Below are 142,752 nucleotides of genomic sequence, written 5' to 3'. Positions count from 1 at the left end.
AGATTCGACTCGGCAGTAACTCGTATGGTTGACATTTATTGAGGTTTGGATTTATTTAGAAAACACTTCGGAGAGCAGATAATTTCACGTTTTGGGCCGGTCGACTGACCACCAAGATCTTGTGATATCACACCGTTAGTCTTTTGCTACGGGGATATGTAAAGTCTGAAGCTTATACGGACAATCCCACTTCGATGCCTTGGAGCAAAAAATCACGTGTGTGATTCGCCAGTTACCAGGCGAAACGCTCGACTCAACGGATGGAACATCTAAGACGTGGCCGCGGACTACATTTGAAAGAGATAATCTTCAAAAAATAAATACCAAAGAATGTACTAAAAGGTGCGTTTCAAAGAAAACAGGACTTAAAAAAAGACTTTTTCAGCACAATCGATTTATTTTATCCAAAATAGTCTCCTTTTGCTTCAATACAGCTTTTTGCACGGTCCAAAAGCATGTCGAATGAGTGTTTTAGCTCGTTGGCCGGTATAGCCGACAGTATGCCGGTGCAAACCTTTTGAATGGCCTCTACGTCTGCATAACGCTTTCCTTTCATGGGAAAATGCATTTTTCCGAAAAGGAAGAAGTCACACGGTGCCATATCAGGTGTAGTATACGGGGAGTGGTTAATGGTTAAAATGCGATTTTTGGTCAAATAATCGTCCTTCGAATATTGGATTCTGAGCAATTTTTGGTCGTCAGTCAATTTGTGATAAACAAACCGTGCACACACCTTTCGTAAGCCCAAATGTTCGGTAAAAATGCGATAAATCGATGTTTTGGAGATATTCAATTCCACTTGCATGAATTTCAATGATGATTTCGGCCCATCCGGTGATCACGGATTTTGATTGGCCCGCATGTTCATCGTCATTTATGTCCTCACGACCACTTTGAAAACGTTGAAACCACTCGTTCACTCTGCTTCGGGATAGGCAATCAACGCCATAAACTTGTTTCATCAATTGAAACGTTTCGGTAAAAATTTTACCAATTTCAAAACAAAATTTAATGTTGGCCCTTTGTTCGAAGCTCATTTTCGTAAAGATAACACAAACCTACTGACATTTAAAACGCAATAACTTCACTTCCAATCTATGAAATGTCATGAAATTCTCACTGGACAATCGATAAAGATAGCAGATTCTAAAGCACCAGTCGGCATATAGATGGCACCACTTTTTCCCAACACTGTAACTATACCGCTATTTATTACTATGCTACATGTTCTGTTTGATTTGTTATGAATGTCTCTTCGTCGTTCGTCCATCTTCTAACAAAGTTGTAGCAATACATGGCGATGCATCTACTAGGTGTGTCCAAAACAAACCGCTCGTTTCACTAACGAAAATGAGTTAATTCATATACATACTTACATATGTGTATAAACAAAAATGACTCTACCTAGCAGTAGTTGTAATGCAATTTATTTTATTTTATAATTATTATTATTTTTTAAGTAAAAAAGTATTCAAATGATTCTTACGTGAATATTGAACAAATGCTAATGATTTTAAATATAATTTTTGTATACATGTATGGTATGAATTGTTATGAGTTTTTACATAAAACAATAATGATATCCTATGCCCGTGCCCTGGTTCTAAGGTACCTCATCGCCAATTTTCAGCGAAATCGGCTCTGCCGTTCTTGAATTATAAATATATACATCTATTGCATCCTTGTACTTTTTAAGAAAATAAATGTTTTGATATCACAAGAAAACCTCAAGTTTAATTTTTTTTTAGACACATATTATTGTTTAGTAACGCCCTAGTACAATCAAAATTTTATATGATTTTTCATGTGACAAAAGCGTTAAAATGTTGAGAAGCGGTTTTGTTTTTTTTTTTTGAATCGCTACATAAAACTTAATAATTGAAGCCTACTTTTAGGCTTAGTTTTGAAGCTTCACTTAATTCAACGCCAATAACCGAAGTACATGAGCTTTCAAGTTAAGCTTAAGAATGTGTTTTGCATTAGTGCTTTTTAACCTTTGTGCGAATTACAACCAATACATCAGCTACAAGTATGTTTGTTTATGTGACAACTGAAAATACTTTTTCGCATTTCAAAAATGCAAACTCTCCTACTACAAACATTTTCAAATTCCCCACAAAGCCATACGAATAGTAAAAATTGTATTTTGCTAAGTTGGTAGGACTGTCCTTAATGACCAAGCCCAATATGAGCGCGATCCGTCAACCAGTTTGTTTACAGCAACTGCTTAAGTCGATACACCTCAGTAGTGCGTTGCGATTTTGACAAAGGATAAAAATATCGCACAAAGATATTGTCTCAAATTTTATATTTCGTTTACGGAATCGTTGCGAATGTTCGAAAATTACTGTCGAGAGACGCTTAAGACATACCTTCTTCTGGACGGCCTTCGACCTCTTCAACTGAAAGTGAAAGAATATGTGAAGAATATGGTGCTTGAAAATATTCAGACAAGTGTTAGAGAGATTGCAAGTGAACATCTCTCGTGAGTTCGTTTTGGTGAATATTTTGGGTATGGGACGCGTTCTTGCGTTCTTTTTCAGACAGAGTAAACAGGTCTTTTTGGACATGCTTTATCGTTCGAATTCCAATCCCACATTCAGGGAGAGCAATATAACTGCCGATGAGACATGCAAACTAGTCAACAACTAGTCAACTAGTCGAAAAAAACGTGCCGAAATGAAAAAAACTAGGCCAAAGCCGCTCAAGACTCAAGATGATCCGTCGCATCAAGCCACGATTGTGACCGAAATAAAAGCCAAAAACGTAATGAATACCATCGATCAACCGCATTTGTCTTCGTGTTTTCTTGTTTCCCAAACTGAAATTGCCGCTCCGTGGAACCAGTTTTCAGTCGATCAAGGAGATAAAACAAAATTAGCTGAAGGCCAAAAAGTGATATGAAAAGTGGTTCAAGGAATAAAATAAACGTTGGCATACCTTTATTACATCTGGTGGCGATTACTTTAAAGGCGATAAAATAAGTATATATGAATATATAAACATTTTTCGTTTTATTTACAATGTATAAAAAAAAATAATTTCCAAATATAATGTTTTAAAAGAGTAGCCAGTTTTTTAAACAATTGTATTAAATAAAATGTGTAAACTATATAAATACAACTTAATGGGCCTTAAAAAGGTTTTTTTCAGAGACAATCCTTAGAAGAGCTATCTTTTGTACTAAAAACAAAACTTGTAATGTATGTATGTGTTAACCAGAAGGTGTTTGAGAAAACTTACAATTGAAAAAATTTTTCAGAAAAGTAATTTAAAGTTCAAGTAATATATTCAAACGATTTTTTTAATATAAAAAGCTCAGAAAAGTTAAGACGCACAAGAGTTAAGTATGCGGAAAAGTTAAGCAGCCTTCAGTCGCCATACGGAACCTCAAAAAGGCAAGTTCTTCTTAATTTTTTCAAGACTTTTTTCTATTTCTAATGTCATTTAACTTCTGACACGTCGTTTGTGTTTACATACATATGTAGTGCTGTACACATAGGTACACAAAAACAAAAATAACAAAAATAACAAAATGTAACAGAATTTACCGTTAGTCACCGATAAATGTAAGAGTCTACAAAACTTATATGAAGGCGTTTTGGCTAATCGATTAGCCATGGATTTTCATGTTTCTGAAGCTTCAACTTCAAAAATAAAAAAACAAAGAAAATATTTTCACAGCAGTGTCAGGTACATGTGACGAAATTAAGAGAAAAACTTCACATTATCATAAATACGTGGGTTTGAAAAATCAGCTGTACAAGTGGTCCTTAAACCAACCAGACACTGTCCAATAAGAAATCCCATTTCGAAAGCTAAAGCAAATCATCTTTTTGGACAAATTTATCCAAATAGAACTCCAAATGATTTTAGTCAAGGCTGGTTTTCAAAATTCGAGCGTCGGTATGAAATAGGGTGGGTCGATTCCGGAATTTTCGATTCGGGATTTCTAATAGTGTGGAAAAGTTGCCTTAGTACCTCCTGATTCCAATGCAACTTTTTGTTTTGAGATCGGATTGCATCTTCAACCCCACCTCCGGCCTTGAAATTTCGGAAATTCGCCTAAAATCGTGAAGTTGTCTACCTAGCGCCTGAAATACGCATCTCATGGCAAAATGTATAAAACGAAAGTTATTTGTCACGTCATTTGCTACCGAAATGGTATATGTGATCATGGTCGTTCCCGAGATACGAGCGAAAATTGTTGCAGCTCTCATCTACCCTGTATTGGTCACCCAGAACCCACCGCGTGGAGGTGGCTGCTCTTCGGGTTCCTCCCAAGCCTAACCCAACCAACCAACAATATGTCAGGCTTGTTTTAATCTGAATCTGTGTCAAATTTATTGATAAAATCAGATTTTGTACTAAACTTTGGCACTTGTTGCCTAGATTTCAGTGTAGAGCGTATAAAACGATCACGAGATTAGGGCCAATAACTTTAGAAGATGCCTCTGTCACCAGTTTGACGCTTCTCTCGACTGCCACGGTCTAAGAGGGGAATTCACTAAATTTCCGTATCTCTGCAGTGTTTCCCGACAGCCCTATTATGAGTTCTTCGTTAGAAACTGAACAAAGAACTGGTGGAACAGTCAAGGTAGTAGTCTTCCAGTTAATCATATCGTAATAATTATTAGCTTTGAAATTCAGTTTTGGCACTTTATTACATCTAACCCTTCCATTTACAGTGTCAGGCTCTGCTTCTCTGGCTGTCAGAAGACGGTCAAGGGCCAACTTTCTGACTTCTATCCGTTCGTCAGTCATCATACTAAGAAGAATGCTTTCTGGAAGAGCAAAGAAAGCATTCTGTTGAATGGATGAATCGACAACCTTGAGCAGCTTAGCAGGTAAGTATTTCGACCTTTGAATTGCAGCATAGAGATGGCGCGAGCCATCTTTGATTGAACTGTTGAATCTTATTGAGAACCACAAAGGTGAGTAAACTGTAAGTATGTACTTGACCAAAATCTTTATTTCCTTTGTTGGTTTGTCAGTAGAAATGTATAATCTCAGATTTCTATTTGTACAGGTGAGCCAGCGAGATTTGCACATGTTACCTGGATGCATCGACGCTTAATCTGAAGAACATTGACCGGAAATAACAGCTTCTGATATTTTATAGAGATAAGCTTGGTGTGTGCTAAGTTGGGTCGGATTAATAACCTCAGAAGGTAATTGGCAGGATGGAAAACTTTCAAATTTGACAACAGGCAACTTCTCACAATCAATATGTCGCCAGAGAATGTATTTGGACTCTTTGAGACACCATCTATGTGTTCGAAAAGAGCACGAAATGGAAGTTCGTTGAAATGTAGAAGACAAACAACCCACTGTAATGGCCTACCTATTCTTTCTTCTAGTTTCCGAATGATTCCACCTTTCCAACCTGTGTTCGTGTTGGTGCCATCAGCACCGACAACTTCTAGATGTTCCACATCAACTGAATTGTCTTGTAAATGTTGCCATATAGCTTGCGCCTCATCCTCAGCTGACCCGGAAGGAGAGGTGACGTGGCCAAAGTAATGACAACCAGGTTCCGCTTTGACAGTGTCGCGGTAGTACTTTTCACCTTCGCTGACTTGTGTAAGTGTATTGTCTTTGCGGTCGTCAAAATACAGCCCATATACGGAGTCAATACTTTCGGTGTTTTGGAGCTTAACTCAAACACTTTTTTTTGCCCGACTAATCTTGTATTTGTCAGTGATAAAGCTCGCCTGATCCTCTGTTATCACACCTGCTTTTTTGGCATCCAGAAAAACAGATGAAACAATCAAGGCCACTGCTCTATCACTTACTGCAAATCTTTGGGTAGCTAAGGCAGTGTGTTCTAATACTAGTCTGTTTTGTTTGATTTTAGAGGATGGAAGAGAAAATTCATCATCAGCATCGTTTTTGGAAGAATCCATGTCGTCTGGGTGAGAGTCTGGCTGATCTGAATGGTCACGTGTTCTAGCTGATACTTTTCTGGAAAGTGTTGATGTTGAATGACGTTTTGAAAGCTTTTTTTACGTTCATTTTTCTTTGTAATCTTTTTTGTTTCAGGTAGATCAACACTTCCAATTCTTCTGGTTCTCTGGTCCGAGAGAAATGGTTGTTCATTGATAGGAACTTTCCTTTCCTTTGGACAAGTGCAAGAAGAAAAATAAATGCATTTACAAGCAGCGATGTCAAATAATTTTCCGGCAGAAGAGACAAAGTCGTCTCTTTTAGAGCTCAAACCTATTGGGTTCCTTAAAAACATTTGTTTAAGAGTCAGAAATTTCCTATGGTATGTGGTGAGCATTTGTACAACTCTGGTGTGTGAAACTATATGAATAGATGACTTTTTGAAAGTATTTTCAACCTTTTTTGCAACTATTTCTGTAACCTCCTTACTCCGAGGTTCATAGTTGTCGCCTCGGATTCGCCCTATACGACATCTTTCAAACTGATAACACAAAAGAACATCCCGGTAAGTAGGTAACTGGGACTCAGAGAGATTTTACGGATATATGCCAAACACAGGTCATTTCTGTCTAAATTTAAATTTAGATACAGACATTTTGAGTTCTGTGTTCTGTTGAGAGAATATAAGTGATAGCACTCGGCGAAATCAACGTCAAGAAGTGTGGCCGCAAGCCGATTTTCACCTTGCGCTGTGGCGCGCCGCATTTTCGCTCGTATCTCGGGAACGGTTCGTCCTACGGCCATGGTAAAGTATACCATTTCGGTAGCAAATGACGTTACAAATAACTTTTGCTTTATACATTTTGCCATGAGATGCGTATTTCAGGCGCTAGAATTTCACGATTTTAGGCGAAATTTCCGAAATTTCAAGGCCGGAGTTGGGGTTGAAGATGCAATCCGATCTCAAAACAGAAAGTTGCATTGGAATCAGGAATTACTAAGGCAACTTTTCCGCACTATTAGAAATCCCGAATCGAGAAAAGTCCGGAATCGACCCACCCTAGTATGGAATGCAAATACATAAGGAGAGAGTTACATTGATTGCATTCTCTCAGTTGAAGATATTACTGCATGGAATGCCGGCTTGATTGATGAGAATGAAAAGGACGCAGACACGGCTGAAGATAATGCCAATGTTTCCGAAGCTCCAGAGTTTGTACCTTACAATGAAGCAATATGCGCTATGAATAGGCTTCGGATAGGTATTCGGAGAAAAGGCTCCATCTGAATAAGGTTACTGATTACTTCAGCGTTACTAATACCGTATGAATGTATATATTTTTATCACATATATAAACAAATGCACTATATATTACACAAAGATGAAATGTTAAGGCAATAAAAAAAGTTCATACGTATAATATTTGAATTCACATTAAAAAAATAAATATATACTGTTTAAATACACGAATAATCACTTGCAAGTTTCATATCACGGCAAAGTTAAGAATTCGAAAAAGTTAAGCATCCTAAAAACAAACTACTTAACTTTATGCAGCCTCTACTGTATTACAATTTTTCTGATACGCTGACTGACCCTTGTGAGATATATGTACATATATTTAATAATGTGATATATTCGTCTTTTATATTGTTATTATTTCAATAATATTATAAAACCAATAAAGAAGGGCTATGCTTGTGTGTTACCGAGCATTTTTTACTCTCGCAACTTGCAAAGGACAAAGGCAAAGAAAATATTGAAACTGCTGAAAGCATTTGTATTAAAGGATGCGTCGGAATTCAATATGCTTTATCCAAACAACTCGAATGGTCTAAATCAATTCGATCAAAAAAATCTGACACACATAGCCTATAATTATAGATTCATTTAATCTGCTGAAACATTTGCGATATTGACCGATATATGCAATATAAATTCAACTGGAAATTTGAAGCACGCATACTATTAGCGAGAGCTGCTTTCTCTGTTACCTTAGATATCTCAAGTATTGTTGTGCAAGAATCAGTCGCAAATTCGAAAATCACACAGCTCTACAAAAACAAAATGTTTTTTGTTGTCTTGGATATCTTAGCAAATGTTGATAGTTTAAAATGTCCAGATTAAGGATTTATTCATGATGGTACAGAATGTGCTCTTGCTTTAAAGATAATTGCATATCTAATATTTTGATAATTATCGGCTTGTTAGTAAATAAATTTTGTTGCGTTGGACATGGTGGGATATTGTTTTAGGTGCATTTGTAGAAAATTTCTGAACTTAGTATGGAAAAGCTGAGGAGTTGAATAATTGATACAGCATTCACTGAAAAATACAGATTTTATCAAAGTTATGCTGTTCTGGAAAATGAATGAAAAAGTTTTGAGTTGATAGTTTCATAGTTAACCATTGAGTACCAAATACTGAAGAAATTGTGCAATATATGCAAGCAAACTGTCAGACCCTAGGAGCAAACATTGAGTTTCACTATCTCCGTAATTATCTGCATATATTTGGGCATAATTTTGTTAGTTGTAGGGAAGAACAGAGGGAACGGTTCAACCAGCAACTAGAAGTTATGAAAAAAGTGTATCAAGGTTGTTGAGATAGTCGTTTGATGGTCATTAAAAAACGATTTTCGACTGAAAAATTAAAAAAAAAACTCATAAAAGAGGTTTTGTTGAAATATAACACATGTCTTCATCATATTTCTCTCTGTTTTTTAACTGTATCCGTTTTTTCAAAACAAAGTTATACAATATACTAATATTTTTTGGTTTCATATTTACTGATTAATTTAAATTGAAATAACGATATAAAAATAAACGAGATGAAATCTTACGCAACTATAGTTTCATAAATTGTGAGAACAAATATTTCCAAAGTCTATCTTATATTTGGGGCAACGAAATCATTGTAGACCAGTTTTATAATATATGTATAGGTAAAAGGGCGACTAATGCAGATATTTACCCCTATTTATCTTGTTTTGGTCAAAGGGCACAATATTATTGAGGAAAGATTATTCCTAAATTTCAATGATATATCTTAGAGTTTTACCGATCTTTTCGGTAAAAAAAATCAACCTGCAATGTGTAATACTGAAGTCAATTCATGTATTGAATAGAAAAATTTCACAAAACCAAACGATGTGGGTCAAGTTTTGAGAATCTTTCCAGTACTTCTTCTGCAGTGACTTCAACGTCATTATGCGTGTGCAGCAAAGTCAGGCCGATCAATCTGTCTTGAAGCATGTTCGTTCTCAGCCACGTTTTCATGCGACGAAATGTCGAAAAAGAGTGTTCAGAGCTCGCATTAGTCACAGGAAGTGTGCAAAATATGTAAATAAAACTATGAATTATGGGGTTTAGGTCTACATCGCAGTTCTTCAACGTTTCCATTGCAGTAGTTGGTAACTTGTTGTTTTTTGACGTTTGCTTCTGCCACCAATGGCACTGCCAGTGATCAAGTTCAACTTTGAGCTTCAACTGTCGCACGACGTTGTCATTATCCAAAAGTACTTTGAATCTATCTGTCAAGCAGTCAATAAGATTTTCCATTTCTTTTACACTGAGACCCTGTAGTATTCTTCGCAAGTTATCACGCACAAATTATCACATTTTGCTTGTCGGCTGCAGATTTTTTTGTTTTTTCTTCGTCAACTTTCATTTCTACCGCCGCCAATAAATCGAAAATGTTCCTCAATTTTTTACCTTCAATTTCGGAACGTTACAAGTAGCGTATCTATCATATTTGATGCCTTTGCCAAACGCCTTTTCAGTCCTCGAAACACTTTTCATAAGCACCATTTAAATGATCTTCAGCTCCTTCAGCGAATTTTATTTTACCTCTTCAATCGGCTGAAAATGTTTTCCATGGAGAAACAATTTCTGTTTGGGAGAATGATGGTACTTGCGTTTTTGGTTTTAAATTGGATCATCATCGTGCTCGTTTTGAAAAAAAAAAAAATTAGCTTTATCGAGACGAGTCGAGCAAGAACGCTTTTCATACCAAAATATCCACCAAAATCATTCGAACGGACTAGCGAGAGTTTTTTTGCCGTCCCACTTACACTTGCTTGACGATTTTCCTTTACTTTTTTAATATTTTGATCAGGTGAAGAGATTTAAAGTCGCCCAGAATGAATTCAAGGATCTCTCGACCCTCTTTGAAGGCTTTGTACCCCTCGTAAGCTCGTGTTGTTGAAAAAACAGTATCACCGTAACCCTTTTCCAACATTCGGAATGATTCCGCACACGAAATTTGGTTGGAAATACAAAATTTTAGAAGAATTCCTTCTTCGATATTTTTATCCATTGTAAAAATCGCAAAGCACTACTGAGGGCTTAAGCAGCTGCTGTAAACAAACTGTTTTACAGATCGTGCTCATATTTAGCATAGTGATTAAGGACGGGTTAAAGACAGAAATATATTTTTTTTTAATTAGCAGTTTATACCGAATACATTAATTGTCTAAAAAAATTGTGCAGATAGCTCAATGGTATGTACATCAACCAAAATAAAGGAGGATATAGTAATCGGTTATTATTTTGGCTTTTAGTATTAAAAACAATGAGTGCTAGTTAGGCTAATTTTAATGCAAATATCTTGAAACTAAGATACTTTGGTAGTAATACAAATAAACAAGCGTGTGTAATCCATTCACAATTTCGTCGGATAATGAGTTTCAAATTCACTTCCAACAATTTTTTATACAAATATGCAAAATAATACGATTCGATAAAATAAATAAGTTAGCCATTCTCTAATTGCTTTGTTTCATATACCACGAGTTCTTAGAATCACAGTCGTCCAAAGAGGCTCTCTGGAAAAATTTGGTTTGAAATTTTTACCCAGTAGCCGCCACCTTTAACCGAAATGACACAATATTTTTTTTAAACACTCAAATACATGTGTAGAAAAGCATTTCGAGAAAAGTCGATTCCTTTTTATTATTTCTCAGAAAAAATTGCTAAAAATAGATTTTGCTGTAGAACTCGGAATTGCTCTAACCCCTCAAAGTCATAAGTGATATTCCTTTGTAACAAAGTAAAGTGAAAAAAGTTTGTCTTTTACAACTCTGCCCTTGACTGAATTAAAGTAGTGAACCAAATAAAACAAAATAAAATTTAATTGAAAACAGACACAAATTCAACACTTCATTAAACCGACCACAAATGAGAATGGCTGAAATGAGAAATTGAGCAATTAATGTAATTTGTCAAATAAAATTTAGTAGAGAGCAAGTAGTAAAGAAGACCCAAAAAGTAAAACTAAATGATATAGTTGGAAAAAAATGTTTTAACTACTTTTGATATGAAAATAAAACCAATACAATTGGCGACACGCAAACATTCACAAAATGACGAACCGCAAAAAACACAAAGCGACACGTAAAATGACATAATTAAATGTGCTTGATAGATACATTAAACACACCGATATACATATATTTATGCGAGCACTAAACAAGTGTGTAACTATGAAAATAAGTAGGTAATTAAATTACTACTCACACACACACATACATGTGTGAGTTAAAAATTTGGCAAAAGTCTTAATGGCCAACTGCCATGGCTAAAGCAATAAACGTTGAACCAAAACAGTAGCCAACAAATGGGTGGTCATAAAAGATTCCTAAAAGTTTAATGAAATAAAAATAGTAACAAATATGGGAGCAAAGCAGGCGGTCAGCGCATAAACGAAGCTAATAGTTAGTATTTAGAAATAAAAAAGTGCAAAGTGGCAAATGTCAAGCCGGCGAATGGACAAATGGACAAGTACACGACATAGGCCTAATTAGTCAACACTTTTATGTGCTTTTACACTGAAATTACTAAGCTGGGTTAGACAGAAATATATTAAAAACGATCGCAGTATAGGGTTGAACAAACCAGTTAAGAAAGATGCAGGTGTGAAGCTGTTTGGCAAAAAGCTGAATTGCCTTTCAGAGTTGCCAGCGCATTTCGAATGTCCATAGTAAGACACATTCCAAAGATTTTGAATTACAATAAATGCTACTTGCACGAAAGCGATGGCCAAGATTGACAAATGATTGGTTAATAGCTAAAAGCAGCTATCAAAAACCAAAAACAAAAACATCGAAAAATTGCATGACGCATGACACATAGTCGTGTCGCTTGGCCTTCGCTAAAATGCGGTTGAGCTCCTATGAGTTCATAGTGGTTTAGTGCATGAAAAGTAGGTAGCAAATGATAAACATTAACTGAGCTGTCAAGTTTATTTCACGGTGGTTAGAACGAAATGGAAGTAATTTCTAGTCGAAGTCGCTCATACGCAGTGGATCACAACTGATATGTGTTTGTAGAAGCTGCAAGAGAAATAGTTGTTATGCGAAATGTTTCATAATTACCTTTACACTATGTAATTAATGTGTCAATAATTTTAAAACACGTTAGCCATTTTAATATTTGAGTGTCTTAATTGGTTATATAGAGTTAGAATTTTCAAAAAATCAGTTTTTTATGTTATTATTTTAATGTAGTTACATATGTATATAGAAGAATCATTTTTTTTGTTATTTTCTTAATAATTTCATATCGTTCCGATGAATATTTTCGAAGTTACACGCAAATTTGAAAAGGCGTTTCGGAGTATATATGTATCTGTACAAATTTTTGGATCAATAAATTTAAAAGTTTTTTCAGAAAAAATCTGGAAAACTCGCTTTTTTCGGACTTCAAACTGTATATGACCCTTTAATTTATTATGTATGTCAAAGAAAGTCGGTTGATACGTGAGGTAGCGGAAACAATCTTCTTTAGAAAAACGAGAATTCACCATAGCGGCATTCATTGACATGGAAGGTGCATTCAATAAAGCATGTACGGCTGCACCGTTATCTCCTTTGGCTTCTAAGCCATTTTACAATGGGCAAGGTATAAAAATCACTTACCAGATCACTTGTGGCAACTCGCAGGGAGGCGGAATATGTTGCCTCTGTCACTGCTGTGGATCACTTTGATCAACGAATTATTACTTCTCCTTGACAGGGTGAACTTCAAGATTGTCTGCTACGCGGACGATCTCGCTATTCCCTATCACGTCACTTAGAAAAGGTCATTGAGATCTCCATCGGTTTGGCGAAGGGCCACGGGCTAACTGGTAATACGGAGAAAACAAAAATATATCTATCTACAAGAAAGACGGAAAATTTGCAATTCACTACACCTCATTAAGTGGTAGAACTATTTCACTCTCGGTGTTATCCTATGTAGATGAAAAACTAAGCGTGAGCGAACACATAGGGAGCAGGCTTTCAAAGTTCCTTCAAATCTGGAACTTCTACGGAAAAGCCATTGCCCCAAAGTGATGTTGTGAATGGTCTATTGGCTTAACTAACATATGGTGCAGTGGTGTGGTAAAAGCCAATATCGAAAAAGTGCCGTATTAAACTCCCGGAACCAATACAACGGGCTTGTTTGAAGGAGATTGCTTGCGCAGTGAATACTACTTCAGCGAAGGCTGTGGAGGTTATCCTTGATTCCTTGATATCAGGCCAATACACATTCGAGTGAGCTTTGGGCTTATGATTTTAGCCCACTGGAGTCAGGCTAGCCGTCACTAGGGGTATGGCATCATACCCGACCTTGTTAATGGACTCAGGTTAAGTTGGCAATTCGACCGAGTAAAGGAGACCCACGAGGAATCAAATACATCGTTTTCAACCCCCAAGTAGAGGAGATGGGTTCGCCCTAACGGCGAAATCTGCGTATTGACTGACGCATCAAAGGGTGAAGCAGGAGAGGAACGGGTTTTTTTCTGTTGTAATCCATACGCGAAATGCAGTTTAATCTAAATTACAACAATTCGATCTGTCAGACTGAAATTGTGTGCAAAACAGACGGTGAGCTTCTGCTCTAAGCAACAAGTCTATAAACAATGTAGTGGATATCTAAACGGCAATTAAGACCATCCGAAGCGCTAATACAAAGTCTCATTGCGGTAAGTTGTGGAAGAATGCACTAATAGACTTTTAGCAGAAAACACAATTAATATTGAGTAGTCGAAAAAGTCTTTTCGTATTTCTAATCAGAATTCAACTTATTTTTTTTTTAATAAATAAACAAAGATGTACCATTTTGGTCGACAACTTTTTGCCATTTGCGCCCGCTGGTGGAGCCATCTATATGTCGACGGATGCGTTAGAGTATTATCTTTATCGATTGTCCAGTGAGAATTTCATGACATTTCATCTATTGGAAGTGAAGTTATTGCGTTTTAAGTGTCCGTATGTTTGTGTTATCGGTGCGAAAATGAGCCTCGAACAAAGATCCAACATTAAATTCTGTTTTAAAATTGGTAAAACTTTTACCGAAACGTTTCAATTGATGAAACAAGTTTATGACAATGATTGCCCCGTAGCAGAGTGCACGAGTGGTTTCAACGTTCTCAAAGTGGTCGTAAGGGCACAAATGACGATCAACATATGGGCCAATCAAGATCCGTGATCACCGGAAATTCTATCAAAACTGTGCGTGAATTCATCAAAACTCAGCCGAAATCATCATTGAAATTCGTGGAAGTGGAATTGAATATCTCCAAAACATCGATTTATCGCATTTTGACCGAACATTTGGGTTTACGAAAGGTGTGCGCACGGTTTGTTCCGCACAAATTGACTGACGACCAAAAATTGCTCAGAATCCAACGTTCGAAGGACGATTATTTGACCAAAAATCATATTTTAACCATTAACCACTCTCCGTATGCTACACCTGATATGGCACCGTGCGACTTCTTTCTTTTCGGAAAAATGCATTTACCCATGAAAGGCAAGCGTTATGCAGACGTAAAGGTCATTCAAAGGCTTGCACCAGCATACTGGCGACCATACCGGCCAACGAGCTAAAACCCTCGTTCGACATGCTTTTGGACTGTGCAAACAGCTGTGTTGAAGCAGAAGGAGACTATTTTGAATAACATAAATTGATTTTGCCGAAAAAACCATTTGTTCTGTTTTTTTTAAGTCCTGTTTACTTTGCGACGCACCTTGTATAGCGAATTCCTTCATTATTTTCACTCATTTTTGAAAAGCTTTTTTTCAACTTCCCTGAATTTTAATTTTTTTCTTTTGTTAAATGAAACTTAAAATCTCACCTTTCTGACACTATACAGGTATGGTATGACACAATGTGATTGGTAGCACTGGAGATATACGACTACAACGACAACTATTGACAAAATACGAAAATACTTTTCGACTACCCAATATTTCTGTATAACTTTTCATCCAATTCTTCGACGTGTGGATTTATGAAACCTCGAAGAAGGTGAAACTCCTTAGTGATTGTAGGCATTTATCGAAAATTTTCGGAAACTTAATCGAACATGGTTGTTAAAATCGCGTCTTTAACCTTAAGCTAATAATTAATAAGAGAAATGCTAACAGTAGACAAGATATCCAATCATAAATGTTTATGTCTCCCGGAATACAAAAATATATATGATATCATTCAGAGGATACACGCACGTAAAACTGAAAACAATATTTGTTCAAATCGTTATTAATTATTTTGAGCTTCACTTATTCTATCACGAATTTTATTTTCGGTTTGATTTTCGCCGTTCAGCAGTGTAACTAACATTTGTAGTATCTAAAATGAAGAAACAGTGACTTACATTCTAATTTTTCAAGGCATCTAGTAAAAACTGCATTCAGCTTAGAACATCTTCCATCTACTTGTATAGTGAGTAGGTTTGTCATCGCGGGGAAACAGGTTGTTGACAGCGACTCTTACAGCGCGGAGATGTTTGGATATTGTTGTCGTTCTCGTCATGCTTGTAATTTTAGTTGTAATTTGCATACAAGTGTACATTTGTATAAAGTATGTCAAAAATTCGCGCAAATTTGTGTGTGGGATTACGAATATGGTAATGCGTACGTACCCTGTAAAGTAACATGCAACAAATGGACGAGCAAAATAATATAAAATATATATAATAATATAAAATAAATTTTAAAAACCACAAGTTTCAGAATTCCGTTGGCTTCAGTTCTGATAACAAATTCCAAGTCCGATAGATGTTTTTCAATTATGTATTTTCAAATATTTGATATTTATTTACTATGTAGGATCTCTATTTGAATGCTGTAAAATGTTCACTTTTCATGATTTCTTTTAAACTTTACCTGCGGCTTCCGTTTGGTCACTAGATATGAATTTATATCTAATTTTTGGGTAAATTAATTGAAACAAAGTACCGTAACTTTTCAAAATTTTAACGTTTGTTTAAGAAAATAAATATTATTCACAATATTTCCCAAATAAACAAAGGAAGCGCCGGCTTGACAGCAAAGCCAGACCAATTTTTGATACCCTGTTCTGATGTCAACCGTTTTCTAAGGAGGGGTTCTGCATCGACCGCAACAAATGGTAGTTGAAATTGATAACGCCTCTGCTATAAGGCTAAACTTGCCATCCGCTGTTTTCCCTATAGTTTCGACCGGTCTTACAACATGAAACCGACAGTTCTCCGGATGGAAAATTATTGCTACGTCTCTGGTCGCAAATTTCGGAGTCGCACAACTCAATACATATGATGAGTTGTTATCAGTAGCGTTCTCAGTTAATGGCTACACCCAGTTTTATATGTTTTTTATGGCCCTGGCGTCACAAATATTCGGCTTTGCCGTTGATTTGGCCAGTTGGGCAGGTTTTAAAAATATATGTTATCAATTTTTTTATCATCATTCTCATCCAACGCAGAAACGACTTTCGTCATTTAAGCAGCATTTCGTCTTTCAACTTCTTAAAGCTTCGATTCATACGACACCCAATTTCCTCACAATTCCGAATAGCCGAATACATTGGCTGCCTTTAAAGTTTTGAAATGGCAGGAACGCATGTTCGGAATATTAGAACAAAAATGTTGATAGAGACCCAATATTATGTATGTTACTGTGATAATATTTACCGATTTTTTAAAATAAATGAAACTTCTTTACATATTTTTCATTCGTATTGGCCAAAGCAGTCATATTACCATATGTACTGCACCTCAGTTCAAAATGCGTCTGGAGCCAAAATCAAAAGAGTTTAGCTAACTCATTCGGCTCTCTCGTTTATTTTATTTCTCTTAGTTTAATAAATAAAAATAATATGCACACACTGGCAGTTAAGTACTTTCACTTTCAACTATTTTCCTATTTTTCTTCAGCTAAAGTGTCCACGAAATATACTATAGAAAAGTAAAAAATATTACCAAATGATTTTTACACAAAAAGATTAATTCACATAAGTGATTTTAAACGAGTGAGTGAAGAGTAAAAATTGCAGCTGAAAATGCGAGTGCAGCCTTGCATATTTCCATCGCTTCCGCAATACTTCCGATTGCGGCGTTGTGATTAACAGGAGCATGTCAAGAGGTTTCCGTTACAGCCGCAGTGACAATGCAGGCGCCCGACCACGCCGCGGCGCACAATGTGCGGCCGAAAGAGCGGTGCGACTGAGTAAAGCCGCAGCCGCCGCTATGAAAACAACAACAATCACTTTAATTTTGCCAAAAACTTGTGAAGTGGGTATTCGAATTGGGGAAGTATTGCGACAAAGTAGCAACAACCAAAGCGCGCTTGCAACTCGCTTGCACTAACGAAATGTGAGCAATGGCAATTGGGCTGTTTGACTTGTTGGCCGTGGGCTGCCTCGTGACGCGGTGGCGCTTGCAGCGCGGACTTGCACTTGAAGTGAAGTAACCAGCTGCCGACGCTCGCCTACGGATTACACCAATGTATGTATGTGCGCATGTGAACAGTAGTGCTGACGACCAGGTTTTCCACCATTGAAAGCCGTTTCACCACTTCGACCAACATGTTAGCCGGGATGAAGTTCAAGTTGGAAAATTCGCGTTAACACAAACACCTGAACATACCTTCGTATAAATTATATATACATATAATGGTAAGTATATATGTCCTCATGAAAATCGATTACGTAATATGCGGACGGCAAAAAACAAACAGCTCTGTTAACAAAAATCAAAAAAATCTGCGAACAGTAAACACCAGGATGATGAAAAATTCATAGTTTAAATGCGGGCCGACCATGGAGCTTAAGCTTGTGCGAATATAATTTATGTGAAATCTCTTCATTTCTTGTGTATATAAGCATTTGAGGAAGTTGTTATTTATTATTTAATTATTGTGAGCATGCGTGGCTGTACTGCTTATGAATTTGTCACTATTCAATTTGATTTTGGTTTTGGTACTTTAGAGGAAAAATTATTGTTATTTACTACCTCAAGGAACTGATGTCTTAAGGTATACAAAATTATATTTATACTTTATTATTTCAGAATTGTTCAAAGCAACTCTCACATTTCATCCCACGAAGACTGCTATATAACTATAAATTACTGATTTTTTCTATTTAAACCCAATTACGGACGGAAACTACGTACGAAATACCACATACTTATTCATTTTGACCTTGGCTATAGATGTTTTGAGGCTCTCCCACGGAGTTAACGACTCTAATTACCCTAAAACATTTTCAACGGGATACAAGTTTTTATGTAATAACAACGACTATTTCATTTCATTAATTTGAACATTTATGTATCTGATATATTATATAAGAATACATATGTAATATGTTCCATTGAAATATTATATTATCGATATTGAAAAAAATGCTACTTTTATATATGACTACCTTGGTACTTAGCCTAACTACTTAGAACTGAATATCAAGTCAGACTTAAGGCAGAATAATCTGCCACAAATACGTATGTGTAATATTACGGGGACAGTTTCACTGCCATTGGTGATCACTATATCGCAGATGTGCAATATTTGTGTATTCAACAAAACAATTGTCTACTTTGATACCTTAAAAATCAAACAAATTCCAAAAAAATATTGTCAATTCTGCACATTTCCTAAGTAAACTAAAATAAAGTTTCATGTTCAAATCTATCTTGTTTAGCTCATCCATCGGCTGAGTCCAACATCTCCTAGACAATGTTAACTACACGCTTTTTTTGATGGAAAGTGAGCAATTTTGGGATAAACTTCGCGGCGGCAGGACTCATACCCGAATCATTGCTTAAAATCGAATGGCACGAGCATAGCACGAGAACATACCGACTATGTTTAGATCCTCAGCATTTTCTTTAGTCGTGATTCGACGATTGGCCAATACTAATTTCTTCACTTCATCAGTATTTCCATCTTGTTTTGATGTGCTCTGGCGACTGGCATGCTCCTCATCCTGCGCATCTTCTCGACACTCCAGAAACATTTTGTATCACTTATAAGCGTTGCTTTTTTGCTTTTGGCCAAGGTAGCTTCACCAAATGCCACTGGCATCATTCGGACTGCGACCACGCATTTAATTTTGTTTTTTAACAAAAAAAAAATCAAAACTTTATACATACTCTTTGATTAACTTTTCAGAATAAGTAAATATCAAAGACAAACCAAAGCACGTCTAATAAAACAGTTGTCAACTAAACATTCAAAATGGCCGACCTTGCCCAATGAATTTTTCCCAGGCGCTATATTCCTGTTTACTTTAGAACGCACCTTGTATAAATCCATATCTATCTCGATTAGTTTTAGGTATATTACATGCATAGACATATCTTAGTATGTTGTACTAGTGATGAAACAAGCGTGACAAGATCATGATACCAGTTGCTAGTCGAAGGAAGGAAGAATTAGATGCTCTCTATTGAAAATTCCAAGAATTACAATCCCAAAACGCTGCTACTAAAAGTAATTATGATAAAGAACACAAAATGTATACAAAAAGTGAATATCCAGAGAGAAATCTTATAAGCAATCAAAAATATTAGATATTGCTTTGGGTTGAGATGATGTTGATATGATAAGAAATTATGGTTATACCAAACATTCAAAGTGCATTTAGTGGGGTTTTCACATAAAATATATCACTAATTATCAAACTTATGTCACAAATGTTGATTGAAATTTATCAGTTTGCAAAATATGCGTCAATTTAAGCCTTCAACTAGCGAGTAATGTTGTGTGAACTTTTCATGCCTGTTCACAATTCAAAGAATGATGCGGTTTTGAAGTTATGATGCTTAGGTTACACTTTATAAAATGTTTTAACCCTCTGGCTCTCTTTTCATTCATACTGTTAGTGATATCTATGTTAAATTTCACGTCAAACTTTCCATTAGTATTAGTTGAAATACACGTCGTTTTGTGAGGCTCTAAAAGTGAATTCTTCGACTTTTACTATGTCTAAATTTACTGAACAAAGAAGTGCGATAATGCACTATCTCATACTGCATTTTTTATTCGTGAATATTTCGGCACATTTTCAACTAATATCGTGCCGCAACCACCGCATTCACCTGATTTACCTACGTGTCACTTCTGGCTATTCAGCAATTTCACATTCCGAGGACACCCTTTTGACTCAGTTGAGGATATAAAAGCTGAAGGAAGAAGGCTCTGATGGCCATCACGACGGAGAGTTTTTCCAAGTGCTGTGATGACTAGAAAATTCGTTGGCATAAGTGTTTTGCAGCGGGTAGGGATTAATTTAAGGGAGATGAAATGGACAAAATCCAACTTTGAATTTCATCTATTAAATATCCTATATATAAATACAAGGTCTGTCGCAAAACAGGACTGTTAAAAAAACAACAAAAAATTAATATTTTTCAAAAGTTATATTTTTTTATTCAAAGTAGTTTCCTTGTGCTTCGATACAGCGTTTAGCTCGGTCAATTAGCATTTCAAATGAGTCTTTAAGGTCATTTTTCGGTATGCTCTTGAGAATATCGGTCGTCGCCTTTTGGATAACTGAAATGTCCTGAAACCTGTGTCCTTTCATGGGCAAATGAAGTTTTCCAAATAGGTAAAAATCACAGGGTGCCAGATCAGGTGAGTGGGGTGAGTGATTAATGGTTAATATGGAGTTTTTTGTGAAAAAATCAGTGACAAGCGTCGACCGATGACACGGCAAATTATCGTGCAACAGGCGCCAGGACCCTGCCGCACGGTATTGTGGTCGAGCACGACGAATGCGTGACAAAAGACGCTTCATAACACCAAGGTAAATCACAGCATTAATCGTTTGGCCAGGTGGGACGAACTCTCGGTGTACAATACCCTCGTAATGGGAAAAACAAATCAGCATTGTCTTTATTTTTGACTTCTGAAGACGACCGACTTCTAATCATCACAGAGGTCCCCACGACCTTCTTGGAATCGCTTAAACCACCTTAAATCCATAAATCTTGAACAACAATCAATATCTTCTATCCGCAAAAATGGACCTCTTGGTTAACTATTGCAAGACGTCTCATTGATTATGTGGGATGAGTGCACCATGAGCCATAAATCACATACATAGGCCGGAGACAGACTAATAAAAGACCCTAGAAACTCCTCTGCTCTCATGGGCGGGATAATTTTTTTCGATAGAAGATATATATACAAATTACAAAAACAAAAATATTCCCAAAAAATATGCTTTCATGTTCGCATTTTCTTCATTTAACTAATTTTTAATGACCCCACGCAAAAATGAGAAAGTATGTATGGGAGAGTGTGTATAAAATTATAAGTTTTGAAATGATTGTTTAGTACCCGTGTGAAGGCGAGGCGGGCTGCTAGTTTGTCTCGATTTCTTCCATACAAATTTTGATTCACTTGTTTCCCCCAAATCATGTGCTAAACAGTAGTTCAAATCTTATTTTATTTTTTTGCATTTTTTTTTCATTTTACACTATTTTACTTTTTTAAGTATGTTTGTATGTGTACTTGAATACTAACTTTAAGCGGAAATACTTAAAATTGGATTTCCTAATTTCGTCTCAACAGCTTGTGCGTCAACATAATCTAATTAATATCTCTGATTAAATGACCCATTTCAAATATTTCAATGAGCGCAACTAAGTACAGCGTAAGGGCATTATGTAAGCTTAAAACTGAATGTGTGAGAGAAACATTAACCAAATGAATGGACAGAGAGTTCAACGACTACAAAAGTTCATTATCACTGTGTCAACAGAAGCTAACATCAGTGCGTAAGTATTCACCAGATGATATATATATAAGAGTATGTATGTAATTTAAAGTATATATGTATGGATATATACCGCACGAATTTATGTGAACGCATATAAAATCCTTGGTACACAAAAGTAGTGGGGAACAAAGGAAAGTTCATCAGCTGAAAAGTCAAAAGCCAATTGATGACGACACCTCGTGGTTTTACGATATTTCCTGTGTGGCAGCATTGTGGTGCAAGGCAAGCTGCCGGCCAAAAATGCACTACACAATCGAAAGCCAGCTGTTAGCCTGTCTGCTACATTCACCATAATCCAGTTGAGCTACGATGTGTACGGACTACGTGGCGTCAATATGGATACTCAACGCACACATATGTCTGTCCATAGTTATGCAGCTATGTACTTTGACTTATGGTATGCAAATTTACGGAGTTGGCGCTGGCATGTAAGTGTCTGTGCTTGCATGTGCAACATGCGTTCGTCCAAAATTCGAGTTGTTCGTTGGAGCAGCGCTTGTCAAAAGCATTTGTGCAGCTGGCACCAAAAAAAATCTCCGAAAAAAATTTTGCGGCATAGTGCCGCATTATGCAACAGTGAAAAATGGCAACAACAGCACTTAAACAATTTGACAAAACTTGGGTGTTAACTCGACCAAATCTTTGTGAGGCGCATTCGGCGCATTTGCTTGGGTGCAACTGCAGCTTTTATTATAAATTTAATGCAATTTTTCGTTTTGGTGGATGCACTTTTGGCGCGTTTCTTCAACCAAAAATCCACACTATAAACTTTTCCACAAATGTCTGCAGTTGTTGTTTTTGTTATAAACATTTCAACTAGGCGAATCCATTTTAAATGTCTACTTGTACTCCCCTGAAACATGGGCTGCCACCTGCCATTTCAACCGATTTGTTAATTGTGCAACCGTAGCAACTTGAAGTGCAGTTGTAAGCCCGAAAAGCTAAAATATTATAATTATGTTGTATGCAAAAGTAAAAATAATGAAATAAATTTATAATATCTAGAAAAGATAACAGCCAACACTTCCTAAATAAAAGTCACCACTTCAGTTATTTTAATGGTATTCAACTGGCAATATCTGAAGAAACGTTGCAATTGGATATTTAAGTATTTTTAAACTCAGAGCAGGGCATATTAAGTTTGCCACGACTTTAGGAGAAAGGAAACGTCGGACACCTTATAGAGAACATATACTTCTTCTTCTTCTTAATTGGCGTAGACACCGCTTACGCGATTATAGCCGAGTTAACAACAGCGCGCCAGTCGTTTCTTCTTTTCACTACGTGGCGCCAATTGGATATTCCATGCGAAGCCAGGTCCTTCTTCCAACGGAGTGGAGGTCTGCCTCTTCCTCTGCTTCCCCCGGCGGGTATTGCGTCGAATACTTTCAGAACTGGAGTGTTTTCGTCCATCCGGACAACATGACCTAGCTAGCGTAGCCGCTGTCTTTTAATTCGCTGAAATATGTCAATGTCGTCGTATATCTCGTACAGCTCATCGTTCCATCGAATGCGATATTCGCCGTGACCAATGCGCAAAGAACCATAAATCTTTCGCAGAATTTTTCTCTCGAAAACTCGTTACGTCGACTCATCGGTTGCTGTCATCGCCCAAGTCTCTGCACCATATAGCAGGACGGGAATTATGAGCGACTTTGCTTCTCAATTGCCTACTCAGTCCAAAGTAGCAACTGTTGACAAGAGTTATCCTGCGTTGGATTTCTAGGCTGACATTGTTGGTGGTATTTACGCTGGTTCCAAGATAAACGAGATTATCTACAACTTCAAAGTTATGACTGCCAACAGTGACGTGAGAGCCAAGTCGCGAGTGCGACGACTGTTTGTTTGATGAGATATTTTGTTTTGCCCTCGTTCACTGCCAGACACATTTTCTGTGCTTCCTTTTCTAGCCTGGAGATAGCAGAACTAAAGGCGCGGGTGTTGAGGTCGATGATATCAATATCATTGGCATACGCCAGGAGCTGTAGACTTTTATGTTACCTTCTCTATTTAGTTCTGCAGCTGGACCTATTTTCTCCAGAAGCAGATTGAAGAAGTCGCACGATAGGGAGTCGCCTTGTCTGAAACCTCGTTTGGTATCGAAGGGCTCGGAGAGGTCCTTCCCGATCCTGACCGAGCTTTTCGTGTTACTCAACGTCAGTTTACACAGCCGTATTAGTTTTGCGGGGATACCAAATTCAGACATCGCGGCATAAAGACAGCTCCTTTTCGTGCTGCCGAAAGCAGCTTTGAAATCAACGAAGAAGTGGTGTGTGTCGATTCTTCTTTCACGGGTCTTTTCCATGATTTGGCGCATGGTGAATATCTGGTCGGTTGCTGATTTTCCAGGTCTGAAGCCACACTGATAAGGTCCAATCAGTTTGTTGACGGTGGGCTTTAATCTTTCACACAATACGCTCGACAGAACCTTATATGCGATGTTGAGGAGGCTAATCCCACGGTATTTGGCGCAGATTGTGGGGTCTCCTTTTTTATGGATTGGGCATAGCACACTTATAAGGGAACTGTGGGACGTAGCACACTTAAATTCCAATCGTTGGGCATGCTTTCGTCCGACCATATTTTACAAAGAAGCTGATGCATGCTCCTTATCAGTTCTTCGCCGCCGTGTTTAAATAGCTCGGCCGGCAATCCATCGGCCCCTGCCGCTTTGTTGTTCTTCAGGCGGGCAATTGCTATTCGAACTTCTTCATGGTCGGGTAATGGAACGTCTGCTCCATCGTCATCGATTGGGGAATCGGGTTCTCCTTCTCCTGGTGTTGTGCGTTCAGTGCCATTCAGCAGGCTGGAGAAGTGTTCCCTCCATAATTTAACTATGCTCTGGGCATCAGTGACTAGATCACCTTTGGGGGTTCTACAAGAGTATGCTGCTTTGTCTTGAAACCTTCTGTAAGCCGCCGCATTTTTTCGTAGAATTTTCGAGCATTACCCCTGTCGGCCAGCTTATCAAGCTCTTCGTACTCACGCATTTCGGCTTCTTTCTTCTTCTGTCCACAAATGCGTCTCACTTCCCTCTTCAACTCTCGGTATTTATCCCATCTCGCACGTGTAGTGGTCGATCGTAACGTTGCGAGGTAGGCAGCCTGTTTTCTTTCCGCTGCGACACGGCACTCCTCATCGTACCAGCTGTTCTTTTGTACTTTCCGAAAACCAGTGGTTTCGGTTGCAGCTGTACGTAAGGAGTTTGGGATGCCGTCCCACAGTTCACTTATACCGAGTTGTTAACGAGTGCTGTCAGAGAGCAGGAGTGCAAGCCGAGTAGAAAATCGTTCGGCTGTCAGTTATGATTGCAGCTTCTCGACGTTGAACCTTCCTTGTGTTTGCTGGCGTGCATTTTTTGCTGCACAGAGGCGGGTGCGAATCTTAGCTGCGACAAGATAGTGGTCCGAGTCGATGTTAGGACCTCGGAGCGCACGCACATCTAAAACACTGGAGACGTGTCTTCCGTCTATCACAACATGATTGATGAATCTTCTTATGCTGGAATCTAGTACTACAGATATCCATATTTCGGGCCCCGGCGAAGCCAATCAGCCTCAACCCATTTGGGGATGTTTCCTCGTGGAGGCTGAATTTACCGACCGTAGTGCCAAAGATACCTTCTTTGCCCACCCTGGCGTTGAAGTCGCCAAGCACAATTTTGACATCGTGGCGGGGGCAGCTCTCATAAGTGCGCTCCAAGCACTCATAAAAGACATCTTTGGTCACATTGTCTTTCTCTTCCGTCGGGGCGTGGGCGCAAATCAGCGATATGTTGAAGAACCTCGCTTTGATGCGGATTGTGGCTAGTCTCTCTCCCACCACAAAATCAACACCAAACTTGCGCTCCTTTATATGGCCACTGTAGTAAATGTCACAAGGACCTACTCGTCTCTGTCCTTATCCCGTCCATCGCATTTCTTGGACGGCGGTGATGTCAGCCTTTATTTTCGCGAGGTCCGGACATTCCAGGTGCATGCCCTCAAATCGTAGTCCTTATTTCGTTTGCCATGGTCGTAATCAAAAGGGGGGACTCTCATCCAAGGCTGTCGCTTACTTTTCATTGGTATTGTTTTTTACGTGGTGGGTCCCAAACCCAACGCACAACCCTATGTAGGGGATGATTCGCCTTCTCACATTAGATCGCCTTCGAACGGATGTTTTTAGGCTACCCCGAGGATACTTGGCCAAAGACCGGTAGTAGTGAGCTGCTTGAGCCATGTGTAAAAGAATCGTTTCTGGCTACTCCCAAGTGAATGGCGATCAGAGAACTATCTTCACTTTCGTGAACTTCTACACATGACTCCATCCTCCATTTCTACACATGACTCCATCCAACATATACTACTGCAGGCAAAATATAGTAAGACATTTTAATTTGAATTTCGCACGAAAATTTATTCGTTGAAACATTTTTGTTTTCCTAGTTTTACATGATTGTTGGTGGATTGTATCTGTGCCAAATGTTACATCAAATTAATTATTAATGTTTATTATACGCTTGTCTTTCTGAAGTACATAAAGTGCATTCGGCGAATTTTACGATGAATGAAATAATTCAGCAAAGAAATTCCTTAAATTATGTGAGTGAACACAAACTTCTGGTGCCGAAACGTACAGAATGTTGAAAAAGGCCTTCGGTGATTATTGTTTGTAGCGAGTAAGTCTTTGTGATTGGTATAAATTACATGTTCATAACGGAACACACCACACCAGAACGGCCATCAACATCAACTGATTATCAACACATCAATAAAGTAAAGAGATTGGTGCTTAAGAATCGACAGTGAAAGATATTACTGGCGTCGTTAGAATATCGGAAACCATTTTAAAAAATCACTTGGGCCTAAGAAAAGTGAAAGTACGATTGGTTACAAAATCACTCAATTTTCGAAAAACAGCGTGGTTTTAACGTCTGTAAAACAATGATTTCCGGCTACCTGGACGTATTATTACTAGCGATGAGTCTTGGATCAGCTTATCTGTGCTTACTACCCGGAAACGGACAATCAATCGGCCGAATATCATGGCAAAGATGAGCCGAAGCCGAAAATCAAAGTTATGTTGACAGTTTTCTTTGATTATTGAGGTCGGGTGCACTCCGAATTCCTTCCGGATCGAAAAATGTTTTTCATTCAATGCAAATCGCTGGATCATTAGGCTTCATATTTAATTATGCATAAATTGGGTGCTATAAGAGCACCCATGAAGGGTGTTATACTCCTAACCAGGGCACACTGACCTATTTTTAATCGGTATCGACTTCTTATTGCTTGTGGTCTTTCTCAGAGTGCTGTGCGCTCTAGCACGATTTTTTTCCTCCTATAAGATACTCATTTCTCGGAGCCACCAATATCAAACCACTATAGCGTATAGCCGTCACAGGAACTGACGATCAAATTTATGTCCTATAGGAAAATCTATTTTATTTGATGAAACATCTTCATGGAATTTGACACAAATTATTTTTCATGACAATGCTACGAATAACTTTTACCATAGCCTACGTAGGTTGCTATATATATTTCTGGCCTAATAACGTAAATAGGCATATTTATCAACGAAAATGATTTTCTTTTTTTAGGTTTTTTTTTTGCTGATTGCTGTTTTGTTTCGGGCACATACGCATAGATCCATGATTCGTCACCTGTGACGATCTTATAAACGTCTTTTGAAGCACCGCGATCGTATTTTTTCAGCATTTCTTTACACCAATCCACACGAGCCTTTTTTTGAGCGATTGTCAAATTGTGCGGGATCCAACGAGAACAAACCTATTTTACGGCCAGGTGTTCATGCAATATCGAATGTATGCTAGTGGGAGAAATGCATAGGCATGCCTCTATCTGAAAGTATATTACATGACGGTCTTATCATATTCACGTACGACATCGATGTTTTCTAACACAACGGCTGTTTTTGGACGACCTTCACGGAATTCGTCTTTCAGCGAGCGTCGACCACGATTGAATTCGTTGTACCAGTTTTTCACAGTGCTATAGGATGGTGCTTCATAGCCATACAAAAATTTTAGTTCATCGATGCACTCTTGTCGTGATAATCCACGTCGAAAGTTGTAGAAAAATGATCGCACGAAAATGTTCACGAGTTAATTCCCATTTTTTGCCGAGATGAACTTTTCAATTCCCTGTAAATAAAACAATTCACTATTAAATTACAAAACGTTCTGAGTGATGTTATGCTAGAAAATGTCAAACTTTCCAATGGAAATGTCAGATTGCACCTGGCAACACTTAGTGTTGCCCTAGGCCAGAATATATATAGCAGCCCTCGTACATTGTAACAAACAAAAACACAGAAATAGTAATTAAATTCTCCGGATCAATGATATTTCAAAGAAGTGTATTTTGATAGGTTGGTAGGGCTGTACTTAATTTAATTACAAAGCGAAATGTCTGCGAGTTCTGGCAACCAGCGGAATCGTTGTGAATGTTGAAAAAGGCTTACGGTGATTCAGTTTTATCAAAACCACGAGCCTACTAGTTGTACAAAGCCTTCAAAAACGGTTGAGAGATCGTTGAAGACATGCCTTGTTCTAGACAACCTTCGACCTCTTCAACTAAACTCTCTAAATTGACAATGGGACAGGAGTTTATGAGTTTGACATGCAAACAAGTCAACAATCATTGGAATGTAACCAATGTGATAAAACAAAATTCGCTGAAATAGCTGAAACTGAACTGTTTCGAAGCCAGGGAAAATTGTTGGTTTATTACATCTGTTCAGAATTACTTTGAAGGCGCAATTGCAACAATGTATATCGACCATACAAACTGATAGATCAATATCAACATTTTCGGTGAAGCATCGTTATTAGTTTCCCTTTAGTTAGTCTTCACCGCGGTTGATTACTTATAGTTTTGGACCAGAAAACGTGACCTCCACGTACTGAGATTCGAGATCTGTTATGTTAAGCTTCAGAATATGCAGCGCTTTGTGTCTTTGTGAGCTCCCCCAATTCCGATTGCAGTCTTTTAAACGCTGATCTACTTTTGCTCATTCTACAGTTGACATCCAAATCTGATTCATGTGATTGCCAATCTTTATATCACTTCTTCTGGAGTGTCTGACTATCAGGAACTTTGTTTTTGGGTTGTTTCTCTTACGTCCAAAAGTGTGAGTTAGCTCAAAGTGGTTATTGACCCTTCATTATTTGTTGTAAAGTTACGGATATAAAACATGATATTGAAGTACAGCTGCATCTAGGTGGACTATCAAAAAAACCGAAACAGAGGAGGCACGAATATAAATTGCTCAGCTGTTGAACTATATGTTCATGATAGGCTTACTTTTTCTCAGAAAGTATTGATGTTTTGAAAAATTATGTTGGATACAAAATGGAACAAAACATTATTTAAAAATGCTCTTTGATCCCAAAAATGGCTCATAATATTACTACAAATATTATCTGAGTTCTGGGCCAATCGAAGCAACTGTCAGTAAATGTGTTGGCTAGTTCTATGCAACATATATGAGAAACGAAAGCGAAGGACCCAATCGACACCCGATGGAGGAATAGACATGAAAACAATTTGTCGACAATGAAGAGGAAACTACCTAGGCAGGCGGATATTTTAAAGCAAGCATATCTTTTACTACGGAAAAGATATCGAGATGTTAGAAGATCGATATAATCAGTGTTACGCTCTTGTTAGCAATTTATTAAAGCAAATATTTGGCCTTGTAAGAAAGCGAAACTTTTATCAATGGTTAACTGATATGTAAACAATTCACATAGCAATTTGGTAAATATTTGGAAGAAGTCTTAAATCCTTGGTAGTTAATTTTGCTATAAGGCCACTAAACCAACATATCGATTTTGTGAGACTGCCGCAAAACACTTCCTCAATTATCCCAACATTCTCTTAAGAGGCCAAGTTATGCCGTCATCATTTGGAAAAATTGCCTTCCAATCACCTACACTGACCAGAAAAATAATTGCTGCAGTCATAAAAATCAGCCACGCTCAGCGAACACTTCCCCACTCTACCTTCAAACGCTTTGGCCGACAACAAGTTCGTGCCTTAAGTCTTTTGTACAATATTGCAGCTGTGCACCCCACTGCGTTGCATTAAGTCGAATGCGATTAAATATCAATTGCATAGGCATGTAAACCAACAACAAACCACATCGATAGCAACAACAACAACTGCAGCGATAAGCTATTGCAACATTCTGATATCAAATGCGCAACCAACACAATCGGCACACTTGTGGCGCGTCAAGGAAATAAAGTCAAGTCGAGATGCATAAACTACAAACGCATTGTTTCGACAAAAAAAAAACAAACTAAAACAACAAAAAAACAGCAGTGACAAAGTAATAATAACACGAAAATTAAGAGCGAATCAAGCGAGTGCAAAGTCTAGCGGCGGATGAACGCACGTTGCGGAGAGCCAAAACGCTGCAATGACGCCTAACATTTTGCGAAGCCCAATTTGCTTGCTGCCTTGCTGCAACAAGACTAACGCGCCGACACAAATCGTCAAGCACCCCAAAGAGAGCGAGTTGAAGGTAAGTGCTCGCCGGTGATGCGGCAGCGTTCACTTTAAAAGTCAGCGACGCCGCAAAACCGAACGACAGATTGGTTCAACACGTTGAGGCGGCAACAACTTGAAGTTAACGGAAAGCGCAGCAGCAGCAATAGTACAAACGTGCGGTTTACAGTGCGCGGTTTTTGTGAGAAAGTAGCGAAAGAAGTGCAAAATAAAAAAGTTTAAAAATATCAAAAAGTGTTGCCATTGCAAAGTGCCGAAGAAGCGAAAAGACCAGCAAAAACATATGCAATTATTTTTGTTTTTTGTTTTGTGGAAAGAAAGTTGAGTGAAACGAACAGCACAAGAGCGCAGCTGCGGAAGCAATGAAAAACGAATGTTAAAACAAACGCACTTCCAGTGTAAAACAACAAAAAACACCACACAAGCAGCAATAAAGCGTTAATTCACAACAACAATAAGCAATCAGTATATTATAAATACAGTCTTTCGTTGTTGTAGCGATTTTGGTCGGCGTTTTCGGTCGACATTTAATCCATACGAACGGCCGCGAGTAAAAGTGATTTTGTTACTGAACGCAACGCACGTCGTCGTCGCCGTGGCGTAGTACTTTTCATTTCGGTATTCGACTTGTTTAATTTTTAACTTGACACGCAACGTCACTTAACTGTAAACTGCAAAGCGAACGCATTTGCGCTGATCAGACCAACTCGCTGGTAAATAGTTCACCATCTTTGGACAAAATATTCAGTACCGGCCGCTGATCGCGGACAATTATTTGCCACATAAAGCTGCAGCAGCAAGTAACATATCAACGAAATGAAGGTGAGTTGGTGCGCATGTACCTATGTGTGTAATGGTTGTGCCTTCGCGGCATGCAAGCGGAAAATTTCATATTAAATAAAGACATGTCGTCAAAAATGAGTGACCAAATGCACTGAGCGAGCATTTAGATAGCGTTTAATTGCAAAAACAAGCGATTTGTAAAACAAATAAATAATTTTATAAAAAGTTTTGTTTATTAAAAATACACTTAGCGCAGAGAAAGCGTTCAAAGAGTGATAGTTTCTATTTAAGCCAATGTCTCGCAGTAAAAACTGCCTTTGCCATGTTTCGCAAAAGCTTTATTGATTATTGAACTTGGCTGTTATGCTTTGCTGTAAGCAAAACATCGATAAAACAAAGCCACAATGACGTTTTCGTTGGCTTAAAGTGAAAAGCGATGCTGATTTTGCAGTGCTCCGTCTTGGCAAAGAGGATTGTTGGAAGTTAATAGCTTTGCAAAGTACATAAGAAATTATCCACTATGTCTTACATGTTAAATATGGATCTAGAGAAAAAAATTTTTTAAGTTCAGTTTCAATTAGTTTGCGGTATATACAAAAATCTTCAAATAAAATATTATTAAATTTATATTTTTTAAATAAATTGTTCGGAATTAATGAAAAACATTTTGTAAGGTTTTGCCATCTTGAAAGTTTAAAATCTCCCAAACTTAATCTCTTTCCAGCCAAAGTTTTAAGTGCCTTCGTAGATTTTGAATTTAATACATAATTGATTCTTAAGAGATGAAAGGTGTATTCAATCAATACTGTAGAGCGGCACAAAATGTGACCTTAAAGCTCCCAACAATAGTTAGCAGTAAGTAGGTATAATCCACAGGATATAAGAAATCATGTAGACAAAATTTTTAAATTTTTGAAAGTTTTGTAGTTTAAGATTTAATATTAGCAATAATATTTATTTGAAAAAGAACTACAGCTAATCTCTGGGAGCTCCTCTCTAAAATTGTGTCTTGTGGTGACCACTATATCTCTGAAATGAATCCTCTGAAATTAAAAGCAAAAACAGAGTTCGGTAAAGTAATGTCAAATCTAGTAATTAATAGGAGGAATAGGCAAAATAAAATTTTTTGACAAAATGGCGGTTTCTAAAAAAAATCGAGTTTTAACCAAAATTTCGGACTTAAATTGTTTACAAAAAAATATTTATTGGAAAATATATATATATATCACTTACTGAACTAAGTATATTGTAGCTTGTGTTAAAATTTGAGACTAATCGGTTTAGTCGTTTTCGAGTAATGTTGGTCACCGACTTTAAAAACACCATTTCAAGAAAAACGCGTTTAAAAATTGGAATGTAGTTCCAAGCACTCTGAAACGCCTTTTAAAATTTGCGTGTAACTTCGAAAGTATTCACGATAACGAACTATATGAAATTTTCTACTTATTTTTCAAAATTTGAATTCAAAATTATATTCATAGGATTTATCCCAAAATCTGAATATTTATTTGTCAGGTTCAATAATATTAGTTAGAGTTTTATCAATCTGAAGCTATTTCCCATCTTTCTGGCAATTTGTGGATTCCATCCCAAAAAAAACTGCGGCTGGGAGTCCAAGAATAAATCAAAACAGTTTTTGGTTTATTGTTCTTATCTGAACCGTATTCCGGGCGTTCTGTATCGACCAAGAAGTGGTAACCATAAGGAACTAAGTCTGAGCTATAGGCTGTTTTCTAAATAGTTTTCAACCGTTAAAGACTTGTGTCTAGTCGCAAATTCCGAGCGTTTTTCAACAAACGCTCGCTACACTTTGAAGACCTGTTGTCGGTAGCCTGCCCCAGTATGAGTATTCAGCTGGTTTTAAGAGCTCAGAATACAGCACAGACTTTTAATCACACAAAATTCAGAGCATTTATTTGGCATCATGGATATGTGGTTTTGCTGTTGATTTAGCTGATTGGCCAGGTTTTATTTATGGTACTATGAGTTTTTGTCATGGATTCGTATTTCATCACCACCTCCATCCGAAACAACGCAAGCCCATGAGTGGTATAAAACGTTCAATAACAGTCGAGCGATCGCTGAAGACATGCCTCGTTCTGGACGACCTTGCACCTCTTCAACTGATAAAAATATTAGAAAAGTGAAATATATGGTGCTTGAAAATCGTCAGGCAAGTGTTACAGAGATATCAAGAGAGCTCGACATATCTCGAAAGTCTGTTCGAACGATTTTGGTGGATATTTTGGGTATGAAATGCGTCCTTGCCCGCCTCGTCCCGTTTAAGCTGAATTTTTTAATAGAAGAGTACCGCAAACAGGTCACTGCGATGAGACATGGGTGTATGAGTTTGACATGCAAAGAAGTCAACAACAATTCATGGATTGTACATGATCATAATGTACCATTGCAACGAGCCACTATTGTGATCGAATTTAAAGCCAAAAACGCAATGAATACCATCGTATGATTCTTGCTCCCCAAAGTTCGCTGTGGGAGCTGAGGGCCAACCCAAAAAGTGCTTAGATCAAACCGAAATCAAATCATTTATTTACTGAGATACATACTATAAAAACCCTTCTGAATAATCTTAGTATATACCGTTACTTTTCCAAAATTCTATAACAAGCATTTGTTCATACTATGCAGTAATTTCAACGATATCACAGTAAAGATCTTTCCGACAATGCCTTTACTACACTTTCGATTTAGGGTTTTCTGTGAAACGACAGTTCGCCTTTCGGTTCCTACTGGGTAAGCGACACGTTCGCAGCAGCGCCTCAACTATGGCGTAACCGCAATAAAGCAATTTTTTCAATTTGCTTGTATAAATGCAATAGCTATTACTAAGTGGACAAAAGATAACGACGCTAATGAAAACAAACGCTGGAAAATAAAGAAAGCAAATAAACAAAGCGAAAATTGCACAAAGCTTATGCGCCTGCGTGCACTAATCAAGTGCAGCGCGCAGCGGCACAAGTTCAAGTGCATGCCGCATGCATTCTGCTTACTTTTCCAGGCAATTCGTTATTGTTTTTTTAATTTCTTTCGCCTTTTCTGCATTGTGCCCGCAAGTTTCCACTGCAATTTTATGGCGCGACCGTTTGTAAACACAGCTCACTTCATTCCTCAGCGCCTTTCTTTCCATCGTTTTATGCTCTTCATTAACGAAAGTGAAAGAGTAATGTGCAAATAGTAGCTTGCTTATAAGTAGCACGCTCGATCGTCTACTGCCCACGAAAACTAGTTACAGCGCTTTTTGGTGTGCCTGTCCAAACTCATCACTATTTTGTTTTTGTTTGTTTGTCTCTTCCGTTTTGTTAACCCATCCACTTACTTATACTCGTACATATTCACACAAACATATTTTTGAAGTTTACTATTTATTTTTATTGTCTGAGCCGTCTTTTGATATTTCTGAAGCGTTCGCTTGTATTTGAAAGTTGTTTGTTGTTGCGGTGGTGTCGTGTTTTGATGTGCTGTGTTGTTGCATGCCTGCGCTAGTTTCTGCTGTTATTATATAATTTTCTGCATAGCAATAACATTACAGGTATATACCGCAGCTATCCGTCGCCGCTGGCTTGAATCGGTTGTCTGTTGAAGACACATAATGAAATCGGCGATTATCTTTTTAATCGAATTCGTTATGTTGTAATATTTGGGATGGAAGTTATTGACACACTTGAATATCGACAACTTTATTATTATTATTTTATTATAAAATAAATTTTAACAACCGAGTGGGCTCTTTTTTACTTGCGTAGACACTGCTTGGGAGATTATAGCCCAGTTAACAACAACGTTTTTTTGGTTTTTTCTTTTCGCTGTTTGGCGCTAATTGGAGATATCAAGAGCAGTCCACCTGATCTCCCGAACGATCTTCCGCTGCTCCCATCAGCAGGTCCTGTATTGAATACTTTCTAAGCTGGAGTTTTCTCATCCATCCGCGCAACATGATGTAGCCAGAGTAGCCGCTGTCCCTTAATTCGCTGAACTATGTCAATGTCGACGTATATCTCGAAGAGCTGGTATATACGTAGCAAGACAAGAATGGTGAAGGACTTTTAGACTTTGATTGTTGTTCAGTTTTGAAAAAGCACATATTCTATCGTACGACTCGGAGCGAACCTACCCGATCCTCACGAAACTTTTGGCGGTAATTAATATGAGACAAAGCGGCAGCTCCTTTTCGTGCTGTCGCAGGCGGCTTTAAAAACGAGGAATAGGTGGTGCTGTGAGTCGATCTTTGCTAGTCTTTTCCCAAAGTATGGTGAATATCTGGTTAAGGTCGAATTAGTTTGTTGATGCTAAGTTCTTTTGCGCGCTTGATAGGATCTCGTACGCAACATTGTAGAGTCTTCTCTCTCGGCAGATCCCATGATAATTAACGCAGATTATGCGGTCCCCCGTTTTGTTTATTGGGCAGATCACAGTTAGGCTCCAACCGTCGAGCATACTATACTTTCATCCAACCATTTATTGCAAGGAAACTGATGCATGCACCGTATTTTATTAGTTCGGCCGTCAATTCATTGGCCTTCGCTGCTTTGTTGTTCCTAAGCAAACAATTGCTATTCGATTTTTTCATAGTCGGACAATGGAAGACTTCACTGCCGTTCATCCGACTGGATAAGGATTGTCTACATAAATTCAGTAATTTCTGAGCATCAGCCGCTTGATCAACTCTTTGTATCCTGAAAGAGGATTCTGCGATCTTGAAACCTTCCGTTAGTCGCTGCATCTTTTCATAGAATTTCTTCAAGCTCTTCATACTCACGCTTTTTTGTATACATATGCGTCTCGCTTCTCTCTTTAACTACCGTACCGTGTAAATTCCTGGATTGGTCCATATATCACAACATGTTCGATCTGGTTTTGAGTTTTTCAGTCCAAAGACAGCCAAGTAGCTTGTCGAATTTTTGTATACTGTAATCTAGTACTACAGACAACCGCATTTTGGGTCCCGATGGAATTGATCAGAAACAACCCGTTTGGAGACGCTTCACCTGGAGTCTGAATTTATTAACTTTTGTTCCGAAGATACCGTCTTTGTCCATGAACGCGCTGCAGGTTATCATAAAAACAGTTTTTTTATATCGTCTTTTTCTTCCAAATCACTGCTATGTTGAAAAAATGGGATTTAGTGCGACGAATGGATATCAATCATGCGCCAAATCTTAAAAACGACCCTTGAAAAGAGGATCGACCCACACCATCTCTTCGTCGATTTCAAAGCTGCTTTTGACAGCACGAAACATTTGCCTTAAACAGTTGCCTTTATGCCACTGTGTCTGAATTTGGTATCCCCGCAAAACTAATACGGCTGTGTAAACTGACGTTGAGCAATATCAAAAGCTCCGTCAGAATCGGGAAGGATCTATCCGAGCCGTTCGATACTAAACGAGGTTTCAGACAAGGTGTCTCGCTCGTTAGTTCTGTTTTTTCCAGCTTGGACAAAGAAAAGAGGCAAATGGGTCTGGTAGTGAACGAGGGCAAAACGAAATATCTCCTGTCATCTAACAAACAGTTGTTTCACTCCCGCCTTTTTTCCCACATGTCGACAGTCATAACTCCGAAGTCGCAGATAATTTCGTCTATCTTGGAACCAGTATTAACACCAACAAAATGTCAGCTTCAACTCTTACAAACAGGTGTTACTTCGACGCCAATATAGAAAGAATATAGTAAAACCCTACGACTGTAAACGAGTACCCAGAAAAATGACTACGCCGCGTATCCATAAAATTTATTGAAAAACTCATTTGATAATTTCTAGATAAATACCTTCCTCTAAATCCCCTATATCCAATAACTATTTCCATACCGCCTTATAATGTATATATTTATTAGTATATGAGAAGTCTTAATAAAATTGTTTAAACATAATTCGCACTAAAATTAATAAACTTACGATTTTACTTATTTCATTTACTTGATTATAGGGTATTCTTATCTTCTCTTTACCAAAGTAGTGAAGAAGAGCTCTACGGCATATATTTTAAGGCGGTAATAACTCGTATATACCTAACTTTAAGAAACGAACTTTTTTGTTGTTGTTGTAATATTACAACTCTTTTCTAATTATTATTGATATTTCTTACGCAAATTAATTACATCTATGTGAAAAACTGATTTTTGAAATTAATTAATTTAAAGAAACAGCAGATAAATTAATTTTTGTTTTTGTAAAGATCCACTAACCCACATAATGTAAACTTCAGAAACCAAAGTCGTTGCAAGGTCACTTGATTGTAATTAAAATCTGACTATATGAGAGACTATCACTTTTCAAACCATGACATAATTAGAAACATGCCATTAAATATACATTATCATATTTGATGCCTTTCGATAACAACCAAACTAGAGCTATTTGAATAATGCATCATCTGACTTAAGGCAGACCACAGTAGCTCGCTCATTCACGCCCTTCAACGCCGTGTAAACGGCAAAATTGCATATTGATTATTTAAATATTTCAGCTCTTAACAAGAAAACGCACAAAGCGAATGCGAAAACTAAGTAATAACACCTGCCTCTAGCTACATAGGTATGACATATCTCCACACTTTTTCCCTTAAGAGCGAGCGACTCACGCACGAATACACCGTACGGTATTTGCGTTCGCGCTGTCTGTTTGTCATAACACTTTCACTTATTTCTTTCGGGTGTGTTAGCCGACGATGTTGCAATATTTTCGTATTTTATTAACATATGTATAACAACACAGACCATGAACGCGAATACCTTCTCAAAATAAGCGGTGACCACAACCCAAAACTACCGTTACTGCGCTCACCAATCGGCGTAGGCCCTTCTTTTTATTAGTTAACAAGCAGTTACCTCGCCGGTGCGGAGCGACATTTGACACACTTGCACAGTGAGTCCCGCATTTCCGTAAAAATTTTATGTGCGTGTACATGCTGTGACATTTTTTTTCAATTTTGCTTGGCTTTATGTGGGTACTTACTCATTTATGGTTTCTGTTTCTCATTAGCATTTTTTATGTTTTGAAGCTTTCATGTTTCATTGAAATAAATTGACTTTATATATGCGTCAGTATGTTAGTTGTTGGTCGTCTCCAAAAAGTGTACGACAGCGTGTGCCGACATCCAAAACTACTGAGAACGTAGGATCAAAACCAAAATCTTTGTTTCCATAAATATATTTGAAAGCGAGTAGAAGTTGGTTTAAGATAAGTCTTTTTACCAATTGCCTACGAGAAGTACTATATGTATACCAAAGTATACAAGAGCTACTAAACAGTTCGTCTGACAACCTTTACCACGAAAAATAAATTGAATCATTTAACATGTTTCGGACGAAAATCCACTTCGGTTAACAAATCTATGATATTATCATTCCAATATAAACCTTTTATTAAAGATAAAATGTTTGTCAATTAAAAGCAAGTAAGGAAGGAATATTAGTAATGTCATGTATCAAATTTGGTTAAATTCGCTCGGGCGGGTCTCGAGATTTGTGTTTTTACCTAAAAGTGAGCGGTGCCTGGTGCAGTGGCGGTGCAAATTACAGCTTTATATTTAAATTTAGTGCTTAGTTATGGCACTTTTCGGTTAGGGGCGTTTCGTGGGCGCGGCAGTATTCCGATTACGCCCATCTACGCACTCCAAATTTCTTTTGTACTAAGGAACCCACATATCAAGTTTTATCGGGATATCTCAATTTTTATTCAAACTACAGCTTGCACGGACGGATGGTCGGACAGACAGACAGTCAACCGGATTTTAACTTTTCTCGTGATCCTGATCATTTATATATATATAACCTTATATATATCGCGCTTAGGTTTAGGTGATACCTACAACCATTTGATGAAGAAAATTACTTCTATTATACTCCATGGCAACATATTGCAAGAGTATAAAAAATTCTAAGTAGAATTTTAGGTTTGGGATATCAATGAAATTCTTTATTCTTGCGAAATTAACATTCGAAACCATAGTGTATAGAACTCGATTTGTTTTGCATGGCTAACATGGTCACGCTTGCAGAAGTCCAGACGCTGAACCCAATTTTCGACTGTTTTCAAGTGGAAATCGGCCGATAGTGCTGCAATATCACTTTCGATATTCGTACGAAGTTTATCAATCGTCGCTGCCTTGTTGGCGTAGAACATAGACTTGACGTAGCACCACAGACCCACAGTAAATAGCCTAACGGCGTGAAATCGCTCACCGAATTTAGTTTTCAATAAATTGATTGTGATATTCGCTGTGTGGCCTGAGACGCCGTCTTGTTGGAACGACAAATTGTGCAAGTCCATATCACCCAATTCGGGCCAAAAACACTCGGTTATCATTGAGCTGTTGTGATTCAAATTCATGGTAACATGCCGGTCTTGATCATCACGGAAGACGTACGGCCCAATGACACCGCCGGCCCATAAATCGCACCAAACTGTAATTTAACTTTTTTCGGGATGGAATGGTGATTCATGGAGTACGTGTGGATTGCTGCCTGACCAATAACGCATATTTTGCTAATTGACGAAGCTGGAAATGAGCCTCATCTCTGAAGATGATTTTTCGATGAAAATCAGTATCATTTTCACGAACAGCCCAATTCACGAACATACTATGATTCTGGTGGTCAAGTGGCTTTAGTTCTTGCGTCAATTTGATCTTGTAAGGATTCATACCAAGATCTTTTCGCAAAACTCGCCACAACGACTTCATAGAGATGCCCAACGCCTGAGAACGACGTGTAAGAGACTGATTTGGGTTACGGGCACCTCTTTGTCTCACTGACATGGGAACATTTTGTACTGTGAATTAAAATTTTTCTACTAGAAGCTCAATTGCTGATCTTACAGGACGATTATGACAACCATAAATTGTAGTTAGCGCTCGTAAAGTTGAGGCCACTGACTTCGTATTTCACCAGTAAATTTTAATAATTTCGACTCGTTGTTGGATCGCATATCTTTCCGTGATGAAATGGCAAATTACTGAAGAGAAATGTCAAAAGATCGAGAAAATATATTGGGTTGTTTGCTGTCCCTATTGGTCTACTTTTGTAGCGTATCTATTGAAAACCCCATTATAAAAATTTTTACTTAAAAAACGTTTATCTGAAACGTCAGCTAATATGTCATCGCTATATTGTACTTTTGAAATTAATTTATGGATTAATTGTATTTGGTGAGAAGTCTGAAATAACGAGTGCTTTTTTAGGCCTTTGTTTTTCAATGACGCAATACTTTTTTCGGAGTTGGTAACTGCTGTAAATTATTTTGGTTTGGTTTTTCACAATGAACTGCCGGAACCCTTCACCCTTTTATAAACTCGTGCAAGAGAAGACTATCAAGAGCTATGCACGTTTGCTGAATGGGTTCAATACGATCCCTAAAATGTTACTGTCAAATGGTTAATGCTCTAAAACCAAGATAAACGACTTTTCGTGCCTGAATTGGACGACCCTTTGTTCGAACAAGACGGCGCCATGCAGTCAACGACGTCAACGTTCAATTTAACACCGCTAAACTATTTTTTGTAGCGTTATGTAAAGTCGCTGATGTATGCAGATAAGCCCAAGATGATTGAGGTCTTGGAAGAAAATAATATAAGCGATATTACTGACATCTATCTTGTTAAAACTAAATGTTATCGAGATCGGTATCTTCCATTTCAAACATCAAATAGTCGGTTATCATGGCGCGTTAACGGTCGCCATTGACGGTTACGTTCTCACCGGCTTAATTTTTGAAGAAATATGCAACGATCCCACCGGTCCTCAAACCACACTAAACCGTCGTTTTTCTGGATGAAATGACAGCTGTTGAATCTTTTTAGGTTGCTCTTTGTCCCAAGTACGGCAATTTTGCTTGTTTATATACACATTGAACCAAAAATGGGCCTCATCGTAAAAAAAAATCGACACGAAAACATCGGATCTTCTTGGAACTTTTCAAGAGCCCATAGAGGCTTCAATTCTTGGCTTTGAATTTAAGATTTCGACATAAAAGGCGCCAAGCCGTTACATACGTCAGTCCGAGTTGCTGCGAACGGCATCGAACGGCACCGACTTTCCACGGTCTTCATGTACACTCTCAGCTACCGCTGATATATTTTCTTTACTACGTGCTGAACAAGATCTATTCGGTCGAATATTATCCAATAATGAATGTTGGGTCTTAAGTTGGGTGAAGATGTTGCAAATAGTACGCTCAGTAGGCAGGTTATGTTGACCTTAAATTGAACGAAGCGCGCGAAATACATTCTTTAGAAAACCTGAATTTTCGTAATACAATTGAATGATTTATAAATGATGTTCAAGTGCATGTCTTTTCATGAAATTCCAAATAATATTACACAAAAATTATCATTACAACTTGTCAAGACTCACGCGCGATCTGTCAAAAAAGACTATTGAAGAAATTGCCTCTACTTAGTTCACCCGTTAGAATGTATTATCTGGTATATTGGAGCTGACTCTCAACTACAGGTATAACATTAGCAAATGAAAATTTCAATTTCGATCTTAATACATTGTATTGTAGAAAATATATCACAGAAATGCATAAGTAGCAAGAAATTGTCGTTCGCTGAGTGTTTAGTTAGGAGCTAGGTAAATTTGGATCGTAATTCGAGCGTGGTATTGGTGTCAAGCTGACGAGTATATAAATATAATGCAATAATATAACGATCAGATAAAAATAAAATGAAAGGAAGTACTCAACTGTAACCACATATTTTAAAGAGCCATTATGACATTTTATTACATACTCGTTTATGGAGGCACTAAAGCTATATATGTATCTAGATATGCATATTAATTGCTACGATGCATTTTAATAATTATCATTTCTAATATTGCTTCTATTATAGTTATTGCTTCATTTTTTATACGCAAGTACTTTCAACGTTGGAAACACCAGGGCGGTAATGCTACCAAGTGGCTTCGTCTGAACTCACGAAAGCAGTGGAATGCTTGTAAATGAAGTCGTTGACAGTTTTAAAATGCCTGAGTGCTTTAAATGCATATGTATGTATGTGCCACATGCTTTAGTTATGCAATGTGTGGTATATAGTCACAAAGCAAAACAGCGAGAAGCTACGTAAGATATGTTGCAAATGCGCGGCGCAATTTTGAAAAAACAAAATTTAAAGGAGCACAAAATACTACAAAAACAAGGTGTTAACTTCGACTGCATTAAACATGTAATACCCTTCACAAACACAAAATATTCCTTACAAGATCGGTCAGTTTCTATGGCAACAATATGCTATGGTGACCCGATCGTAGCAATTACTTCTCGGATTGCACCGTTGTCTCAGACAATAACCCGTGCCGGATATCTTGAATATATAATCATCTGATCTGAAAAATTTCTTTAGAGTTTGGAGCAATGCCTTAGGCAATAATCCGTGCCGAATATCTTGAAGAAGAATAAAGAAAAAATACATTAAAAAGTTTTCCATACAAGCACTTTATTCCGATCCTTTAGTTTGTTAAGCAGCTATATGCTATAGTGGTCCAATGTCGACCGTTCCGACAAATGATTAGCTTCTTAAAAGAAAAAGAGGACGGGTACATAACTTCAGAACGATATTTCAAATCCTGAGAGAGGTATTTCAAAACCGGACAGACAGACAGCTAATTGATCCACTGAAGTTTCCTTTTGGGCGTTATAAACATCGTGGCAAAGTTCATATACACTGTTCAGGGTATAAAAAAAGTTGAAATCAAGATTTTGTTTGCTTAGCTATGCACAATCGTAGTACTGAGAACAATTATATATATACTTATATTTATATAATTTCTTAAATTAATATAAAAACTATATTTATTCAAGTCATATTCACTTCGCTAAGTAATCTTATCCTTTTCACTCTTTTCAGCTGTTCTACATTTTGCTGCTCACACTTCCTCTACTGGCGCACAGCTATCCTGCGGAGAGCGAAGACAAATCCATCTCACTAGAGGAGGTGGAACTGCCCGATAGCGACCATGCGGCCTCAGGCGGCGAGTCACAAATACAAAAACGCTCTGGCAGTTTTGATTACGTTGCGCATCTGAAGTCTGGTCTTCTCTCGAGTATTGGACAAGCGTCCGCGTCCATAGCCTCGGGCAGTTCGGGCGGCAGTAGTGGTGGTGGCGGAGGCGATGGCTACAAGTCATACGAGTCGGCACATGTATTTTACCTTTATATTCACCAGCTTCCCACACACTTTTTTATTACATACAAATATTTGTGTATCTTTTTTGTTGCTATGCAACTTCTAGGGCAACTCAGTCGACTACAATCCATGGACATTTAAGAAATCTGTGCTCAACACCATCTTCCAGGCGGTGAAAGCCATCACTGGTGGTGTGACAGCGCTCAAGGGTCAGCTGATTAAGGGCAGTGGTTATGCATTGAGCGCTAGTGGTAATTTGGTTGCTTCGTCTGGCGACAAAGTGACCGATGTTGGCAAAGCAATCATAAACTCGGCGCAAATAAATTCACATGGCTATGGCGGTGGCGCTTCGGTGCATCCCTTCGCCAAGTTCAGCTCCTTTTCGGGTGCTTCGTCGGGCGGTAGCAGCGGCGGCAATAAACACCCAGGGCCGCCTGTGGTGCACACAGAGAGTAAGTAAAAGTGTAAATATATATTTATTATCATATTTGTTAGAAAATTATTATTTTTTCTAAACCTTAATAAATTAAATACAATAACAACTATGCTAAAATATTTCATGAATATTAACCAGTTTACACTCCAGCCTTTCAAATCTGCCAACGAAGCAATTCGAGGTATTCTTAAAAGTTAAAAGTCATATATTTTCATATTTTCGTTCAAAGAATATTAAGTGGAAAAAGTCAAAAAGATTATTAATAACAAAGACACAGCAGACGCAGACAAATAACGGACAAATTTAGCCAATAAGTCAACTGTCTCAAAAGCAGAAAAGGAAACAACCAAAGCAAAGATTAATAAACTTTTTAGTAAAGCAAACACACAAAAAAAAATAAATATAGCAACAATAGGAGTAAAGCTGACAACCATGTGCCATCAGCGCCGGCCACACTTGCGTTGGTGATCTGTACCTTTCAGCAGCTATTTCGGCTGACCGCCCACAATAAGCGGTCTGAGAAACGTTGTCTTCTTCTATCTATTTGGATGGTATGCCTCTGCATGGCTGCATTTTTAAATTTACAAATATGTTTTGTTATTGCGCTATTTATTTTTGTGTATCGTTATGTGTTCCGCCTTACTACTTCCCACTTACTTCAGTACATTTTATACCAGTGAACAACGCATTTGGTGGTGAAACTATACATAGATTCTTTCAACTAATTGTTATACTAATGTATATGTGATGATAAGAAATCAACAACAGTAGTAGGTAAATGGGGAGATTTTCGGGTTTTGATCCACCCTACCCTGGTGAAGCGGAAAAACGAAATTAAACATTTATTTTCATTTATTTCTGGATTAGTGTAATAAGGACATATCTTCAAAGTACGTACAATTGAATCCGTTCATTTAAATAATAGTACTCAGGAGGCAACTAAAATATAAAGATTGATCAATTTCGAGGTTCCCTACTTTTCTTAAAAAAAAAACACAGAAGCTTCAAACTGAATGGGTATTGTTCATTATCATTCGAAAGAACATTCTCGGCATTTACTTTTTGAAGATTCTCTTGGCCGCTGCTATGTCTCAAATGTCCGTTCCGTTGAGCTCAATTTTTGATGGCACGTTCGACAATTTCAACTGGTCACTGGCGAATGACACGCGTGATGTTTTGCTCCATGGCCTGAATCGAAGCGGAATTATTTGCATAGACTTCAGACTTTACAAATCCCCACAGGAAAAGGTTTAACGGTGTAATATCAGACGAGCTTGGTGGTCAATCATCCGACCCAAAACGAGAAATTATCAGCTCCCCGAAGTCTTCTCTCAATAAATCTATTGATTGATGCGATGTGTGGGAAGTGGTGCCGTTTTGTTGAAAGCAACTGTCGCTGCGATCACGAGTTTCATTTTCAGGCATCAATTGGCACCCGTTGAGCAAGAAATGGACACCATCGCTGAACAAAATTTGGTTCAAAAACGTCGGATCTTGTTGGAACTTTTCAAGAGCCCATAAAGCGAAGCAATGTCTCTTGGGAAAGTCGACCAGCTTCAGTTCTTACACAAGTTGTATTTTGTACGCTTTTAATTTTATATCTCGACGTAGAATACGCCAAGTCGTTCCATACGTCAGTCCGAGTTGCTGCAAACGGCGCCGAATCGACTCTGCACGGTCTTCGTGTACACTTTCAGCTACGGCTGCTTTTTTTCTTCACTGTGTGCTGAACGTGGTCTATTATATACTACTCAACTTTTTACTTTTTTTTAACTTTTTAAGCCTTTTAAAATATTATTGAATTCTTATTCTTATTATTCTCTTGTGAATATTGAAGATATGGTATTGAGTTATTCTCGACGCATCGCGTTCCTAAAATTGTTACAGGCAATACTGCCAAAACTCGTAAAATCTTGTTTACATTTTCAAATGTTGAAATATTATTTACGCATATGGTTATAAGTTGAAGTTTGTCAAAAATAGCTTACCAGGATCAAGGACATTCTGAGTATTTCGATCGTAGATTTGATTTCTCCCCATGGCTCAAAACAACAAAAGATTTTTCATAAAGCTTGTAGAATTTTGCGCAATTTTCTTCATCGAAATTATATTGCAACATTAATTCTTGAAAGTTTAGAAAAATTGAGCTGACTTCTTTAATTAGTTTGTAAATGATCACTATTATAGTCAAGAAATGTTACATAAAATTAATGTAGTAATATTCTTTTATATGTATGTATGTCTTAAGTTCCAACGTTGCAACGATATTTCTGACGATCACATTTTTATTTCAATATCATAATCGGAACAACTTGTAAACTCATTTTCATAAATAATACAAAAGCTAAAGTTGGCATTTGTTATACTTCATTTACTTTATTGATTAATTGGTCAACTTAATTTCAAAGAGATGGCAATCCTGCGCAAAATATATCTCCTTCTCCAACCTAACCAATACTGTACTTCTTCAATTACATTATTTTTACGATTTTGGCTTCCCAAAATCTTAAAGCGTTGGTAACGGATTTTGGCCCAGACTCATGACAAATTTATTATTTTCCTTGTGAGCCAGAATTTTCATTGATATTTCTCATGTATTCATTTATTTATTCTTTCGTCGGAATCCTAAATAAGTAAAGCATCTTACAACGCAGTCCGGTCAAAACCGGCTTTTGTATTTTCCTTCTATCGATTTTAAATGCTTATGTTAAAGAAATCTGTAAATGATATATAACTGATTCATATTCTATCTGTTGCCGTATTTCGACCATTCCATACACCATAAACGTAATTAATCTAGTAATGTTTATAGTTGTAATCCTAGTTTATTAGGTCAGATAATAGATTTCAGAAGTGAAAAAATTGTCAATGAATGCACGGTGCAACCGAAACTGAGTCACTCCTTGGCTGCAATAACTACACTCAACCATCACACCGATATAAAATAGCTTTTGAACATAGCCAACCGAACCGTATTCGAAGAAACTGCAATCACTTAATGTCGTGCATTGACCTAAAAGAGCGCCGACATCGAATGCGTTTGCGGCAGGGCCGCTATGAACAAACGAACAAAAGATAAGCGATTCCGTTCACTCAATCAGCTGCGCAAAGAGTTGTCGTTTACAGTTATTGTTGCTTTGATTTTGTTGCTCTTCGTTGTTGACAAATTGGCCCTCTCTCAGCTATTGGACAACGCTTGCTCTTTTGTTTTTGCAATTCTTTGCATCACGTCGACAACTTTCCTTTTCACGTGGACCGCTTATGGTTGGCCAGGTGGTATGCGTGTTTAACTGCATAGGCTATCAAGTGGTTAATACATAACAACAACAAAATAAACATTTAAAAAATTTGTTTACGCTCTTAACCAGAGCAACAAGTTTCCAAATTGGCTTGCAAGTCACAGTCTTATGGTCAAATAGCATCTCTACATGGCAGATCGCCTATCTGTGCCCAATTGTGGTTACGCATGCCTAGTATGTGCTTGCGCCACTGTCAGGATTTCAAGCTCATAGACACCATGTAATATTTGAAATGTGTTTGCATAGGCGGTTGCACACAGGCATGCTTATATACTTATGTACATTGTTTTTTTATTCGTAGATGCATTTTTCACATTTCATCACCTCCACAAAATAATTGGTTTAGTGTAATTTCATATGTGAATGGTGGGTAAACAAATTTCAGTGCGATAAGCTCATATTTTATCATCATATACTATATACCTACGATTAAAGATATTTAATTTATAAAATTTTTCTAAAATACATTATGGACTTAGGTAAATAACAATTCTGTCTGTTTGTGATGACTAAGGAATGTATTTTATTTAATAAATAAACTACTGCTTAAAACCCACATTTTGCTAATGTAGAAGGTGCGTTTCAAAGTAAACAGGACTTTAAAAAAAAAACAGAACAAATGGTTTTCTCGGAAAAATCAATTTATTTTATTCAAAATAGTATCCTTCTGCTTCAATACAGCTTTTTGCACGCTCCCAAAGCATGTCGAACGAGTGTTTTTGGGCGTTGGCCGGTATGGCCGCCAGTATACCGGTGCAAGCCTTTTTAATGGCCTCTACGGGTGCATAACGCTTTCCTTTCCATACGAAAATGCATTTTTCCGAAAAGGAAGAAGTCGCACGGTGCCATATCAGGTGAATACGGGGAGTGGTTAATGGTTAAAATGTGATTTTTGGTCAAATAATCGTCCTTCGAATGTTGGAGTCTGAGCAATTTTTGGTCGTCAGTTAATTTGTGCGGAACAAACAGTGCGCACACCTTTCGTAAGCCCAAATGTTCGGTTAAAATGCGATAAATCGATTTTTTGGAGATGTTCAATTCCATTCACATGAATTTCAATGATGATTTCGGCTAATTTTTGGAATATACTGACACTTAAAACGCAACAACTTCACTTCCAATTAATGAAATGTCTTGAAATTCTCACTGGACAATCAATAAAGATAGCAGATTCTAACGCACTAGTCGACATATAGATAGCGCCACCAGGTGGCGCTAGAATCGAAAAGTCCCGTTTACTTTGGAACGCACCTTGTAAATGAAAGATCTCTCATACGTACGCACCTGACAACAATAATATATGTATACCAAATTTGACCCAGACACATAAAATATACTTGATTATCACATTCTGAATGGGCTCCTTTTGGCTATAACCGCGCAACCGGTGTCTACTCCATTAAAGAAGAAGAATTCGGTTCCCTTTGAGCCAATACAAGCATGATAACACTTAATCCAATTTTTTATACACTTGTTGTAAGCCTCAACTGAGATGGCCATCAGTGCATTCAGCGAATGATTTTTCAAAGCTTCAGTGTACTCATGGCGTTTCCCTAAGGGAGACGGCGCCTTATTTTGATGACAAATCCGTGAATTTTCTTCCCACGAATTAATGGTCAATCAAAAAACGGTAATTAAAGAAAACGCTGAATTTCGGCTTCATATTCTTAAACCCTTTCTCAACATCAGTAATTATGCCTTTGATGAAAGTGAAATTAAGAAAGGTCTTTAACGCTACGTACCAAAAATATTAAAACAAACGATATTTAAGAGATGTTCAGACCCTCAGCTATTTCTCTGATACGACGATGGTTTTCAAGCAGTATTTCATTAACTTTTTCCATGTTATCGTAATAGAGATGGATGGACGACTCGAACATGTTGCGTTTTCGATACCTTCATGACCTTCGTTGAATACTTTATGCCACTCAAATAATTGTTTTCGGGATAAAGCAGACTCCTGAAATGTTTCTGTATCAGTTTCAACGATTATATTCGATTGGAACACAAAATATAAAGCAAAGTCATTATTAATTTTTTTATGGAAAAATCTCCTTTCGTGTTCTAAAAAACAGCTGTCGAACACACAATAATTGATATAAGAAGAAACTTTACACGAACATAAATACAACAAGAAAAAACGTTAACTTCGGCTGCACCGAAACTAACATACCCTTCACAAGTGTATTTCTTCAGTTTGTATGGAAGCTACATATGTATATGCTATGGTAATCCGATCTGAATAATTTTTTCGGAGATTATATTATTACCTTAAGCAGTAATCCATGTCAAATTTTGTGAAGATACCACGTCAAATGCGAATACAAGCCCTTGATTCCGATCGTTCGGTGTGTATGGCAGCTATTTGCTATAGTAAGCCGATCTGAACAATTTCTTCCGATATTACATTGTTACTTAAGAAAATAATCTATACCAAATTTTGTGAATATATCTTGTAAAATGTGAAAGTTTTCCATAACATAAGAACTTTATTCCGATCGTTCAGTTTGTATGGCAGCTATAAGTTATAGTGGTCCGATATCGGCAGTTCAGACAAATGAGCAGCTTCTTGAAGAGAAAATGACGTTTGCAAAATTCCAAAACGATATCATAAAAACTGAGGGACTAGTTCATATATATACAGACGGACGGACGGACAGACAGACAGACGGACATGGCTAAATCGACTCAGCTCAACATTCTAATCATTTATATATATACCCTATGGGATCACCGACGTTTCCTTCTGGGTGTTACAACCGAACGTTTTTGTCTTGCAACTTGCAAGCATCAAACCAGGGAACCGTCACCTTTAAGTTCGCACAATCTTTATATTAAATATATGGGGGCTCAGGAAGTATAAACCCGATTTAACCCATTTTTGTTACACAGAGGAATTGTCAGGAAAGGATTCGTTATATCAATTGCTTCCTGATTTGTTTCCTGGAAAATGAATGAATCAAATGGAATTTAAATTTTTGTTAAAACGGAAGTAGGCGTGGTTGTAATTTTGTGTCATAAGAACATGAGAATAATGCCACATACTAAATTTAGTCAGTCAAAATCGGTCAAGCGAGTCCTGAGATATATGATTTCACCAAAAAGTGGTCCAAACCGTGCCCATCTTACAATTTTCATACCGGCTCCCATAACACCATCCCATACCACTCCGGATGTAAAATTTATTGTCTCTGGCGTAATTAGTTACTCATTTATTGCACTTTTTGTAATTTTTAACAGTACCGTTAAATGGGGAATGACGGTGGTTATCTTCTAATTTTAACTGTTTTCATTGCGTTGATAGGTGATCTTATAAGATTTATATAAGGCAAATTTGGTTTTTGTAGCTAAAGCGGTTTACGAGATATTAAGATATGTACATTAAACTGATTAGAAGGCGGGGTCACGCCCACTTTTCTACATTTTTGCCCGCAGGCGACGCTGACTAGTGCGATCCCTTCTTCCAAATTACAGCTTTACTTGTATATCTTAATTTAGTGCTTAGTTATGGCACTTTCCACGTTTACCATACCACGTTTCATCAAGATACATATGTATCTCAATTTTTACTCAAGTTATAGCTTGCACGGACGGACATACAGACTGATAGTCATCCGCATTTCAACTTTTCATCATCGTGATCTCGGTCATTTATGAATACATACATATACATATATATATATATATCTTTTGATTCCTTGATAATTTTGAATAATTTCATATTTCTTAATTTTGCAATGTTAAGTTTCGAGTTGTAAGACACATATGTGATTTCAAATAACAAAATGTTATACATAAGTATGTAACAAATTCTATTTTTGGAAGCAATTTAATTTTTTTGGCTAATCGCTCGTTTAATAAGCGCAGTAAATAACGGGATAACTGGTAGTAAAGGTACTTTCTTCATTCGCGCGTGTGTAGTGTCAAGCTGTCATGTTATTTTTGTTCAGTATTATTATTCGTTATCGTCAATCTCAATTGAGGTCAAATGAAGACAAGAATGCATTACTGAGCCTAAGACTACTAGGATACCAACATATTAGTGAATATATTGAATGTAACATACTGACTTTCCGATTTCAAGTCAAATTTAATTCTGACATTTTATCATGTTCAATTCTCGTGTGATCCTAATGGCAAATCTAGGCTTCACATACACGAAGTTTATGCCTGTACATATATTTGAATTAGCTTTGAAGTTGTTGCATCTCTGCTCATCGACAAAGCTAGAACATAAAAATCTAAAAAGTAACACATACTAACGATTGTGTAACATATAATTAAATCGAATTTCGTAACAACCAATTCATATCAATCAAGCAAAACACATTCGTTACGAAAAATCAGCGGATTCTGTCGAGGTTAATACGCAAAATCCCATAATTAGTAGCCTTAAAACTTTTAAATTCGTGGGAAATATAAAAAAGGTAAACAGTAGCCGGCAATAAATTTTTTCAGCTTAAGAAATTGCATGTAAAAGAAGCTGCGTGCGAATGCTGCCCATAAATTGACGGATGCTGAAGTACCTGCGACAAGGCATGAACTGATAATTATTTGTGACGTGAATGTATGTTACGCGCCTTTAACGAAAAACTACAACCACATCTGATTTTACTACTCTATTATGAATTAATTGCAGCAAATTGTCGCAGATGCAAAAAAAAACTTTGCATAGTTTATATTGTAATAGTTGACGGAAAGTAATTAATTACTAATAAATTTCATGCACGAATTTAGTTAGACCATAAAATGACTCTTAAAGTGATTACAATAACAAATTTATTTGCATAATAAATATTGCGTCCGTTGCCTACAATATAAAGATTATATCATAACATACCTCTCGCTTCTTCCTTCCAGACGATTTAGTATAATTACATTATTATTATTTGTTGACAAGTTTACTAGACATATATTTATGTGACATTTATTTTGCTAACATGATTTTTAATACTTTTGCAGCGATTACTACATATGAAATTCCACCCGGCCATAGCAACTACGGTCCACCCTCGAAGCCGCCAACCTACAGCTCAGCAACGCATCAATACTTGCCACCAGCGACGGGCGGTTATAGCGGCGGCGGAGCGCCATTCAGCAGCGGACATGCGGCATTCGAAGCGCCGGCCAGCAATTACCTGCCAACCGGCTACTCCAACGATGGTGCGTAGTAGTTAAAGCAACAGAAAATCAATATATTTACAACAATGTAAAGACAAGCGAACAAGATTTGCCGGCTTTTGCATGGCTTTTATTGCATGTATTGTGGTAACGGGTTGCAAATCTTGTCGGCAAAGCTTGGTATAGACACATGTACTTGCATATTGGTGTTGGTGTTGGTTAGCTGCGAGGGCTACGGGTTTTCCGCCAAAGCGGAAATTTTCATAATCACATATGACATTATGCACTCGTTATTATTTTTATCTTATTTAGATTTTTTCATTTATTTGTATTTCCCGCAACACACTCCAATAAGTTTTAGTTTTATGCGCGCATGCAAATGTTAATCATACGCACCGGTGGAAGTAATAAAATAAGTTTGGCTTCCTCGTAGTTATTATATTTGTGATTGGAACTTGTCAACCATGTGCAATCATGTATGTACAAGTATAACCGTGTATGCAGTTTGCATGACGCGCTTCAAGTTGACATTAAATCTGGCTTGCAGGCATTCAAGCTGGCGCTTCCGCGTAGAAGAAAGCGATTTTCGGCTGTGTTCACGACGTCAATAACCAATCGTTGCGGTCATATAATTTTATAATGTTAATATTTTACTATCATATATATGCACATCCTCATATACAAATTTTTGCATCTATATACCTGTTTGTTTGGTTCACAAACAGTTATTAAAAATTAAATGGACAGGTGCAGGTATTTGTTCAGCGCTAATTGAATTTCGTTATTGGTATTTACTCTTACACCCACCTTATGGCCGTTGAAAACAAACACCAGTGCAATTTATAATTATTGATTCCAAAATAAAATGAACACAAACGTTGCGCATTGTTATGTAATTATAAAAATATGTGCGAAATTGTGCACAGAAAGTGAAAGCAGACCTCTATATTGTAGAAATTTAAATCACATAACACAGAAGGAATTTAAGATAGAAATTCCTTAACATTACATTTTACGAATTTCGCAAATTTATTGTTTGAATTATTAAAAAATCGAATTACATAATTTCAGTTCATTTTTTTCAACTGGAGTTTGTTAATAAGATTTTTTTTATTAAAAAATACACAGTTTTCCTTGAATAGATATTATTATACATATATAGTAGCCTTTTTACCAATTTTTTGAAATTGGAATCTTAAGGGTAAATGCCCGGTGATAACTCCTACAATGTTATTAAGTTCCCTTTTGCTTACAAATAGAAGCTTTTTGATCTCTCCACCACCGATATTAGCCCAAAGTAAATTTTGTGGTATTCCCCGTGTTGCTAGTGCTCCAAACCCTAAAGCGTTCCTCTAAAGTCAATTGCTTCTAACCACCTTTGAAGTAATCGATTTATGCTATCTAGCTCCAGTTGAAAAAATTATAAATTTTTTTTCGGCAATTGTATAAGTGCAACTTATTCCAATTTTCTAAAAACCGCTGACGCGCCCTTCAGCTCACATCACACCACCACTCACAGCTTTGAGTACGATACCACAGCTTCTTCCCAGCGTGGTGCCATCAATTAGTGCTGTTAAATTCCTATCGGACCATTCCCGTATATATCCGTCAATTTCAAAAATTTTATATTACGCATTACAAATAATTTGTTTATATATGGAAGTAATAATTGCGAGGCTGTATTGTCCATGTAAACCTCAATACTACCAAGAGCAAAAAATTGGAAGACTTTGTTCATAATTTGAAAATTCTTAATATATTCTTTAAAATTTATGTCGTCCCCTCAAAGTAATCCTCCTTGGCCCCAATACACTTATGCTAACATTTCTTCTAACAGTTGTTAAAGTCAATTTCCTGAATAGCCTTTAATGCGCGTAGCGATTCACGTTTAATGTCTTCAATTGACTCAAAACGGTTTGAGTTTGCTGAATACGCACAAGTCATACGGAGCTAAATCAGGCGAATACGGTAGTTGCGCCACGATATTGGGTAAAAATTTGGTTAAAAACTCACGAAGAATCATTGCAGTATGTGACGGTGCATTATCATGGTGCAAAAACCAAGAGTTGTCGGTCCATATTTCCTGCACCTTTTTACAAATAGCTTCACGCAAATGGCGCACAACACTCAAAAATATTCCCTGTTGGCAGTTTGACCGGGTTGGAAAGAACTTGGAGTGCATCACACCTCGATAATCGAAGAAACCTTGATTTTTGACCTGCTCTGACTTTTTTCAGTCTCGGCTCACCTTTGCCACAATATTCGATGGATTGATCATCTGTTTCCGGGTGATAAGCATAGATCTAAGACCCATAGCCGATAGTAATACGTTTCATGATATCCTGGTAGTCGGAAAACATTGTTTAACAGACATTAACGTGACCCTGTTTTACGAAAAAATTTGGTGATTTTGGAATTAATCATGGTCTCCCTTTTCTTATGCCCAAATAATGCATAAAAATGGTTTTCACTGATCTTTCCGATATTCCAACGACGCCATTAAGTTCGTCGTTAATCGTCGATTCTCAAGTACCAGATCTCTTACTTTATTGACGTGTATATCATCAGTTGATGTTGGATATTTCGTCGTCAACGCCTTCTGATCCCTCTTTGAATAATTTGTACCAATCAGAAAAACTTACTCGAGACAATCTTTTCTGACCGAAGACCTTTTCCAACATTCTGTACGCTTCGGCACCAGAAATTTGATTCCACACAAAAAATTTAATAGAATTTCTTTGTTGAATAAAAATCGCCGAATGCACCTTATGTACTCCATAAAGCCAAGCGAATACTAAACACTAATTTTATTTGCTGCCTTCAATGCGCTATGTCTTAGATATTGGCGAATCGAACACAGCATATCATCGAATTCAACTCCACAACTTTCTTGTTGCTTTTAAATGAGAATTTTTTGACAAGAGAACAGCACTTGAAATTAGCGAGCAAGGACATTGCGAATCGATGATGGCTATTGTGGCACCTTCTTAAATATTAATAAAATATTGTATTATTGTCATACTATACATATGCTTGTCAAAATACAAAAGACCTAATAGTATTAATACTTATCTATATATTCATATAGCTTGCTTAATCTTCTTAGTGGCATATATTTATGCATGTACATACTTGTTGTCCGCTTTGCTAGACTTTTCCTTTTGATTTAGGTCTTCATCTATATAAATTCCATATCGTAGACTGAATGGTAATTGTACAAAGTATTATTGTGGTGATAGTAGAACATAAGTATATAAATAAGTAAGTGAATATTCTGTAAATAGTTTATTTTATAAATACGTGTACAAACTTTCATAATATTTATATTTTGTATAAAAAATATACGCCGTGTTTATTTGTAGTTATTTATAGCATTACATGCATTATAATGTATATACATATAACTGATTTCTACTTTTTACCTTAAAATAAGTCAACATAATATATTTCGTAGTAATATTTATTTAATAGAGCCGCTCGAATTCCCTTAGTGTCTGACGATTGCTGGGGTACATTTTTCTGTTTAGCAAAGAAAGAGATTTGGGTGATTATCTTCGTCAGCTCAATGTAGCATCTTTTTGATGTCTAACCAGTAAACTTTTCCTATGTTTCCGGGTATCTACACTCTATGAACCAAAATCACATTTACAGAATTTTATGTACTTTAATACTAATACAAGATTCATTTTGAAAAATTTTGGATTTCCTTGCTCTCCAGGCCCAACTCCATAAAAAATTTGCTTTGTGTGACAAAATTTATAATGGCTTTAAAAATGAATTATTCTCGAAAATCTTATTCACTCGATCATTTGCTGACAACTATATCTAAGAAGGTCGTGTAGAAATGTCAAGTCGGTTGGTACTGCCGTTTCGGAGAAATTTTCCTCACCGACTCCGAAAAGAGCATTTCTTGAGTTTAAAGTTTTGCAAACCGATTACTTCGAGTTAAAATTTTGCTTAAAGTAGTGAAGCCACTTGAAGGCTTGCTACCCCTGATTCACTCACTACCTGAGTCTAGCAAACCACCAGCATGGCTCCGAAAAGTTCACACCACTTAGCGTTATAAACGTCCAGATAGTTCCTAGTGGCCTCAACTAAGAACTACCCTGTGAGAGGATGATCCTCGTAGCAGGGTTGAAAAGGTGGACTATGAACTACCTGAACGGTTGACAATCATCCGTACTCTTTCGAGGTAACAACTCTAAATTGAGAAGAGTTAAACAAGGTGTTGTCTATTTAACTTCAATATCTCGAAACTGCCTCAACCACCAGAGGGAATTTGGCAATGGAGTCGATGAAATATACTAAATCCACATTGACCATATTCACAAATTGGGCGAATGAGTACAAACTTGACCTTTATATTACAGTCGATGGCGTTAAAATTCGGACTGTCAATATTAGCCTATGCTCCTTCACTCCGTTTATGACCGCGCTTATTGCCAAAGTAATAAGCCGCAATAAAATCCTCAAGTTGCTAGCTGCCAGCACATGGGGTTCTTTATCTTTTCCATTGTTGGCAACATACAAGCCAATCGGTCGGCCGGTCTTTAACTACGCTGCACCAAGAGGTCCTTCCACAACTACGTCGACGACATAAGACAACAGGCCGACCAGACTTCGGACGCAACTAACTTCAGACATGCAGTGGAGCCAAAAACACTTTCATCGACTCCCCTTAGTGAATGGCATACTTGGAGTCAAACCACCACCCATTGCAGACGACAAGCTCGAGTTGCCGCGAGAATGTAGCAGGCTAAACTCCTACTCATTCAGAATCGACACCTACTTATCAAATATATGTCCAGCATGCAACGAGTCACCGCATGATTCTAACCACCTCTTTGCATGTCCACCAAGCCCTTCACATCTGACACCCCTCTTCCTATGATACAACACCGTCGAAACAGCACGGTTTTCGGACGAGCTCAATGATAACTTATCTGATCTTACCACCCTAACGGGGACTAGATAGCCGTTACAACAACAACAACAAGAAAATATTCTCATAAATAAGCTCAAATCTGAAAATATTTGCCGAAACAAGTCAAAAAATGAATTTTCCTAAATTCACAAGAATTTCTTAATGATTAGCTTTGAAAACATTAAGGAGTTATCTGCAATAGGTCCTACTTTTAGAAATCATAACGATTTTTTAAACTTTTATGGTTCTCCAATTACCTAAACTCGCTTGAAAGAAGCTAATTTGGGACAAATAATATTTCTTATACCAGAAGGATAAAGATTAACAACCATCTAGTTAGTGTCAGCAGCAGAAGTCATATTTGGGATTTGATATTTTAAAATACTTATTTTTCTACCATAATATCATATTGTTTATAAGTAATGATGAAAAAACAATATTTAAGAAACTTGAATCGATATGTAATTATAAAACATAACATCAAAAGAAATATCGCCTTGTAAAAAAATTATATTTAAACATTAACAACTATAAGTCTACTAATATGCGCTGATAAAAAATGTATATATATAAGATATATTGTATTTACTCATACCAAAAATGTCTTTAATTCACGTGCGCAACAAGCTTGTACAAAGACTCCATATCGTGTATAATCTGCAACTCCAATTGTGCAACAACCTCGTCTAAAAAACGCTCACACTAACACCTTCAACAGCATATAATACTAAAATTCACCAACGTGTGCAAACTTTACAAATAACTCACTTCTCCATCCATTCAAATCCATCCGTGAGTAACAGCCACACTGTACATATACATACATATCCACACACACTTGCATACACACAAACCACATACTTGCAGTACAGATTCATGTTAGCAAACATTGGCTACAATTTAAATTTAATAATTCTCGTTTTCCATATCATTACACAAACAACAAACGAACATCACAACTACAACGCATTGTTTTACACGCTCCACATACAAACGCTCATCTACGTAACACACACACGCACACACCTAACTACAGGACGCAACGATGATTTCAACATTTACGGACGCCATCAGAAACTTAGCGAAGCGGACACGCGCAAAGCCGCCGCACAACTACAGGAAATCTTGAGCCTCCTGCCAAGCGGCAAAACGGAATTCACCGCCTCAAAGACCGTCGTGTTGGACACACACAATCACGGTTCAGCGCACACAGGACCTGGTGGGGACTTCAATAATGAGAGTGTTGATCTGCACACCTACGGTCTGCCCAATGATTTGGGACCGCTGGAGTCGCTGTCACACACCGAGTCCATAACCGCAGCGTATGCGAAACGACCACAGAATCCCTCCGATATTTATCGCCAAATGGCGAAGAAACAAACTGCAGAAGAGATTTACATACAGAAACATCCCAATGAAGGCTACGATTACCGGCCGACAAGTCCACCACCCACTGGTGGCAATGCTCAACAAGATGGCGGTTACAAGTACAACAACTATCATGCAACAAACAGCGCACTGAAAGATCTAACGCCCATTATAGCCGCACTAGAGGTGGCAAAGCGACGGGGTTCCACGCAAAACGATGTGTCCAAACACTTCACTGTGGAGAAGAGTGTCTATAAAGTGGCGCCACAGTCTGCAACCAAGTCGAACAATCAATTCAAGTATCTACCAGCTTCGGTGCAGAAGACGAAACACATATACTTCGATCCGGCGCAAAGTAAGGCCGATACTGACTATCAGCCAACCTATGTGCCGCCTCCACCATCAGCACCGTCAGTCTCGTCCATCGGCGCAGCAGCGCCACCACCACCGCCGCCACCATCATCACCTCAAGCTGCAGCGCCTGCGCCTTCAAACAGCTACGTCGCGCACCACAATTCAGCGTACAACCCTCAGCAACAGCTCTCGCAACCGGTTTATCACGCACCGCCGGCGCCAGCGACGCCTTACAAGGTGCGTCGTCAAGTGCCGAGCTCTTCAGTTACGGCGCTGAAGGTGCACACCAAGACGGGGCCTTACTTCAAGCAACACGACTACGAAATACATGATCCGCTCATGTTCAATCGCATGTTGTCCTTCTGAGTGCAGCGCTGAGTGAGCGGGCTAGGGTGGTCCGCCAAGACATTTCGAATTGCATTTTACACATACATACGTATATATTTATTTAGTAAGATAAAATATTTATTTCCACTTAAATTAGAAACATAGTACTTTGAGTTAATGAATACTTTTTATTAAAACAGAGAAGAGCGTCGAAAAATATTTAGTCAATCACTAGCTGTAAGTCTAATAGAGCAAAAAGTCACTTGTTATTCACAATAAAGTTCGAACTTATACATTTTAATACTAAAATACAAAACCGAATATATTTACAAAAATGTTAAAGAAAATTTCATAATCAAACCAACCATCTCACCTCTCCTTTTACGAGTATATTGTTTTAAATACTTTTTAGTAGTTCGGCACATAAAATTCTATCTTTCCCGCACTGGTTGTTGTTAATGCTCCCACTTCCTTATCCATCTCGCCGTACACTTCAACTTACACCAATGTTAAACCAATCAATTCTTTCCGAAACAATTTAACTCGCCATCTTCTTTACAGAGATCTACTATCAGTAATAGCCCACCACCTCGCTTCCTAAGAAACTGCTAATACAACAAAAAGAATTTGCGATTAGTTGCTGGATTCATGGATATCGCTAGAATCCCGTGCCTACCCTGGCTTGGACTTCCTTCTTTGTATATAAGTTCCCTTGTTGCAGCAACCCGACGCCACATCTATTTTAACCTACCCTCTCTCGTCGTGTGAAGATCATCGTTGCATCTTTTTATTATCTTCTCACTTATTATTTGTAATGGTTATTTCCGTTATTTACAAATATGCATATTGGTTTAAGTATTTATTATTTTAATAATGCGCTACTCTATATGAAGGAATGCATACATTTATTCGTACTTTATTGTGCTTAATTACAATAAATAAAAAAATTTGTGTGTAAAATAATAAAAAATTGGTTTCATTGAATTTTTAAAGACGCCAAAAAGTATGCAACAAAATTTTCCTGGTTACTACAGTAGCGTCCATAATAAAAAAACCTGTGCATTGTAGTTTGAACGCCACTGGATGTTCTGAATGCAACAAGACTAAAATATAAGTCCTCATAGAAGTAAGTAACGGGTGATCCAAGTAAACGTTCTTTTTTCAATAACCTTTTTTTGACTGATCCCGCGAAAATTGTGTCAAGTTGCCATGCTATATTTGTTAAGTTTTGTTTAGCATTTCAGCATGATGCCTCAGCAACGTTTACAAGTCGTTCAATTTTATTACGAAAATTCACGTTCTGTAAAGAATGTGTTTCGCGCGCTTCGTTCAAATTAAGGTCAACATAATTGAGCTACTGAGCGTACAATTCGCAACACCATCACCCATGTTAAGATCCAGAATTCATTATTCGATAATATTCGACCGAATAGACTAGGTCCAGCACGCTGTGAAGAAAATATAGCAGCTTTAGCTGAGAGTGTACACGAAGACCGTGGAGAGTTGATTCGGCGCCATTCGCAGCAACTTGGACTCTTGGCAATGGCGTAGCTACAACTTCGGGCGCCCAGGGCCAAGGATGTTCTGTCGCCCCCATTTATCTACCGACCTACAAGTTTCATGAGGTGGTTCGAACAAAAGTGAATTTTCAAAAAAATATCTTCGCATCGCGAGCGTTACGTCATAATAAATGTTGTTTTATTTAAAAATGATAATTAAAATTACGCTTCAGTAAAAGCTCTTAATTTGTATCGTGGAGTTGAGAGGGTTGCCTTTTATACTCAGGGGTTAGAGAACAAAAACAAATTTTATTCATCGAAAATCGCTTTGATGTTTTTTCAAAATATTCTCCATTAGGATCTAAGCCCTTTGGCATGCGTTTGAAGCAATTATCGAAGCACTTCTGCCACTCTGATTGAGGCAGCAGGCATTCTGAACAAATCAACCGCCTCTTCAGGTGTCGCAAACGTTTACCTCTTCGTATATATTTTCCGTATGGGAGCAAGAAGAAGTTACAGTCGATATGTGAGAGCACGCATTTATTTTCAGTGGTTGGTTTTCCTGATTTCTTGAAAGACAACTGCCAAGAAAATGATTGTATAACACTCAGAATTTACTGTTCTGCGTTGTTCTAGTGGAATGGTCGTTATAAGTCCAGTTGTTCAAAAAAACAAGTAACCATTAACTTAGTTCGCAAAAAACTTTTGTTGGATTCGGCTCATCTGGAAACACCCATATAGTTTTTTTTAACATTTCTCTCGACCAATCAACACGAGCCTTTTTCTAGCGATAAAAAATTGTGTGGGATCCAATGTGAAACAATTTTCGTTTTGAATAAAATGTTCATGCTACTATATATTGAATGTATGCTGGAATCCTGGAGTGATTCACAACCTTTATTGAATTTATCATACCGTTAAAAAACACGAGTTGTGAATGGAGCTTCATCGCAAAAAATTTAATTAAGTGCAGCAACACAAATAGCACTCTTATGTCAGAGAGTTCTGAGTATGTGTAACATCTAATATGCCAAAATTTACGACTAAGTCGTGAGTTACCAGATTGCAACACTAAGGTTGCCGAAATATAATATAGTTAAATCAAAACTTATTCGATGCCTTTATGTAACTTTTTGAATTATTCGATCCGAACATTCCATACAATGGATATCAAGAATTTAAAAATGTAAGTATTAGCAAAAAGTCGAGTGTTCGCCGTTCACTCCGCTTTGCTATGCTGCAACATAATGCGCGATGTATTGATGATGTTCAATGTCATGAAATAAAGTACAGCGCGACTCACTTTTCCAGTTGGCTACCTACCTAGCGGTGGTGTGCGCAATTGAATATAAATAATTAAGGGTGATACATTTGGAGGTTCCCCACTTTTTTAAAGAAAAAACATAGAAACTTCAAACTTAATAGGAAATGTTTAATATCATTCGAAAGTGCATTCTTTGGCATTTACGTGCGGCTACGTCCACTCCTCGAGTCCAAGTTTCGATGACTCGTTCGGGTATTTCGACTGGTAACTGGCGAATCACATGAGTGATGTTTTGCTCCAAGGCCTGAATCGAATAATTGTCCCCATAGACTTCAGACTTTACATACCCCACAGGAAAAGGTTTAAGGGTATAATATCAGACGATCTTGGTGGTCAATCGTCCGATCCAAAACGTGAAATTATCTGCTCACCGAAGTGTGCTCTCAATAAGTCCATTTATTGATGCGATGTTAAGGAAATGGTGCCGTCTTGTTGAAATTAAATGCCGCCGAAATCACGGGCTTCAATTCAGGCATCAGGCGTGATAATGGTCGCCACTGATAGTTACTTCTCACCGTCATCATTTGTAAATAAATATGGACCGATGATTCCACAGGCTCATTTTTGGATGAAATGTTAGCCCTTGAATATATTTAGGTTGCCCTTTGTCACAAATGCGGCATGCATTTTTTTGTTTACATACCCATTGAAGCAGAAATGAGTCTCATCGCTGAACAAACTTTGACTCGAAAACATCGGATTTTCTTGGAACTTTCACCCATAGAGCGAAGCGATGTCGCTTGGAAATATCGCCCGGCTTCAGTCTTTGCGCAAGCTATATTTTGTACGCTTTCCATTTAAGATTTTGACGTAAAATGTACCAAGTCGTTCCATACGTTAGTTCGAGTTGGTACGAACAGCGCCGAATCGACTTTCCACGCTCTTCGTGTACACCCTCAGCTACGGCTGCTATATTTTCTTCACTACGTGCTGGACGTGGTCTATTCTGTCGAATATTATTCAATAATTAATGCTGAGTCTCAAGATGGGTGATGGTGTTGCGAATAGTATGCTCAGTAGGCCGATTATACTCGTATTAACATGACAGCTTGACACGGCTCAAAATCTGTCAAAAAAGGCTATTGTAAAAAAAGTACTTCTACTTGAATCACCTTATAATATATTATTCGTATTATTATGTAGTATTCCCTTCGATATCACTGACTTCAACCCCTCTTTAAGAGATTCATCATAATATATCAACCGACGCTGCTGAAGTATTAGCCAGCATGCCGCCCATTGACAACCAGAGAGATGAACTCGAGCGTTTATATCAATTATCAACGCCTAAAATAGTACCGGCAAGGACAAAAGAGAGAAACAAGAGCACCAAAATGTGGCAGGAGCGGTGGAATTCCTCATCAAAAGGGCTCTCGATTTATAGCGCACATCCACTCGTGGGTAGACAGACGACATGGGGACCTAGATTTCCATCTGACCCAAATACTTAGTGGACATGGATGCTTTAGAAGCTACCTTTTCAGATTCCACAATGACATTAGTTCGAACTGTCCGACGTGTACAGAGTATATAGAAGACTCTGAACATATATTATTGTATTGCCCTCGATTTTCGGATTTTCGAATATAAGGGAAAAGCTAAAAACTACACTCGGTGGTAGTTTTACGGTCGATAATTTAACGACCCTCATGTGTCAGTCGACTGATAAATGGAAAGCTGTCAGCGAAGCGTCAGCGTTCATAATGACTAAACTGAGATCTTCTCAACAGACTACGCGTCCGTCACGGAGTAATACTTAGCCGGTGGTTCCGTGGAAGGAGGTTAAGTTTAGGTTTAAATTTAAAGTTCCGCACTCCGGCTTTCGATACTTCCCCCTACTATAAAATTAAAAACGATAGTATATTTAGGCAGATACATTGCTTTCCAAGAAATAGTTTTTAGTCTCATATAAATTGTTTGGTGTTGTAGGTGATTTATTTCCAGAAAACCGAAAAAGTATCCTCCTCCTTATGTATGTTTAACGAACCAATCGGGTTACAGAAATATCGAAAAGTTTTTTAAAAACAAGAAAATATCGTTGGATAGAAGATAGTATGTATATCCTTCAGAATATAATCTAAAAACCGAATTAAGTTCATTTAAGAAGAAAAAAGGTCTGGTTATTGATTTGGATTAGTCAGTTATATAGTATATTCCGATCTGGAAAATTTGTTCGAAAATTATAGCAAATTAAGAAATTATCCATACTTGAACTTGACTATGACCGATCAATTTATAAACTCTATTTATTCATATAACATTTACTTCAAATTTTAAAATTCGTACCCCCTTTTAATGGTATTATCAATTAAAAATATTTCAAATAACATAAATTTTATTAAAGGTTTTTAACTGTACTTGGTATTTCGTTTCGTTTTTTATTTTATCGAAATTATACTTAAGTAATTTATAAATTACAATTTTCCAAAGAAATTGGCAGCTTTGCAATGATTTACGGTAGTTCATTGCTACATGGATTTACATACGATTAAAAAACTAAGCCGAATCCAAAGTGACTACACGCTCAGTAGTAACCAAATGAAATGTCATGCAAAGGTTGAGCGTTTCCCTGCGGCAAAGCATAGTCTCGCGCCAACTGATCCAGCAAACTGCCGCCACCACCACCGGCACGTCCTTGCGCCTGTGGCTGATGGTTGATCTGTGGTGGATAGATGGGTAGAGGCGCTGGTGCAGATTGCTGTACTGGACGGGCCTGTGGCGCTGGACCAAACTGCGATGGTTCCAGAATGGGGCGACCACCAGATGGCGGTCCTAGGAAGTTATTAGCGCGTGCGCTGGAGGGTGCAGGTTGAACTGGTGCGGGCGCATAGACAGGTCGGGAAACACGCACATTGGATGGAAAGTTCTATATAATTTTTGAAAATAAACTTTTCAATTAATAATTTCTGTTGTGTGTAGTCTGCTGCTCAAATACCTGCAATTGTGAGTAGTCTGGTTCGGGACGCGCCGGGCGCTGCAGTGGAGAGTATAAAACATCGGTAGTACGTTGGGCGCCAGGCACTTGTATTCTTGGTGGCGCTGGTGGAGCGGAAGCTTGTGGTGGTGGTGCGTACTGTATGCGACGTGGTGGCTCTGGCTCTTGTTCTTGTTCTTCTTCGTATTGTAAGTATTGTGGTTGAGGTTGGGGTTGTGGACGTGGCTGTGGGCGTGGCGCTGGTGCCGGACGCGGTTGTTGTGGACGGGCTGGGCGCTGAAAACAAATTGAAAATGTATAAACATTCCAGCACTAGAACTATTGTGTTAACTTACATAAGGTCTCTGTGGCCGCAAGGGCTCATCCTCGTACTCTGGCTCCTCCTTGAGCGTTTCATCGACCAAAGTAGGTGGCGCTACTGTGATGCCTTCACCGGAAGGTTGGAAACCATATTGATTGGCGCCATATTCCACTACACGCACTTTGCCTGTCTCATCGACATAACCGTATTTACCCTTTACCTCACCGGTCGCTAGTTTAGTTTCGATTTTGAAAGAACCATCAGCGCCCTCATAACCATATGTATAGGAACCATCTTCGTTGTGTCTATAAATGACAATTACAGAATTTGTGGTATAAATGTGCATGTTTTGGGTAGTCTTACTTATTTATTTGCTTCAGTATAGGCACAGGTGTGGGTCGTGGTGCTTCCGCTATACCAGCGCTGGGCCGCAGTCTTATCGGTGCTGGACGCGGTGTATTCTCCTGATAATCCTGATAGTCCTGTGCAATAGCCAAGCCATATAGCAGCGTGAAAACTAGAAATATTTGTAACTGAAACGAAAAAGTAATTTTACTGCTACTTTAATATTATAGGCTAAAACATATAAGCTGAGAAGCCTAACAATTAAATAATGTTCATTAGAATGAATGTAAAGCTTTACTCATCGCTCTTCGTTCTATATTGAGAGTAATGCTTTGATTAACCCTTCTGCACAAATTGAGTCAAAATGACCCAAATTTAAGAAACAAATGCGTATTACCATGCCTTAGGATGGCTAATTGCTTATAAAACCAGTTTGATATCCTCAGTCTGAGTCTTATGATGAGTTGTACGTACACATTTTTTTTCCAGGACGAGCCAGCTTTTTAACAAAATTTTTTAAAAACTTTTCGTACGCGTATACAATTTGTGGGTCATTTTGACCACCAAGAAAATTTATGCTCAAATGTGACTAAACAGAAAAAGCGTGCTAGTGCTCATTTGTTAATTTTGCGGTGCCTAGTGATAACGGTATTGAACTTTAATTTCTGAATTTTTTTGATGCTATGTATGTACATATGTATGTAGTTGGTGAATTTTGTTTTGCTCTGGGATAACTGTATTCTACTACATACAGCAAACATACGTCCAAGCTTATAAAAATGTTGTCAGTTGTGTGATTTATTTCAACTGTGAAGACGCTCGGGTAGACAATTTTTTTGCTCAGTGATATGCGAATGTAAAAATCTGCGCAATTAGAATGCAGCGAAGAAACCAGGTAATAATTTACATCTTTTATAACATTGCGATTCTTTTATTATATGTAGGTATGTATTCATATTTGTATAGATTCTATCATGTGAAAGAATTGAAGAAATTGTCAATGATGATGACGAGTCACTTGATGAAGCGTCTGATGAAGATCAAGATTTTCAATGTGATGAATCTGAAATAAATGAGTCTGATATATGTATCTACAGATTCTTTCGATAGCATTGAAAGTTTTAGCAGAGAAACACAAGGAAATAATGAATGTTTTCCTGCAAAAGATGGTACGATTGTTTGGTATAAAGATCCTCAACAAATGCAATGCAACAGAACGCGACAAGAATGCATTCTTTCAAATAAACCAGGCCCTTCACAACACGCACCTTTCTTGGTTGCTAGCATAAAAGGTGCTTTCGATTTATTCATTTCACTAGAACTGAAACAAATGTGACTGTTGTGACCTACATGCCAAAGAAATACAAATTCCTTGTTGTAATGAATACTCTTCATCATTCGGCAGAGACTAGGGATGATCAGAAAAAGAAACCAGAAATAATGCATCACTATAATGCGACTAAAGCAGGTGTTGATGCGATCCCAGCTTCAAGATTCTCCTTTATGCTTCTTGGGTAAGAGACAAAGGTGTTTTTATTGTCCACATCCTAAAAACTCCAAGAAGCATTCAGTTCGTTGCGATAAATGCTTGAAATTTATATGCAAGCAACATAGTGTAAAGGAAGTTATGTGTATAAATTGTCAGAATTGACGTATTTTTTACTGACTCCTATTGAAAACAATTTTGAATTTGTTAATTTTATGTTTGAATAATAAAAAAAATGAGTTTGTCATTATAATTTTACCATACTGACGTGTTTTTGCTATTGGGTCATATTGACCCACAACTTGTTTATGAGGGGTACAATCTCAATTTGTGCAGAAGGGTTAAAGGGTAACTTAGCCTTCTCGGTTCATATTGGTATTGTGATGCTTCAAGGCCTTCAAATCAAACTTTTGTTTCCATCTTGATCTCTTTACTTCAGCAAAAAAATTTTTTAGCGAGCCACTTTTGAAGCGAAAAAATGGTATGAGGCACTTGTTCACAGCTTAATAACTTCGATTTATGGCTCATATCATAAGCTGAATAAACTTTTAATGCCTTTACAATCTAATTACTTTATGAATAACTCAATTATTTGACTTCTATAGTTACGGCATTATTTTTGATAACAAGCGGCACGCATGTATCATTAAGAAACAATTCATTAAAGGCGTTAGGGCGGGAAATCTGTTAACTAGTCGCATCAGTAAACCACTAAAACTATATATTAAACTAGGAAGCCTTAAGGCTGAGGCACACGCATGACTATTGCAACTTGACTAACCAAGTTCGTATCGAATGTAACAACAAAGCGATAATTTCGATATGCAAACAGCAAAATAATAAAACCATTAATACAGTATTTAATGTATTCATTATGGCTGAAAAGCATATGTAGTAATCAGGTAAGTTTCATTGAACCTAGAAGTAATTGTAGCAATGATTTCAATCATATGTTTATCCGCAAGAAATTGTAGTTATGTGAAACCAAACCATAAATCATGCATATTTAGATACATAAGTAGCTATTTGAAATACAATAGGCACGCAATTCATATGAAGAAACTATTATTAAAGCTGCCGGAAATGCTTCGATTAACAACAGTCAATTAACAACAACTAACGTCTCTAATTGTCTAGTAAGCTGGGAAAATAATGTTGTACATGGAACCCAAGCGATCACTAAGCCATAAGAGTTCGATAACCATACATATGTATATAGGTGTGTTGAAAATTCCTACACTTTCTTATTGTACTTAAGACCAAAGGGCAAGGACTTATGATTAATTTATCATTGATTTACTCATTGATTTCTGGAAACTCAAGGTCTATTTATAAATCCATAACAGCTATGCACATGTTTTCATGATTATCTAGCTTACAAAACTTTGGTTTGGTCATTAGAACTACTTACAAACTTGCTTAAATTAGTCTATAGAGATTTAGCACCATTCCTTCCACCCATCAACAGTCCGACGAACATTCCCAGCGTTTAGGTTCAATTTCTTATAATCTTTCTTTGAATTCAAAAGTTCGTTAGATTTCAATTACATGTGCAATAGTTGCTTTTGCTTTCAGACTATTTCAGCGATAATTCCATCTTTGAACTTTTGGTTTTTGAACATTATGGTATTTCGAGCTTAAGGCCACCATCACTACTTTATATGATGACCGTCCTACCGCTGGAATATTGTACTACTTATTCCAGATTAGCCGATCTCATATCACCAATAATACGCTCAATTGACAGACCCTTTTTTTGTAAGAAATTTTCTAAAGCTTTCCCCCTTTCTGAAAGGAGGTTGTTGGCTTACTAGGTAATAATAATAATACTCAATTTGAACATTTTGCGCCAGGATGAATGATTTCGATTTAAGTAAACAAAAGGTCTCAAATCTGCATATCCGCGTATTTCAAAACAAACCTGAGTATTTTGCTACCTCTAAGGCAACCAGAAGTAGCAGATATACGAGGGCTGCTATATATATTCTGGCCTAGGGCAACACTAAGTGTTGCCAGGTGCAATCTGACATTTCCATTGGAAAGTTTGACATTTTTTAGCAAAACATCACTCAGAACGTTTTGTCATTTAATCGGAATTAACTCGTGAACATTTTCGTGCGATCATTTTTCACAACTTTCGACGTGGATTATCACGACAAGAGTGCATCGATGAACTAAAATCTTTGTATGGCTATGAAGCACCATCCTATAGCACTGTGAAAAACTGGTACAACGAATTCAATCGTGACCGACGCTCGCTCAAAGGCGAATTCCGTAAAGGTCGTCCAAAAACAGCCATTGTGCCAGAAAACATCGATGCCGTACGTGAACTGATAATGCAAGACCGTCATGTAACATATGTACTTTCAGATAGAGGCATGCGTATGCATTTCTCCTGCCAGCATACATTCGATATTGCATGAACGCCTGGCCGTAAAAAAGGCTTGTTCTCGTTGGATCCCGCACAATTTGACAATCGCTCAAAAAAAGGCTCGTGTGGATTGGTGTAAAGAAATGCTGAAAAAATACGATCGCGGTGCTTCAAAAGACGTTTATAAGATCGTCACAGGTGACGAATCATGGATCTATGCGTATGAGCCCGAAACAAAACAGCAATCGACAAAAAAAAAAAAAATTAAAAAAAAAAAACATTTTCGTTGATAAATATGCCTATTTACATTATTAGGCCAGAAATATATGTATATAGCAACCTACGTACTTCTCTGCAGTGCGGCTTCGTTTGTAGAGAGATGCATCCACTCCGATAGCAGAGCTACAGGAATTACCTGCCTTCGTGAGTTTGAGCGCTGAGGTACATTAAACTGCTCACATAATCTCAATAATATATGCTCTAAGAGGACACTGTCCCATTAGTACACAAGCGGTGTGGCTAAAGACGCAACTTGGCAAAGCTGCAATCAGGAAGATGAGGTGGAAGCATCTAGGCTGTCTCCTTCACTGTCCAGCTTACGCCAAATTAAGTTTGAAGCATCTCAGTTGCCATAATATCTACTGACCCGGCCCATTTCCTGCAACTGATATTAGCCGTCTTTATAAATTTGTTTCTGTCTAAAGGCGTTTTGTCGATATGCGAAGGTCCCTTTCATCCATACCTAGGAGTTCTGGACATCACATCGGTCAGGGGTCTCTGGCAGTCCAAGTCCTATATTAACAATTTCAGAGAGCTCTTTTAATGACATAACGTCAAAATTAACTGAATGTGATAACTGGGGTCACACTTTTCTACATTTTTGACACTAAATGAGTTAAAATTTTAAACCGATGGCTTCGTAATCTGAAGGTTTAACTTCCTTTTGCTTACTGTAATATACCTCGATGAGTCCTATTATTATATGCACTATTTCTTTGCATGGATATTTCATTGACACAATCAATGACAGACAATTTTAGACTGCAGACACATAGTATGAAAGATGTAATTTTAATTACAACAATTTATCTTTGTAAATAAATAATGCTAACGATTTAGTGTAAGTAACTCTATTAACACATCGAAAATAGACAACCGTGAGAGCGTGCCCTTACTGGGCCAAGCCTTGAATGAAGAACTCAAACTGACATCCAGATATCAAATACTCTTGTGCCTGCAGTCAGTTGAAAGTAATCGAACTAATCGCAATATTACTATAAGCAGTTTGTGTTCTTTGAAAATATGAAAAGGCAAAACCGTCCCTCCGACATTTTCTATAAAATGCTTTCGTTTATACGATTCTGCTCACGTCAGATCGGTGTGGACATAATCGAGGAGCATTATGAAATCAATTTGAACACATATTTCGTTCTTGCCGCAATAGTACTTTATTGCCTCTGTTCGGTGAATACGATACGAAAGTATATTGCAACAGATTGGACAGTGTTGCTTGATGTATCCTCACCGGTGAGCTGCACCATACAAGGAGCGGTGAAGTTGATGTCAGCACTTTTGTATCCAAAACTGTATCGAAAATTAGCTTTGGACATCGGAAAAATTTATGAGAAATATCAAGAGATGGGTAAAGAGTACGAGCAGAAATTGCACACATGGAATAGGAGTATGAAAAAACTCTTAATTGGCTGTGCAATAGCGTATTTCGTCACTGGGCTGCTCCTATTATGCACACCGGTTGTGATGTATATACTTAAGGGCGAACGACACTTGATATGGCTTTGTGAAGTGCCCGGTTTCGAAAGGGATTCGTTGTATGGTTATTGGGTCAACAATGCCTTCAGCGTAGTTTGTGTATTCATTGGATGTTTCGGCTTATATGCTGGTGATGTCTATTTAATTATCTTTTTAACACACTCAATGTTCTTTTACGATATATTAGCACTGAAAATAAATGATTTACACAAATTGATAGAGGAAAATAACAATGCAGATCGTCAAACTCAATTAGTTAACGATATTGTAGAGTGGCATCAGTATTATCTGGAGTGAGTATTCTTGAATACTATATAAATTTCTCAATTTCCCTAAATATAATTTTGTTTGCATTCACCACAGTTTTAATGATAAGTGCAATTTGCTGTTCTTTTGGACCATCTCCGCGCACATTATATGCACCACGGCGGGTATCTTGAGCACACTGCTCATCATCATGTTGAAGGATTGGCCTGGCGCTTATACTTACCTTTTGGTGTGCTTTCTCTGGCTATATATGTACTGCATACTTGGTACACGTGTTGAAATAAGTGTAAATATTAAATCCAAATGCCTCAGTAAGCAGTAATACTCTATTAAATACTAGTATGTTTCACTATTCTCCATTAGAACGATCAATTTTGTACTGGGATCTATGACATCCACTGGTACGCCTTAGATGTGCATAATCAAAATACGATTCGCTTAATGCTAACACAATCGCAGGCACCACGAAATATAACCATCGCGGGAATTGAACCCTTATCGGTTAACACTGCACTGAAGGTGAATCTAAACTAGATATTTTTAATTAAACCGTAATATAAATCTAATTAAATATTTTAATTTTTTCAGATAACACGCTCAATTTACAGTTTGGCCATGATGGTATTACGTTTTCAAACTAAATAGAGGAGATTGTGGAAAGTAAAGTGGGGAGTGAGGTCTTCGGATTTATTTGTAATTACACGATTTCATAAAATATAAGGATCATCAAATGTTAGTCATAATATTCATTGTCATTCAACGCCCTTGAAACCAGCCGCTTCATTCGTCGTCACGATCAAAGTCGTGATTATAGGTATTGGTTTATATGAATCAGTTGAGATCCCATGTTAGCTATACTCATATGACTTCAGTTCATATATTTATCATTTTCGTCCTCAATTATTATCTGCAGAAAAAACTTACAAAATATTCGGTTGACAGGCCATAAAGAAAAAAAGCCGCTAAAATGCGTGGAACTACACTTCTACATTACAAAAGCGACTCATTTCGGCTTACAAAATCAGTTGCTGATGAACTAGAAAAGCCTCTATATATAAAAGAAAGGGATAAAAGAAAGATCTCTAAACGATTTCGTGTGCATGACCTTAATTAATGCTGGTTCCATATTTGCTAGCGCTTTCAGGCGTAAGCTTTATCAAAGTACCTCAATTGGACAGTGAAAGTACCTGAGAAGCTCCATTGTCATATACCCTCATTTACAAACAATACTTGTCTCTACAATTTGCTTATAAACCCGTAATTAATAAACGTTCTTTGCAGTTAATTTGCAACTATGAAGTATTAATGACTCTATTAGCATGTCGAAAAATGCTGAAATACAGGCATGGGAATGTGACCAATTCAGTGCTAGTCTGGTTTTATTTCAAGGATATTATTCCGTAAAGACTTTTATTTCAAGAATATTGGACGTCGCAGATATTTCACTTTCGAAATTCCTTTGAAAAATGCAAACTAAAACGCGTCCTTCAAACAACTTTTGTAAATTGATCAAAAGAAGTCGCCTAAGCACCAGCTATTTGATGTAGACGTTATCGAAGAAAATTATAAACTCGCGTATTTTTATACTACACGCTTTAACTACAGTTTAGTTGTGATGGACATGTAGTTTAACGAAGGAATTTTAGCTACCGAAATCAGTGAATCAATGAAATAACAGCTGTCTTCGTTCTTCTTTGTATTTTCATTTGATATTTGAGTGGAATATTTTTGACAAAACAATCGGCTGATATCTAAATCCCCACCAATTTTAGAAGAGGCCATTGGTGTTTGCCGAAGTGTTTGCTACACACCCCAAATGACATTTACTCCTAACGAGTTTGGTGATAGATCGAGCAATGCGGCAGTCAGCAATTTTTGGATGTTGTTTGTCAAATGGAATTTCCGATAGCTGAAATAGATGTTGCTTGACAGAATTCATGCGTTTGCACTTAAAGTGTAATCAGCGTGATTGTCAAGCTTTTAAATGGAATGCTTAGACTTCGTCATTTCATTCCACAGTGACGGAAATTTATGTTGATGATACTGCACTGTTAGTATCAAGTGGCCACCCTAAGACTGCTTCCAGAACACTGCAGATGCAATTGAATGCCTGTGGCACACCAAATGGAACATTTTAGCATCAACACCAAAAGTCAGTACAAGTAGTACAAGTATATACCAACAAGCATAAAAATTGCCCTCAAGTGGCTTTACATGCTCAATAACTCACACAATGCGCAAAATATTTGAGGATTAAAATTGGAAACGTAAAAATAAAAAGAATTCACCTAACATTAAATATGGCGCAGCTATACTGGCTCCATAGACCAAAATCCCTCCTCAGTCTGAAGAATAAGTTGCTAATTTATATGGTAATACTTAGGCCGTTCTGGACGTATTAAATTTAAATCAGCAACGAATTCAAATTTGAAATTAATTCAAGCTTTTCAAAATAAAGTTCTGCGTACCATAGTGGGGGAGCCCTATTCTATGTGAGAAACCACCGGGATCTAAAGTTGTTCACTGTGAAGGGTATAATTAAGCTGGCGGGAGACAGTTTCATATGCAAGTGAAAAATTTAGATATCGTTCACTCAAAACTCAACAATACATTTAAATTTATCAATATCTGTGGTTCATGACATTGTGACGGAGCACTTGAACATGCGCTGGGTGTGCGCGAAGATTCTCCCAAAAGTGCTCACGGACGACCAGAAATGGCGGCGAGTGGAAGTGTGCTAAGAAAATTTGAACGTGTGTGAAAGTGACCCCCAATTTTGAATAACGTAATCACAGGTGACGAGTCCTGGATCATGGACGCCTCTTTAAGTTTGGCTCATATGCCTTTGCTTGCTGCTTTGACAAGTGTTCTATTAAATTGCCTTTAAAACAACCTTTCCAGTCATCGTACATGTAGCGAAAGTTGATTTTGCAACGAAATCGCAATCAATTTCATAAGCTTCGTAACAATTCTTACCTAATATGTAATATGATCTCTTTATAGATCTACACCAACCAGATTTGGTAAAATCAAGAACTTAAACAATATATTTTACAAGAAAAAGGCTATAAGTTAAAAGTGACCATTTACAGATGAAGCTTTTACATTTTAATTGCAACAATTTATGTTTATAAATAAATAATGCTATCATTTAGTACAAATAACTCTATTAACACGTCGCAAAAAGACAACCGTGAGAGTGTGACCAAACAAAAGTTTAACTTAAATTGACACTCAGATTTCTAATACTTTTTTGGCTTCAGTGAGTGGAAGGTATCGAAATACTAACCGGACCCATATTAGCAGTTTAGTTCCTTCAAAAAGATGAAAACCCAAAAACGGCCGTCGGATATGTACTATAAACTACTTTCGGTTATTCGTTTTTGTTCTCGAACCATCGGTGTAGATATTACCGCCGAGGATTATAAAATCAATTTAAATACATATATTGTTATTGTCGCAATAATCGCTTATTACCTCTGTGCGATAAATATGATTGCAAAATATATTCTGACAGATTTGACGGTACTGCTTGATGTCTTTTCACCGGTGAGCTGCACCACACAAGGAGCGGTGAAATTGATGTCAGCACTTTTGTATCCAAAACTGTATCGAAAATTAGCTACGGATATCGGACAAATTTATGAGAAATATCAACAGATGGGAAGAGAGTATGAGCAGAAGTTACTCGAATGGAATAAGAATATGAAGAAAATTCTATTTGCATGCGCAATAGTTTACTCTATCACAGCCATGCTAATTTTATCCACACCCATTGTGATGTATATACTTAAGGGCGAACGTCATCTGATATTGCTTTGCGAAGTACCCGGTTTCGCAGCGGACTCATATTATGGTTATTGGGTGAATAATGCCTTCAATTTATTGTGTGTTATGATTGCCGCTTTCGGGTTATATGCCGGTGATTTGTATTTACTTCTGTTTTTAACACACTCAATATTCTTTTACGATATATTAGTACTGAAAATAAATGATTTACACAAATTGCTAGAAGATGAAGACAAGGAAGACCGTCAAACTAAAATCGTTAATGATATTGTAGAGTGGCACCAGCACTATTTGGAGTCAGTATTCATTATATGCTACATAAATCACTAGGTCTAATCATATGTCGTTTGTGTTCACCATAGATTCAATGATACGTGCAATTTGCTTTTCTTTTGGACTTTCCCACCACGAATCCCACACCAAACTTGCGCTCCTTTATATGGCCACTGTAGTAAATGTCACAAGGACCTACTCGTCTCTGTCCTTGTCCCGTCCATCGCATTTCTTAGACGGCGGTGATGTCAGCCTTTATTTTCACGAGGACATCAACCAGCTGGGCAGCGGCACCTTCCCAATTAAGGGACCGGACATTCCAGGTGCATGCCCTGATATCGTTGTCCTTATTTCGTTTGCCATGGTCGTCATCAAAAGAGGGGTTTCTCATCCGAGGCTGCTTGTCGCTTTTCATTGGGTTAGGCTTTTTACGTGGCGGGTCCCAAACCCAGCGCACAACCCTATGCAGGGGATGTTTCGCCTTCTCACTTTAGCTCACCTTCGAACGGATGTTCTTAGGCTGCCCAGAGGATACTTGGTCAAAGACCGGAAGTCGTGAGCTGCTTGAGTCATATGTAAAAGAATCGTTTCTGGCCACTCCCAAGTGAATGGCGATCAGAGAACTTTCCTCACTTGCGTGAACTTCTACACATGACCCCATCCTCCTGGATGGCTTACTAGGTAATAATAATAATACTCAACGATTACCCTCCTTCCGCCCAACCAACGCGAGGGACGCAATCTGCAAACGAGCTGAATTAGCCGAGTCATGAAATGCTAGAGAGGTAAGAGAGTTTTAAGCTGCCCGACTATAGAAGCAAAAGTTTCAACAGCCAAAATTAAGAATTAGATTCAAGTAAGTTTTTTATTTTTAAATGTTACTTATTAAGAGTAGATTAAAATTGAGTTTGGGGTCCATAGTTACTCCCAGATCAACAAAACTGCATTGCTCCAAGCTAAAGTTTTGTATTTCGTATGAAGTATGGTCTACAGGTCTACGGGAAAAGCACATCGTTTTACATTTTTTAAGGTTCAATGGCATATCATTTCTAACACACCAAGAAACTGGGTTGTTTAAGTCTGTTTGCAACTGACATCTTTCACTATTTAAAGTATATGATTTAAAAAGTTTTACATCTTCGGTAATTTGAACATTTTGCGCCGAGATGAATGATTTCGATGTATGTAATACATATACATATATATATACATATACATATTTCAAAACAAACACTTGAGTATTTTGCTACCTCTAAGGCAACCAGAAGTAGCAGATATACTTCTCTGCACTGCGGCTTCGTTTGTAGAGAGATGCATCCACTCCGATAGCAGAGCTACAGGAATTACCTGCCTTCGTGAGTTTGAGCGCTGAGGTACTTAAACTGCTCACATCAGCGCAATAATATATGCTCTAAGTGGACACTGCCCCATTAGTATACAAGCGGTGTGGCTAAAGACGCAACTTGGCAAAGCTGCAATCAGGAAGATGAGGTGGAAGCATCTAGGCTGTCTCCTTCACTGTCCAGCTTACGCCAAATTAAGTTTGAGGCATCTCAGTTGCCATACTATCTACTGACCCGGCCCATTTCCTGCAACTGATATTAGCCGTCTTTATAAATTTGTTTCTGGCTAAAGGCGTTTTGTCGATATGCGAAGGTCCCTTTCATCCATACCTAGGAGTTCTGGACATCACATCGGTCAGGGGTCTCTAGCAGTCCAAGTGAGATTATTCGTGACCACACCAGAAATTATTCACCTAACCTAACCTAACCTATATTAACAATTTCAGAGAGCTCTTTTAATGACATAATGTCAAAATTAACTGAATGTGATAGCTGGGGTCACATTTTTCCACATTTTTGACACTAAGTGAGTTAAAATTTTAAACCGATGGCTTCGTAATCTGAAGGTATAACTTCCTTTTGGTTACTGTACATAATATACCTCGATGAGTCCTATTATTATATGCACTATTTCTTTGCATGGATATTTCATTGACACAATCAATGACAATTGTCTACATATATTTTAGACTGCAGACACATAGTATGAAAGATGTAATTTTAATTACAACAATTTATCTTTGTAAATAAATAATGCTAACGATTTAGTGTAAGTAACTCTATTAACACATCGAAAATAGACAACCGTGAGAGCGTGCCCTTACTGGGCCAAGCCTTGAATGAAGGCTCAATTCAAACTGACATCCAGATATCAAATACTGTTGTGTCTGCAGTCGGTTGAAAGGAATCGAAATAATCGCAGTTTGTGTTCTTTGAAAATATGAAAAGGCAAAACCGTCCCTCCGACATTTTCTATAAAATGCTTTCGTTTATACGATTCTGCTCACGTCAGATCGGTGTGGACATAATCGAGGAGCATTATGAAATCAATTTGAACACATATTTCGTTCTTGCCGCAATAGTACTTTTATTGCCTCTGTTCGGTGAATACGATACGAAAGTATATTGCAACAGATTGGACAGTGTTGCTTGATGTATCCTCACCGGTGAGCTGCACCATACAAGGAGCGGTGAAGTTGATGTCAGCACTTTTGTATCCAAAACTGTATCGAAAATTAGCTTTGGACATCGGAAAAATTTATGAGAAATATCAAGAGATGGGTAAAGAGTACGAGCAGAAATTGCACACATGGAATAGGAGTATGAAAAAACTCTTAATTGGCTGTGCAATAGCGTATTTCGTCACTGGGCTGCTCCTATTATGCACACCGGTTGTGATGTATATACTTAAGGGCGAACGACACTTGATATGGCTTTGTGAAGTGCCCGGTTTCGAAAGGGATTCGTTGTATGGTTATTGGGTCAACAATGCCTTCAGCGTAGTTTGTGTATTCATTGGATGTTTCGGCTTATATGCTGGTGATGTCTATTTAATTATCTTTTAACACACTCAATGTTCTTTTACGATATATTAGCACTGAAAATAAATGATTTACACAAATTGATAGAGGAAAATAACAATGCAGATCGTCAAACTCAATTAGTTAACGATATTTGTAGAGTGGCATCAGTATTATCTGGAGTGAGTATTCTTGAATACTATATAAATTTCTCAATTTCCCTAAATATAATTTTGTTTGCATTCACCACAGTTTTAATGATAAGTGCAATTTGCTGTTCTTTTGGACCATATCCGCGCACATTATATGCACCACGGCGGGTATCTTAAGCACACTGCTCATCATCATGCTGAAGGATTGGCCTGGCGCTTATACTTACCTTTTGGTGTGCTTTCTCTGGCTATATATGTACTGCATACTTGGTACACGTGTTGAAATAAGTGTAAATATTAAATCCAAATGCCTCAGTAAGCAGTAATGCTCTATTAAATACTAGTATGTTTCACTATTCTCCATTAGAACGATCAATTTTGTACTGGGATCTATGACATCCACTGGTACGCCTTAGATGTGCATAATCAAAATACGATTCGCTTAATGCTAACACAATCGCAGGCACCACGAAATATAACCATCGCGGGAATTGAACCCTTATCGGTTAACACTGCACTGAAGGTGAATCTAAACTAGATATTTTAATTAAACCGTAATATAAATCTAATTAAATATTTTAATTTTTTTCAGATAACACGCTCAATTTACAGTTTGGCCATGATGGTATTACGTTTTCAAACTAAATAGAGGAGATTGTGGAAAGTAAAGTGGGGAGTGAGGTCTTCGGATTTATTTGTAATTACACGATTTCATAAAATATAAGGATCATCAAATGTTAGTCATAATATTCATTGTCATTCAACGCCCTTGAAACCAGCCGTTTCATTCGTCGTCACGATCAAAGTCGTGATTATAGGTATTGGTTTATATGAATCAGTTGAGATCCCATGTTAGCTATACTCATATGACTTCAGTTCATATATTTATCATTTTCGTCCTCAATTATTATCTACAGAAAAAACTTACAAAATATTCGGTTGACAGGCCATAAAGAAAAAAAGCCGCTAAAATGCGTGGAACTACACTTCTACATTACAAAAGCGACTCATTTCGGCTTACAAAATCAGTTGCTGATGAACTAGAAAAGCCTCTATATATAAAAGAAAGGGATAAAAGAAAGATCTCTAAACGATATCGTGTGCATAACCTTAATTAATGCTGGTTCCATATTTGCTAGCGCTTTCAGGCGTAAGCTTTATCAAAGTACCTCAATTGGACAGTGAAAGTACCTGAGAAGCTCCATTGTCATATACCCTCATTTACAAACAATACTTGTCTCTACAATTTGCTTATAAACCCGTAATTAATAAACGTTCTTTGCAGTTAATTTGCAACTATGAAGTGTTAATGACTCTATAAGCATGTCGAAAAATGCTGAAATACAGACATAGGAATGTGACCAATGCAGTGCTAGTCTAGTTTGATTTCAAGGATATTATTCCGTAAAGACTTTTATTTCAAGAATATTGGACGTCGCAGATATTTCACTTTCAAAATTCCATTGAAAAATGCAAACTAAAATGCGTCCTTCAAACAACTCTTGTAAATTGATCAAAAGAAGTCGCCTAAGCACCAGCTATTTGATGTAGACGTTATCGAAGAAAATTATACACTCGCGTATTTTTATACTACACGCTTTAACTACAGTTTAGTTGTGATGGACATGTAGTTTAACGAAGGAATTTTAGCTACCGAAATCAGTGAATCAATGAAATAACAGCTGTCTTCGTTCTTCTTTGTATTTTCATTTGTTGTTTGAGTGGAATATTTTTGACAAAACAATCGGCTGATATCTAAATCCCCACCAATTTTAGAAGAGGCCATTGGTGTTTGCCGAAGTGTTTGCTACACACCCCCAAATGACATTTACTCCTAACGAGTTTAGTGATGGATCGAGCAATGCGGCAGTCAGCAATTTTTTGGATGTTGTTTGTCAAATGGAATTTCCGATAGCTGAAATAGATGTTGCTTGACAGAATTCATGCGTTTGCACTTAAAGTGTAATCAGCGTGATTGTCAAGCTTTTAAATGGAATGCTTAGACTTCGTCATTTCATTCCACAGTGACGGAAATTTATGTTGAGATACTGCACTGTTAGTATCAAGTGGCCACCCTAAGACTGCTTCCAGAACACTGCAGATGCAATTGAATGCCTGTGGCACACCAAATGGAACATTTTAGCATCAATACCAAAAGTCAGTACAAGTAGTACAAGTATATACCAACAAGCATAGAAATTGCCCACAAGTGGCTTTACATGCTCAATAACTCACACAATGCGCAAAATATTTGAGGATTAAAATTGGAAACGTAAAAATAAAAAGAATTGACCTAACATTAAATATGGCGCAACTATACTGGCTCCATAGACCAAAATCCCTCCTCAGTCTGAAGAATAAGTTGCTAATTTATATGGTAATACTTAGGCCGTTCTGGACGTATTAAATTTAAATCAGCAACGAATTCAAATTTGAAATTAATTCAAGCTTTTCAAAATAAAGTTCTGCGTACCATAGTGGGGGAGCCCTATTCTATGTGAGAAACCACCGGGATCTAAAGTTGTTCACTGTGAAGGGGTATAATTAAGCTGGCGGGAGACAGTTTCATATGCAAGTGAAAAATTTAGATATCGTTCACTCAAAACTCAACAATACATTTAAATTTATCAATATCTGTGGTTCATGACATTGTGACGGAGCACTTGAACATGCGCTAGGTGTGCGCGAAGATTGTCCCAAAAGTGCTCACGGACGACCAGAAATGGCGGCGAGTGGAAGTGTGCTAAGAAAATTTGAACATGTGTGAAAGTGGCCCCCAATTTTGAATAACGTAATCACAGGTGACGAGTCCTGGATCATGGACGCCTCTTTAAGTTTGGCTCATATGCCTTTGCTTGCTGCTTTGACAAGTGTTCTATGAAATTGCCTTTAAAACAACCTTTCCAGTCATCGTACATGTAGCGAAAGTTGATTTTGCAACGAAATCGCAATCAATTTCATAAGCTTCGTAACAATTCTTACCTAATATGTAATATGATCTCTTTATAGATCAGTGGTCGGCAAAAGTTAAACTGTGACTGTGTTGGTGAGCACAAGCGAACTGCTCCGCATGAGCAGCCCAGTCGGAAATTGCGTGAATTGAAAAAAAAGTTATCACTTATTGCGTTTCAATGAGAACATAAAAGAAGGTATTGCATATACAATGTACATACGTGCATAGATACAAACTTAAATAAAACATTCAAAAATTCATTTGGATTTATGAATGTTATGTAACATACATAGTTACATACATAAAAATATAATAAAAATTACAAAAATAATTTGCATTTGCCTGCTTCAAATTCCGAAAATATATGTACACGTTATGATATTTCTGTGAAAAAATTATCAATAATAATATTTTTAGGGCAGTTTCTTATTAAAAGAATGTATTTTAAATGCGCTGAGGTCAGTTTGTTGCATTGCTTTGAGCAAACGAACTTTAAGTCGGAAAAAATTTGCTCGCAAAAATATGTCGAAGGATAAAGTGATAAACACAAATAAGAAATTCTTTTTACATGAGGATAAAATGATTCATCCAAATGTTTTTCATGTCTTAAAACACAAAATGCATAGCATTTCACCAAATGCATTCTCAAGCATAAAGTATGTCTCGCAAGGCATCTTTGCATTTAAGAAACAAAGCGCAACAGTCAAGCACGATGTTGATTCGTTGCTGGCTCGACAACGACTGAACGATAGAGCGTAAGCGTACGTGTGAAGTTAGTTTGCAAAATTTTGCTATGAAATTCCGACCACTGATCTACACCAACCAGATTTGGTAAAATCAAGAACTTAAACAATATATTTTACAAGAAAAAGGCTATAAGTTAAAAGTGACCATTTACAGATGAAGCTTTTACATTTTAATTGCAACAAATTATGTTTATAAATAAATAATGCTATCATTTAGTACAAATAACACTATTAACACGTCGCAAAAAGACAACCGTGAGAGTGTGACCAAACAAAAGTTTAACTTAAATTGACACTCAGATTTATAATACTTTTTTGGCTTCAGTGAGTGGAAGGTATCGAAATACTAACCGGACCCATATTAGCAGTTTAGTTCCTTCAAAAAGATGAAAACCCAAAAACGGCCGTCGGATATGTACTATAAACTACTTTCGGTTATACGTTTTTGTTCTCGAACCATCGGTGTAGATATTACCGCCGAGGATTATAAAATCAATTTAAATACATATATTGTTATTGTCGCAATAATCGCTTATTACCTCTGTGCGATAAATATGATTGCAAAATATATTCTGACAGATTTGACGGTGCTGCTTGATGTCTTTTCACCGGTGAGCTGCACCACACAAGGAGCGGTGAAATTGATGTCAGCACTTTTGTATCCAAAACTGTATCGAAAATTAGCTACGGATATCGGACAAATTTATGAGAAATATCAACAGATGGGAAGAGAGTATGAGCAGAAGTTACTCGAATGGAATAAGAATATGAAGAAAATTCTATTTGCATGCGCAATAGTTTACTCTATCACAGCCATGCTAATTTTATCCACACCCATTGTGATGTATATACTTAAGGGCGAACGTCATCTGATATTGCTTTGCGAAGTACCCGGTTTCGCAGCGGATTCATATTATGGTTATTGGGTTAATAATGCCTTCAATTTATTGTGTGTTATGATTGCCGCTTTCGGGTTATATGCCGGTGATTTGTATTTACTTCTCTTTTTAACACACTCAATATTCTTTTACGATATATTAGTACTGAAAATAAACGATTTACACAAATTGCTAGAAGATGAAGACAAGGAAGACCGTCAAACTAAAATCGTTAATGATATTGTAGAGTGGCACCAGCACTATTTGGAGTGAGTATTCATTATATGCTACATAAATCACTAGGTCTAATCATATGTCGTTTGTGTTCACCATAGATTCAATGATACGTGCAATTTGCTTTTCTTTTGGACCATATCCGCGCACATCATATGCACCACGACGGGTATCTTGAGCACACTGCTCATCATCATGCTGAAGGATTGGCCTGGTGCTTATACCTACCTTTTCGTGTGCTTTCTCTGGCTATATATGTACTGCATACTTGGCACACGTGTTGAAATATGCGTAAATATGTTTTTAATAATGACACATTTATCAATCAAAGTATGTATATTAAATACTAATATGTTTCTACTATTTGCCATTAGAACGATCAATTTTGTACTGGGGTTTACGATATCAACTGGTATGCCTTAGATGTGCGTAATCAAAATACGATTCGCTTGATGTTAATGCAGTCGCAGGCACCGCGAAATATAACCATCGCGGGAGTTGAACCGTTATCGGTTAGCACAGCACTCAAGGTGAAGTACCTCTAAAGGAAATATTTATAGTGGAATATATTTTCTATGAAATTTTTATTTTTTGCAGATAACACGGACAATTTACAGTTTGGTCATGATGGTGCTACGTTTCCAAAATAAATAAAGATTTTATTGAAAATATTTGTGGGACAGGAAGAAAAGTATATGGACATTGGATTTATTAGTGCTTATCTAGGTTAACATAAGTGTGATGTCTAGCGAAACATTTCAACGATTAGATTAAGTCCTAGTTCAAGGTCAACACAGAAAAAATAAATAAAGAGTCATAATTACTTTGGTGCAGTATAAAGTTCATCGAATTACTTTGTTATAACAACCGTTGTCAAAATCTTCCCTTAAAGTGAATTATTATTCTTTTTTTAGCCAAAATAGTGAATAACAAGTGGTTCAGGGATGATATAATCTAAGCATTCGTGTTTAATTGAGTTGGTATTTTCTGATGTTTCAGATAGCAAATTTTGTTTTAGAAATATCTAAGCTAAACTCTAAAGAAATGTACAGCAACTGTTTTTATACATGAGATCCGATTGTTACCATTCTTTTCATACAAGGCATATTTAACTCAGAGAATACAGAGGAAAAAAAATCCCTACTCCTATCTATGAGATATGAGATATTAATGAACGTCACACTAGACAATATTAGACAAATAAAATCTTTAGCTTCGACAGAGAGTGCTTACCTTATTCTACGAATGTAGGTTTCCTAGTTAATCCTCAAGACAACATATGCGTGTCAAAGTCCAGGCAGGTGTTTTATTTTTATTCATACATACCAGGAAGGCAGTGTTGAGATGTTTCCATCTCTCATTCTATCAAATAGCATTGAACACCTACAAGGTAATGCTGAAAGAGCTCACAACACCTCTTGCGATCTACTTTGAAAGGAACTTGCCAGAGCCAACAGTTGGTTGGTGCTCGTCGGGCTCTCGTCACCCAGATTGTCAGTACTAGAACGCATGGAGATTTTACTGATACGAGGTGGACCTAATGGAGTACAGTCATACTTCTGGGAAAGCAGTTACAGTCGTATTACGTCCTCGCCGCGCACCCTGTAAACGTGAGCAGCCCTTGTGTAAAATGCGGTAGCTAACCTGTGGAGATCCTAAAGAGCTAAAAGAGAGGAAGCTTCAGCGAAGCCACTCCGATATATTCGGTTTAAGAATTCGATGAAGTCTAATTGCAGCCTCTGTTCACCAAAGGTGCGGCTCGTTATGTAAATGTATATAAAACTTTACACTACTCGCCTAGCAAGGTTATGTGCTGTGTTTGAAACCCGCCACTTAGAAACCACCCCCAATGAAAAATAAACAACAGCCTCGAATGAAAAACCCCACTTTTCATGATGACTATGATGCAAAGGCATTCATCTGTAATGTCCGGTCCCTAATTTGGGAAGTTGCCGGTGCCCACCTTGTTGATGTCCTCGCAAAAGTAAAGACTGACAATTCCGCCGTCCACGAAATGCGATGGACGTGACAATGACGGAGACGAGACCTTTATTACAACGGCCATATAAAAGAGCGCGAATTCGGGAAGTGAATATAGCCACAATCCGCATCAGAGAAAAATGTTTCAACATAACAGTGATTTGCGCTCACGCCTCGACAGAAGAGAGGAACGATATTGTTATTGTTGAACAGCTGAAGCGCGCTTATGACAACTGCCCCTACCACGATGTTAAAATTGTAATTGTCGAGTTTAACAACAGGGTGGGCAAAGAAAGCAACTTTTGTACAATAGTTGGAATATTCAACTCCCTGGTGGAATCTCTCCAATTAGGTTGAAGCTGATCGACCACACAGGGGCCGAAATATGGTTGTGTGTATGTAGTTCTAGATTTCAACATAAGAAAATTCATCAAGCTACTTGGCTGTCTCTGGATCGAAAAATTCGTAACCAGATCGATCAGATTGTGATAGATGGACGACACCTCTCCAGTGTCCTTCACGTACGTACGCTCCGATAACCTAACATCGACTCGGACCACTATCTTGCGATGATACGCCACCACACTTATAAAGCAAACGTCATCAAACACAGGAAAGGTACGATATTGAGAAGCAACCATCGCGAAGCGGTTTTCTACTCGACTTGATCTCCTGCTCCCTGAGAGCACTCATCAGTCACTCAGTAATAGGGAACTATGGAACTCCTTATGTACAGCTGTAAGCGAAGCCATTGCTTTTCGAAAAGTGCCGTTCGCAGTGAAGAAGAAAAAGGTCGACCACAACACGAACGGAGTGGGATAGATGCCGAGAGTTGAAGAGGGAACCGAAAATGCGTGAGTATGAAGGTGCGATGATTAACTAGTGGCTGATGTTCAAAACATACTGAAATTATGAAGGGAACACTTTTCCAGTCTGCTGAACGTCAATGTAAGTGTAACATCTGGAGATGGCGAACCCGATTCCCAAATCGATGACGAAGAAATAGATACTCCATTGTCCGACTATAATGAGGTTCGAATAGCAAATAACCCCATTGACAATGTGCGTGCGTCAGCTTCTTTGCTAAATCTGGTCGGTGGAAAGTATGCCCGAAGATTGGAACCTAAGTGTGGCCTGTTCAATGCACAAAAAGGAAAACCCCACACTCTGCGTCAATTACCGTGGTATAAGCCTTAATACCACATATCTTGTCAAGCATAGTGTGCGAAAGACTGAAGCTTACCGTCAACAAATTTATTGGATCTTATCACTGTGACTTTAGGCCTGGAAACTCAACAACTCACCAGATTTCCACCATTCGCTAAATGTTAGAAAAGATAGGAAAAAAGGGAAGGTCGCTATTTCTGAACTAGGTATCCCCGCAAAGCCAGCTTACACAGCCGTAAGCTGACTTTAAGCAACACTAAAAGCTCCGTCAGAATCGGAAAGGACTTCTCCGACGCTGGGTAGCTCATGTTGTTGGGATGGAAGAGGGCACTCCAGCTTCGAAAGCTTTTTTATCGCCGGTGAAAGCAGAGGAAGAGGAATCCCATCCGTTGGAGAAATCAGGTGAAGAAGGATCTAACTGCACTCACAAATTGACACCAAATAGCGAAAAGAAAAAACGACTCGTGCACTGTTGTTAACTCGGCTATAACCACGTAAGCGTTGCCTACGCCAGTAAAGAAGAGAAGTTGAAAAGGTAACTGTACTCTCCAATTCTTCAGCTTTGCGCAGGTGGCCTGGCACCTATACTAGCCTTATCAAGAAGTAAATTTTTCCATTGAAAGTACAAGGAGCGTTCCAAAGTAAACAGGACTTTTTGAATCTATCTTTATCCACTGTCCAGTTAGAATTTCATTTCATTGAAAGGAAGTGAAGTTATTGCGTTTTAAATGTCAGTATGTTTGTGTTATCGGTGCGAAAATAAGCTTCGAACAAAGAGCCAACATTAAATTTTTTTTAAAATTGGTAAAACTTTCACCGAAACGTTTCAATTGATGAAACAGGTAGCAGAGTGCAAGAGTGGTTTCAACGCTTTCAAAGTGATCGACGCTTGTGACCGATTATTTGACCAAAAATCACATTTTAACCATTAACCACTCCCCGTATTCACCTGATATGGCACCGTGCGATTTCTTCCCTTTCAGAAAAATGAATTTGCCCATGGAAAGGAAAGCGTTATGCAGACGCAGAGGTAATTCAAAAGGTTTGCACCGGCATACTGGCGACCATACCGGTCAACGAGCTAAAACACTCCTTCGACATGCTTTTGGACCGTGCAAAAAGGTGTATAAAAGGAGAAGAAGATTATTTCGAATAAAATTTATTGGTTTTGCGGAAAAAACCATTCGTTCTGTTTTTATACTCTCGCAACAAAGTTGCCATACTCTCTTTGTTCACATAACGGTTGTTTGTAAGTCCTAAAACTAAAAGAGTCAGATATAGGGTTATATATACCAAAGTGATCAGGGCGACGAGTAGAGTCGAAATCCGGATGTCTGTCTGTCCGTCTGTCCGGCCGTCCGTCTGTCCGTCCGTCCGTCCGTCCGTCCGTGCAAGCTGTAACATGAGTGAAAATTGAGATATCATGATGAAACTTGGTACACGTATTCCTTGGCTCCATAAGAAGGTTAAGTTCTAAGATGGGCAAAATCGGCCCACTGCCACGCCCACAAAATGGCGGAAACCGAAAACCTATAAAGTGTCATAACTAAGCCATAAATAAAGATATTAAAGTGAAATTTGGCAAAAGGGATCGCATTAGGGAGGGGCATATTTGGACGTAATTTTTTTGGAAAAGTGGGCGTGGCCCCGCCCCTTCTAAGTTTTTTGTACATATCTCGGAAACTACTATAGTTATGTCAACCAAACTCTACACAGTCGTTTTTTTCAGGCATTTCCATATACAGTTCAAAAATGGAAGAAATCGGATAATAACTACGCCCACCTCCCATACAAAGGTTATGTTGATAATCACTAAAAGTGCGTTAACCGACTAACAAAAAACGTCAGAAACACTAAATTTAACGGAAGAAATTGCAGAAGGAAGCTGCACCCAGGCTTTTTTTAAAAATTGAAAATGGGCGTGGCCTCGCCCACTTATGGACCAAAAACCATATCTCAGGAACTACTAAACCGATTTCAATGAAATTCGGTATATATTATTTTCTTAACACCCTGATGACATGTACGAAATATGGGTGAAATCGGTTCACAAGCACGCCTTCTTCCAAAATAACGCTATTTTGAATTCCATCGGATGCCTTTTCTGTATAATACGAGTATATACATTAGGAACCAATGATGATAGCGGAATAAAACTTTACAAAAATACGGTATTTGAAAAATATGTAAATGACGTATAATGAAATCTCGATTATCACTTTATCATGCGAGAGTATAAAATGTTCGGTGACACCCGAACTTAGCTCTTCCTTACTTGTTTTAAGTTCTATTTACTTTGGAACACACGTTCTATGATTAAGAGCAGGCATTTCTTAACTAGCTCAGAACATATGGTTAATGAACTTAAGGATAGAAACTCCTATTGATGCTTATTTATCGTCTATAGCCCCCTTTTACAATCTTCTTCCCACCCATATTCTCCCAATAGGTGTGGCGATAGAGAAAAACGAATTTTGGTTCTGTAAATCGATAATACAGATGATCAGGTATGAAAAGGGTGCGCAGATTCCTAAGTATTTGTTTTCGTTGAGTCTGATAGAAACTTTCGTGGTTGCACTGGTACTTGGTACTAAGCATAGCAACTGAGGAGCGCAGCTAACTTCATGCTCTCATCTCAAGTTCTTTCATAATTGGCTGAACTGTGATATCACTGAGCCAAAGGACTACTTTTATTGAAAGACCGCATCTTTCGCCATTACCTGCTACTATAGATCAATCGATATGGTTCAAGTATGAGCTATGGATACTAAAGTAACGCCTCCGGCATAGTGTCCGAGTATTTTTATAAAAAAGGTATGTTAATTTATAGCTCGCTACACTTCTGACTTGGCTGAAACTATCCATATTTAATTCACTTAATGATACATAATTTAGCTTCTGTAAAACAGCACGGCTCAGCTAGGCAACGGAAATAGCTGGCGAGCCATTTATGGTTGTCATATATGTATGTACATTCATTTACAAATAATACTTTTCTCTGCAATTTTCTTTTAACATCGCAATTAATAAATATTCTTTGTAATTAATTTGCCACTATGAAGTGTAAATAACTCTATTAACCCGTCGTATATAGACAACCGTGAGAGCGTTCCCTTACTGGGCCAAAACTTGTACAAAAGTTCAACTTAAATTGAAACTCAGATTTCTAATACTCTTGTATCTAGAGTCAGTTGAAGGTATCGAAATAATCACTAGACCTATATTAGCAGTTTAGTTTCTTTGAAAAGATGAAAACCCAAAAACAACCGTCGGACATGTACTATAAACTACTTTCGGTTATTCGTTTTTGTTCTCGAATTATCGGTATAGATATTACCGAAGAGGATTATAAAATCAATTTAAATACATATATTGTTATTGTCGCAATAATCGCTTATTACGTCTGTGCGATAAATATGATTGTAAAATATATTCTGACAGATTTGACGGTGCTGCTTGATGTCTTTTCACCGGTGAGCTGCACCACACAAGGAGTGGTGAAATTGATATCAATACTTTTGTATCCAAAACTGTATCGAAAATTAGCTACGGACATCGGACAAATTTATGAGAAATATCAACAGATGGGAAAAGAGTATGAGCAGAAGTTACTCGAATGGAATAAGAATATGAAGAAAATTCTATTTGCATGCGCAACAGTTTACTCTATCACTGCCATACTAATTTTGTCCACACCCATTGTGATGTATGTACTTAAGGGCGAACGTCATCCGATATTGCTTTGCGAAGTACCCGGTTTCGCAGCGGATTCATATTATGGTTATTGGGTGAATAATGCCTTCAATATAATATGTGTTATGATTGCCGCTTTCGGGTTATATGCCGGTGATTTGTATTTACTTCTGTTTTTAACACACTCAATATTCTTTTACGATATATTAGTACTGAAAATAAACGATTTACACAAATTGCTAGAAGATGAAGACAAGGAAGACCGTCAAACTAAAATCGTTAATGATATTGTAGAGTGGCACCAGCACTATTTGGAGTGAGTATTCATTATATGCTACATAAATCACTAGGTCTATGTCGTTTGTGTACACTATAGATTCAATGATAAGTGCAATTTGCTTTTCTTTTGGACCATATCCGCGCACATTATATGCACCACGTTGGGTATCTTGAGCACACTGCTCATCATCATGCTGAAGGATTGGCCTGGTGCTTATACCTACATTTTCGTGTGCTTTCTCTGGCTATATATGTACTGCATACTTGGCACACGTGTTGAAATATGCGTAAATATGTTTTCCATAATGGCACATTTATCAATCGAAGTATTTTAAATACTAATATGTTTCTATTATTTGCCATTAGAACGATCAATTTTGTACTGGGGTTTACGACATCAACTGGTATGCCTTAGATGTGCGTAATCAAAATACGATTCGCTTGATGTTAATGCAGTCGCAGGCACCACGAAATATAACCATCGCGGGAGTGGAACCGTTATCGGTTAGCACAGCACTCAAGGTGAGTCTAAAGGAAATATTTACAGTGGAATATAATATATTTGGTATGAAATTTTCATTTTTTACAGATAACACGGGCAATTTACAGTTTGGTCATGATGGTTCTACGTTTCCAAAATAAATAAAAGGTATTATTGAAAATATTTGTAGAACAAGGAAAAGGTGTATGGATACTGGATTTATTAGTGCTTACATAGATTAACATAAGTATAATGTCTAGCAGGAAATTTCCATGAATAGATTAATTTCAAGTTCAAGGTCAACACAGAAAACATGAATAAAAAGTCATAATTACTTTGGTTCACTATAAAGTTTTTGGAATGATTGTTTTCAAGTATGCTAGTCAAAGTATACAAGAAATAAATTCTTTACACCTTTTTATACAAAATGGTTAATAGCAAGTGATTTGGGGGTGATATAATATAATTATTTGTAGACAATTCTGTTGCTATCTTTTGATGTTAGAAATATCTTAGCTGACCACCAAAGAAATGTACAGCGATTGATTTTATACATGAGATCTGATAGTTACCATTCCTTCCATATAGTTGTATAGATAATATAGTTGAAGTCATCGTTCAAACAACTTCAATAGCAATGAACACCGGCAATATAATGCCGTAAGAACTCAGAACACATCCAGCGATCTATTTTGGAAGGAACTTTCCAAAGCAAACAGTTGCTTGGGGCTCTCCAGATTCTTATCAAACCCAGATCTCCATTATTACCTCTCATGAAGTTTCTAGTGATAGTGTTGAGAGGATACCTGTACTCTTCAAATCTTTAGCTTTGCAGTAACCTGTAATTATACTAAGGGTTGGAACCCATACTATTCTTATCAAGCAAGCTTATGTAAGTTTACGACTAGTTTGATACAAAAAGCCGTTGTTGGTGGGATCCTAAAGCCATGTGGATACTGAGAAGCTCCGCCAACTGAACGCTATCATCTCAAGGTCCTTCGCAAATGTAGCTTTTTCCGATGCCCTAAAACACACCGAGACCTTATAAAACATAATTGGCTGAATATTATAAATCTAAACTTTTATTTAAAGACCGCATCTTTTGCCAATAGCTCCTCTACAACAGTATAGACAACAGTACAGATCAATCGATGTCTTTCAAGTTTTAGCTCTGGATACCAAAATGTACTATATATAATTTAGCTTCAGTAAAACGTCTTGGCTCGGCTCGGCTCGACTAGGCTACGGAAATACCTGGCAGGCCCATTTCTGATTATCATATACACACATTTACAAATAATAATTTTCTCTGCAATTTTCTTTTAAAATCGCAATTAATAAATGTTCTATGCAATTAATTTGAAGTGTTTATGACTCAATTAGCACGTCGAGAAATGCTGAAAGACAGGCGTGGGAATGTGACCAATGCTGTGTTAGTCACACCTTTTTATTTAAGCATATTATTTAGTAAACACTTTAGTTTCAAGAATATTGGACGTCGCAGATATTTCACTTTCGAAAATTTATTGCAATATGCAAACTAAAACGCGGCCTTCAGACAACTTTTGTAAATTGCTCAAAATAATTCGGCTAAGCTCCAGCTTAGTCGGTATAGATGTTATCGATGAGAATTTTAAATTTAATTATGTCGTCGGTTTTGTTTTGGTGGCGATCGCTTGGAATTTTACAATCTCAATATATACGGTTTGGAAAGATGTGAAAACCGATTGGACGGTGCTCTTGGATGTATTTTCACCGATCAGTTGCGCCACTCAAGGCGTGATCAAAATAATGTCCATACTCTTGTACCCAAAATTATATCGTGAACTGGCAATGGACCTTGTAAACATTTACAAGAAATACGAAGCGTTAGGAACAAAATATGAGACGAAATTATTTGAATGGAACCAGAGTATGAAGAATATTCTCATCATTGGTGGCTTAGTATATTTCGTGTCTGCTGTGCTAGCGCTGATTACGCCCGTCTTCTTATACATATTCAAAGGTGAAAGGCATCTAATAATTATGTGTCAGATGCCGTATGTTGATTTGGACACAGATCATGGCTATTTCATTACGATTGGTTATAATATACTGTGTGTTTTCGTAGCGGCGTTCGGTTTGTACGGTGCCGACTTATACGTCTTTCTATTTCTATCACACTCGATATTCTTCTACGATATTTTCGCACTTAAAGTCGAAGATCTGCATGAAGTATTGCACGAGAATAAGCAGGATACACGTCTAAAGGCAATGGTTAATGACATTGCTAGTTGGCATCAATACTACTTGGAGTGAGTGTTTTCTTCAAACTTAAACAATTTGTATAAGAAATTATAAGTATTTATTTGGTGTTTAGCTTCAACGATAAATGCAACCAGATTTTCTTCTGGACCATTACCGCGCACATATTATGCACCATATTGGGCATCTTGACCACATTGCTTATAATTATGCTGAAATACTGGCCTGGTGCTTATCCCTACATATTCGTCTGTTTCGTTTGGTTATATATGTATAGTATTCTGGGCACGCGTGTGGAAATATGCGTAAATATATAGAAATTGTAAACATAACAAAAAATATTTTTCAGTTGTGTTTTTACAGAATGATCAATTTTGCGATGGAATTTACGATATCAACTGGTATGATCTGGATGTTAGCGATCAGAAGACAGTAAGCTTAATGCTTATGCAGTCGCAGGTGCCACGCATTATAACCATAGCGGGTATTGAGCCGTTGTCAGTAAATACTGCGCTTAAGGTAAATTTGACTACGAAATAAAATATATACATACACAAGTATAATATAAAATTGTGGCTGCGTTTTTAGATCACACGCTCAATCTACAGTTTAGCTATGATGGTCATGCAGTTCAACGAGTGAAGCTAAACCACTGAAAGCAGCGTTAAAAATCGCAAAGTAAATAATGGTTCAATTGAAAGTACAGTTTCTCAAATATATTATTTTAATTCCCAATATTTTTTCTTTACTTTTGTCATTGTGGTGCATATTGGAGAATATCATGAAAATTTCTTAAATGCAGCTTCCTTCTTACTATCTTAGATTTTTAGCTTCTTTAAAGATTCTTTAAAGTAATGGACTTTAGAGTAACACGTGAGGTCTTCTTAAACTACTTAGGTTAGTGTTTACAGTGAACAAACCAAAAGTCTTAGGTAGTTAGGAGTGCAGCCTTGTCATGCTCAGTTAGCGCTAAATGCTCCTTTTTATTAAGTTATAAATATTATGGAGTTCTCTTTGAAACTTATCCCTAAGATCTCACCTTCAAAAACTTGTTAAGTTGGAGCCGAGAATAGAGTAAAGTAACACCTCAAGTCTTATAAAGCCAACGACATATGACGTTGACAGACCAAAAGGCTTATACTTTGCGACAAAAGAAAAATTAGAAATATGGCAGCCTAAGGTGTCAACTTCAGCAACTTGCACAAATGGAGGTTGAAGAGACACTAAAACTTCATTTTTGCAAATGTCAGTCTTCAGTTGGTTCAGGCAGGTTATCTTCCACTGATGCCAATTGAAGAGACGTTGTGCAGCTAGGGTGAAAAAATACAGAACAAAGTTCTATCATTCGCGTCAGCCGGAAATCTGCTGAAAGTACTTATATGCTTTGACTCTCATATGTTGGCTGAAATTTGTATTTTTTGGACAGAAGTTCAATTATTCTGACTCTATTTACTATACTCACAAAGCCGTAAATATGTGCAGATTTATATAGCAACATATGTAAGTAAACTTAAAACGGATTCATTAACTTTCTGACTACTTTGCTGGTCGGCAACATTTTTCGACAATCGGCAGTATATTCTTGCAAGATTTTTTGCAATACACGAACACATAAATAACGTTTACATATATGCACACAGATAGGTGTGGTTGAACAACTGAATGGAGATTATTTAATATTTCTTTTGTTCACATTTCTTGTGCTGAAGTACGATATTTTCATTAAAATCGCACATATCTACGACACGCCAATGTATTTATGGTAGATATGTATGGCTCTACAATGCCTTTCACTTATCCAATAACTGCAGTAGTCGTAAGAGTCGTAAGCTTTCTTGTGTTAGTCAGTAGGTAACAATCAATAGTGTTGCATTAAAGGCCTTGGCTCTTAAACAGCAAACACAAAACTACGACCATTTACTGACCAAATGCTTACAATTAGCCAGTTAGCAAGTCATGCACGCCAGCATGGGTAAATACTAAGGCACTCGCTCTGAACAGCACTTAGTTTTCGTATTGGATAAGCTAAGTTATACTTTACATTCCGATTCAACGAGGCAAGACGAAATATCTCTTGTCATCAAACAAACAATCCCCGCATTCACGACTTGTCTCCCACGACACTGTTGACAGTCATAACTTCGAATTCGTATATAATTTCGCCGATCTAGAGATCAGCATTAACAACAACGTCAGCCTATAAATCCTATGCAGAATAACTCTTGCCAACAGGTGCTATTTCCGTCTAAGTGGGCAATTGAGAAGAAAAGTCCTCTCTCGACGAACAAAACCAAATTCTACAAGTCACTCATCATCCCCGTCCTGCTATATGGTGCAGAGGCTTGGACGATGACAGCAACCGATGAGTCGCCGTTACAAGTTTTCGAGAGAAATGTTCTGCGAAAGATTTATGGTCGTTTGCGCATTGGCAACGGCGAATATCGCAATCGATGGCATGATGAACTGTACGAGATGTACGACGACTTTAACATAGTTCAGCGAATTAAAAGACAGCGGCTATGCTGGCTAGGTCATGTCATCCGAATGAATGAAAACACTCTATCTTTGAGAGTATTCGATGCAGTACCCGCGTGAAGCAGAGGAAAACCACCATCCCGTTGAAAAGAACAGGAGAAGATGAACCTGGCCACACTTGGAATCTCCAATAGGTGCCAAACTAAACTCGACTATAATCGCATAATCGATGTCTGCGCCAATAAAGAAGAAGAAGAAGTTTAAATGGTTAGCGTAACGAGCTGAGTTCATTTAGCCCTGGCCGTCTGTCTGCCTGTATATATGCAAACTAGTCCTTCAGTTTTTTGAATATCGATCTGAAAATTTGCGCACGACCTTTTTCCACCAAGAAGCTGATCATTTGCCGAATTCGCAGATATTGGAAAACTTTCATAAATTTGAGCTGAATTATTTTCCAAGGAAGCAATACCATTTACAAACAAATTATGCAGATTGGAACATTATAGCAAATAGTTGTTATACAAACTGTTCGGTAAAAATAAAATTCTTTGAGGAAACTTTTTTCTTGTATTATATCTTCAGTGCAACCAAAGTTGACGAAATTTATTGCTTTTATTTGCGAAGAGTCCTATAACTTCGGTGCAACTGATTCATATCTTGGATGGAAACATTTTCGTGACACTGTTCGTGCCCCATAGTGTGTATCATTCAAACAGTCCCGTGTGGCCTTTCGCGTGGTTTGATGTGATCACTGCAGGTTCATCCAAAAAAGTGAAGATTTCAAAAGTAATAAGACATATACTTTACCACCTTCCTGGTCATTTTCTACAGATATTCCTGTTGAAAACATTCACCACTAACACGATTCAGGATGAACCAATCATGACTTAGCCTTAAAAATCCTACTATATGCCGTTCTGGTAACAAGGGAACCAACAGAGCATAATCTTATCTGCATGAGGTCTACAGGGTTGTTAATTTACGTAGCCGTTAAGTCAGAAATATTTCCATATATCGCAAGAACGTTACAAACTAGTTGCCACAAAACTGGCATTCTATAGGCTGAATTTCAGTATAACCATCGAATCATTATTTTAGTTTGTCAAAACATAATAAACATTCATCTCAAGCATATGTTTTAACATTGACGGTTGATTTGACAAATATCTTAATAGCAAATTGTTTATCTGGAAACAAAATACTTTATATACATACAACAACAACATTCAACAAAGTCAATGTCAAGGGCTTTTTTTCGGAAAATTTGTCTGATGCATTTAAAGACTTTTACCATCTCACAGCATGCATATGTTAATTCGAGAACTCATTTTTGGGAAATTTCTATTATTCTATATTCCAATACTTTCGATATTCTTTGGTAGTACGATTGGACTTTTCGTTCAACCATTATTTATGACCCAGATCCAGAGTGTAAAATTAATACTGAAACTGTTCAAAGCCTGATTTATGCAGACTTTTACATATTTTCATGAATCTTTCGTAGAGCAAAATATACATGAAGGATTCGAATACGTTCCTAAAGTAGCAGCTATTTCGATCATGGCTGTTGTTTATCCCTTAGTCCATTGAATTCATCCATTTCGATGCTCATATGTACTTATTTTTACCAAAATATGGTGTCCCAATTCTGGTTATTTTAATGATGCCAGAACTTCCATCACTACGTATATAACTAAAGGACTACTTTATTCCTACTTACTGAGCCTGATCGCTGTTTATGCTTTTGCTTTCTAAAGGGTAAGTCTAACTACAAAAAATCATACAAAGAGCTAATGCCAGAAAGAGAAGTGGTTGTTGTTGTAGCGTCAGAAAATATTCTTGAAGTAATTTCGAGACATGGTGCCAAGTTGGCCGGATAAAAATTCTGATTACATAGACCCGGCTGTCGTGGAAACGGAGAGAAGTGGCAGTCCTCGCGTGGTTCAACTAATTCAGCCATAAAATTGTACGCGAACAAATTGCCGAAATCGCCTTAGAAAATTATATAAGGGAAAAATAAAATATAGATCAATGTCAGAACTTATCCGAGGTGATCACTACATGAAAGTCTACCGTCGATCACTGCGCTTGACCGATGCAAGCAACTTCTTGAGTTGCACTTGGAAAAGGGAAGGATGCAAAAGATTGTGTTTCACAATTAAAAAATGTGTTTAAAAAGTAAAATGATAAAATCTACGCAAAAACTTCCAAAGACGAAAATAATATCCCAGAAACATGGTTACCATCCAGCAGCTGTAATGGCTTAGTGTGAAGAGTTTCCTGTAAAGGCGTTACACCTCTTCACCTCTGTGAAAAAGAGATTAATACAAAATACTGATACCAAAGCACCAGGAGGATGTACAACAAAGCGTGGTAAAGCAGTTAAACAATACATCCTTTGATGCATCTTGCAACAAGACTCTGCTTCAGCACACAAAACAAAAACCACCCAGCAGTGGTTTCATAGCTCCAAATGATTGGCCGTAGGCAGGTTCGGATTCTATTAGCTACAGTTTCTGCTCAGAGTTGGAGATCTTGGTCTGTCGAATATCCAAAAGAAATTTGGAGAATCATAAAACTTTTTTTTTGATGCGAGCAGCATCTTCAATATCTATAGAAACTGTGCGTGCTACTATTGATCGATGGCCGAATCGTTTGAAGGCTTGAAAGAAGCAAAATTTTACCATTTCGAATAGAATTTTGAACATCGCTCATTTAATATATACGTTATTAAACAAAATGAACTTTATTAGAAATGATATATAGTTTCACGCCCTGAATTTGTAACAGAATTTATGGCAAGACTAAGTATACGTATATAAAAAAATATGAAAATTTACAATTTATAAAGTTATGTAATTAAAGTCGACACTTTACATAACTTAATTACACACAATAAATCTATGCAAACGCTTATGGGTTTCTCATTCAAACAAATCACCTGCAAACTAGCGCCAGCTAAGCTGCTTTTGTCCACATCGAAGAGCCAATGAACCGTTAGTGGCAATTGAAAGCACAGTTAGACTATGCTTTATGGAGTCAAGAGAATATAATGCACTTCTTATCTAGTTTTCGAGTTTTCGTATTTGCAAGTGGCTGTATGAATGTGTATATGTGTGCGTGCATAGTAGGTGCAAAGCATTCCGGTTTTGCAAATTAGGTGAAAAACTGTAACGATCGACAGACAGACAGTGGTCCCAACCGCAATGTAACGAATGCGGTGTTGCATGCAATAAATATAAATAACCTAATGGGTTACCGCATATACTACATAACAGCTAACACTAGGGAGGCATGCAAATAGCTGGAAGTGACTTAATAGTCCAAACTTTCGGTTTGCATTCCTATTTGGCGAAAGAAAGTAAATTTCGATTTGGTTGCCACCGGAAAATAGTTGCATTGAGCAGCTTGAAGGGGCTTCTGGTTACGGTTATGGTTGTGCTTGTATGTAACGTGATCTATCGACTAACGAAACCAGTTAGAATACTGGCGCAATAATTTTCAAATTTCATGAAACGAACTCGCCAATCATGGCGCATATGTCGCACATAACTGCACTTAGTCGCTACGGCCGCTTTATCCAGACGCTGGAGTATTTGTGTAAATTTGCATAGAAAATTATAGCTTACTTGAGTTTAGTGTTGCTGGGAAATAAAATTGCAACGACATTGTTCGCGCAGCATAAAAATTCATTCGAGCTGTGTTGTAATTCAAGTTAGTACTAGCATTTACATACGTAAGTCAATAATATTTATACATACATGTATATGTAAATATGTATATACTTGAATGTACATATTAACAGCTCAGCTCAGAAATTGTAATTATTTTTATATTTTATAACATTATTTAACGGCTAATTATAAATTATTGAGTTATCCATTGATGAGATTCCATTAACTTTTCAATTAAAATAAATTACGGCTGTTGTTGTTCACGATTTGTGATAAAAACAAAATAAGATAACAACAAAAAAAAGGTTAAAATAATAAATTTTTAGGCAGCAAAAAAGTGTCAAGATCAAACTTTAGCTGAATTGCCGCTGAGCCCGCGATAAGCATGAGCGAGGAAGTGTTTACCGAACGCATACGAGTATAACCCAATCGGTCAAAACTATTAGTACATATATCTTTATATATCATACATATAAATAAAATATAAGTTTGTGGTATTGCCCATATACTTCGAATCCAAAAATATATTCTTAGCTTCGAATTCATATCAACCAGACCACTATCTCTCTCTAAAGATAAGAATAACAAAAAAAGTTCTGAGCATTTAAGAGTTTAAAGTTTCCTCTAACATTCCATCTAATATCATTCCACATTGAGAATGGTCCAGAAATTATTATGTTAACGGTGCGTTGCTTAAAAAAATGACGAATAAAAGTAATGTCGAACACTGGACTAAACTTATCATACATCGACTGCTATTGACAGTTCTCAATTCACGGAATAATAGCCACGAATTATATACAAATTCTTCGTTAAACAGCCGTTAAAGTAAAACTGAGAGACTTCTCTCCAAATCTATAATATTACAGGTATTACTGAATAGCTTGAACAATATTAGCAGCTTGAATCCAATCAGTGCATCCTTTAACAATAAACACCACAATTGTCCAAAAATTTGTTCATGGTTTCTGAGGTCATCTTAAATGAGATCGATCGGGAGCACTACCTCGATGTAAGTTCGATCAGCACTAACATATTTTACAGATAAACTGTTTGAATTGGTGCTCTTTATTCAACAAACTCTCAAGATTTAACTCAATGCGGCTATTCTTTCATTACTAACTAGAATAGGTGGCCGACAGAGAAATATACAAGTATATTGTATAGTTTATAGTTGGAAGTTGTTAGCGATATTTTATAACTTTCTTAACTTTTAGAAGCAGGATTATCAAAATTATGCATATCATTTATTCATTAGTGAAGTCACAAATAGGCCTTCGAGAACGGAAGTCTGACTGGACCTTTAACCTTTTCACACTTATTAATCCCCACGATGCTCGCTTGATGGAATATAAATATATGTACATATACTTGTATATCTCAGTAGCCAGTTCAGCGCTAGGCTAAGCATAGCTAAGCTGTGACAGCAACGACAAATTTTATTCTCCTTTTTCCAGATAAGTATCTGGCTATATAATTTGTGCTTTTCATTTCTGTTGTCTTTTTTCTTTTTTATTTTGGTTTTAAACAACTTTATATGCACTTTTGTTGTTGTTTAAGTTTAACATATAACCATATTATAATATTTCAATTATGTGTGTTCTTACAACAACCATTAATGTGTTTGTTGTTACCTACCACATTCATCGTTGTACTGGATAAATTCCCTTTTCGATCGGGTTCAAGCAATATTTATTGTGAACTTCGTTCGTTGATATCAGCTGCCTTACAATTTTAACTTTATTTCTATTGTTCTTAATTGACTTTATAACTGTTATTTGCAGCCACACCGCTTGCAAACCGCACGCTTTAATTTTATCTTACAACAAAAAATAACTTATAACTGTAACTATGGTGGTCCACACTACGAACGATATTGACCATGCCCCGTTTGGTAATGCCTTTATTTGTATTAAGCGCGTCTTTCAACTGAACCGCTACAAAGTGGTTTGGGCCTTTTTATACCAACCACCAACCCCAAAGATCACAAACGGCGAAAGAAGCATGCGCGCGGACAGACGTAAGCTTCAAAAGCGCAGCGGTGGTGTTGGGGGATCGGGCAAATCCATGCAGAGTAAACAAGTTGAACAGCTCGTTAATTGAAAGCTTACAAGAAGTTGTTGTGTTGCATGCCCATTGTGGTGCGAGCAGCGGCGCCACAACAATGGAAATTATGAGAGCGCGAGTGTAAATTGTACGCATGCGCGAAAGCAAAAAACTTCAGCTCCAATGTGAGAGAACCAACTAGCCGCAGCAGTAAAGCTGGTTTCCATTAACTAATAACTTTAAAGTTTTGCAAAAACTTGCATTTGTATGATCACTCACCAACTTAAAGACTCTTTTGAGCGCCCAACGCTGAGCTTACTTCAAGAAGTGTCTGCCTGACAGCTATGGTGAATAAGCGCCAGTAGTGAGCGCATGCTTTTTCTCCACTCCAAAGTGCGAAAGAACTGTAATCTCCATATAAGGCGGATACAGGCGCAACGGTGCAGATTTAAAGTGAAAAAGTTGTCTTCTACGTTAATAAGCTTGCTCAAAACGCATGCTTGCAACAAAAAGGTATTAAGTAGATAATAGAACTTTAATATGTTCCCATATATAACAAGACTTATAGACTGTGTTTGAAATAGTATTGAGATGTATGGATCTAAATACGTATAAGGAATAATCTATGTCATTTCATGGCTGCAAAATATTCACACTAAAATCAAATTTTGATTGACTGTCTAAACCACAAACTATTTCGTTTGTGTAATCCTATCATACAAGTAGCAAGCCTTGGAAATAATATTTCATTATAAAACAAGACAAAACGTTAATTTTGGCTACGCTTTAATACCCATCACAGTATATAATACTCATCACAGGTGTATTTTTAGACTAAAAAAGATGTTTATCCTGATTTTCTTCGGTCGGTTTGTATGGCAGATATATGATCTAGTGGTCCAACATTTTTTGGAGATTATAGCGTTGCTTTGGTTAATAATCTACGCCAAATTTTGCAAAGCTAGCTTGTCAAATAAAAGAGATTTCCATACAAGGACAAGAATTAGTTTGATTAGTTTGATATTGTTTTCCGATAGCGGCAGTTCCGACAGATGAGTAGATTCTTGTTGAGAATAAGATGTGTGCATTTCAGGTTGATATCTCAAAAGCTGTGGTACTATTTCGTATATAAAAATATGGCCATTTGGACAGACGGACAGCCAGACTAAATCGACTCAGCTTGTCACGCTGATTATTTATATACCCTCATACTTTATAGGATGCTACAAGCATCGTAACAAACTTAATATATGTACTCTGTTCAAGGTACAATAATGCGAAGATCGTTTTGCGAATCTAAGTAACCATATTTTGAGTTAGTCAGTTTCACCTACAGCGTACTCTGCATGTTGGCGAGCTTTTACACAAATACCGTTTGTTGTAGGCACTTCATGTATGCAACCTCACTGATCTCTTTGCAACTCAACGATCAATTATGTATATAAATTTCGTAATTAATTGGAGCATGTGAATGAGGTATTTATGGTATTTACCTTTTCGATAATTCTGCATTTAACCATTTGACTCGCCGCCTTATGTGGTTTTAAGAAATGCGTTCGATTGAAAGTTCAACCTTTTCGAGTATAATAATAATCGTACCTTTCTTTTGTCGCTTAGATAACAATAACAAAATTTGTCTTAATTGAAGACAATTACACTGCAGTATTAGGTGAAGTTGTTGCAGCAACGTTGGTTAACTAACCTATTTGCTGGTTATAGTACTATTAATCTACTATTTGAGTTTTTAGTGGTTTGACTTAAGCGTTTGTATTATCCAACAAATTATTTCAATCCGATAATAACAACATAACAGTTTAATGAGATTTTTACTTTCACAAGTGATTCTGAATGCAAATTCTGGAACCAAAAAAACATATAGACCATATTATTACTCAGGAGCTAAACGAGACACTTGTTGGTACCTCTTAAATAAGGCTGCATACAAAAAGAATATTGATGTGGATGTCACATGTGTTAAAGCAATATCTGGAATCGATGTTAAATCGCAGAAAAATCGATACATTTCTGAAGCGGATGGTTACAGGTGATAAAAAATGGTCCACTTGCGACAACTTTCAGCGAAATACCCGAACAGCGTTGAGCTGGCGTAATTGCACATTGACTATCAGGAAGTGTTTGTTGGTTATTTGATAGGAACAGCGGAAAATCATCTACTACGAGCTGATCCTCTACGGCCAAACTCTTATTTCGGATTTGTATTGTTAACAATTGGACCCTCTAAAGCTCTAAAGCATGCAATCGTTCGGAAACCAGCTTTGACCAATAGGAGATGAATTTTTTTCTATCAGGGCAACGACAAGAATCCACTACGACAGTGACTCGCCAGAAGGTCAGCTAGTGGGGCATCAATTCATTACAACCCGTTAGAGTATATGGGCTGCTATATACATATGTATATTCTGGCCTAGGGCAACACTAAGTGTTGCCAGGTGCAATCTGAAATTTCCATTGGAAAGTTTGACATTTTTTAGCATAACATCACTCAGAACGTTTTGTCATTTAATCGTGAATTGTTTTATTTACAGGGAATTGAAAAGTTCATCTCGGCCAAAAAATGGAATTAACTCGTGAACATTTTCGTGCGATCATTTTTCACAACTTTCGACGTGGATTATCACGAAAATCTTTGTATGTCTATGAAGCACCATCCTATAGCACTGTGAAAAACTGGTACAACGAATTGTGTGGCCGACGCTCCCTCAAAGGCGAATTCCGTGAAGGTCGTCCAAAAACAGCCCTTGTGCCAGAAAACATCGATGCCGTACGTGAACTGATAATGCAAGACCGTCATGTAACATATGTACTTTCAGATAGAGGCATGCCTATGCATTTCTCCTGCCAGCATACATTCGATATTGCAGAACACCTGGCCGTAAAAAAGGTTTGTTCTCGTTGGATCCCGCACAATTTGACAATCGCTCAAAAAAAGGCTCGTGTGGATTGGTGCAAAGAAATGATTAAAAAATACGATCGCGGTGCTTCAAAAGACGTTTATAAGATCGTCACAGGTGACGAATCATGGATCTATGCGTATGAGCCCCAAACAAAACAGCAATCGACAAAAAAAGAAACAAAAAATAAAAAATAACAAAAAAACAAAAAACAACCAGTTTCGTTGATAAATATGCCTATTTACATTATTAGGCCAGAAATATATATAGCAACCTACGTACATAGTTCTTCTAGTCACTACATATGCCAATAACAGATTATCCAAGTAGAGGTACCCTTTTTCAACAGATTACGCGTGAGTCGTGTCAAGCTGTCATGTTATTCTTCTTAAGTATTGTTTGCTAAAATTCACGCTCTATAAAGAATGGTCAACTTCGCTCAACTTACGGTCCATAATCGGCCTACTGAGCGTACTATTCGCAACACCATCACAAATCTTGAGACCCAGCATTCATTATTGTATAATATTCAACGGAATATACCACGTCCAGCACGCAGTAAAGAAAATATAGCAGCCTTAACTGAGAGTGTACACGAAGACCGTAGAAAGTCGATTCGGCGCCATTCACAGCAACTCGGACAGACGCAAGGAAGAAATTGGCACATTTTATGTTGAGATGTTAAATTGAAAACGTACGAAATAAAGCTTTTGCAAGAACAGAAGCCGCTCGACCTTCACAAGCGGCATCACCTCGCTCTATGGGCTCTTGAAAAGTTCCGAAAGGTCCGACTCTTTAGGACAATCCCGCTTCTATTCAGACCTTGGAGCAAACCATCACGCATGTCATTTGCCAGTTACCAATCGACATGCTCGATCGAGTCATCGAAAATTAGACACAGCGGATGGACCATCTGATACGTAGCGGCGGCCAATATTTGAAAGAGATAATCTTCAAAAACTAAATGCCAAAGAATGTTCTTTCGTATGATAATAAACATTTCCCATATAAATTTCTGTGCTTTTTTTTTAAAAAACTTTATAAACGATCAGCATGACGAGCTGACTCGAATTAGTAATGCCTCTCTATAAATACGCGAACCAGTCCCCAGTTTCTAAGACATCGATCTACAATTTTGGACAAGTCCTTTTCATCCCAAGAAGCTAAAACTCCTAAAATACTAAAATATCTTACAAAATTGAGCGCGTAGTTCCCGTCGCATCGGGTCATGCTATACCTTTTTGGAAAGCTCAAACGCGCTAACACGTGTTTGATTGATTGTCGTTTCTTTTAAGTCGTTCGTGAGTTATAGCGTCGCAAACATGGAGCAAAATAAAGAGAAAATACGGCATATTTTACAGTACTACTACGATAAAGGCAAAAATGCATCTCCAGCTGCCAATAAAATTTGTGCAGTTTATGGACCCGATACAGTTTCCATTTCCACCGCACAACGATGGTATCAACGTTTTCGTTCTGGTGTAGAGGTGGTCGAAGATGCGCCACGCTCTTGAAGGCCTGTCGTCGAAAATTGCGATAAATCGCTGAACTGGTCGAAAGAGACCGGCATAGTAGCAGCCGTAGCATCGGTCAAGAGCTGGGCATGAGTCATCAAAAATTCATTTCAATTTCAATAAAAAAAAAAAAATTCAATAAAAATACCGCAAGACTTTTTTGACAATCCATTACTTCCAATGAACTTTCGTTTTCGTCGTTTTCCAGTTACAGCAACTATTTAGGTCATGGCTGAAATGAAATTAGAGCGTTTTAGCGTATCAAATTTTTAAAGAAAGGTGTACTTTTGCGATTAGGCAAAAACGATTTGCAGACAAACAGGTAAATCGAAGTAAAAGCCATTGAATTGATTAACAGCCAATTAAAAGATTTCAAATAAGAGCGATGGCGCTCACAAAGAGCATAAACGAAAAGCAAATGCCTAATGGCATGAGTGCATTTAATTGCTAAATCAAAACATCTGGACATATTATATACATATGATACATCTATCTACATATATACATATAATATACATATATATTTGTTACTGTAGCGCTCGCACGGCTTTGCTTCTTTTGGCCATCCGATCAAAACTGTCACACGCCAATGAAATATGCATGGGAGAAAAACTAAACGCACCAACTAACGATAACGATGAGCGAATATTTGCACTTAACAAATAAATAAGTGCATTCGCTGCATGCTCTTCCAACGCGCAAAAACGAAGTTTGGAAGCTGAAGCTCATACTATATATCAAATATGGTCGAAAATGGTGACGGCCATTGAAAGGCGAGATGTAACGGCAAAAATCCGCACAGAAAATGCAAGTCAGACTTTGTTTATGCCGCTTGAGAATTTCAAAGCGCATGTAAACCCAGTGGCCGAATAGAAGTCAAACGGTGAGACATGCAAGAGGTGGACGCTCGGGCTGGTCGGTGTTGGCGCATAGAGACAGCTAATAAGCCGAGCGGCGTGCGGTTGCAAACTGGTTTATCAAGCGTTAGCACATGGCTGTAATAATTTTTTAAGCATAAGCGCAAGTTTATAAACAATTTTCAGTTTAGATGGATGTGTGTGTGAATCAGCACACAGTGTTACACAGCACAACGCATTGTTGACCCAACACAGGGCAAGAAACCTATTGCGCCAAATGGCAAATTACGTCAATTGCGGATAAGCGTAATAAGACACTCTGGTAGCAAATTAAGTCCCTGAAAACTTGACGCACTTATTTTATTTTGACCACAAACATGAAATGTAAATAATGAAAAATTATTCAATGCAGAAATCAAATATACCAACGCCTTTCAAACAAATCCATAAGCCGAAATTTGATAAGTGGATTTTGTTTATTTTTTAATAACTACTGAAAATACTGTCATATCATATTTATTGAATTACGCCTATTATATATGTATGTAAATATGTATGTGTGTATGTACATGTATGTACGCAGTTATACGAGTATCACGAGTGGGGGCACTTAAGCACTTAAAACTCTTCAGCAAATCAATATTGCGTAGACTCGTAATTTAATGCAATGAAATATAAATCGATTAATTAGCGCCATTCAGCGTACTGGCTCTTTGTATTGGTACTCACAGTGTATATGTATGGTATATATATGTAAATTTCAGTAGAAATATAATGGATGTAATGTTCACAGATTCGTTTTCCTTGGCACGCGCCAATGGTGTACTGAACTCGCTACGCAGGATGACAGTTACGATGTACTTACATATACATACATATATTTACATTTATATACTATATATGTATATGTTAATGACAAGATCATCTTGATAATTAAATGCCTGTATGACTTCTCTATATAAGAACTTCATATGACGCCTTTCTACTGTCAATTATAATTAGTTAGTAGAGAAATTTGTAGTTTTAGCATAATTGCCAAAGCCACACTAGACATAGATCAGTGGTCCTATGGTTGTCCCTAACAATTAAAGCTCGTTTTCTCGTCTTAAGATAAGACAAATAGATACGGAATGCACCACGATCTAAGTTATATTGTACCCTCTCCTAAGTAACAGCGACCCACATAGCCCAAACATATTGAAAAGTTTCAATATACTGCTAGGTGCTAATGAGGCGACGATGTCATATGTGGCGCTAGGTAGACGAATGTGCCCAAATAGGGTTACGCTGAAGCTCCTTTCCACCTCAATTGCATCTCTGAAAAAGTGGACAACCACGACAACGAAGCTACTCGAGGTGGCTTTTTCAAAGCGTGCACTCGAAGTTATACTTCATTATCAAACTCGTGTCTACTCATAGTAGAATCAATGAAAAAACAAGAAAGGAAGGGCTAAGTTCGGGTGTCACCGAACATTTTATGCTCTCGCATGATAAAGTGATAATCGACATTTCATTATCCGTCATTTACACATTTTTTTATTTTGCTGTAAATTTAATTAGATTAGTAGTTCCTGAGATATGGTTTTTGGTCCATAAGTGGGCGACGCCACGCCCATTTTCAATTTTTAAAAAAAACCTGGGTGCAGCTTCCTTCTGCCATTTCTACCGTAAAATTTAGTGTTTCTGACGTTTTTTATTAGTCGGTTAACGCACTTTTAGTTATTTTCAACATAACCTTTGTATGGGAAGTGGGTGTGGTTATTATCCGATTTCTTCCATTTTTGGACTGTATATGGAAATGCTTGAAGAAAACGACTATGTAGAGCTTGGTTGACATAGCTATAGTAGTTTCCCAGATATGTACAAAAAACTTAGTAGGGGGCGGGGCCACGTCCACTTTTCCAAAAAGTTACGTCCAAATATGCCCCTCCCTAATGCGATCCCTTTGCCAAATTTCACTTTAATATCTTTATTTATGGCTTAGTTATGACACTTTATAGGTTTTCGGTTTCCGCCATTTTGTGGGCGTGGCAGTGGGCCGATTTTGCCCATCTTCGAACTTAACCTTCTAATGGAGCCAAGAAATACGTGTACCAAGTTTCATCATGATATCTCAATTTTTACTCAAGTTACAGCTTGCACGGACGGATAGACGGACGGACGGACAGACAGACATCCGGATTTCAACTCTACTCGTCACCCTGATCACTTTATATGTAACCCTATATCTGACTCTTTTAGTTTTATGACTTACAAACAACCGTTATGTGAACAAAACTATAATACTCTCCTTAGAAACTTTGTTGCGAGAGTATAAAAATGCAAAAGAAAGTGGGAACGAGTTGGATATCCATTGTCATCTTGCATTCCAGCTCGGAGCTTATTAGGCGTTGTTCACATAATTGGATTTAAAAAGTATAGTGACTGGTATAAAGTTTATATATATAATGTATGTTTACTTAAAGAATTGTAAAGCAATGTGGTCCTCGTGGAATCGTTCAACCCTTAAGTATAATTCGTACGCAATTGAAGAATATCCCAAAAAATAGTTATTCAATTTTGGTCCATGTTTGAATCACAATTGAAGAATAACAAAGTCAAACGAATTTAGTTAATCATATCCTACAAAATCAGTAAACTTTTAAGTCTGATTTTTGACCATCGTTCCGCTTTCGGTTCGATTCGGTATTCAAGCGTTGCCTTGGACAATAATCCATTCCAATTTTCATGAAGATATTTTATCAAATAGTTCTCGTGTATACATACGGATGGACAGATGGACAGAGCTAATACGACTCAGCTCGACACGCCGACCATATACATATACAGCCGTTGACAACTAATTAGAAACGCTTCCTTTATTGTAGGTGGCTGATGAGTATAATGATTCAATGTATTTGTATACCGTTATATATGTATATTCTTAAAAGTCTTGGTATGGCGAACGCAGGAAAAAAATTTGGGGGAGTTTTTAGGTAAAAAAGACAATGTTTCATTATTTTATTCACAAATTGAAGTCTAATCTTCTTTTATTTTTGGGGCCATAATATTTAAAAATTTCTTCCTCCGTCACGTCTATATATCTCTATGGATATTCAAAGAGAGCTATTCCGTTCAGTCGTGCTTCTCCAGTTTTATTTCTTAAATATGTTTTAAGCCTGCGAAGTGAGGAAAACGAGCGTTCACTTGAAGCGACAGCTATAGGGATTGTTGCTCCAATCTTTAAAAAACGATGCACTGTTTTTAAAATTTTTGCATCGCAACAATTCAACGCGTCTAAAAAAGTTTTGGATCTCTTTGATTGATTTAACCAGTTCCTGAAAATATATTCAAAAATTTTAGTTAGAAAAATATAATCTAAATAGAAAAGATGTTTAACCTTTTCCACATTCCTCTTCTAAATTCAACAACGAGAATCATAGGGATCTTCTACATCAGCGGACCATTGCTTTTCTAAAACACGAACAGCATCTCAATAGAAGGTCAAGATTTATGTATTTATATGTTTTAAAAATCGGTCATTGATTTGGTCCAAAATGATCTAAAAACGGTATATAAATTGGATCTGCGGTAATATTCTTCCCGGTTCGCCTTCATAATTGTCGCGATTAGTTTGCTGTTTCGCCAAAGCGCGGAATTTTGATTTCTAAATCTAATTCTTGCGGCTATTGTTTTAACTTTTATAAAAAATTAGTTTAAAACGATTTGTTCAGGAATCCTTACGCATTTTCACTAATCTCAGCATCCAAATTATTTTGCACTAAGCAACGCAGCTCACTCCAAATCACGAGTCTATTTGCTACAAACATAGGCTTATGTGTGTTTTGATAATGCAGAATTTGGCTTTAGTATCGCCATAGCAATCAAGCAAATTGAGGTGATTGGATTACAGTCAACAAAGCATACGCTGTTGCTGATAAATCACTTCTTAAATTTTCAGTATCAAGCTCTTCCAACGCTGTACAGATCAATGGGAATAAATCTGTTAAATAAAGAAAGAGATTCTAAAATGATCCACTTACAACGTACTTCATGAGAATTTAAGTAACCCTCACTTGCTTGAGTTTAGGGAAGGATTCAAGAATAAGATTTTGAGCAGTGTGTCTGCTTTAGTTGACATCCGAAAAAAAGATTTACGGTCTCTTTCATGGAGCCAATACAATTTCACTTGCTTAGCAGGTATTTTGCAAGTCGTTGCCAAGCAAAAGTATCAAAAAGTATCATAAAGCACAACTGTTGTTTTAAAAGAATTTTTTCATTTGAAAACAAATAATAGAAAGTAAAGTTGTGTATCTAATTCCAGACCAGTTTTTCTGGTTATTTTTATTAAAAATATAGACATTTTATTAAAGACATTCAAAGTATTTTTTACAAATAGCTTATAATTTTATTTTAATTTAAATATATTTCGGCCCACAGTTTACTTCATGGAACGAAAACTAGAAAAGTCATAATAAATGAGTTTTATTTTTTCCCTGTATTATGATTAACAATAAACTCTAAAAAACTTATAATAGAAAACCTTAGCTGGCGACTTTTCTCAGTTTCAGAACTAATTATCAAAAGAAGTCCATTTTCTAATCACAATTCCCTTGAAATCCTAAAAAATCCAGTTCAGCAGCCACAGAGGTTATAAAGGCAAACTAATTACTTTAAAATAAAATTAAAAAAAAGTCTCTGTCAAGTTTATATTTTTCTGGGTTTTTTAATTGAAATAACATTCCACACAACTTTTTAATACTATCCAGATATATGGGTTTGTTTTTAGTTTAACATTTTCATAGTTTCAAAAAATTAAATTCTATCAGCAGAAAAGTATCAAACACAAACTGGCCTATGTGAACAAAAATAATCAAATCCACAAAATTTTGAAAAAAAAGTAGCAAAAAGATACAATTGTATCAAAATGGCTTAACTTGCTATTTAGGTGACTAATGTATTCATTTATTTTACATATTCATACATCGTCGGCAGAAAGATTGCTTTGAAAACAACAGATTACAATTTTTCAAATGACTATGAAGAATTAAATTCAATTATTTAAAAATTCAATTACTTTGGGGGTTTTAACACCTTAAAGCCCCCTGCGTTCGCCCCTGAAGTCTTGTATTGTTTGCGTTATTCTATTTACTACTAAATTTGCTCAGTTTAGTAGTTGTGCAGTTGAAGTTCTTTTATTTTTTACCAAATAGTAAATACGTTACGATATAGAGGGTAAATAAGTGCAACAGCTAATTAGAAACAATTGTTTAAAGAATTAAAATTACTTCTGGTGCTAAATATTATTAATAATATTACTGATTTATAGTAAGCGTGTGTTTGAAGTTGTGGTTTAAAATGTATTAAAATGTATTATTCAAGTTTTTTAATGAGAAAAAGCTGCAGCTGTACACCTACCCCTCGCAGCTACATTTATGACCTTCGTCAGTCTGGAAAGATGTACAAAGAAATTTTGAATCAGGTCAAAAAAATTGTTTTCATTGCCCTTAAGCATATACATACTTACATAATTTTAAAACTATTTCCAATGTTACACGCAAAGAAAAAAACCGAAAAACTGCAACAGAAATAGATCGCTAAAAAAGAGTTCCACTGACATTCTATATAAAACTCAAGACGAATATAATGTCCAAATATCCAAGAAAACAATTTCTCGGCGTTTGGTCGAATTTGGACTTTACGTTAGGACAGCACGCAGGAAACCATTTCTGACTAAAATTCGAAGAAATGACGCTTAGACTTTGCCAACTATTATTGATCTTGGACAACAAACCAATGGCAGTATGTTGTTTGGAGCGATGGAACCTACATTAATCGCAAAGATCCTGATGGTCGAAGGTATGTTCGCCGACCAATCTATCAAGAATTTGATCATCGCTATGTTCCACGTGTACTGAAGCATGGTAGAGGATCAATCATGGTGTGGGAAGTTTTTCCCTGGAATGTTGTAGGTCCGCTCCATACGAATGTCATTTTGCCATGAACTAAGGAAGAATTTGGCTGTTATATGGAAATTCCAACAAAATAACAATCAATTCCAACAAACAAACAATAACAAAGTTGACATAAAAGTTTTTTGTTAAAAATTCCATGAATATCTTGTTGCAGCCAAGATACGCACGCGCCTCTGTGCAGCAAAAAACAAAGACAAGGAAGGTTCGGCGTAGATAAGCTGCAATCACAACAGACAGCCGAACATAAAAGGCAAAAACTTATAAGGAGCATGCAACAGCTTCGTTGTAGAATATGGTCGGACGAAAGCATGCCCGAAGCTTGGAACTTAAGTGTACTCTGCCCAATCCACAAAAGGGGATGCCCCACCATCTGTGGCAACTACCGTGGGAAAAGTCTCCTTTACATCGCATATCGCAGGTTCTATCGAGCTTATTGTGTGAAAGATTAAAGCCCACCGTCAACAATCTGATTGAACCATATCAGTGTGACTTTAGGTGTGGAAAATCAACAACTCACAAGATATTCATCATGCGCCAAATCTTCGAAAAGACCCGTGAAAAGAGCATTTGATAGGCAGCCGGCTTTATGCCGCTATGTCTGAATTTGGCATCGCCAAATTTAAACTGACGTTGAGCAATACCATAAGCTCCGTCAACCTCTCCGGGCTGTTCGATACCAAATAAGGTTTCAAACAAGGCGACTCCCTATTGTGCGACTTCTTCAATCTACTGCTGGAGAAAATTATTCAAGCTGCAGAGCTGCTGTCATACGCCGATGACATTGATATCATTGACTTCAACACACTTTGGAGAGATAAGGTGGAGAAGGAGCTGGCTGCCCTTGGTATCTCGAATTGGTGCAAATTGCGAAAAAAGAGACGACTGGCAATCTGTTGTAAATTCGACTATAATCGCGTAAGCGGTGTCCACGCCAATAAAGAAGAAGTTTTAGTAAATCTATGGCAGGCGAAGCGTAAAAGTAGCAAAAGGGCTAATTAGCCGAATTTAAGTATTTGAGCTCAAAATTTACAATACTGACAGACAAACCTAAAACACTTAACATAGTCCGACGGTTGAGAAGAGGCCTGGTAATCGGCAGGAAGAACATAATATGAATATAAAAGCAATATGTTTGCGAGTTAAACCGATTATTTTACTATTGAAAATTGTGTAAAAAGCAAGATTCCACATCTGAGGCTGAAGGGTTAAATACAAAATTCTTTAACTTCTGAATTTGATTTGGTAATAACTTGTTATAACAGAGAGTAAATTGTTATATCAGAGTTTAAAACCTCAATTGGCTACCAGAGACCAACATACTTGTATATGATATGACTATTATGTTTTAAACTGACAAGCTTGATTCTAAAAGCTCTAAAAGTTATTAAATGACACAAAAGATAACCTGGATAGTGCCATGAATAATGTTGAGTTTGATTTTAACTTATAATACGGATGCTTATTGATCGATTCTCGTACAACCATCTAACACCCAAACTACTTGTATATACATATGTATGTATTTAAAGAAATAGATCTAAGCACTGCTACTTGTATAAATTGCAAAAATACTCCATGTAAACATTCATGTTATATCCAAGTACATACACTCATTCCAAAAACCTGAGGCACATGGCAACAGTCCACCGCACCCACAGAACCAGTAACTATAATCGGAATGATTTACACTTGAGTACATAAATATAGAGACTGGATTACTTGGCTCTACCATACATATATTCCAGTCCACTCATTTAGGCATGTGCACACACATATGTACATACATATATCTTACTAGTCGCATTAATAATTCTTTTTCCTGCTCTGGTCAATTGCAATCGAAAGTAAAATTGTCGTAAGTGGCACTCAAAGTGGAGCAAATGAGAATATTTTTTGCTTTTCATAAATTCCAATCTGACTGAATAATTCGCTTCTATTTCTAAAAGAGCGTGCATTGTAAGTGTGTATATGGTATGTGTATGTGCAAGCCTGAATTCGATTTGCAGACATTTTTGTCATATTATGAATATGTATAACTAAACGCGCAAATATAGCGGAAGCTTGAAAGCTGGAAATGCAGCTGGCGATTTTATGTGAATGATTTTATAAAATTTGGAAAATTTGCTTAGCATATAAGACTTGTAGAATCTCATTAAATATGAAGAAATTTAAATTTTACATTGCTTTTTTAGAAGTATATGGGGTTTGAAAATCGTCAAGCAAGTGGTAGAGAGATGGAAAAAGAGCTCAACTTCTCTCGTGAGTCCGCTTAAATAATTTTGGTGGATATTTTCTTTCATGTTCGACTCGTCCCGATAAAGCTGAATTTCTTTCAAAATGGTTACCGTAAAAAGGTTTCTTTGGACATTCATAGAGAATATTATAACTGCCCATAAGGCAAGAGTATTTGAGTTTGACATGCAAACAAGTCAACAATTATCGGAATGGAGGGAAAAAAATCAGCCGAAACCAAAAAAATCAAGCCAAACCCGCTCGAAATTCAAGACGATGCTCTTTGTTTTCTCGATATTCGTGGTTTGGTGATGATTCTTGATTTTTTCCGAAGAGACACATAGTTAATGCGAAGTTCTTTCTAGCCATATTAAGGCGTTTCCGTGAGAAAATCCGTCGAAAACTGACGGAATTGTGGAAGGACAATTTATGAATTTTAAGCGATGATAATGCACCATCGCATCGAGCCATTCATTGCCAAAAACGCAATGAATACCATCTTTCAACCACAATGTATACATTATATCATATTTTTATAGACTGATTTAATATTTTTCGTTTGAGTATGATATTCAACTCTCGTGATATTCGCTTATACCTAACTAAACTATATACACTATATATAGTATACTAAAACTCTGATTAAAGAGGTTCGTCCTTGCCAACTAGGAAAATGTTTCAATCCATTAACGTGCGAAAATATCAGGTTTTACAAATAGTAGTATTCATATTATCAAATAGTTATAAATATCAAATTTAATTTACCGGTTTTGCTTACATGTGACAAAACACTGGAAACCCCTAAAGTTATATCGAATATAACCAGCCTATATGGTATATGGATTACTAACTAAAACCATTGAAATTCATGTATTATTTCACACTATATTGCAGTTTTCAGAAAACATAGTGGGTTATATACACAGTATACATATATAACGAAGCTACTTGAGTACAATTTTTATATCCTCATTGATCTTTTCATATGGTACATGATGTTCGTTGATATTATTTAATCCTATCAGCTTATTAGCTTTCATAATAAAAAACCTAACCAACACATTGACAGCCTTAAGTTCGAAAATCTTCGAAATGAGGTATTTTGGTGCTGGGGGAAGTTTTGTTTCCATCCTTTTTGCACAAGAGCACTCTATTATCAGGAAAGTATTTTCTGTGAATTTCAATATAAAATCTCAGAAATTTATATTTTTCTTTTAAAATTTGTATGGGAAGTTTGCGCAGTCTCTTTTCACAGTGCATCATAATAATGTCATGTACCGAGTTTGGTGGAAATTGGTGTATTAGTCTCTGATATGTAGGTTTCATCTAAAACTGGTCAGGGTCACGCCCATTGTTCAATTTTGAAAAAATATATAAAGCTCCTTCGTTTCGCCTTGAAGGTAAAATTCAATGTCTGCGACATGTTTAGTTTCTGAGTTATTGTACTTTTATAGTTTCCAGCAAAACTTTATTTGGAGATTAGGAGGGGTTACCAGCCGTTTTCACCTATTTTCACATTGTCGCAGAAGGTGGCTAAAAGATTTGTTCTGTGCAAATTTGGTTCCTAAAAATTAAGTAGTTTGGGAGATACATACATTAAATCTGTTAGAGGCCGCATCAGAACCTCTTTTTTGAGATTTTCAAACCAGAAGGGACTATCCTTAACACAATTCGACATATTTAAGTAAGTTTACCAAACTTTTTATGGTGCTAAAGAAAACGTGTAAGAAGTTTCACCAAGATATCACACTCAAGTTGCTAGACATCCTGGTCATTTATAATGATTAAACAAATTTGGCGTTTAGTCCTGTCATCAAAGTGGCTTCGCCTGCCACTCGCTTCGTCTGATCGTATGTGTCCGGGTATTTCAAGAATTTTGCAATTGCATTCCTGTGGTTAGATACTCTAGAATCTTTTTTTGGTATTTAGGCTCCTTTTTCATGCATTCCCCTTATCAATCGTCAAAGTTAATCGTCATCCTCATCATTTATAAATATATAGTATATTAGTTTTCCGATAACTTCCGACAACAACTCATCAAACTTAAGCATACGATTGCCGAAAAACGTCCGCAATCTGCGACCACACACGAAGCAATTATTTTTCAACTATGACTATGTCTGTCTCATGTTGCAAATATATTAAAAACTATTTGAAAACAGCGGCTGGGAAGTTATGGCTTACCAGTATTATAGCAGAATCGTTGTTCATTTCTACTACCTTTTGTTTCGCTCGATGCAGAACGCCCTCTCTGGAAAACGGTTCACAAAACAGGATTTCAAAACTTAGATTGATTCATTATTTGCCGCCAAGCCGGCGCCACAAGGTGCCAGGAAGATGAAAAATGTTATAGCTTCAGATGAGCAACACTCTCGATAGTACCGATATCGGCGATTCCGACAAATGTTAACAAAATCACTTCCATTCGATTCGTTCGTATAGAACGGTCTGATAAATAACTCAGATGGCACTTGAAATTACCTGACGAGTCTGATCTCGACTTTTTGATTTTTTGCAAATATTAAACTCTGCTCTTAATCCAGTTAACATCGATCTTTGGAAGCTTAGATCAATCATCATTTGCAAGGGAAGAGGCATAGTTATTATGTGTGTTCCAAGGTGAGTCATGTTTTCTTTGTTTTTTACTACTAAAATCTTCAATATCTACAGAATAGTAAGATAAGTTAAATGCTAATAAAATTCATGTTCTTAAATGTTTATTAAATTTTTTGTATAATTTTTGCTTAGAAGAGAGCAGAGTAATACCAATTGGCTACCAATGCTAAATGGCCTTGCATGCATTTAAAACGGCATCGCCCAGTCACTGCGCTTTTATTGCACTCTGTCACCTTGAATTCATTTCACTAATAGGCCAACTGCACTACTAAGTAAAAAAAAAAACAAGAGAACTTTGTCGACCCACAACATTTCCCTGAGTGTGCGCAATGACCCCTCGTGCCTTAGCAATGTAATCACCGGTAATGCTAGTGTGCAAACACATTAATTGCAGCCGACAAAGGGGGTGAGGGGCCAACGCATAAAGCGGGCTTTGCACAGACTTACTCATGAAAACTTACATCTGTGCATGTTTCCAAGTATCTTTGTGCATATTACAACTGTGCAGATTTACAGCTCAAGGCACACAGCTGGAGGGGAACACCCACAGACATATGTAGATGCATTTATACACACAAAGAGACATGCATACATACATATACGCATTCAAGCACTCATTAAGCCAGTTGAAATCTGTAGCTCCGCATAAAACGCACACTGTTGCCTTTTCGTTTGACTTGGTTTAGCGTTGGCAACACCGAGTTGGTTTGCGGCTTGTTTGGCTTGGCGTGAATTAGTTCACTTCATACCTGCGTGTGAACGTATGTATATGTGTATGCATGTGTGCGCATTAGCTCATGTAAGTGCAGTCTCTGCATCTATGGCTGGTATTGTGCGTAAGCGTGCCGTTGCTGTGACGCATGAATAGCATTTGTTGCATGATTTCTCGTTTCGTTTTCACATTTCCTGAACTTGCACTTGGTGTTGGCGGGCAACGCAGCTGGCTACTTGGGCGGTAAAATCTGGGCGAGGTCATTGCCGTAATTTTTCTAACGCAATTTACTGCTGCATGCGTGTTCCTGTTGTTATTGTACAGCACATGTAGCTGGTTTGCCTTCTGAAAATTGCATATTGTTGGAATGTAACATACTGGTAACAACAACAACATATAAAATGTAAAGCATTTTAATTCAGCGATTTTATGATTTCTGTAAATAAACGTTGTTTAGTAAACAAATAAACAAGTAAGGCGAGCTTAATTTCGGTCCCAGTCATGTATAATATGCTTTAGAGTTTATAAATATTAAAGAGTGGGGAAATATGCGGACGAGTACCTAAAACTTCGTTATAAAATGTTTTGCATACGATTCGTTACTAGATAAAACATAAAACCCATTTCGCTCGTAATCGCATAATTAGATGTTGATATCGTACTAACTAAAAAGTCTGAAAAACTTTTTTCACAAAATTGCGGTTACCCGAAGAAAGAATAAATTTGTGTATCCTGAACAGGTTAGATTTAGTTTGACTCTGTAAATGATTAGCCTGACGTCTTTCTATCTGTCTATAACATATATATATATGCGAGCTAGTTCCTCAGTTTTTGAGATATCTATCTGAAATTTTGCACACGTTCTTTTCTCCCCGAGACGTTGCTCATACGAACTGGTGAAACTATTTTCTTTGCCAAGATATCTTCATAAAACTTGGCTTGGGTTACTGAGTGAAGCATTGCTGCAATCTTTAAAGAAATTGTTGTGATTGGATCACTATAGTATATAGCCGCCATAAAATTTGAACGATCAGAATCAAACTTTTGTATACGAAACTGTTTTAATTGATGAAATATCTTCATGAAATTTGACATGGATTATTGTCTAAGGTAACGTTAGGGGTTATAGAATAAGACAACGTGTCCAAAGAACATGTTCAAATCGAGTCACTTAGCATATAGCTGTCATACAAACTAACCGATCCCAATCAATTTCTGGTACAAAAAGCTATTTTATTTGTCCAAATATCTTCACGTAACTAGGCATAGAAAATTCTCTAAGACACTATAGCATATATATGTTCATTCAACTAGACCGACAAAATCACTTTAAAGATTTCCATAAAAGGCATTTTGTCATTTTAAGAACCTTCTGCTTCGAGATTTGACTGGAATGTTGTTTACATCCAAGAACAGAGCTAGAAAGAACTAGCAAATCCCCTCCCGTTGGATACAAAATAATAGCTGGTTAGGTTTTCTGATTCAGTTATAAATATTGTTGCTATAAGATATGCATCCGTGAAGGGTATTATAGCTTCGATACGTTCGAAATTATCGTATTGTCTTGTTTTACTATTTTTTCACATACTAAATAAATTTTCTATGAAAGTTTTTTTTTTTTCAATTTAATTATAAATGTAATTATTTAGAACAATTAAATCCGATATTAAAAAGGACGTACACGACATTTCAAATAAGTCGATCAGCTGAAATTATACCAACTATTTCGAAATAAACGCATTTAAAATTTCGGACAAATTTCGGGCAAATTTCGGACAAATTTTAACTCAATTTCACCCGACCCATTTTTATCAAAAACACAGGCCTACGAGTGTTACAAAGCCTTCAAAGACGGTCTCGACGTGCATCGTTCTGGACGAACTTCGTCCTCTCAACTGTTGCAAATATTAACGCAGTGAAGGATATGGAGCTTGAAAATCAGCAGGCAACTATTAGAGAGATGACAAGAGAGCTCGGCATCTCCCGCAAGTCCGTTCTAATGATTTTAGTGGATATTTTGTTCAAACTCTTTATGAAATAGTTTTCCTAGCTCCAGTCACTCCCAACAAACTGACGCCGAATTTGCTCCATTATTTATTGCACTGTGAGTTATTGCAAGACGGATAACACTTTTGTGTAGCAAACATACCATCTCCATTCCTCTTAAGACCTTTTAAAACTCAAATATGCTCTCACTGTCACTACCGACGATATTCAACAGTTTTCTGTTTTAATTCATAACAACATGAACAGGGTATAGTAGGCTGAAAATTCTAAAAGAGTTTCGGAGATAAGTCCACGTTCATTTCATCTCACAATACGAGGTGTGTTCAAAAAGTATCGCGAGTGTTTGCAGACAGTTTCCTTCGATTGCAGGGGCGTGGTGCATCATGAGTTCTTGCCACAGAGAAGAACGGTCAATAAGGAATATTACCTGCAAGTTATGCGCAATTTGCGCGAAGCAATCCGCCAGAAACGCCCGGATTTGTGGAAGAACAAAAATTGGCTTTTGCACCACGACTTTTTGGCCAAAAACAACACACTAATGATGCCGCAGCCACCGTATTCCGCAGATCTGGCCCCCTGTGACTTTTTCTTGTTCCCTAAACTGAAGAGGCCCATGAAAAGACGACGTTACGCTTCTCTTGACGAGATAAAGACGCCATCGAAGGAAGAGCTGAAGAAGATAAAAAAAATGATTTTTTGAAGTGCTTCAAAGATTGGAAAAACCGTTGGCACAAGTGTATAATATCTCATGGGGATTACTTTGAATGGGACAAAATCGATATTCATGAATAAATAAATAATTTTTGAAAAAAGACAAAATTCGTGATACTTTTTGAACACACCTCGTATGTATTTATTGAAAGTTCCGCTTAAGTTTTTTTTTTTTCATTCTTAATGTTTGAAAAGACCATCGTTGATAACTATTGTCGAAAGGATCAACGTTTTCGTAAAACAGCGTCGCATTAAGGTCTGTGAAACAATGTTTTCTCGACCCCCAGGATATCATGAATATTATCATATTATTACTGCCGATGAGTCTTGGATCTATGCTTTCGACCCGGAAACAGACAATCAATCTGCCGAATATCGTGGCAACACACGTCAAAGCAAGGCAAAAATTAAAGTTATGTGACAGTTTTCTTCGATTATCGAGGTGTGGTACACTCCGAATTCCTTCCGACCGGCCAAATAGTCAACAAGGAACACTATTTGCATTGATTTTTCGCGAGTTTTTCGATAAATCTTCAACCAATATCGTACCGCAGCCTCCGTTTTTGCCTGATTTAGCACCGAGTGGTTTCTGAGGGATATTCCAGAAATTGACTTTAACAACTGTTTCGGCGAGTGGAAAAAAAATGGTACAAGTGAGATCAAGGGGATTACTTTAGATTTTGAAAAAAAAATTCAAAATTTTAAAATTATAAACAAAGTGTCACCATTTTTTGCTCATAGTAGTAGTGTGCCAAACAGTGAAGATCGCAGAGATCGCCGGCAGCCTAATCAACTGAGTAATTAACTAAGTTATGAGTCAACACAGTAGTCTATTTTAGGTAGCTTAAATTACTACAAGCATTTCTTTACGCATATATAACTACAATATATTTCTCAGGTCAAGAATTGATTAAAGTCTTATTGTGTTGAGAAAATGCTTCAAACAATATATTGTGGCATTGGTAAAATAATAAATGGTAAATCAATGGAATGCTCCACCTTCACATACCGCAACGGGATGTCTGTAAAAACGACCTTCCAATAATACAGAAATAAATTATTAACTAAAGTAAGCACATTTCGTACTAAATACCATAATTTCAATTCATTAGTATGCGGTACTTTATGGTATTGGTACACAAATATCAAATTGGTTTATTGAAAAAATTGCATTACGCTATCGTTCCGCTCGAAGCTTTCAAGTTGCAATACCAAAACTCAGTGAACCATATTACAACAATTTTGTTTTGGATAGCTTATAATTACGTCAGTACACAGGGGCGCTATACATACATACTATATGTAGCTATGTGCGAGTATCTGCGTTGTTTAGTTACTTTGCTGTCTCAAAAATTTTTAAGCTAAATAATTTAAGACGCGAAAAGGAAATATGTATGGTATATACTGGAGTATGCACTACAGGCAAACACACTAGCTCAAAATATGTAGTTTCGGCTCTGGTGAGAAATTCAGTATCTCGTAGTTTTTTGTAGACGGCTACTGTCAATTATAGCCGAATCTAGTAGTTTTATTTATCTATCTATCTATAAAGCAATATTGTTTGATATTTTAATTTTGGTTTTTGAAAGGAAGCCCATATACGTTGACTATTCTTCTTCGATTCCGATCGCCGAAAATTCGTTTAACGAGTTTCAACGTTATCCCATGGCGGGTTTCTAATAGCCATGCACAGGTGTCCCACATAGGATAAAGTGGCAACGGTCCACGATCTTGTAATGGCAGAACGCCGAATGAATAGACACAGATTAGATTCAAAGCAATTCGAAAAGGAAGAAGTAGCGTCGTTTAGTGACGGCCGTCGAAACATGGAACCGGAAACCAAAAAAAAAAAAAAAATTGGAAAGAATGTACTTTTCTCTAAAATTTTGTCCGAATTCACGTCATCTTTTGCTAGGATACAGGAGACGTAATCTACTATCTGAAGAATGGCAAAATGCTTAAAAGGCTGTTATAAGCTGAATTATCGGGACGATCCATGTTTGGTTCGGATAGAAAATTAAGTGCAATAGAACGCAATTTAAGTTAAGAGGTTAGCGAAAGGACGGAGGCTAATATTGTGCAACTCCAAAAAATGTATATACCAAGCGGGTTAAGTAATTTGGACCTTCGTTCGATGGTATCAAGAGTATCGATCTAAAAGGGGATTTTCAGGGGATTTTCTCCATTTTTCACATCTTCTTTTAACTCGATACTCTTAATCCGATCGAACAGCAATTTTTCCCAATTTTCATTTCTTCTTTCAGAACTAAGTTAATACTGATCATACCAACTACATACGAATATTTTTTAAATTCTTGTTTAAGTTTTGGTTCGAGTTTTTGTTATGAATCTGAGTATTTCCTACATAATTTTTTTTAGTGAGTTATTCCGATAATTTAAAACTGAATTCAATTTAGGAAAATAGCCTAAAATTTTACTTGAACTCTCCAGTTTAGAATGCATTTTAAAATCCTCCAGAAGGCTTTAAATATCCTCCCTCTAGTGAAGAGTGAGACTGAGTTGAGGTAAGCAGAGACTCAGAGATAAGAATGTATATGGATGGATCCATGCCAGATAAACGAGTTGGAGGTGGTGTCTCTTCAGAAAAATTAGCTACCAGAAACAACTTTGGTCCATCAGACCATTACAATGCCTTCCAAGCGTACATAAGTATGTCTCAACAATTAAATGAAGGCTTTTTGTTCCGACAAAAAGTGTGCTCACAATACGTGCAGATAGCCAAGTGACATTGAAATCACTTAAGCCTCTTAAAGTTTCATCGAAAATAGTGAAAAAATGCTTTGAACTTTTAATGGATCTACCAACCAATTTCACGATAAAGCTGCAATGTGATATCCTTGGTAGGAATTTATATGCCTATGGCTACTTGTAGATATTTAATCGACAAACATGTTATGGATATAGCTGAGTCTCGGCTGAGTCAATCCCTTATTTACTCAATAAGCATTCAAACGTGGCACGAACGGAATACGGGGCGCACATGTCGACTACCTTATTATAAATCAAAAGTAAGAACAAAAGAATTCTGGAAAGAGTGCTAACATACAGGATGTCTAACAACAGCAGACTGGGAACAACATATGGTATAATGACTATTATATAATTGAAGCGAGAATCCGGAAGGCCTGCAAAATACGCTTCAACATTTCATTTGATGAAAAACGCTTGCCACGCATACATTTTTAGAGTTCTGGAAATAAATGGATGTCGCTGGGGACCAAATCTCGTGAATACGGTGAATGCTCTAACAATTCGAACTTTAATTCATAAATTTTAGCCAATGACAAAATGCTCTTATGACACGGAGCATTGTCCTGATGAAAAAGGATTTTTTTCTTGTACAAACCAGGTCTTTTTTTCCTTCAACTGGTCCAATAGATTGCAATAATATTCAGAATTAATTGTTTTACCAGTTTGCAAGTAATCCACAAACAAAATTCCTCTCGCATCCCAAAAAACTTATGCCATAACCTTCTTGTCCGATTTCCGGACGCAAACTCGTTTCGAAGCAGGTCAACACCACTCTTAAGCCTCTTGGTTTGATTCAGAATCGTGGTGATAGATCTAAGTCTCTTCCATAGTGATGAATCGACGCACAAAATCCTCTTTATTCTTTTTAAAACGCTCCAAATGTTGCTGAGAAAGTCGCATTCGAATATGTTGTTGTTCCATTGTTAGCTTTCACACACAACTATCGGTCGAGGGTTTCTTGTCGACATTTCCGAGGTTGCCCATATAAAACTTTTTGGAATGATAAACTTCATGATTGCTTCAGAGAGGACATAATGAAGCGAGGTGATTTTTGTTTTGGTGGTGTCATAATGGACCTTCGTAAGATACTCACTGCCTAAGGCATAGCTACGTACAATAAAATATTTTTAGCTGTCTCACAGACATTGATATCAAGTACTCGTACCAATACTGACTCCTAACGAGCTAATTCTGCTTCAGTTCTTAACTTCTCGATTCACTGCTGGGTACTTACAGATATGTGCACATATATTCAAACATAGTTTCTTAATTTTTTAATACGTTATGCATTTCGATTATAGTTAACTATGGCAAATTGTATTAAAAGACACTCGAATGGCCCGATAAATAACAACAAGCCGTTGAACTGGATCGGTGGCTGGTATACAGACGGCCGAACTTACAGGTTTACGGACAGCGGCTAGGTGCCCGTACATACATACTATATAGGTGACAATGCAAATATTGCTCCGGTTGGCAGTTTGATTCTTTCTTTTTCTGACCAAATTGCTCACTTATGTAACGCGGGAGAGCGCCGCGAAAAGCACCTTTCAAAACACAATCAGCAAATCACCTTGTCGTACGTGCTGCGCCAAATACCTTGCAAATGCAACAGAGAAAATAGCCAGAATATTGAATGCATATTCATGCCTATATACATACATATGTATGTATGGGCATAGGTCTTATTTATTTGGGTGTTGGCTGGCAGTTGTTCAGTTGTTTTGGTTGTTGGTCCTCTGGTGGTTGGTCGGTTACTTATTTATTCATTTGGTCAATCGATTTGGCTAACTCATGCTTCCCCCTCTCTTGCGTAGCACTGCGCTCATTGGACAATTTTTCACAAAAAAATCGCTCAATTTTCTAGCAAATAGCATTACCCAAGTCAAATTGAGTGTAAACACCATGTGCGCTAACAATACAGTGTTGATTTGCAAATATATGCATGTGTGTGTTTTGGATTTAACTATCTAATCCACAAATCGACAGTCGACTTTGTGTGCAACCCTTTTTCGCATATTTTATTTTTATACCGCACACCCACAATTTACTGATTTTGGATTGCACAATTGAAAGTGGATTTTTATGCTCTTGCAACATGTTGTACAAGAGCATATTGGTATTTTATATAACGTTTAGTTTTTGTTTTTGGTAATATTATTAGTTTTTGAACTCTTCCTATGCGTTACACAATTGTTTCTATAAATATCAACCGCAAATCGGCAACCTTGATGAATTAGTTTAAATGCTTATAGTCGCCAGTATAGTAGTGTTCACCTAACGGCTATCCGCAGAGTCAACACGAAATGTCACTGCATAAGACTATGCAAGGAGGCAATAATTTGACTATCAGTGAAAACTTTGATGAACATCATCTGGGTACTGGATATCTGAAAAGACGAACGAGTTGATTCGCTTGGGGCAGATGGGATAGCAGTTCCCTTACGCGACCCTAAGTCACTTAGCTTCTTCAAGAATGGCTTGAAGCAAAGGACTCTAGAGGATTACCTTAGGTATTTGAACACTGGCAACACAAGGCATGCCACAAAGTACAAAAGGGTAGTAGACACAGCGTCATCACATGGAATCTACCTCTAAGGTTCTTCGGAACTTTGGAACTCTTCGGAAATAAAATAGAATCCGCAGGAAGCAACATACGATAGGATGGAATATTGTCACCTTGTCTACCAGGTTTCATTATACTTAGTAGGGATATCTGCCACGGCTCCTAAATATAAAAAAAAAATACTAAATTAAGGTGGAAAAGAATCAGATATTTTGTCAAATCCACTATATTGCTGAACTCAATTGGTTACAACTTGGAATCCCAATGAGCCCAGTCACAGCTTAACTGTGCCGAGCGCTCCTCCACCTCCCTTTTCAACCAACATCAAAAGCTTATCGAGATATGTAGATATAGAGCTAGGTAAGTTATATAGAAATTACGAGAATAATTGGTTCCGATATATTTGTTGTTTGGAATCGAACTATTGACATTGAGGGACGAATTAAAGAAGCTCAACTATGCGTTTGAGATAATGGAAATGACGAGCCGTTTGCAGAAATCTCATTCACTCCTTCTTCTTGCTGAGCATTCTACCACAAGATTTCAGTACTTCCAGTTTTCCGTCGACCAAATTCTCATTTTGTGCTTGTGATAAACTTTTTCTCTTTTCCTATATTCTTTTCAAAGGTGTGTATCCGCAACTTATAATGAGTCTGCATCAGCTTCTTTGTAGAATATGGTCTAACGAAAGCAAGCCCGATTGGCTTTGCCCAATCCACAAAAATAGAGACCCCACAATCTGCGCCAACTACCGTGGGATAAGCCTCCTCAAAATCGCATATAGCGTTCTGTCGAGCGCATTGTGTGAAAGATTAGAGCCCACCATCAACAAACTGGTTGGATCTTATCAGTGTGGCTTTAGGCCTGGAAAATCAAAAACTGACCAGATCTTCGAGCTGCAGATCTCAATAAAGAAGGTACAATCTTCTACAAGAATGTACAACTGGTGAGTCACGCCGATGACATTGATATCATTGGCATCGTTAGTTCTGCTTTCTACAAGTTGGACAAAGAAGCAAAGCAAATGGGCCTCGTAGTGAACGAATAAAGACGAAATATCTCCTGTCAGCAAACAAACAGTGGTCGCATTTGCTACTTGTCTCCCAAGTCACTGTTGACAGTCATAACTTCGAAGTCGCAGATAATTTCGTCTATCTTGAAACCAGCAACAACGTCAGCCTCGAAATCCAACGCAGAATAACTCTTTCCAACCGGTGCTACTTCGAATTGAGTGGGCAATTGAGAAGAGCAGTCAAGTCCTCTCTCGACGAACAAAGACCAAGTTGTATTAGTCACTCATCAACCCTGACCTGCTATATAGTACAGAGGCATGGACAATCACATCACCTGATGGGTCGGCGTTACGAGAGAAAGGCTATACGGAAAATCTATGGTACGTACCGCGGTCGATGGAACGATGAGCTGTGTGAGATATACGACGACATTGACATAGTTCAGCGAATTAAGAGACAGAGACTAGCAGCAGGTAGGTCATGTCGTCCGAATGGAACTCTGAAAGTATTCGAAGCAGTACCCGCCGGGGAAATAGGGGAAGAGAAAGACCATATAGTAAAGGACCTTCAATTGGCGCCAAACAGAGAACAGGAAGAACAAATGGCGCGCTGGTGTAAATTCGGCTATAATCGCGAAAGCGATGTCTACGCCAATATAGAAGAAAATCCTTAGCAAATATTAACTCTATTTAACTATATAACCATCAGTGAACCAAAAAATTACAAAACAAATTTGTCAGAGAGGATCTGTGATCCTAAACACAATACAATATTTGTATTGGTCAATTTCGTATGCTTCGAGAGGTGAAAATCGAAATATTATAATAGTTCTGACAAAAAATTGTAGTGAAAATAATATAGCTAAATTTGATTTAAATACAATATTGATATTACAGATGCAGAAATGGACCTTCCAAAACAGTATATATTATTTCTCGAACTGAAAAGCACATGTGAATGAAATTATTTAACTAGAAACCCATTTAAGAAGAAAAAAATCACAAAAACCATTGATTTCGAAATTTGTATATTTATTTTCAAATTTCCAACTCTCCTCTCTATGGTTATGTTTTGCACTTAAATCAATTATTATAAAGTATAAAAAGATAGATAAATATATATATACATATATTTCGACTCGTTCGCCTTCACTAACTAATAGGCGTTATTAAAGTACTACAAACATATAATATTTACATGTAAAAATTCTTAGTAACTGATTGAGTTGTTCCACGAAATCAGTACAAGTCTTAATGATGACGATCTCAATGCTCACGCCACAATTCGTTCCACTTTACACGACACGGCATACGCAACAAAAACCACAAGCTTTACCATGACTTTTCAGCAAGGGCAAACCACCCACATTCTAGTACGCATGCTAACCTTCTACTTGCGTCTGCCCGTGTAATCAATGCTATACGAACCGCTCCAGATATCGAGATTCTTTAGCGCCGGATGGTGATGTTGCGGCAAACTGCCATATGGGTACTGCGACTGCGGTTGCGGCTGATATGAGCGCTGTTGATACTGTGGTTGATACTGATACTGTGGCTGATAACGTGGTTGTGGAGGCGGTGGTGGAGGTGGTGGTTGTCGGAATTGCGGTGGTTGATGCTGGAATCCTAATTGTTGATAGCGTGGTTGCGGTGGTGGTGGCGGATTGTAGTACTGTGGCGGAGGTGGAGGTGGATTGTACTGCGGTCTTTGGGGTTGATGTAAATTATCCAAACTAAATCTGCTTGGAGCCACCGCAGGACGGTTGAACTTTTGATCTTTATAGTAGACAGCGGGATCTTCACGGTACTGACCATCGTCGATTTCGTTCGGACCTAACGGATAGGGATTGTTGTTCGTAAGCGTGGGCGGTGGCACATTAATGTCGCTGCCTGTAATATTTTTGTAAAAATGTAGGGGAAGTTATAACAAATTTTACATTATTTAATAGACAGTAGTGAAATACGCACCAGCAGGTTCGAAACCACGCTTACTAGCGCCATACTCGATCTCACGCAACTTTCCCTGATCATCTAAGTAGCCATATTTGCCAAATACCTCGCCGCTCGGGTACTTCGTTTCGATTTTAAAACTCCTATCCGCTGCTTCGTAGCCATATGTATATGAACCATCGTCGTTGTGGCGATCGATCTGTTTCAATATCGGCACTGGTGTCGTGTAGTCTTGTTGTTGGTACGATTGTTGGATTTGTGTGCCCAAAATGAGACAACTGAATATGAGCTGCAAAAGAATGGTGAATAGTTAGTAAAATTCATAAATAATTGCGATGCAAAAATATTTCATTAACAAAGAGCAACAAACGGATTTGTTGGAGAATGTCAATGTTACTTTTGCTTACTTTCAATCAAACTAGTCACACACCTGCTGGGTAATGTGGCTGTCCTTGAAATGAAACCACTTTATTAGCTGAGACATAATAACAGTGGCGATTTTGCAAATCTCGACTGAGAGTATTTTTATTTGAAGAATGAGTAATGTATTACTGACGCGTTGAATTGGCGACATAACCTCGAACAAGTGACTGATATTTTAAGACATTGTAAATTATGGCAAATATGACTTATGATTACATTTTAAAGATAAGATCTATTTTTTTTGACATATCGAAAGCATTCTCGTAATAGACAACCATTCTCAACTTATTTGAATTGACCTATCTACGGGTTGTTCAGGCATATTCATAAAATTCTTAGTGATGCCATAAATTATGTTACAAAGTTTTCAATCCGAGGACAATATCGCTGGAAAAAGTTTCGTTTTTATTATAGTTTGTATGCAGGGTTTAGTCTTATATAATAATCAGTTCAATATTTGCTATTCGTTATTTATAATCGAACGCATCCGTAGAAATCCCCACAGAAAACATAAACTGATGCCTTTGGAAATAGATATATATGTATGTAGATCAGACAATTGACAAGCTTCGAGATGATTTCTACATGAAATCCTACCGTCGGTCAACTATTCAAATTTTAACAACACGGTTGAAATAAGTTGGGTTCAGCAGTTGTGGTTTAGTGGCTTCTTCAGTGGCATGCGGTCAACGGTCATGAAAGCACTACTTTTATGATAATTTCGAAGGTTCAAAGTGGTCACCATCAAGCTTCTCTCTTCGATCTGCCATTAAAATTCTGCCCCAGCAAACAAAGCAAAAAACAATGTTCCTGGTATCAAAGATGCAGATGGTTCACATTCTGGAAGCCTAGACTTTAATCCATTAAACTACAATTTTTCGAAAATCCTGAAGTTTACATTTTAACTTTAGCTGTTTTTGGAAAAATTTCTTATATTATTAGCCAAGAAACAGGTAGGAAGGTCAGAGTTGGAAAACAGAACATGTCGAATACGATTCTGTATTATATATATTAGAGAGTCTCAAAACTTAGGTTCGAGCAGCGACATCAATACCAATAGAAAGTGCGCGTACTGCTATAGAAGAATGGTTAAATCATTTGAGAACTTGGGTGAAACCATCAGGTTACCATTTCGAATAAATTTTTGTACATTGCTCATATAATACAGTGAAATCTCACACAAGCGGACACTAAATTATTTCAATGACATATATGCTAACGGTAATTAGCTTCATCTCTTAATTTAAAGTTGAAAAAGATAGCAAGCAAATATCATAGAATACTTTTTGAATCGCCTTTTTTGATAGATCACGCGTGAGTCGTATCAGGCGTCATGTTATTTTTGTTCAGTATTGCTTGACATTTCATCATAGAAAGACTTACGCCTGAGCAATGTTTACAAATGTTTCAACTTTACTATGAAGTATTACGTTATGCAAAGAATGTGTTTCGCACGCTTCGCTCACCTTATAGTCAACATAATTGGCCTACTAAGCGTAGTATTTGCAACCCCATCACCCATCTAGAGATCTAGCATTCATTATTGGATGAAATTCGACCGAATACAGGTCGACTACGTCCGGCACGCAGTGAAAAAAATTAGTAGACGGAGCTGAGGGTGTACACTGTCGATTTGGCGTCGTTGGCAGCAACTTGGACTGACTTATGGAACGACTTAGCGCATTTTACGTCCAGATCTTAAATTGAAAGCGTACAAAATAGAGTTCGTGCAAAGAACTAAAGCCGCTCGACATTCCCAAATGGCATCGCTTCACTCTATGGGCTCTTGAAAAGTTCCAAGCATATCCGATGCTTTCGAGCAAAAATTTGTTCAGCAATGAGGCTTATTTCTGTCTCAATGAATTTGTAAACAAGAAAAATTGCCAAACTGATCTCGGTGACATTCATTCATCAGCAAGAGGGCGCCACTTCTCACACATCGCATCAATGAATGGATTTATTGAGAAAACACTTCAGTAAGCAGATAATTTCACGTTTTGGGCAGGTCGATTGGCCACCAAACGGTGATATCACACCGTTAAACTTTTTCCTGCGGAGATATGTTAATAGCATTGACAGACGGCAGCGTTAAACCAGATTAATTGCATTTTTCGGGATTAATTCAGGAGTTACCACAGCTAACTCCGTTGCTGAATCCAAAAATAACTCTCAAAATTTTAGGGAGTTTGTGAGATTTTCGTTGGCAACATTGTTAAAATGGCCAATTTTCATCTACTGTGAATGAAATACAAGCAAACCTGACAGCTGTTTATCAAATTCTTAATATAATATCAATAAAACTTCTATATTATGATGCAGTTTTAAAAATAATGTGTTGATATGCTTTTGTAATAAAAAATGGCTTGGTAAAAATTGGTCGGCTAACAACCGTAATGTTTATCTTCTATCAATTTTCATTGAAAATATTATAAAAAGGACAATGAGCTGTTTATGAGAGTTTCGAACTCGCATAGCTGCCGTCTTTCACCTACAAATTTGGATCTGATTAAGTGCGCAGTTAATCCGGATTAACGCTGCCGTCTGTCAAGGCTATAAGTCTAAAATCTATGCAGACAATTCAATGCAGACTTCGAGTCAGTCCTTGGAGCAAAACGTCACGCATGTCATTCGCCAGTTACTAGTCAAAATGTCCGCACGAGTCATCGAAAATTGGACTCAACGATTGGACCATCTGAGACGTAGCCGCGACCAACATTTGAGAGAGATAGTCTTCAAAAAATAAATACCAAAGAATGTTCCTTCGAACGATAATAAATGTTTCTCATTAGATTTAATACATTGCGTTCAATTTTCATATCAATTTGGCATTCTTGGCAGAATTTTAGACTTACATTCTCACTCTTCTCAAATTTCTAATAAATGAAAATGTTTTGTGCTAATAATCTCTCGAAAGTAAGTGTGATTATACGTTTATCGGTGAGTTACATAGAAAAACTTACTCTTTTATATACACACTTTAAATAAAGTCCATCGATCATTTGTGAGTATGTCATATTTCATCACAATCAATTGCAAAAATCTTCTATTTGAACATTCAAACAGAGTAACGAAACTCAGACCACTATTCGACACAACAACTCTATTACAACAAAACGCCGTTACCGATTTAATTATATTACTACATTTTACTCATTAATGCAACACCGCAGAAGCCAGCAATGATTGCTAATTTTGTGCTAATTTGTAGAACACACTCACACAAGTGCACACATTAATGCATGCACTCACACATAAGCACATGCAGCCCCATTCATTATTGCCAACTTTGCACCAGTTAATTGTAACAAGCACCTAAGAATGTCGGTATGCAGTTGAAGGGGCTTAACTAGCATGCAACAGGCGTTTTCGTTTTCTCAAGGCCGTCTTCTGTTCAGAGCAGTTGCGCCAAACGCGCAGCGAACACGCATACCTTAAGCTAGCCATGCCCACACACACAAGCTATTTATATACATACATACGTATGTAAGTTATGGATCATAATTGTATTTGCAAATATATGTACATATAGTATACATACATATGTATACACCCAGACATAAATATACAACACTACATTTCTCGTACTTTTCTGAGTATTAAAAGTTCACTTGTCCGCCTACATAGTGCCCAATCTCTAACTAAAAGACATTATATGACTCAATGGAAATTTCTTGTTCAATTATTGAACTGGTTTCCAAAGCAGTTATTGTTATGCTCAGAGGAAACATACATACACATATTTTATAAAGTATATTTTTGTAATGCTGGAGCTCGCAGAAGTCTTGAAACGCAAGTATGGAATATTGTACACTCTAGATTCCATAAGACACATTCCACGCATATTTTCATAAATTCATTTGATGTGACATGTTATTATTTCCGCGTTGCCACCTGTGTTAATAAGAGACATAAGGAAATTACGCATGCGCTTTCGCTTATATTAATGTTATGGTATTATTATTTTATTTTTAAATATTTTCCGAAACTATAACTAGTCCGGTCGAAATAGATTTAGTCGTAAAAAACGCGCAAAGTACACTATCTCATAGTTGACGTGGAAACAATTTATATAAAACTATAGCAAATTGGTTTATATCAACCATTATTAGCCAATCTTTAGGAAAGCGTCACAACATTATATCCTTAATAGAATATATTATATTTGCCACGAAGTTTGTAACACCCAGGAAACGTCAAAGTTCCTATAAAGCATATTCGTAGATATAAATTATCAACTTGATGATCTAAGTTGATTTAGCCATATCCGTTTCTAAATACGCGAGCTACTGATGAAGTTTTTGAGATATCGATCTGAAATTTTGCACACATCCTCTTATTGCCAAGAAGCTGCTCATTTCTCAGAATTTTCGATATCAGACAACTATAGTATAGTCGCCATACAATTGACCAATCCAACTAAAGTTCTTTATAAAAAGCTCTTTTGTTCCTCAAGATATCTTCACGAAAGTTGGTTGTAGTTGAAGGCATCGCTACAATCTTCGAGCATATTTTTCAGATCAGATCACTATAGCTTACAGCTAGCATTTAAACTAATCGACTAAAATCAGAATAAAGATCTCCATTTTATGGTATAAAATGCACCTATGGAGTGTTTTGCTGAGAAAGTTTACTTGTTTTACCAGTTAGTTGTTTTACCAGTTAGTAGTAATAGTGGTAGTTTGAAAACAATGGTGACCGCAAAATAGGAATCTTTATGAATGAAGAGTGAGAACACCATAATTTTAATATTATAGAGGAAATAAAGAGGAAAAGATTTCATTTTAAATATAAAATCTATTCTCAAGCAAACCGAGATGTTTATGGGACATTTTATATACATTTTAAATGGTGAAAGTAAATGAATTTGTATCATAGAGTTTCTGAGCAGAACTTTATCTTCTTCTTGCTTAGATTTGTAAAAATGGCATATCCAGAATTCCTTTCTTGAGGGTATTTTTGATTTGCGAACCCTTGAAACCCAACTCGTTTAAGAAATATAGCCGAACGTTAATCGTATGTTCAATGAATGGTCCAAAACGAGATGGCCACTAATTCCAATTTCCACCAGAAAATTTAATTCAGCCAGAGCTCGCTTTTGGTTAAATTGGTACGTTCATAACTATTTTTTGCGTCTGGAGTGATGATAATCCGCAAGGCATTGTTGACTTACAACCTCAGAAAGTCACTGTTTGGTGTGCGCATGGGCTGTGGAAGTTATTGGTTTATATTTCTTTAAAAATGAAGCCGTGATATTATAATCAATGGGGAATGATATACACCCCCGATTAAGAATTTTCAGACCTGAATCGTTTCTTGAGGGTATTCCCAGAAAAAATTCCTTTCCAACATATTTTTAATATCGGTGCTACTTTGTAAATATTCTGAATTTGAATTGAAATTATTTTCCACGTTCTGATAAGTGTTCTCTATGATTTTATTTATTAACCCTTCGCCTTCTGCTTGACCCCCAAAACCCCCCATAGAGATACCACTGATCTGTAATAGTAGCCGGAAAATTGTCTCTGTTCTGCAAATTCCCGCTCTGCTACCAGACTCTCATACTTTCTAAACTATGATTACTTTATGGGTGGATTAGAGAGCAACTAATTTACATTTTATATTTTCAACGAGGCGCGTTTTCCAACATTCAATGTACGAAAACGATCTTCTGTGATACTTAATAATTTCTGAATCGATATGGCCCGTTAGAGTACTTGTTTTGATAACTTGAGAAGCTTTATCGGAATATTAGGTTATTTTCCTTTTCTTTTAATAACAATTAAAAATTTGAGTAAACTGGAGAAATACCACTTAAGATGCTGTCAAAGATCTATATTTGTAGAATTGCTCTGTAATTCCAAACATTCAATTTTCAGCCTGTATAGGATATTTATATTGCGCTCAAACATTTTTAATTTATTTTAAAGATTTTAAACAGAAAGTTTTTTTTTAATTTTTTAACGAAATTTTGTCGATTTCCCATTCACTTAAACTATTTTGTAATACTTTTTATTGCTTAACACTTCCATCACTTGCTTACCAACTTATTCATTTTGGCTCCGTTGATTTGTAATCCAATTAATCGGCCGTGTGGCTTAAACCAAAGGCACCATTAGTTGCTTGAAATTTGTTAAATATTTTCAGTCTCTCGGAGTACTTTCGTTTAGTACAGTTATATTTGCCAAACACTTTTTTTGCTCTAACTTATTTTTGGCTTCACGCAATATTTTGCAAATCTCTAAAAATATTTATTTATTTTTGTTTTTATTGTTTTTGTAATTGCTTAATGATGGTGCACTACAAATACACTAACTGATTTTCGTATTTAAATGAAAAATCGAATTTGCACTTGCACCAATCCCCAGCGTAACAGCGTCGTACTCAAAAGAAAATCAACGAGTCGAACGCTTTTATACCGCCAACGAACCGCAAGCGGCACACATAACCATTTCACAAAAACAAGCCAACCGCCAGAAGATTGAATTCAAACATAACTACGGCAACTAAAACGAAAATAACTACAACAAACACACGGGGTACAAGCGACCGAAGAGAATGGTGGCAGACGGCGGGTGAACGGGCCGACCTGGCAATATGGCAGGGAATTTGCTATTTTTTCCAACACAGCTCATATGAGTAGTAAGTAATGCGACTAATGCGAATGATAGTGCTGTCAGCAGTGTTCTTTGAACCAAATGTTGCCCCCGACTATGTGGTGTAAATATGTAATTGCCGATCGGCGGCCACGACGCTGCTGAAATTGTACGCTTGCGCGACTGGTCGAAGCTTTGCCACCGCACTTCCCGTTCTATTGCTGGGAATGTAGTCACTTCCATTATATACTATATTCTATTATTTCATTTTTTTCTTCTAAGAGTCAATGTGTTAATTGCTTTGGTGCTGGTGAGTGTGTAGCTTTTATGTAAATAAACCACCGATCGCACTGCACCGCCCCACAGTCCGTCCGTGCAAATGCAATAATGCAACGCATAAATACTTTTGGGTGGTGGCTGTGGCGTCAGTGTCGTGGTGCTCAGAGGTTTGTCATACGAGTAGATTGCATATTTCCAAACAACAACAACAATACCGGTTGGCAGGGTGTAAACAACTGTTGAAGTCTTTTGTTCGCTGCTCGAGCGCATAATCAGAGATAATCGAACAGGTGGTTCACATAGCACTCTAGTTACATACTCGAATACATATTTATATGCTCTAGAGGAAGTAATACACATATGTATATTGATGCGTTCATTTCTACACCCAAACAGAAAATGATCTAATTTTTTCAGACATAAATTGATTAAAAAAATTACAAATACCTCACCCAGTCACAAGGCAAATTCCTCGTTAGTATAGGTGGGTTACAATGACCTATTCATATAATGTGCTTCAGTTTTTTTATATTTGTGTAACATGTTACACATATAGTATTTTAGTATTTTTATTCAATTAGAGTGACCAAAAACGATTGTTTTACATATGGTTCCAGCGGCTCACCACTTCCGGTCTTAGATCAAATGTCCTCTGGGTAGCCAAAAAATATCCGTTTGGAGGCGAGCTAAAGTGACAAGGCGAACCATCCTTCCCCAGGATTGTACATCCATTGAAAACGAAACAACGGGGCGGATGAGAGACTCCATTTTGATAACGACCACTGCAAACGTATTAAGGACTACGTTTTAAGAACATGAGGGCATGAACCTGAAATATCCAGTCCCTTAATTGGGAAGGTGCCGACGCCTAGCTTTTTAATGCCCTCGTTACAGTAAAGGTTGACATCACCGCCGTTCAAGAAGTGCGATGAACGGAACAAGGACTCAGACGGTTAGGTCCTTGTGGCATTTACTACAACGGCCATATAAAGCAGCACAAATTTGGTGTGGGATTTGCAGTGGTAGAGAAACCCCGTCGTCGCGTTCTGGCGTTCACCCCGGTGGATGAACGTCTAGCCACAATCCGCATCCAAGCGAAGTTCTTCAACATATCCGTGGTTCGCACCCACACCCCAACGGAAGATAAGGACGATATGACCAAAGATGTCTTCTATGAGCACTTGCAACGCACCTTTGAGAGCTGCCTCGCCAAGATGTCAAAATCATGCTTAGTGTTTTTAATGTCGGGGTGGGCAAAGAAGGTTTCTATGGCACAACAGTCGGTAAATTGGGACCCAAAATATACATAGTTATCTGTAGTACTAAATTCAAGCACAGAGAAATTCATCAAACTACCTGGCTGTCTCCGCATAGAAAAGCGACCAACCAGATCGAGCAACGATCATTATGAAAAACGACAGGCGCACTGTTGAAAACTCGGCTATTGGTTTACGCCAATACAGAAGAAGAAGAAGGTCCATAGGCACAAAATGTCCCATCCTCAAAAAAAACACTGACCACCACCGTTTTCTGTGAATTTTCAGATAAGTTAAAAATGTTGGAGAAGTGGGTCAAAAGAATCGGGTTATGAGGAGAACTTTCATAGAATATGTGCATAGTAGCACATAATATATTTTTTTCTAGGTTGGTTCAATGTCACGTTAAAATAATCAATAGTGTATAGTATAGACTTGTCTTTCTGAAGTACATAAAATGCATTCCTCGATTTTTCGGTGAGTGAAATTATTCTACTAAGAAGTTCCATTCAATTCTGTGGAATGAATTTTCAAGTGTTTTTGATTGGTACAAATGATCAAAAATCAAGGTTATGTTATCATTTTTCTTCGATTATCGCGGTGTGGTGCACTACAAATTCCTTTCGACCAATCGAACTGACAAGAAGGAATACTATTTGAGTGCTGTGTATCATTTCCACGAAGCTATTCGTAAAAACAAGCCCTGGTCATGGGCTTTCATGAGTTTTTCACCAAATTTTCAACTAATATCCTCAACTCAAACGACCACTCTGGGGAAACCATTTTGAGTCAATCGATGATATTGAACGTGAATCTTTATGCGCATTGAAGGCTGTTCCGGAAATTCACTTTAATAACTGAATTTAAGGCTTGGAAAAACGTTGACAAAATTTTATTGGAACCAAGGAGGATTACTTTGAGAGATGACACAGATTTTGAAGAATAAAGTAAGAATTTTAAGATTATGAACAAAGTCTTACTCTTTTTTGATCATATTAGTATTCCAATCTTATGTTCAAAATGGGCACAAAATACTTCCCGACTTCCCGAGTTCCCAAGCTAGAGTTGACGATGAGAAAGCCTACTGTGTTTTTTCCCCTACGACCCAACTCCTATTTCGGATCTATACAGTCAACTATTGAACTACCTGAAGCTGTGGCCTACAATAAGAATTATTTTCTTTCAGGTCACACATATCGACAGCAACTCGCCCGAACCTCCAGGACTTGGTTGTAAGGTTCTTATGCATCCACATTCTAGTTAAGTTAATAATGCTTCCTGTACGGGTTTCGCAAATTTATTATCTCTTTATTTCTGGAGCATATTTATATATATCTATTGCATGAACCAATTATGTCAAAAGCCTTCTTTAAGATTGTTTGAACTCAAATGCAATAGCTCTAACCATGAGGCTTGTACCACTTTTCCACCAAATTTATAACAATATAAAAACGGTTCTTTGTAGCGGCAGTTCACTGACGGCAACCAAAAATTCTTTCTAGGTTAAAATAATTGAGTTTACTGTCTCGACGCTCTACTAGTTTTCGTAGGAACTTTGAAGCTTTTGAAGCACCAAATGAAAATACTACGTAATCTAAGTAAAAAAAAGAAAAGAAATTAGTCAATTATTTCAATTTTCTAATAAATATTTTAATTAGTTTTTCATTTAAAGAATATTGTAATAAATAACATTGGCCCTAAGCAATAATTAAGAGCATATAATAAATTATTTTGTATTATTTATTATGAACTTACCACCTGAGTAATCACCGGCAATAATTATTTAACAGGTACTTCTAATTTGAATCTGCAACGCTTAAATATTTATGAATCGCTCTTAAGTTCTTAAGGGTATTACTTAACAAGTTCAAACTATTAATTACTGTTTTTTAACTGGAATATCAATCACACCAAAACAAGTGAGGGCGTTAAGATAAATAGGTTAGGTTACGTAAGATGGCTGATCATAGATCGCACGTGGACTGGATGTAGTCCTTTGTGAAGCCATTGAAAATAGAACTCCCGTGTTCGGACTTAACGATCGGTGAATCGCGTCATAGCCAATACAAATTTGCAAAGGCGCTTAATTTCTACGCCCGCCAGTTCGGTGGGATGTCTGAAGGTATGCGCCCCCAAGTGTCTAAGTCTTGATCTCCCAAAAGCTGTGCAGTCAAGAAGGAAGTTATGGCTAGTTACTACCCCATCTTCTTACAAACAGCTTATGCATGTGGCGTCCGGTAGAATTCCCGTCTTACAGCATGTTTGCCAATAGGGCAGTGGCCCGTCAAGACCCCCATCACTAACGAGAGGCTGGCTGGCTGGTTAAGATAAATACTTTCGTATAAATTTATGTGTCTCTGCGATGTTATACCTCTCATTTAAACGTGAAGTAAATGGCTTGGTGCTAAAAATTTATAAAATATGGTTCAGAGCTTGATTTGCGGATGAACGCAGATCATTTAAATAGAGCCGAACGATCATCGCACCTTCAATGAATGGGCCAAAACGAAATGGCGACGGATCTCAATTTCCACTTTTGGTTAAATGGGTACGTTAATAACAAAATTGTCGCATCTGGAGTGCTGATCATCCGCAAGGCATTGTTGACTCTCATACTCAAAAAGTCACTGTTTGGTGTTCTATCTTCTTCTTACTGGCGTACGCTGTTATAGCCGAGTTAACAACAGCGCGCCACTCGTTTCTCCTTTTTGTTATGTGGCGCCAATTGGAGATTCCAAGCGAAGCCAAGTCCTTTTCCACCTTATAGAGTTTGGTTTTTGTTCGTCGAGAGAGGACTTTACACGTCAATTGCCTACTCAGTCCGAAGTAGCACCTGTTCGCAAGAATTATTCTGCATTGTATTTTGTGGACGATGTTGTTATTGGTGTTAATGCTGGTTCCTAGATAGACGAAATTTTCCACGACTTCGAAGTTATGAAAAAAAATCCTCTGTCGTTATGGCTATCACGCCTTCTTCGATTCAGCTTTTATATCCTCAACTGAGTCAAAAAGGTGTCCTCGGTTTGGTCATGTGAATTTGCCGCACGATATTAGTTGAAAATGTGCCGAAATATTCACACATAAAAAGTGCAGTATGAGATAATGCATTATCGCAATTCTTTGTTCAATAAATTCAGACATACTAATGAATATTTTGACGTGAAATTTAGCATAGATGTTACTAACACTACTACCGACTTACAAAAAAAAAATTACCGATTCCAAAAACACGTGAAGTAAAAATTAAAAATTCACCATCACAGTAGTATATATCTACATAATTATATTGGTTGGAAAACTCAGCCAGATAGCAAGAGTTGTCTGCTCATAATTCCGGTCTTTTGTTACAAATAGTTTCGCGCAAACGACGCATAATACTCAAATAGTATTCTTTTTTGACAGTTTGACCGGTCGGAAAGAATTTGTAGCGCACTATACCTCGATAATCGAAGAAAGCTGTCAAGCTAACCTTATTTTTGGCCTGCTTTGACGTGTTTTCTTGGCTTCGTCTCACCTTTGCCACGATATTTGGGTGACTGATCTTTCGTTTCCAGATCGTAAGCATAGATCCAAGACTCATCGCCAGTAATAACTCGTTTCAGGGCATCCTGGTAGGCGGAGAGCATTATTTCACTGACGTTAATGCGACGCTGGTTTTCGAAAAAAATTAGTGATTTTAACCCCATCATGCTTTCACTTTTCTTAGGCCCAAATGATCTTTTAAAATGGTTTTCACTGATTCTTCCGATATTTCAACAATGCCAGTAAGATCTTTGACTGTTAATGGTCGATTCTCAAGCACCAATTCCTTTATTTAATTGACGTGTTGTTCATCAGTTGATGTTGTTGGACGTCTTGGAAGCGTTTCGTTGCCAAGGCGTTTTCGACCCTCTTTGAATAATTTGTAGCAATCAAAAACAATTACTCGCGACAAACCATTATCAACGAAGGCCTTTATTAACCTGCTGAATGTTTCGGAACCAGAAATTTGATTCCACACCAAAAATAATGTGTTTGGCATTAAATTTGAAGGAAATCTATCTAGGTCTTTAAAAAATGTGTTACGCCCTGTTCAAAATATTACGAGAGTATTAATAGTTATTATAATCTAATAAGAAACAAAATCAGGCCGGGCAGTACTTGATACACATAAATGGCATGCAAGTATATAAATACTTGTATGTTATAACTTGAATAATAGCTTACACTGCGGCGAGGTGTAATAACTAGTTTCAAATTATTATCGGAATGTAGTTATGGAGCTGGAAGTAAGCTTTTGCCACGGCAGGTTGAGAATATTTAACAAAACCAGCATATTTTTGAAAGCAAAGAGTTGTTTGAGCTTTCTACACAGAGTTTGTTACACATTTAGTTTTTGCAATAACCCATGATATCAGAGTAATTTTACAGTGTTAGGTCATAGAGAAAACTAATGGGGCATATCAGCGCACAGTTGGAGAGCTTATTTAGATACAATTATTGTGATATTTAAGCTTTATTACACGCTAAACTTAATACAAATAAAGAGAATTAACAAGTGAATGCTTTTATATTTGCTTTATTTGCGCACATTTTCTTCGTAATATTTATGAACTTCAATACATTTTTTATACATATCCATCAAAGAGTATATTCACAACTTTTATGAAACAAACAAATTACTTGTATTACAGTTAATTGTTAAACGAAAACAAACATGAATTTGTTGACTAAAAATTATATTAGAGAAATATTCTCCCTCGAATTTTATTTAGCGTTCCGCCCGTTGAGATGGCGAGTTTTGTCTCGCATTTTGTCGTTGACGTCGACTTGGTAAAACCTTGCGCATTGTCCGATCCACATCTCCGATCAGCTGTTCGATCACATCCTCCAAAGCTGCAACACGTGCCGTTAAACTAAATAATAAATAGGGGATTAAGTTAAATATATAGCCAAATATACTCTATGTGAAAAAGAAGAACTATGAAGA

At 37.2% G+C, this 142,752-nt stretch overlaps 8 protein-coding genes and 1 pseudogene across 10 annotated transcripts in view; 6 read left to right on the top strand and 3 right to left on the bottom strand.

Moving 5' to 3' along the window:
- Window positions 1–31,253: 31,253 nt before the first annotated feature.
- On the top strand, window positions 31,254–59,231 carry LOC120767992. The gene is made up of 5 exons (XM_040094454.1): window positions 31,254–31,259; window positions 43,085–43,378; window positions 43,470–43,815; window positions 52,061–52,261; window positions 58,180–59,231. The coding sequence occupies exons 1-5, from the start codon at window positions 31,254–31,256 to the stop codon at window positions 59,229–59,231; spliced, it is 1,899 nt and encodes a 632-aa protein (XP_039950388.1).
- Window positions 59,232–64,456: 5,225 nt separating this feature from the next.
- Window positions 64,457–101,242, bottom strand: LOC120781805 (tyrosine-protein phosphatase non-receptor type 23). Its single transcript, XM_040114028.1, has 5 exons — window positions 101,010–101,242; window positions 65,615–65,784; window positions 65,286–65,556; window positions 64,951–65,226; window positions 64,457–64,881 (listed from the first exon to the last, which is right to left on the bottom strand). The coding sequence occupies exons 1-5, from the start codon at window positions 101,016–101,018 to the stop codon at window positions 64,540–64,542; spliced, it is 1,068 nt and encodes a 355-aa protein (XP_039969962.1). The 5' UTR covers window positions 101,019–101,242; the 3' UTR covers window positions 64,457–64,539.
- LOC120781776 (odorant receptor 67d-like) lies at window positions 70,714–72,742 on the top strand. 2 transcript variants are annotated; one of them, XM_040114010.1, is made up of 5 exons: window positions 70,714–71,353; window positions 71,411–71,516; window positions 71,587–71,776; window positions 71,854–72,009; window positions 72,079–72,742. In XM_040114010.1, exons 1-5 carry the CDS (start codon window positions 70,756–70,758, stop codon window positions 72,133–72,135), a joined length of 1,107 nt encoding a protein of 368 aa, XP_039969944.1. In that variant the 5' UTR covers window positions 70,714–70,755; the 3' UTR covers window positions 72,136–72,742. The 2 variants fall into 2 exon arrangements, with proteins under 2 accessions (XP_039969944.1, XP_039969940.1); XM_040114006.1 differs by having other exon boundaries at window positions 70,714–71,516.
- LOC120781788 lies at window positions 77,828–79,836 on the top strand (annotated as a pseudogene).
- On the top strand, window positions 82,601–84,228 carry LOC120781757 (odorant receptor 67d-like). The gene is made up of 4 exons (XM_040113993.1): window positions 82,601–83,413; window positions 83,480–83,669; window positions 83,753–83,908; window positions 83,976–84,228. Exons 1-4 carry the CDS (start codon window positions 82,653–82,655, stop codon window positions 84,030–84,032), a joined length of 1,164 nt encoding a protein of 387 aa, XP_039969927.1. The 5' UTR covers window positions 82,601–82,652; the 3' UTR covers window positions 84,033–84,228.
- LOC120781762 (odorant receptor 67d-like) lies at window positions 89,712–91,322 on the top strand. 2 transcript variants are annotated; one of them, XM_040114001.1, is made up of 5 exons: window positions 89,712–89,849; window positions 89,967–90,534; window positions 90,595–90,784; window positions 90,864–91,019; window positions 91,087–91,178. In XM_040114001.1, exons 1-5 carry the CDS (start codon window positions 89,774–89,776, stop codon window positions 91,141–91,143), a joined length of 1,047 nt encoding a protein of 348 aa, XP_039969935.1. In that variant the 5' UTR covers window positions 89,712–89,773; the 3' UTR covers window positions 91,144–91,178. The 2 variants fall into 2 exon arrangements, with proteins under 2 accessions (XP_039969935.1, XP_039969932.1); XM_040113998.1 differs by having other exon boundaries at window positions 89,712–90,534; window positions 91,087–91,322.
- Window positions 92,468–93,959, top strand: LOC120781795 (odorant receptor 67d-like). The gene is made up of 4 exons (XM_040114021.1): window positions 92,468–93,272; window positions 93,338–93,527; window positions 93,586–93,741; window positions 93,811–93,959. The coding sequence occupies exons 1-4, from the start codon at window positions 92,512–92,514 to the stop codon at window positions 93,862–93,864; spliced, it is 1,161 nt and encodes a 386-aa protein (XP_039969955.1). The 5' UTR covers window positions 92,468–92,511; the 3' UTR covers window positions 93,865–93,959.
- A 27,154-nt stretch (window positions 101,243–128,396) lies between the features above and the next one.
- On the bottom strand, window positions 128,397–135,871 carry LOC120782419 (extensin). The gene is made up of 3 exons (XM_040114670.1): window positions 135,696–135,871; window positions 129,251–129,521; window positions 128,397–129,172 (listed from the first exon to the last, which is right to left on the bottom strand). Exons 1-3 carry the CDS (start codon window positions 135,705–135,707, stop codon window positions 128,673–128,675), a joined length of 783 nt encoding a protein of 260 aa, XP_039970604.1. The 5' UTR covers window positions 135,708–135,871; the 3' UTR covers window positions 128,397–128,672.
- Window positions 135,872–142,533: 6,662 nt separating this feature from the next.
- The window catches only part of LOC120767921 (polycystic kidney disease 2-like 2 protein), a 5,344-nt gene continuing 5,125 nt past the window's right edge, over window positions 142,534–142,752 (bottom strand). The window contains exon 9 of the mRNA XM_040094324.1: window positions 142,534–142,678. Coding sequence (XP_039950258.1) covers window positions 142,534–142,678 — 145 coding nt within the window. The remainder of the gene's footprint in view (window positions 142,679–142,752) is intronic.

Source organism: Bactrocera tryoni, chromosome 1 (assembly GCF_016617805.1).
Source record: "Bactrocera tryoni isolate S06 chromosome 1, CSIRO_BtryS06_freeze2, whole genome shotgun sequence".
In the NCBI taxonomy this organism is placed as follows: domain Eukaryota; kingdom Metazoa; phylum Arthropoda; class Insecta; order Diptera; family Tephritidae; genus Bactrocera; species Bactrocera tryoni.
The sequence above is the reverse complement of the archived record's forward strand: the minus strand, read 5'-3'. Positions and strand labels throughout refer to the sequence as shown.

Coding starts and splice junctions, on each gene's coding strand:
- LOC120767992 (XM_040094454.1), top strand. Junction 43,379..43,469: donor AGTCATACGAGTCGGCACAT/GTATTTTACCTT, acceptor TGCAACTTCTAG/GGCAACTCAGTCGACTACAA. Junction 43,816..52,060: donor GCCTGTGGTGCACACAGAGA/GTAAGTAAAAGT, acceptor ATACTTTTGCAG/CGATTACTACATATGAAATT.
- LOC120781776 (XM_040114006.1), top strand. CDS start 70,756: ATGAAAAGGCAAAACCGTCCCTCCGACATTTTCTATAAAATGCTTTCG. Junction 71,517..71,586: donor TGGCATCAGTATTATCTGGA/GTGAGTATTCTT, acceptor CATTCACCACAG/TTTTAATGATAAGTGCAATT. Junction 71,777..71,853: donor GTACACGTGTTGAAATAAGT/GTAAATATTAAA, acceptor ATTCTCCATTAG/AACGATCAATTTTGTACTGG.
- LOC120781757 (XM_040113993.1), top strand. CDS start 82,653: ATGAAAACCCAAAAACGGCCGTCGGATATGTACTATAAACTACTTTCG. Junction 83,414..83,479: donor TGGCACCAGCACTATTTGGA/GTGAGTATTCAT, acceptor TGTTCACCATAG/ATTCAATGATACGTGCAATT. Junction 83,670..83,752: donor GCACACGTGTTGAAATATGC/GTAAATATGTTT, acceptor ATTTGCCATTAG/AACGATCAATTTTGTACTGG.
- LOC120781762 (XM_040113998.1), top strand. CDS start 89,774: ATGAAAACCCAAAAACAACCGTCGGACATGTACTATAAACTACTTTCG. Junction 90,785..90,863: donor GCACACGTGTTGAAATATGC/GTAAATATGTTT, acceptor ATTTGCCATTAG/AACGATCAATTTTGTACTGG. Junction 91,020..91,086: donor CGGTTAGCACAGCACTCAAG/GTGAGTCTAAAG, acceptor CATTTTTTACAG/ATAACACGGGCAATTTACAG.
- LOC120781795 (XM_040114021.1), top strand. CDS start 92,512: ATGCAAACTAAAACGCGGCCTTCAGACAACTTTTGTAAATTGCTCAAA. Junction 93,273..93,337: donor TGGCATCAATACTACTTGGA/GTGAGTGTTTTC, acceptor TTTGGTGTTTAG/CTTCAACGATAAATGCAACC. Junction 93,528..93,585: donor GCACGCGTGTGGAAATATGC/GTAAATATATAG, acceptor GTGTTTTTACAG/AATGATCAATTTTGCGATGG.
- LOC120781805 (XM_040114028.1), bottom strand. Junction 65,557..65,614: donor ATACTGAAGCAAATAAATAA/GTAAGACTACCC, acceptor TGTCATTTATAG/ACACAACGAAGATGGTTCCT. Junction 65,227..65,285: donor TGCGGCCACAGAGACCTTAT/GTAAGTTAACAC, acceptor ATTTGTTTTCAG/CGCCCAGCCCGTCCACAACA.
- LOC120782419 (XM_040114670.1), bottom strand. Junction 129,173..129,250: donor GCGTGGTTTCGAACCTGCTG/GTGCGTATTTCA, acceptor AAAATATTACAG/GCAGCGACATTAATGTGCCA.